Source organism: Misgurnus anguillicaudatus, chromosome 7, assembly GCF_027580225.2.
Source record: "Misgurnus anguillicaudatus chromosome 7, ASM2758022v2, whole genome shotgun sequence".
NCBI lineage: Eukaryota > Metazoa > Chordata > Actinopteri > Cypriniformes > Cobitidae > Misgurnus > Misgurnus anguillicaudatus.
This window is the reverse complement of record NC_073343.2, coordinates 39,389,771-39,509,989: the sequence shown is the minus strand read 5'-3', so window position 1 is coordinate 39,509,989 and position 120,219 is coordinate 39,389,771. Positions and strand designations below refer to the sequence as shown.

The window sequence follows — 120,219 nt, the reverse complement described above, 5'->3', positions numbered from 1 at the left end:
CTGGAGAGAAGGGATGGTGCCTCATGATATGCGAAATGCTAAGATCATTACACTCTATAAAAACAAGGGTGACCGCAGAGATTGCAATAACTACCGGGGCATCTCACTGTTGAGCGTGGTGGGCAAGGTGTTTGCTAGAGTGATCTTAAAACGACTGCAAGTCCTTGCTGACCGCATCTATCCAGAGTCACAATGCGGATTCAGGGCTAAAAGAGGTACAGTGGACATGATATTCTCTGTGTGTCAGCTTCAAGAAAAATGTAGAGAACAGCGGATGCCACTCCTCATCGCCTTTATTGATCTCACTAAGGCGTTTGACCTAGTGAGCAGGAAGGGTCTGTTCCAGCTGATGCAGAAGATTGGTTGTCCCCCACAGTTGCTCAACATCATAGCTTCTTTTCATGATGACATGAAGGGGATAGTAAGTTGTGATGGCAAACCTTCTAAACCCTTCGACATCAAGAGTGGCGTCAAACAGGGATGTGTCCTTGCCCCAACCTTGTTTGGCATCTTCTTCTCCATGCTGTTAACATTTGCCTTTAGACACTCCACAGAAGGTGTTCATCTACACACCAGGAGTGACGGAAGGTTGTTCAATCTGGCCCGCCTGAAAGCCAAGACTAAAGTCCGCTCAGTACTGATTAGAGAGATGCTGTTTGCAGACGATGCAGCCCTGGTGGCGCACACTGAAGAAGAACTACAGCAGCTGCTCAGTCAATTTTCCCATGCCTGCAAAGAGTTTGGGCTCACGATCAGCATTCAAAAAACCAATGTCATGAGCCAAAACGTCCCTTCACCACCATCAATCAAAATTGACAACAATGTGCTGGAAAACACTGATAAGTTCACGTATTTGGGCTCCACCATCACCAATCACTTGTTGCTTGATAAAGAAATAGACATGCGTATTGCAAAAGCTGCTATAATTTTGTCCAAACTCAGCAAGAAAGTGTGGGACAACAATAACATCTCATTGAATACCAAACTCAAAGTATACCAAGCATGCGTTCTCAACACATTGCTGTATAGCAGCGAAACCTGGACGACATATGCCATACAGGAAAACCGCTTGGAAAGTTTCCATCTCCGCTGCCTGCGACGAATCCTTGGTATAACCTGGGAAGACAAGATCACAAACACATCTGTCCTGGAACAGACAAATTCCCACAGCATGCACACTTTGCTCACTCAACGGCGGCTCCGATGGATAGGTCATGTGCGCCGTATGAAGGATGGCCGTATTCCCAAGGATATACTATATGGTGAACTAGCAACAGGACACCGTCCTGTAGGCCGACCAGCACTGCGTTACAAGGATGTTTTCAAGCGTGATTTGAAAGCCACTGGTATAAACCCTGATACCTGGGAGTCACTTGCAGAAAAACGCAGTGCATGGAAAACCATAGTAAGTGATGGAATCCAAAAGGGGAGAAATGAAGAGACTCCAGCAGTTGAAGGACAAAAGAAGTTGCAGGAAGGAGAGGAAATCAAGCCATGACTCCAACCTGCCATCCAGCTTTGTCTGCCTAAATTGTGGCAGAGACTGCTATGCACGAATAGGACTACTGAGCCACTCCAGATGTTGCCAACAACAAAAATAATTGACTAAAAAAAAAGGCGCAGCCATTGTCTTGCGAGGCAGAAGGGGCCTACAACTACAGTCTGTCCGTTTAAGGGCTTATTGCAGCCATAAACCCCTACATTTATCTTCAAATGGTGTCTTCGACGACAGTATTCTATAAAAATTAAGGCCATCTTTTTTTGGCATTCCTATTCAGACACTCAACAGCACAACAAGACATTTTCTAGTGAGTTATCTTACCCGTTTTACTCATGACATGACGTCTACTCGCAAAAGGTCTATTAGGATTCAGACAAATTTCAAATAGCTCCAAAGGTAAAGTCACTTGCTGACTAGAAGGTGCATGCTGGGACATGATGCCGTATGAACACGTATAAAACCTAGTTTCTTACCATTTGGAGGATAAACCACATGAAACTGCTCTGAGCCAGACTTGCCTAAAAAGAAAATTTATATAGACTATAAAAAGGCCAACGAAGATATTTTTGCATAGCAAGAAAGATAAACATGCAAAATCATTACTTTGGATGGAAGATGTAGGTGGTGTAGCGCTGTTATAGTTAAAGTGCTCCAGAACTGCAGTGTCTCGAGAGAAACAGAGTAAAACCTGTAGTGAGAAACAATGCACAAATAAGTGCCAAAACATTTCACATACATTTCTATCACACAGCATGTTAATTGCCAAATACAATCCTTGCAACACATTGTACCATTGTATTGAATAGCATTTCAGTTAAACAACATTAATATCTGTGAAATCCAGGTACCACCCTAGATTTTTTTCCTAACAGTGTAATAGCACAGTGTAAGAACACATTGGCAACCATCCTTATATTACAGCAGCCTTTATCACTTATATCAGTGGTTCTCAAACTTTTTTGTACCCTTTGTGTACAGTGCATTCCTTCGCGGCCCCTCCAAAAAACATTTATGACAAAAAACAGTTCTAAAACTTCACATTTTAATTAAACAAAACATTAAATTATACAAAGTAGTGCTGCCTTATTTTTTTTAGGTTTAATTTCACAGAATACATGATAAATTAATGTATTTTATAAGATGTCATAAAACTGGGGCCCCCCTGGCACCATTTCACGGCCCCTTGGGGGCCCCGGACCCCAGTTTGAGAACCACTGACTTATATTACCAAAGTCACAATAGTGTGTAAGTGTAACTTCTGTATAATAGGGGGAAAAATCAACAGAGAATCATTTTTCAACAAACCACATAGTTTTTGAAATTGCTAAACTGCTCAAAGAGTCCACACTAAACCAATATTGACAAGCAACCTGGCTTCTTTTATCACCTCACACCTGCAACCCACATAACATTTCAAAAATGACAACATACTGTTCTCCCGTGAAACCCAAACCACTTGGCTTTTTGTTTATATTTCAGCCAAATTCAGGGAAACTAATGCTTGTGTCCAGGAGAACAAGCCAAAATGCCTACAACACCAATTTAAAAAATCTGAGTGTTGTGTATAATCCTTCTCAAATTGCTAACTTTTAAGACTAACAGATGTTGTTTGCAGCCATTAATACTATTAGGAGAAAAAATATGTTACATAACAGCCAAATGTTGTTATTTCAATCTCAGCATGTATTAACAGTTTTAATTTGTTAGATTTTTGCAGTGAAAAACTAAAAGTGAATATAAACCGCTGGAAAAGCTCCAATATTAAAGGTGCAGTGTGTAGATTTTAGCAGCATCTAGTGGTGAGATGGAGTATTGCATCACCCCTCCATTTTAAAACGCATAGAACAGATGCCACAGGACAAACATGTCATCGTCTGAGACAACAGTGCCGAAACACGCTCTGTAGAGCAGTTTGAAAATATATTTATGCATATTATATTGCATTTCTGTCAATAGATCCTCCTGAAATGTACACACTGCACCTTTAAGGAAACACTCATGAATTCCTTGTAAATCGAGTCTTTTTTAAAGAAGCTATCTGTGAGACTATACAAGCCAGCCGTATCTATCCATCCATCCAGTTCTAGGAACATGAATCCAAAGAACGTGGATTTGCATTCTCACGATAGCCTACAGCGATATGTATACACAGGACTATATCGAAGTCATTTAAAAAATATTTTGGGAATGTGTTGTCCCCTCTTGGATTAACAGAGCTTTGTTTATGGGTCAGTAAGAAAAATTCCTAAAAGGAATAGGTTTTAGACTCGAGAGACTGCGGTATGCATTCACTCACCTGATATAAATAGTCCTCGAACACGAAGTAATAATCATCATTACATGCCTTGAGCTTCACGTCCTGTGAGCCAAAACAATAAGTTATTTTAATCAAAGACATGTGCGCTTGACATTCTGCACTAGCTATACAGAAGACTTTGATCTTTCATTTAATCTGTCCATCGGCTAAATGTATACAGAACACTTATAACTCATTTGGTTTATACCTATAAAAAGGCCTGATTGCTTTTATAAACAGTTACTGTATAAGACAAATATTAAGGACACAAATGTTATATGTCATGTCATCTTTCTGTTAAAAGTTAGTCCTTGAGACGTGAACATTAACATAACAACTATTAGTTACTGGTAGTGTACAGTGACACTAATAGTAGCTCAGTCACTAAATCATGAATAAACCATGGCTATAGACCAATCAGCATTCAGGACTGAAACTATTCCTTGTTGAATGATGTGTACCTTATAAATGAGTTTGTCCACCAGCAGGTCATGGTGTAACAGCTTTCAGCTGTTCATAATGTGTAATGTCCTGTTTAATAAAAAACATTTACATAATTGTTCCTCCTATAGCATTTAAAACTTCTGCCATGCTATCGTGTCCCACATCAGTTCGAGGAGTCAAGAATCACTGTGCTTGTATAAAATGTGTCGCCCCACACAGGTGTTTGCCTTCTTGTTAACAGATAGCGAGGGTACAAATTCAGATGTGTATATTACTGTTATATTAGAGGGTCCAGACATCCTGGCAGATATTGTTTTAGGTATGAAAACGCAGTGGGTGAAGAATCACAGTGAGTGCCTACTCTGTCATATCTGAGACATCTGATATTATCTGATATTAAATAGGGCTGCTCGATTATGGCAAAAATCATAATCCCGATTGTTTTGATTATAATTGAAATCACGATTACTTCACACGATTACTCACTGACTGAAGATGTTGCATTTATTTAACAAAACAGTGAATTCTCCTTAAAATAAATAACATTTTCAAATGTATAAATAGCATACATTAGAATAAAATGAAACACAAATAAGATCAACAATGTAGTGCACTTCCACAATTTCTGAAAAACAAGTAATAAATAAAATATAAGTAACAGATAAAAAATAAATTAGATCAAAATAAGTTTCCTCACTTATGTGCCAATGCCAACAAACTGAAAAGTCCTAAACATTTTTTACATAATCAACAATCAAATTCCAGTCATTAAAAAAATAATTTTAAAGGCCGACCAACCAACATGGCCTAGAACTAACAGAAAATAGGTTAAACTTAAACTTCAGATAAAATAAAGATGATTCAGGCCAACCTGGCAAAACGCTGGTAGGGCTATATAAACCCTTAAAGGTTTTTTGCCAGAAACACCAGCCTGTCTACATGATCTGGTTTCAGAGATGAACGCAAGCAGGAGACAATATTTCCACCAGTGCTAAATACTCTCTCTGAAGAAGAGCTTGTGGCTGGAATGCACAGATATTTCCTCGCCAGATTGGAAAGCCGTGGGTAGACCCTGTGATTTTCCCTCCATCACTTCAGTGGGTCTTCCTCAGCATCTAGTGTCTCTGTCTGCAGGTACGACTGTAGCTCAAGAGCTATGGCCTGGTCCTGTTGCAGAGGAGGAGGTCCTGCAGCTGTGGTGACCTTAAAGAAGCTACCCAGGCACTTCTTCTTCTTTGGAGCAGCAGCATCCTCTGTAACATCAGCAGGCATTGCTGTCTCAAGAGGGGTGTTCTCCTTGGAGGGAACATATTATAAGGACAATAAGCATTATATAATTAAAAGTTCTAATTCTTTTGTAACACATTAATTCAATTAACCTTTAATTATTATTATTATTATTATTACCTCAGAGTCAGCAGTCATTAGACTTTTCATCTCTGCTGTCAGTCTGTCTTGAATAGAATCTTGGTTGTCTTCACTGACATATTTAAACTTAAATCTTGGATCCAGGGCAGAGGTCATGTCGAGTAGCTCTTGTATTGCTGGGTTGCTGTATTTCTCATTGAGATAGTCTACTATCTTCTGTTTGATGCTTTTGGCAAGGCCTGTGTCATCCTCCTGCACTGCTAGTATAGAACTGTTAAAGAGGTGGAGGGTTGGCTTCAGAAAAGACACACTTATGTATTTCTCTCCAGAAAGTGCATCAGTGAATTCAACCAGAGGGCTAAGACACTTATTGATGGCTTCTAGTACATCAATGTCCTGCCAAGAGAGGGTGAGATGTCGAAGTTTTCGGTCACTAGAAAGAACTTGGGTGATGGCCTTATGCTGCTCAAGGACTCTGCTGATCATTTCCTGCCTAGATCCCCATCTGGTTGGACATTCTGTTTTTAATGAGTGTTCAGGCAGATTCAGCTGCTTCTGTGCCTCTGCAAGATCCCTCTTTTTTTTCCAACTATAGGAAAAACTGCTAACAAGCTTTTTGCAGACCCCCATTGCACGGTCGATCCTGGAATCCTTCATTGCATTTTCTAAGATTACAATAAATACTATTTAGTATCATCAATAAGATCGTCACAACAGTCATCAATGCATTATTTGCTGAGTGAGAAAGCATCATAGTAATGATAATGATGATAATAATAAAAAGAATAACAATAATAACTGGAATATTTGCATAGGCATTCCTAGTATTGTTCTTGCTGTTGTTTAAATCAGTGGTTCTTAACGTTATTCCTCGAGGTCCACTGCCCTGCACATTTTGTATGTCTCCCTTATTTAATACACCTGATACAAATCATCAGCTCATTAGAAGAGATCTCAATGAACTGAACTGAGTCTGTCAGATAAAAGAGACATACAAAATGTGCAGGGCAGTGGATCTCGAGGAATAACGTTAAGAACCACTGGTTTAAACCACTTAATTATATAAAATTACATCACCACCTTAAATTTAATCATAAGAGAAGTAATTATTTTTTACTCACCTATGGCCAAGTGAAGTCTGTGCCCGAAACACTGAAGCCTCATCCATCCATTCACATCAGCTGCCAGCTTTATGTTTGAGGCATTGTCCGTAGTGATGCAGACGAGCTTTTCCTCGTTTAAACCCCATGCAGCCACAGCTTCCCTCAGTGCATGTGCTATGTTTTGCCCAGTATGGTCTTCGGGAATAAACGCCGTTTGGAGACATTTCGTATTCAAATTAAAATTGGCGTCGATGTAGTGTATTGTTAAGCTAATGTATGGCTCCATTTTGCGGCTAGACCACAGGTCTGTTGTAGCGGCAATGTACTCTGCTTTTAACACTTCATTAGCCACTTCTGCACGGCATTTCTCATATAAAGCAGGCAGAGCAACTCTCGTGAAGTAGTGTCGAGATGGCAAAGCATAACGCTTGTGCAAAGTATTAATCAGTTTCTTGAACCCTTCATCTTCGACCGTGCTAATGGGACACATGTCTTTGGCTAAAAAGTATGAAACAGCATCGGTGATTTTTTTATGTCGTTCCGAACTTTTTGGATAAGGAGTTGCACTGAACAGCGTGTCTTTAATGGAAGACTGCGTTGCAGAGGTCGTGGGGGTTGATCTTTGTTCTTTCTGTTTCTTTATTAGTTGGTCATAGGTCGGTCTGTGTTTAAATTTAAGATGATTGAAAAGATTTGTGGTGTTTCCCTGCAGTGCAGACACCACCGCGTAGCAAATCTTGCACTTAATTTGATTTTGATCCACGTCCGCCTCGTTGAATCCAAACTGTTCCCAAACAACGGAATGGCTTTTACCTCTTTTGTTTACCAATTGCTTCTGTGGTTCTTTTTCCGCCATCACTCCCGCAGATTTTTAAATGGCACCACTAAGTTACCTGATAACACACACGTTCGCTGACGAGTTGAGGCTTCGGGAGGGACGAAAGTGCGCATGCGCGTCATTCAGAACAAAGACCAACGTAACGGGCAAAACGTAATTACCAAATAATCGTTTTTTCTCGATTACATAGTTTTTGTGATCGTTGGGAGCCGAAATCGAGATTGAAATCGAAATTCGATTAATTGCACAGCCCTAATATTAAATATATTAAAAAATTATGTAATATTGCAGTGTTTATTATAAACAATTTATCTGTTTAAAGTGTCATGAAACACTAACCAACCACTAACCAGTTAGTTGGGTTGCACATCATAAAAGACAACGTTAGCATCTGTTAAAGCAACACTATGTAGTTTTTTTACCTTTAAATAATGTCTCTTAAATTATTTCAGTGATAGAACAACTCTTAACTGGACAAATTGTACTGTTGCTGCAACCTGAGCAACCTCCTAGCTGCTACAAGCACACTCTGAAAGCACACAGCCCCACCCCTCCCCCTGCCTGCAGAAGAGTGTCTGATACCAGGCACTGTTGCGCTTTTCAACCACATGGGGGAGCTGTAAGTAATTTTTACATGGAAACTACATAGTGTTGCTTTAATTTTAACATTTGAGTAAACTAGTTAAAAACTAGCTTTTTTGTGATGTCTTCCAGGTTTAAACTCCATATCGTGTCAACGTCACAGGCTGTGACGTGGCAAAGTACTATAGTACATCACAGCGCATCGGTGTCTCATTATTATTTATGACCTAGTGTGTTCTTAACCAATGCGAAGACGTTTTACTTTTGTGTGTGTGTGTGCGCGTGCATGTGCTCCATGCAGCCAGGTCAGCCAGGGGTGGGGGTCGGGTGGATTGTGCTACGCTATGCTAAAAGTGGTAGCGCCAGACCCGGGTGGCTAAATGGATTCCAAAACGGTAAAACTCAAATGTTTAACTCTAGGGGAGCTGGAAAATCAACATATTTTCAAAAAAGTTGAGTGTCCCATTAAGAGAATATGGACAATAGACCATGCGCCGGTCGCGCCATCCATTTTTCTTTTCGATAAATTAGCAAAATTTGATTCGGACACCTTTAGTGTACTTGCGCGGTGGGCTTTAGACCATGTGCTTGGATCGGAAAAATAGGAGCCAAATCCTGAGCACTATTTCACATCAGCCTGAATTACCATCATTCTCAATGCAAAGCATCACATAATCTTTGCAAGTCAATTCAGGTGCAATTCCTGATTTTGGAAAACCAAACAAATTCTGGCATTCAAACAAATAATATCAGCTAAGCCTTTTCTGCAATCTTGTCTTTCTTGCGTGGTACCCTCACAATCACCTTTCCTACATGTAAAGCATGTGGAACATTTTGCAATTAATGCGTCTGATAAGTACAAATAAATATCATAAAATGTCGGTTCTGGTTCATGTACACAACAATTGCCATAAATATCAAATACAATATACAAATACTTTCAATTGTTTAAACATGCACAAATATTTATGACAAGTTTACGTATTTCTGAGGGTCAGTCTGTACGCAAGGCAGAAAAGGACTGTATGTTACCTCAGGATCGTTGGTAGAGTTCACAATGAGAGTCCATAACTGAGCCCTTAAACCTGTAGGGCAGCCTTGTCTGCTGTATTGCTGGGCAGCAGCACTGTCCTGCTCACTCACCACTACAAATACACATTATAGCCTACATATTATTATCACATTTCACTTTACACTCCTGACAGGCTCTCAAAAGCCAATTCATATAGCTTGATTTTATCACATTTCACTATATACTCCTGACAGGCTCTCACAAAAATAAACATTTTTGTGGTGCTTTTCAGCCAAAGAGCAACTATATCAAGCATTGTAATTTATCCTACAGCGCAGTTTTATTTCATCCTAGTTGGTGTAGAAAAACTCATTCATCATATGTAGCCTCTTTTTCTGACAAAAAATGTTTTGGATAACCGATAGAAGGCTTCATTGTTTGAGGTGAAATAGCAGACCAAACAAGGAAACTAAACAAGCATATGTGTCATGATAACAAGATCAAATTACCCAGAAGTGTTTATTCTCACCTTTCTTTCCAATGTGAATGTGCTCACTCTCAAACAAATCTGTGTTGAAACAGCAGAGAAGACAAAGAGTAAGCAAAAGATTAAAATGTGAGGGCAAATCCATCACGTATAGTTGAGCCTTTTTTTAGCATGACTCCCACTAAATTGGTCTCTACAGCAACTTCAGAATTTAGGGAGTGGGTACATGATCATTTCATGGAGACCATCAAGGTCACTGAACAGTATAAAATCTCTTATAAGTCCATAACATACGCTGTTACCCTACAGATAAAGGGTTGAATAAATGGAGTGAATGAATACATGGAGACACGTGTGTGATCATCTATACCAAGCTGTCCATAAGAAAAGCCTAGTTCTGGATAGGGATGCAGCGATCAGTGATTTTTTGGGTACGGTTATAGTCTGAGAAATAATAACGGTTACACGGTTTTCACGGTTATTTTGCATTTATTAATCTCACAACACTAAAATGCATAAAATCACAAAAACACACTTTGGAATTTAAACTGATATTTTTTGCTGCCTTTTGAACAAGAAATAACACAGCAACCAAAACAAAATAGTAATAATGACTCACAAAATAAAAAATATCTTGTTGGTTTTTGACTTAAATAATAAAATAAATAATAATAAAATTATAAATAAAAAAATCACCATAAAAATAAAATTAAATAAAGTCTTTCTTCTCTTTGGAGTTTAATACAAGCTACACATTAAGCTATATTTTCCTTTAGAAAACAAATAAAGGCTGCTCTACCTTTGTCTGAAGGTCTTTTTTGTAAAAATGTTTTACACAGTGTGTTTTTTCTTTTGTACCTGAGTAAAGAACTTAGAAACATGGTAAAACAAGTAATAAAATAATACAGAACAATGGAAATGAATAAAAGAAACAGGATCCACATCTCTGGAATAAACAATGAGGTAGCTATGCATTTCATTTTGGAACAAAACAAGGAGTCAGTAGCTGCAGCCAGGACCACCTACATCACAGCCTTTTTGTAAATTGAACATATTTCATTTCTTTCAGTTCATATTAAAGTGCAGAAATGTAAGCATGTTAACATTCTCAGTGCTTAGTCTTGACCTCTGAGGAGACAGGATATGGCCACTTGCACTGAATACCCTTTCGGAGGGCACACTTGTAGCAGGGATACAGAGATATTTTCTGGCCACTTTTGAAAGCATCGGCATTTGTTCCACATGTGCTTTCCACCAAGCAAATGGATCTGCATCAGCACTAATAGAAGGAAGTGACAAGTACAGTTTCACCTCTGAGTCAAGTTTTTCTTGGACTGGCATTGCATGTCCTGAAGCTAGTGACTTATTCTTCTTTGCACTGGTTATTTGCTGTAATAACCCAGACAGGCTCTTCTCTTTTCTTTTGGTGGTGGTGGAGAAGGTGCTTGATGTGGTTGCTGCTGTAGGATTTTCTGTGTCTGGAATCTCTGGATGTGATGCAACAAGTGCCATTGCTTCGTCACTGCATGCCTTGACTGTGTCATCCAGATTCTCAGTAAAGTTTCCCTTGAACCTGGGATCCACAAAACTGGATATGTTCATAACATTCTTCATTTCCTCTGTATATCTTGCCTGCATTAACAGGTCTTCTCTTATTACACGTTTCATTTGTTTAGTGAGACTGCAGTCTTCCTCTTGATCTTGAAGTATCTCACTGTTAATGTGCTCCAAGACTGGCATCAGGGAGGAAAGTGTGACTTGTTTCTCTGATGCCAGGACATCAGTAAAATCATGGAGAGGACAAAGTAGCTGGCTTACTTTCTCCAGGACAGTGATGTCATTGTCTTTAGGCATAAGATGCCAGGTGTTTCTATCTCCTGCTAGCACCCCACAGATGGCTTGCTGCTGTTCCAAGAACCTGGAAATCATTTCAAATGTGGAGCCCCATCTGGTGGCCACATCATTTATCAGTGAATGTTCAGGGATGTTCAGTTCTGCCTGCTTTTTTTGAAACTCACGTTTCCGTTTCCAGCTTCGAGAAAACCCTTGGACCAAATGTCGGCATGCTCTGATAGCAGATTCTACCCTTGGTATCTTAAGGACTTTGGAAATGGCCAAATTTAAATTATGACCAAAACAAGGAAACCAAACACAGGAAAATAATTCAAAGGCTTTCCTCATATTACTGGCACTGTCTGTTGTAATTCCAGAAAGACTCTCTTTCTTTATCTCCCAGTCCAGGAGCATGCTTTCCATCATTTCTGCGATATGCTCTCCCGTGTGGTCTTCTGGAAAATAAAGAGTCTCTAGACAGTGAGATTTAAGCTTCCAATCAGCAGAAATGTAGTGGACTGTAAAGCTCATAAAGGGTTCTCCTCCACCACCAGTGCTGGTCCACAAATCTGTTGTTGCACCAAACCACACACCCTCTGCCAGCTGGTCCTCCACACTTGCTCTTACCTCCTTGTACATGGCTGGGATTTGGTTTGTGGCGAAGTAGGTTCTTGTTGGAACTTTGTATTGTGGCACTGCCTTTTTCATCAGTTGAAGAAATCCAGGTTTTTCCACAATCTGAAATGGCAGCATATCCTTGGCGATGAAATAGGCCACTGCTTTATTCAAATCCTGGGCTGGTTTTGAAGTGGGAGCATAGGTCACACACTTTGCAAAGGATTCTGCAACAGTTGGTTGCTGAACTGCTGCTGCAGCACTGCCAGTCTTAATCTAAAAGTAAATATAAAATTTAAAAAAGAAATATAAATAATCCAACAAGTAAAACGTTGACTGGAATTACCTCACTTAAGATGATTTTCTATATTTAATTACAAATGCACTGAGAAAAAAATGTTTTCTAAAAAGTTTTATTAAAATGAAATTAGCATGAATTAAAATTACTTTCATTTTAAGAACTTCATTCAATCATGTTGAACTGGTGTAGCCTATAATATAATTATGTAGATACAACCACTTCACTTTAAAAATCACTTTAAGAAAACTTAATTCAATGTGCAAAGATTTTTTACAGTGTGTATTTCTATCATATAATAATTATTGTAAGACTATTGTCAAAATCTAATATAAAGCCCTTTTAATAACATATATGACATTATAGTTACTATTAAACCAAACTGCATGCTCGTCTGAAGGTCTTAAGTGACACATTTATATGTAATTCCTATCCTCATTGTTTCATTTAGTAAACAGCCATGTAACAACATGTAATTTAACTCAATTATTAAGTATTATTACCTTTACTTGAGCATGCAATGCTGGGTGGTGATCCCGCAAGTGCTGCATTAGATTTGACGTATTTGCACCTTTAGCAGAAACTTTTTTGCGGCATGTTTTGCAAATCGGTGATCCGTCGTTTTCAATCGTCATTTTTCGTGTAGCCAAAATGCTCCCACACTGCCGATTTCAGGCGTTTCTTTGGAGGAAATAAAGTTTCGTTGTTTGGTCCATCTGCCATGTTTATGCTCTTCTGTGCTCTGTATTCTCCGCGTCTCCGATAAGCACAGCAGTTTAAGCTGCAGCAGCATCACTGGTGCAACTTTGTTTTGGGTTCATGCAGTACAACTTGCAAAAGTTCCGTTCCGGCCCCGGCAACAAAGACGCACGGTGTAACGGAGCCTTTACGATTACTTAACCGTGACGTTTTAAACCGCGGTTAATAGTAAAACCGGTTAATCGCTGCATCACTAGTTCTGGATACATCTCCCTCTGCAACACAGACGGTTTACAGGTTATAATTATTAAAATGTTTTATCCTTACCCCTATTCAATGTTTAAAAAAGATTAGAGGAAAACGTTTGGCCTAAATCATTCAAATAATTTTCAACAAGCATGTGAACTTCTGCAGTACTACAAAAAAATTTGTGGTATTATTGTTTTGATGTCTCATTTCATCACCGCATCTCTTAATTAGTTAAATTTGTATACGAAATGGTTTCTTCAGTAGTTACAATAGTTGCAAATTGTTTGCTTAGATCCAGTGGCGGCTCGTGACTGCTCATCAGAGGGGCGCAAATTCAAAATAAGTGTTCGGAGTGTCATGTGTGTTGCACGTGTTTTCAAAATATGTGTTTGTTGCGTCATGTGAATCTTGTGCATCACGTGTTTTGTCAAAAAAGTGCCTGCTGCACACACGTTAAACCATTTATGATAAAAGAGACGCTCACATTCACAAAATACATGCTCCCTTAACAAAGACACTCCCTTAACAGTAAACTCTGATTACGCATGAGATTATGCGAGTATTTGGCAAACGAGAGCATCTCTTTTATCATAAACCCTTTAGACGCGTCTGCAGCAGGCACTTATTTTGACAAGACACGTGATGCACACAGGATCTCTTAAAACGCAGAACACATATTTTGAAATGACGAACCACACACATGACGGGCTACATACATGTTGTGACAAACTTTCCATAGTGCGCCCTCGAAAAAAGAAGTCACCGGCCACCACTGCTTAGATCAGTGGTTCAAAAACTGCATTTAATAAAATATATTCAGTGTAATTAAACCTACATTGTATTATTAATATGTTTTGTTTAATTCATATTTTAAATTTTATGAGGGGAGGGTGAAGGGATGCACCCTACACAAGGGGGGTTGCATGCCAAAAAAATTTAAGAACCGCTGCTTAAGATTAAATAAAAACAGAAGAAAAAAAAACAGTGGGAAACCCAGATTAGCTCACCATTTGAGGAATGTCACGGACATTGAGGGAAACCTGGATTAATCCCCAGTGGCTTCTGACTGAGAGTTCTTCACTGCAATCATTATTAGGGTTTCTTAAAGCAATCAATACCTAGAAGAAAACAAGTGTCTTACATAACAAAACAAATCAAATAGCAAAAGCATGTTTGCTTAAGGAGTGTTTGTTTAAGGAGTGTTTGTTAAAGGGACATTCAACTTTTGTTGAAAATATGCTCATTTTCCAGCTCTCCTAGAGCAGTGGTTCTCAAACTTGGGTCCGGGGCCCCCAGGGGGGCCGCGAGATGGTGCCAGGGGGGCCCCACTTTTATGGCATCTTTTAAAATACATTCATTTATCATGAATTCTGTGTACTAATTAAACCTAATAAAAATAAGGCTACTTACCAACAGCACTACTTTGTATAACTTAAAATGTTTTGTTTTTGTCATAAATTTTCTTTGGGGGGGTCACAAAGGAATGCACCGTACACAAGGGGGGGCTCATTCGGAAAAAGTTTGAGAACCACTGTCCTAGAGTTAAACATTTGATTTTTACAGTTTTGGAATTTGCTGATGTAACATGGGGGCAGCAGGAGTGATATTACACAGTGCCCGAAAATAGTCCCCTGCTTTTGAAAGTAACCAAGGGGACTATTTTTGGGCACTGCGTAATATCACTACGCCTGCTGCAGCCATGTTACAGCAGCAAAGTCCTTGATTATTACGCCAGTTTGAGAATATAGTTCCTAGCCATATCTGCCTAGAAAATCGCAACTTTTAATTTTCCATCGGTCTTACTACACGATGTAACTACAGAAGAGTCAAGTTTTGAACAGGAAAAATATAGAAACTCTTCGGTTATTTTTTTGCGCGATGCTAATGGTCTAATCAGATTAATGGATTGTGCTAAGCTATGCTAAAAGTGCTAGCGCCAGACCCGGTGATCAGCTGAATAGATTCCAAAACGGTAAGAATCAAATGTTTAACTCTAGGGGAGCTGGAAAAATGTGCATATTTAAAAGAAAAAGTGGAATGTCCCTTTAAAGCTAGTTAAAATTTATTTCGTAATTAAACTGAGGCCTACTCACTCCTGGCTTAAACGAATCCCTGTCCGAGACCCACCCAAAAAATCAAGATCAGCTCGTGCAAATCACTTTTACAATGTTTCAGTCAATTTTCACTCAAAAGTCATTTAGCTGAACATTTCCCGAGAAAATCAAATCAGCTGCTTCATATCCGGCCCCTATCTTTCTCATTTGCACCGGATGTTTTCATTAAACTCATTAAGCAAGCGAGACTTAACCCACCTCAAGGAAGTCTTCAGGTGCATAAACAGGTCTGAATTTGCTTAGGTCTGCAATATAAAACAGAGATCAGGGTACATCCAAACGTGTACTGCAATATATTTTCAATTACTGTAATTGAAAAGCAGTAAGGATGACAACTTGGATAAAACAGAACATACGTAACGTAGCAGAATGCTAAACAAAGTCATGTGTTTGCAAATCCAAAGCAACTTTAAGGTATACATTTTGTTATCTGTATATGTTTACCCTGATATAGAAGGTATTCAAATAGAAGATAATTTAATCATGACGACCGTATGCTCTCAACCTTGTGTGGGTGAGGTGCTGTCATGTTTTATATCGATCATACAGTGGACATTCCAGATCAACAAGCAATGGCACGTTTCACCTTGTGATTTTAGTAACTGCCTAACCGCCCACGGTTTCTGAGTGTGCTACACTGATTCATTTTGATAACCAGCAGTTACAAAATATTGACAATCACCACACTGTAAAAAATGGAGCATGAGATTAAAACAACTTGTTTTGTCAACTAATCCCAAGTCAAAACTTAAAATAGTAGGTTGAATTGACTTAAAAAAACAAAGTTGAAATTGTTTAACTTAATTTGTTTAGTAAAAGTAACATAAATATATATGCCGGTATGAGTGTTGATTTGACATATTTTTCTACAGTGCGGGTTTCAAAAATATGAAATAAGTTTAAAGGAAATACAAAGTTCATAACACTCACAACGTCTAATTGCCGCAATGCAGTATCTCTACACTAGTGTCAGATATTCACATATAATGTATGACTTATATAGAATTATATAAAATCTATCTATCTGTCTATCTATCTATCCTCTCTCCTTCGCTCCTCTCCTTATGAGATATATCATATGTATCATCGTTGGTAACGATGTTTTACAGTTATTCAGTCTTTTGATTTCTTTCCAGAAAACAGTAGGACTATTATATTGCAACTTCCTTGCCAGGGAGTCCGACCTCATTGTATTTTCCTTTCTCTTAATATAACGCAATGCGTATTTAAACTTTGCATTCGCCTGTTTCTTGTATTCGAATAAGGGACCCTGTTTATGTCTGCCTGACTCATCCCATGCTTTAAATGCCCTTCTTGCCTCAGCATGCATCTCTTCCACATGGCCATTCCAACCAGGCTTGACTTTATACAATCTATGTGTCTTATACAGGGGCCTGCTCGAAACAAGGAGGGACTTCACAATATCCTCATACATGGTGCACAGCTCAATACCATGTTTGAGGGTTCTTACAATTAATATCATAACATACCATAGAATCTCTAGGTACTTCGATATTATTCAAAAGGATATCAGACTGGATATAATATTCTTTAAGGTCCTCCTCATTTATATTAGACCATTCTATTTTCCCCACACACACGTTATCTACAGACACAAAAGCAGGTATATTGCCTAGGCTTACAGATAAAGAAAAAGGCACATGATCAGTAGTGGCAAATTCATAATTAATTTTCATGGCTTCTATAGAATCATGTGCATCAGCGGTGTAAATGCAATGATCTAGCCATGAAGTTGTGTGCCATGCCTCACTGATGTAGGTGTAACTACTATCAGGCAAGAGCACTTTGCTAGAAAGAATTAAACCATTATCTGAACAAAACTGCATTAAATGTTTGGAAAAATAAAGCACTGCCATCAGACACATCCGCATTCATGTCGCCCACAATAAAGAAGCATGTGGAAGCATTATCTTGAATAAAAGACATAACACAACTCAACCTATTAAGATATTCCTCTTCATTTTGAGAACATTCATAGGGTGTGTAGATATTTAAGATAATGAAGTTTTTATCACCACAATTAAACTGAATTCCTATGGCCCAATCAACCTCCAATCTAACCACCTTAACCAAATGATCATATTTTTTATGCCATAATAAGGCAACACCACCAGGTATTCTACCATGAACAAGCCTGGTACTCAGGTCAGTGGTAGATTCACCCACCCCATAGAAGTCTTTATGCAGGGAATTTAAACCCTCTAAATCCTGCTTTGGTAAAAAAGTTTCTTGAACACATAGTACATCACAAGTCTCCAAAAGTTTATCCACTACTAGACGACGGGATTTGTCTGCTTCACTATGTCCAACGCGCAGACCTCGTACGTTATATGACACGATATTGATATTCATCTATCATGTGTATTAATGCCGGGCCGCAGCCTAACTACTGCTCCCCTGTGAAGCTACAGGTATCAGAAGAGACACAGAGCGCTTGTGCTGTGGGCCAGCCTCACCTCCTGGTCTATGAGCCGCACTGTCACTGTTAGCTTTTGATTTGCGAGCCTCAAAGTAGCGACGTACATAGATCCCCGCCGGCCAAAGTTGTGGCTCGTACATTTCATCAACTTTGTTACATTCAGCAGTAACATGAAACGAACTGAATCTGTTGCGGGTAGAATCAATCTTCCGACACGTCACAGAATTGCCCAGTTTTTCAGTCAAATAATCACGCAAAGTGACCGCATCAAGATCTGGGGAAAATCTAGTTGCAAAGACACTCACCAACTTGGTTTTAATTACTGAAATGTTACTCACTGTGCCGGTACCGACTATTCCCATTTTGCGCTCTCGATTTAGACGAGTGTGCATGCCGCCAGGTTTCGATTGCGTTTGCGTGGCCACTTTTAGGGGCTTCTGAGGCTTACGCCGCCCTTCCTTCACGACAGTATTCCATGCCGGGGACAAAGGTTGGGTACTCGTTGCCTCTCCCAGTGAATTGCGGACAGGACCCGCCGACCCCTGCGTTTCTCTCTCCGGAGATCCTGACGCAACACCAGCCCGGCCATAGGATCCGCAAATTTCCTCAATGTCCGTAATCCGGCGATCTAGAGCCGCAGTAGCCGCACCAAGATTTTCATTCACGCTTGCCTGCGTTTCCAGAACTCTCCTTAACGTAGAGACTTCCCGACTCAATAGTTCCATCCTGCTGAGTAATGCCGATGCATCCATGTTGCCAAACCCAACAGGTGGAAGTTCATCCAGGAAGTGTGATACAAACCTGGGAATGTCTTCGCCGCGCTCATTAAGCAATTTCAAGCAGTCCTTGATGTTATTAACGTCTTTCTGAGCGCCTTTGTGCTTAATATTACATTGCGTTGTTGGGCACAGTTCAAACAAAAGCCTCTTGGAATGCTCAATCCAATCAGAGGAGAAATTGTTTGAGGCTAACAAAACAATTTCATCCTGTGATAGTGTCTTGATTTTGATAGAGATAAAGTTTAAGAACTCATCTTCCACAATCACTTTCCCATTAGAGGTTTCATAGACTTCTGGTTTTGTACGAGAACATACAGCTCCAGCAGCACCTCCGCAGCCGCCATTTATTCCAGTTTATTCAAAAATGGTTTATTCCAGTGTCCGCAGTAATGTTATCATGCACACTGCAAACTGATAGCATTGTTATGGGGCTGTTCAGGGCTTCTGTGTACAAGCCAAACGACTGTGTGTAAACATTTTGCAATGCATGAACAAACACCCACTGAGATGTGACCTCTAATACGTGACAGGGTGTAAAATCTGACAACAGACTGCGAGTGGCTCCATCACCTGGTTCTTCAGTTCCCAAATCGTTCCATTTATTTGTGAGCTCTTTCTGCATTGAAACCGAGCTCTATGAAACAAGAAAAAAAATCAAAATACTGTGCTTTTCAACCGCATACGCAAAACACTGATTTACACATCTACCTCTCGTGCCAGTGGGATTCCTAATTCAGTACACATACTGTTTAAACTTTTTGTGATCCTCTTTTCCCAGGCGGCCTACAAAATACACAAACAATCAGATATTTATATAGACTCTTTAAAATGAAGGGGCTAAACAATGCAGTAAAATAACCATATTTGGCTGTATTAAGAGCCTTTAACATCTGCAGGTTTATTGTAGTGGAAAAAGGTTCTTAAACTATAAAAAGAAAAAAAACTACATGGGACTTTTAAGTAACTTTAACTGGATGGTGATTCTTTTATGGCATCACTGTGAATGAGCACCTGTATTTTTAAAAGTGTATGGTATGTGAGAAAACTCTACAGAGAAAAAGGTGCAAAGACAAAGAAAACAAACAGAGATACAGAATAATAAAGAAATTTTACCTGGGCTTTGCGCATATATGCCAAGGGCTCTTTGGTGTGTTCGGGAGGTGCTCTCGGATGCCCAGGAGGAGGAAGTCTACACTGTTGGAGAAAATGTATTTCTTATGACATTTTTGAATATATTATGTTACCATTTATGAATGTATAATCCTTTGCTTAGAATCATATTTACTAGCTTCTCAGAAAAACTGCCAAGGTGAAATAGTGGGTAGAATGTTCCCTTGTTATCATACGACCTTTGATTACTGCATATTCAAGCTACATCATCAAGTTACTATCTCTGTTTTTGGTAGAATGTAGACAATCCTATTCTTCTAGACTTTGAAAAATGTGTGATGTTGTTACCATTGTGAAGGTCTGTGAGGTTCAACCTTCGGAATTAACCGATAACCAGTGATTAAAACCTTTTAAAAAAAAAAGTGATTTATTAAAAATAAATACAGTCCGCAGAGAGGCTCAGATCGAGAGTCAGTTGAGTGTTTCCTGATGAGACATCTCAATCTGGGTTCTCCCTTCAGAGAATTATACTACCCCATTCGTGGTCTGAGTGTGTCTTATTTTTGTTAAGGTTCATAAGTATTTTAAACCTGACATTTTGGTCCTTCGAGCCGGATTCCAACACATCCAGTGATCAACAGTGGAGGAGACATGCCGAAGCCCGTCGAGGGCCCAGTTCTAGGAATTCGAAGAAAGTCCTGGGTGGTGAAAATTCCTCGCCAGGCCGGCATTTAAGTCTCCTCAGCTGGTGATCTCGGGATTGACGGAATTTGAAGCTAAGAAGACAACTCAGATGGAGTGAATCGGGTGAGTTTCTAATTGGTAATTTAAATTGATATTTACCATAAGAAAAGGGGACAGCTGAATTGGTTTGAGTCCAATATGGGTAACTAAGACCCTACAGTGTCGCCCAAGAACAGAATTGTGGGTTCGAGTCCCCAATATCTGTTGGACAGTTGAATTGAGTGGGTTCGAGTCCCTCAGTAACTGTCGGTCAGCCGAATGGAGGGTTCGAGTCCCCCAGTAGCTGAATAGGGGATCCTGAAAGATTGCCCTAAAAAGTTTACTATATTTGAGTATAAACCAAAAATGTATTCGCTGTATGCTTTGTATATTATACGGGTTTTGTGTTTGATGTGCTGAAGCAATTGTATTATATTGTATTATATTTGTGTATATATATATATATATACTGTAAATTTACCCAGTGTACTGAAACAGCGACAGGGAGAGAAACCCTGAAGGTTCAAAACAAGCAATAAGTTAAACGCTGAAGTAAGCACACTGTGTAAACAAACAGAATGTGGTGTTTAGAATTCCCCGGGGAAAGAATAGTTGAAGAAATAGAAAAAAAAGGGAAGAAATTGTTGAATTTTTGTTGTTAAATTTTTGTTTTTAAAGATGAGAAATTGTAGTAGTGCTTGTGCTAAGGAGGATTTAGAAGGAGAAATAATGGCTATAATGAAACTACTCTAGGATCAAGGCCAACCCCTCCCTTACCTGCACCCTCCCTTACTTCCCCTGCCACAAATCTTAGCCCAGAATTAGTTTCCCGTAGTTCCCATAGCAGCCTCTAATGTCCCTGTATAGCCCCTGATACCACTGCCCAAACCGGTCCTCCTCCATATCATGGTCTATAGGACCCTGCCAGAGAAGCACTTAATGCAGCGATTTTGAGCCATTGACTTTGTCATGTCTCAACAGCGGGGATGGTTATGGTTAAGTTAATAGAAGAGCATTTCATTGCCTATGGATTCTATATTTACTTAAAAAATGTTTGTAGGGCATGTACCATTTGCATAAAACATATCCAGCTGCATTACTTGGTTTGTCTGATGCAATTCCAAACAGCCATGACTGTGACTGTGTAGATATTATACAAACATTAAGTGTTGATGAATACTTAGACAATCTGCCATTTAAAAATTCCAATTTGATTGTTACAATGATGTTTATCTTTTGTGGACAAAACGGGAAATGAAAGGCAAAAATCACAAAAAACATGTGAATTGGCTACTAACAGAAAACCTAACATTTATATTTATTTTTTGTTATGCCTGGGGAGCTGTGCATAACTCTGGAGCAGGTTGGCAGCAGAGAGGTTTCCCGAGATGTCCCAGGAACAGGTTGCGGTAAAAGCCCACCTGAAGGGAGATTCTAGTGAGATCAAAGGGAATACCCTTGCTGACCAAAGAAAAGCTTTGCTTCCTTTATGGCTAATATGACAACATAACATTGTGCCGGGGCAAATGGTTTTAATATAAAAGTTATTATTATAACACTATTATATACAACATTTTATTTTTTAATTAACATTCATTCATTAATTATACTCCCAAAGTAAGACAGGCGATCTGGGATTAGAGTCATGAGTAGATCTTTGTCTTTTAGTGATGAGGGGGCCACCTCATGATGAAGATATGGGGTGGGGGGCAAATGCTTAACTTTTGATGTTTTGGTCGCCTAATGGTTTCTATAGGAGTCAAAACTAGTTATTTTCTAGGAATAGTCAAAACAAGATACTTCCTAACAAATCTGTTTAAACAAAGTTGTTTTTTGGCCATGGAGCTCTTTTGTTTTCTTTTCTTTTCTTTTGTTTTTATGTTTTCGCAGAAATACATGACGACGGCCTTCAAGAAATTTGCTAAAAAATTCAGGCCAATGGTCATTCTCATTTATTACACTGAAGGGAAGCAGCTGTGAAACCAGGTGATTACGTTTTCATCAAAGTCATCAAACGAAAAACCTGGTCCAGCCCGAAGTGGGACGGTCCCTTTCAGGTCCTCATTACCACACCTACAGCAGTGAAGATTGCAGAAAGACCTTTGTGGATACATCTCAGCCACATCAAGAGACTAAAAGCTCTGGAAAGCTCACCCCTGGATGCGGACTAGTGGGGAAGACTAGGCTACAAAGGGGGGCAGCCTTTTTAGTAGGCTGTGTATCGTTTAGAGATACTCAGATTAGCTGGCCATCTCAAACCTAGTGAAGAAACCAACTGATCCCTTTTCCGCCGTTTTAGGAGCCTACAGAGCAGAAGAAAAATGGCTGACAGTTTGAAGATGCTGATGGTAATCCTGGCAATCGTGCTGGTGCGTGAGGTAGACCTTGGTGGGACGAAGAGAAACAACGAAAGAATGAGGAGAAACGGAGAGGAATGGAGTAGTCAAGATAGAGGAATGGATCAACAGAATGGAAACTACCAGAACACCTACGAGATCAACATGTGGTATCGTTATGAGAAGTACGTTGCACGGAGTGGAAACCACACAAACTGCTACGTTTGTTCAAAGATGCCCAAGTCAGGAACGAATCCGCATGTGGAACCAGAACCGATATTGAATACCAACGATTTGTTTCCTGAGTGTTTGACATCTGCATATACACCAGTACTTCTGAATGCCACTTTAAAGTATCGCCTGCCACTTCCAGTGGATTTAAACACACTGACTTTTAAGAACCTGCCAGAAGATGTAAGTGTTAGAATGTATGGTCCTATTCATGTTTCACCAAGAACAAAGTTCATCTGTTTTGAAAATAATCTAACATTGGGTGTTGTCAATGGCTACCTTGGAAGAGTTCCGGAGCAGAACTGTCACATCATGCACACCCCTTGTACAACGAACCACAAAGGAGATTTCAACGAGTCTGAGGCTAGAAAAGGAAGCACATGTACTGAATATTTCACTGCACCCGACGCCATGGGGACTAATCCCCAAACCAACTTCGTCTGGCTATGTGGACTGACCATATACCATTATCTATCGGTCGGGTGGACAGGAAGATGTGCCCTGGTACGGCCTACAGACCATACTGCTACAGAGGTACATCGTGGTAAGAGAGACATTTTCACAAAACATGATTCCATATGGGGAACGGATGTCCCCAATGACCACAAGCTATGGACCAACGGACAGAAAGTGAGCCTCGCCTTGTTCCCTTGGCTGGGGACTGGAAAGCTCATGCTAAGGATGGAGACTTTTGATTACAGGTTTGAACAGTTTGTTAATTCTACTCAAGCTGCATTGAAAGGCATTCGTGAGGAACTGACAGCCCTACGTATGATGGAACTTCAAGACCGTATTGTCAGGCTCAAAAACAGAAGAGATCCCAATGCAGTAAACAGAAAATGTTTTATTTAAACAATAATGACAGCAAACAGACAATGGCACGTCTGGGCATAAAGCCACACCAGGGCAGACGGCTGAGACGGGGAACACACACAAACACCGGAGAGGGAAACCACACACGTTCGGGCTCCGGCCAGACAGCGAACGGTGGGAGAGAATTTAGGAACCCCGATACGGGACAGGATGCGTAGACCGCTCCCGTGAGCGCCGCGTCACGAGAGCCAAAGGGACAAGGGAAAATCCTGCGGCGGTCAGAGGGAGAGAGAGAGCGTTAGTGATGCTGACGAGAGAGGCTGGACAACTCCAGTGATTAAGGACCTCTCCAGTGGACAGCGACAATGCCGCGATGAGTCTCCGCCGTAAAGTGATAGACCAGTCTATAAATCCAACAGAGGTTGAAGACAGTCCGTAACAGGCAGCAGAGAAACAGTCCAGAGAGCCGTCGAGTAATCAGAGTCCACAGGAAAACTCTCGGGTAGCAGTGAGCTCAGACTGGGGTAGGAAAATTAAATCCACAAACTAGAATCAGACACAAAACACGACTAGAAACTAGCGTAGCTAGAAATGGCGAGAACATACGCCGTGACAGACGAGTATATAGACAAACTTTGACAAACGAACTTGCCAAGACACACAGAGATTAAATACACAGACCAGACGAGAGGATAACAAGCAACAGGTGAGGAAGACGAGAGGAGGTAATCACACTGAACAGGAACACCTGTGAGAGAAGCACACGTGAACCTGAAAAACACATACAAAAGACAACCACAGTACCAACAAGACAAAACCATAAATATATTTATATATATATATATATATATATATAAATATATATTAAGTTAAGTTGACAAAATGTTTTTTAAGTGTTACCAATTGAAGTAATTTGTTTCTGCTGATCCAACTTTTACGTTTTACAGTGTAATGTTCCGACTACAGTAAATTCCTTCATTCCTGCATTTGGCTATTTTAAATAGAAGTTGATTTAAAGATTTATTAGGGGCTAAAAGTTCAGAACAGGTTGTCTATGCTTGTTTGAATACCACACTGCAGTGTTTTATTTTGTTTTATGCCCCACATTCACAGTAACATGGACAATTTATATCCATGTTAATACAAACTAAGCCCTATTATATTGTTTATGTTTAGAATAATTGGTAAAAAGTTTGACGGATAAAATGGTTCTTACCATTCTCTATATAAGCCCCTCTGTCTGTTAACTTTTGTTCAAGCCTGTCTAGATCTTTTCTCAGTCTAGAAAGATGTTGGAGAAAAGACACCATCCTCTTCAATACTCTCCATCTGTAATTGGGCTAACAACTGGACCAGTGAAGGCAGGTGACTCCAAGATTTGTCTCGTCTACAGCTGCAATATCAAAAAATAAATGAATTGAGGCTTTTTATATGCATTTAGTATTTTTTATTAAAATTCATATTGAGCATATGTGTACATTGATTTAAAACCGTACTCAAGACTGTAGATTTACTGTGAGGTTTTCAATGTTGGACGGACCATCAGACCTGCATCTGCCTCGGACATGTTGATGTTTAGCTAATGACAATTTTAAATACATTTATTTATTGTTTTTTTTTAGGTAACTTACTCTCCATTCGACCTTGCAGGTCACACCATGGTCTCAAGAGTAAAAATGAGTGCTCTATGAATTGAACAGAAAAGGTAGTATTACACAGTGTTATGTTGTATTTAAATGCCATGAACAATGCGTTTATGTTTTCTTCCTAATTATGTCAACAAATGCTCTTTTACCTTGAATATTAGGTGGATCCACGCTTTAACCATCTGTATGATGATCTGCACCCACTGGAGCTGTAAATGGTTGAGCAGGTAAGTTTCACAAGTAAACAAACTCAAATCCTATTCAGACCATTCATGATTCCAGCAATAATCAAGTTTTCTCGTCACAATAAGACTGCATTTTAAAAATAAGTCTTTTAAAAGAAGCTCCAGATTCTATTGGGGTAGGGGCGTGTTTGTTTAGGTGATTTCAAATATCAACATTGGCTTTCAAACATTGTGCACTCCGCCTTTAAGCCAGGGTCACTGCCAATTTAGGCATGTTTTAATTATGACACTTAAACAATTGGATATGTACTTCCATAAAAGTTTTTGCAATCATGGAAACATAAGTGAATCGCAGACAGCATTCTTCTTTTACGAATGTAAAATGACTGAAGTAGTGATGTCACTAGCTAGATTAATTTTCATTTGACCTCCCCCACAGAAAGACACAGCACATCATTATATTGTTGGCTCCGCCCACTGGTGTTTAGTCTAAAGTAGTAGTTGTTGACAATCATAAAGTTGTAATAAATCAAAATGTTTGTGTTTAACACTGATTTATGTTGTTTTTCTGTTTAATATTAGTGTGTCCTGGTAAACGTGTTCTCGGAAACATGCAGATTACAGTATCTACAGAGCCGACCTTGAGGCTATTTTTTGCATGACATCCACTGATGGATCTGTTTACCTAAAAACAGGTAATGTATAAACATTGCAAATATAATGAATTCACAAGTATATAATTTCACAAATATTAAATATTATTTACAATTATTATTAATGTTGTACATGTTAAATTACATATAATTGATCTACCATGCATATCCTTCAATACAAAATGTATAATATTATCTTTCTCACTATATATAAGCAGCATGCTATATAAATGTTCCACTTAAAGGTGTAGCGGAGGATTTTCTCGAATTTTAGAAATGAAACTTCAATTCAGTTAAATTCAATTTTATTTATATAGCGCTTTTCACAAGTGTTAATTGTTGCAAAGCAGCTTTACATGAGTAGATGTAAAGGAGAACACAGAAAATCAATAGATAATATATGAAGTAGAGATAGCGGCTAAGGTTAAACCGTACAAGCAAGCGTATTAATAATGTTACATATACAGTAAAGTGCTAAGTTAAGCCAAAGTTGGCTGACTCTCCCTGGGCCAAAAAACCCGGTGGGAAAAACTCCTAGAAGGACAAAAACCCTTTGGAGAAATTAATATATGTATATATATATGTATATATGTATATATATATATATATATATATAGATATATAGATATATAGATATATATATAGATATATAGATAGATATATAGATATATAGATATATAGATATATATATATATATATATATATAGATATATATAGATATATATAGATAGATAGATAGATAGATAGATAGATAGATAGATACGGTAGGGATAGGAAGCGGGTAAGCGGATTAAACTGGTTCAGCCGGTGGTCGTTGGTCGCGCATCGGCTAGGCATCACGTTGAAGGACAGCCAGTAGATTAGTGGTGCGATGACCTTCACAGCAACAGGAACTGGGTCTGTTTGTCTCATTGTCCTCGGGGTCGAGGACGAGACAGGGAGACAAAAACAGAGTTCTATTAGCGTAGGGGCCATTCGCATGTATAATGTGTCAAACATTATAGTTGTTTAAGGCAGCTCGGTTCCAGACAGGCTAACTATTGCGGCAATAGTGTATTACCAATATGAGGTATGTGAGTGCTTTGTTTTAGACAAAATAACTACTGCGGGAAAAGTACATTTACTTGACATATTTTATGTGAATGCTTTGTTAAAGAAGATTGTCTTAAGTTTAGATTTAATTTGATCGACTGTGTCTGATACTCGAACATTATTTGGTAAATCATTCCAGAGCTTAGGGGCCAAGTAGGAAAAGGATCTACCACCTTTAGACACTTTTGATATTCTAGGGATAATTAAGTGACCCGAATTTTGTGAGCGCAGTTTACGTGGTGGATTGTATTCTGATAGTAGTTCTTTAATAGCCATTTAAGGCTTTGTAGGTGGTTAGTAATATTTTAAATTGTATGCGATATTTAACTGATAGCCAATGTAAAGATGCCAGAATTGGACTAATGTGGTCATACTTTTTAGATCAAGTAAGCACTCTTGCGGCGGCATTTTGAACCAGCTGTAGCTTGTTTACCTGATTTGAATGGCATCCCCCGAGTAACGAGTTACAAAAGTCTATTCTAGAGGTCATAAAAGCATGGATAAGCTTTTTTGCATCTGAAAAAAAATGCAATTGCGCAACACTCCAGATTGACAACTAGGAGGACCAATATTCTTGATGATCCATCCGGAAAAAGAAAATTCTCTGCAATATTAATGTTTAATGTTTAATGTTTGGGTGGTGTTCATACAAAGCAACTTATTGCTCATCTGCTTGAGAGAAAGTTACTGCCGGGATTCTCCTGCTAAGGTTGTCTAAAGGTTGTCTTAATTCTAAAAAGAAATTAAGTCATTTATCTGAATATGAAAGGCTTAAGTCATAGCAAGTTTTGAATGAATGACTTCACAATCTGTTTTAATAATGTTTATTTACAATGTATTTTATTCCACTTACCTGAATCGTGCAGAATTCTGGCTTGATGTTTAGTCCACCGGTTGTCTTCTCCAACCTCTGGGTGAAGCCACCACGAGTGGTCGTGTTAACCAATTTTTTATCTTAGTGCACAGTGAGTGTGTCTACATAGTCTAAACGCTTAATAAACTGATAACGTGTAAGGTCATTTAAATGCGTAAAACGGTTTTCTTTTATAGAGTAAAGCCCATAAATGGCAAAAACTGATTGGCACAGGTAGTTTTTTGCTCTTAACCCAGATTTTAACATGGCATGTAAGCGTCTTTTTTGCCGTTTCGTATGTGCGCATGTCTTGTGATAGATAAACTTTACAAATGAAAGTAAATTAAAACGCTTGAAACATGTTAATGTAATAAGCGGATGTTTATAATATCATAATAAGATAATTGTCCTCTTATTATGTGCATGTAAACATACTCAATGTCTTTGTTTATCCTTTGTCTCAAGTCACACTGAGTGTGAGAAGTCATTTGTCCAGTGCTATCATGAAATCTAATGATAACTGCAACTCCTTCAGTCTAACATGATGGTTGAATTACACACAGATAAACACCCACTTTATAGACCACAAGATTTGACTTCAGGCAGATTAAGATACTTTATTGAGTTTAGTTGTAATTGTTTGGCTGTTGGCTCATATTATAATTGATTTTGACAATTTTCTTATAGCCCTAGTTTAATGCAACCTCTGGTTGTAAAGCCAATTTTAAACTGATCTTCTTCATTCAGTCACTAGCCCACCACAATCCATGTTTACCATCTGTGAAAGTGCAGGCCAAAAATCTTCCTTCACCTGTGGGCCTCTTCCCACATGTAGATAAGGTAATGAATTATTTGGTCACTGTCACTGGTGCAAAATAACTGCCCTAGAGAACATGAAGAATAGCCAAAACTGTGGTATTGGGCTAGCACTAAACAATTTGAGAGTCTTGATGTTTCATGACACATGGTACAACCGCGTAGTAGGCATGGGCCGGTATAAGATTCTGGCGGTATGATTACCTTTAGCAAAAATACCACGGTTTCACAGTGTTGCGGTATTGCCATTGCTACACTAAATTTTTTTATTTTTAAATGCCAAGTAAAAATAAAGCCTTTACATTATATTATATATAATATTTTCATAATGTATATTACATGTAAACATAAAATCAATCACATGACGTAATGATTTAATGAATTTTGTATAAATACAGTTCATACCTTGGAGACGGTATCACAGACCATTTTAGTGGTTTTGTAACCTTGACTGTTTAAAACCTCGGTATACCTTAAAACCGGTAACCAGCCCATGCCTACCGCGTAGTATCTATTATTTAGGTGGTTGGCAGGTCTGTTTGCATGTTATGGCATTGGTAATAATTTATTGTTTATAGTCCGATATTGATTGTGAGAATTATTTCAATTTCCTTAAAAATGTTCTAACATCTTTTTCCTTTCTTTACTTAATACAGCACTTCAGGAGAAACCTGCCTGTGATCTGCTAAGATGCACAGATTCAACTCTGGCCCATTGTCATCCCAACACCTTATCTGCCATCAGTTTCGTTTAGTGTCGGTCTATTGCAAAAGTTCTTATAAACTTTAAATGAGACTTTGTGTTAAGCAGGGGTTTCCAAACTTTTCATTCCACAACATATTAAGCCCAGGATACACAGCAGAATTTTTGCAATCCAATAAGACCTTATCACACTGTGTGACAAGGATTGTTTAAACTTCAGCAGTAGACTGTCGATGAATGCGCTAGTGGACATCCGTCATCATCAGCATGCGCTAGTGGTAAACAAATACAGGTACGCAGGTCATAGAAGCAAACACGTTGTTGATGTGCATTGATCATGCTGAACTTCTTACACTGTCATAAAACTATCGTAGGTGTCTTTGGTCCCAGGACTGGGAAAACAGACGTCTTTAAACCTCTCACACTGTATGAGATAGGACCACCAATTAAGAGCCACGATCACAGAAATCTCCACGATTGTTTCAGGAATGGTAATCTTTCATCTGGGACGGCCAAAAATCGTGCCGTGTATTACAGGCTTTTGACAGGTGTAATCTTATAGTATATCAAAACCATTGCTAATAATTAATTGGACAAAGCATCACTACAATGCAACACTCACTATCTTACTGTCTTCACCCACAGTTTAAAATCCCTGAGTATGAGTAAGAGTATGTTGTATTGTAATTAAAGTCACATCTAAGTGTTATGGAGCAGTTTGTCGTCATATTCACAGTATTACATGGTTCTTTCAGCAGTTACTACGTTACAGTGCTCTTAAAGTGTCCTGGTCAGCTTTGGGTCTTGTGAAGTAATGTAATGAGACGCATAGGTTAAACATTTTATTCAAGTTTGGTAAACAAGCTAGTCAATATAATTCATGCTGTGATGCTGGATTAAACCTGGTCAAATGAATGTGTATTGTGTTTTCACTTTTTTTATGAGGTTTCTTCATCTATATAAACATTCTCAATATCACCTTTGGTTTGCTCAGAGTTTGTTCAGATGGTTTTTAAAACTAAATGTTGTGAAAATGCAAGATGTGTTAGACAATTTCAATGAATGGCGTGGGGTCAAAAACTATCAAAAGTTTCAACCTTAGATACTGTGATATAGGCCAAACTGATGACAAACACACTTAATGTGAGTCACACCCAGTAATTATAATAAACAGAAGCAGTGGGCAGAGCGGACTTTTAACCGCATTTTGGATAACAACTTGGAAATGAGCCGCAATATGGATAACATCAAAGAGATGCTCACAGATTTGAAAAAAGCTGATGGACCCCAAGACCAATAATTCCAATCTTATCTGCTTTCGGACCCCCTTATCCAGCACTGGCCTCGGCCAAGGCCGCTGCTGGAAGAACTCCCTCGGAAGAGCACTGCAGCGAGACGCTCTTGCATTCCTTACCCCTCTCCCACAGACACCTGATGATTGTTGACTCTGTTTGGACCTAATCAAGGTTTTCTTCAACCCCCCCCCTAAAATTCTGCCCAGCCCCCCTAAAAAATTATTTGATTCATTAATTTGTGATCGCTTCAGTCCCCTATAAAAACTCTTTAGAAAAGGCAGCATGCTGCATCAAGTTTCGGCTCCTCTCCTGATCTGAGTCAGCATGGATTTAGCGCGTTTTTCAATCCGCAGGGGGGGCCGAGCAGAGCGAACATCAGTAGTACAAGGTGTGTGCAGGGCAGAGTGACCATCTTGGCCTGGCGGCTGTTCTGACCCGCCGTGCAGTCAGCGCAGGTTGACATGTGAAATAATATGAATGACGTACTTTTTAAAATCTATGAGTCAGTCAATCGCGGTGCGAAAATGCCACCACATGACCTAACGGCGGCAACCCACTGGATTTTTGGTTTTATCTAACAAATATGCAGCGCAGAGGAGAAGCAGAAATAACAGACGCAGCGAGATGCTGCAAAATCACAGAAATATTCACGAAGAAGGGAGCAGGTCAGTCAAGTTAAAAGCACATTAACGTTAAATGTTTTAAAGTCAGGTGCTGGCGTGATGCATTGCTTTATGTACAGTTCTTGTTCTGAACGCATCAGGCAGATATTTTCATTAGGGCTGGGCCGATACCACTTTTTCATGTCTGATACCGATCTCGATACCACAACTTTGAGTATCTGTCGATACCGATCCAAAACCATCTCTATCGTCATTTTAATCAATTAAGCTGCAAATAACACATTTGTTAGCCGTATACAAAAAGCAAATTCAAGACTCAATGAAACATTGTGCAATACTGCTGCTTCATTTTTATTTAAATGTTTCAAACAGACTAGAGGCAACATTTTTAGTTAGTCAGCAAGACAATTCAAAATGTTAAGGTGTAACTTTGGACCATTTAAAGTGCAACTTTGTGCAAATTCATGTTGCCCAGCAAGTCGCGCTTTACCCCAAGTTGCTATGACAAGGTTTGTGTTGGTATTGGATCGGATTGTACTCCCCGGCCTCTTCGATATTCGATCCAGCCATTTTCGCAAATATCGGACTAATATTCATACCAAATATCGTATCGGCCCACCCCTAATTTTCATGCAGTGAAACACAGGGTGATTGTAAAGTTTATCCTTTTATAAAACTTGTTTTTTGTGGAAAAACTGGATCAAAAGTGCAAATCAAGCTTTTTATGGCCATTTCACCTTATATGTGCAATTCTTTAAAATAACCTTTTTAAAAATCTAATAATATAAGTAAAGAATATATTATTAAATATGTTTGTTTCATTTAAAATATTAATATTTCAACATTTGAACTCCTTCCTTTTAAAAAGTGTAAGGCACATGTGTATTTGTCTGCAGGGGCGCTGCTAAGGATTTTGGGCCCCATGAAAAGAATCTTGACAGGGCCCCCAACACAGCTGAGACTTTTTTTGTATTAATTTACATAAAATCATGCGCTTTTATGGTATTTTGACTACCAATGGGGTGAGAAATTTTTATTTGAATTAAGTGTTTACCCCATTGACAGATCATTTTGCTTGTTTTAAGGACAATTTCACTTTGTAAATTGTATATTAATTGGTCTTAAAACTAGACTTATTTACTTAGGTCATTTTGCTCATCAAGAAAAAGCACCTTAATTTAAGATTTTTTTTATATTTCTACTGAAAACAAGACAAAAATACTAAGTAAGAAAGTTATTTTTTGCAGTGTTGAACGTTTAACTAAAACTGTGTATTGTTATTTTTTCCAGCGTTTTCTTGACCTAACATGGGGAGAAAGTTGAGTTCCCTTATCATGGGCACCAGCAGTCATATTAACAGCAACATTTAAACTTACGCATTGCAAAAAATGATTTTCAAGAAAAAAAAATTTAGTATTTTTTTCTTGTTTTCAGTAAAAATATCTAAAAATTTTAAATTAAGAATTAAATATTACATTTAAGTGATTTTGTGCATAAAACAAGCAAAAAAATCTGCCAATGGGGTAAGCAAATTTTTCTTGAATTTTTCTTGAATTTAGTGTTTAAGTTTTTTTGCTTACCCTATTGGCAGATTTTTTTTGCTTGTTTTATGCACAAAATCAATTAAATTTGATATTTTTGGTCTAAAAACTAGACTTTTTTTCTTGGGTCATTTTGCTCATCAAGAAAAAGCATCTTTATTTAAGAAATGTTTGATATTTTTACTGAAAACAAGACAAAAATACTAAGAATTTTTTTCTTGAAAATCATTTTTTGCAGTGTGGTAATTATCTTTAACACTAGAACGAACAAGGCGTTGTTTTGAAATTTGCACAGACAACACCTTTGCCTAAATAAATCATAAAGCCTTGCTGCTCCCTGACTTTTTCTAAAACTACACAAATTTTCATTAAAACTAGTTTAAATATATATTGTGTGAATAAAAATAGAAATATAATAATTTCTATCTATAACGTCCACAGGCAGTCATTTTGAGCTGTTTAAATTGAGTTTCGCCGATTCGGTCTGAATCAGATAATGTGAAAGTATTACAACTCCATATCATCTTCAAGAGATGAACTGAAACCTCACAAACAGCTGATAGTAGTTTGTACAGTAGCTGGCAGAGGATTTTTATGAAGTTAGACTGCTTGCAAGACAGGTGCAACAGCGTGGACCGCAGCACGGTGCTGAAAGTGGGCGGACCGGCGGAGCCTCGTACAAAGATGCCGACAACGGCTGCCTGTGAGGCAAAGCCGTGCACCAGCTGCACCCTGCTCGAAACATGCTTACTTGTCGAAAAATGCTACCGTGGAGACTTGGGGCCTCATGTACAAAGGTGCCTGGATTATACAATTTTGGAGGACCAAACCATTTTATGATAATTGAGAGGGGGGAAAGGGGCCCACAGAGGTTTGTGTTTCCTAAACAAATACAAATTTTTGATACCAGGAAACAGCAAATAGAATAATTTAAAGTTAATAATTTGTACTATTAAATATATTTTTAGCACCACAATTTTGGGGGCTTCTCTGGGCCCCCTCTTACTCGTGGGCCCCGAGAATCGTCATTGTTCACCCCCCTCCCCCTTTACAGCACCCCTGTTTGTCTGTGGTATGGTACATTGTGTATTCCTAGTAAGTTTTTGAGGGTTCACCTACAGTATAGACATAGGGGCTGTTTCCCAGACATGGCTTAAGTCTAGTTCAAGACTAAAATGCCTGTTTGAGTTTTAGTTCTTAACTAAACGTAGCTTGCACTAACATATCTTAAAATACATCAGTCACATTGTTTTGTCTCAAGATGCACACCTGTAATATTTTTGTAAGCTATGCTTGTAAAACTACATAAACATCCTAATATAACTAAGGCCTAGTCCTGGCTTAATCTAAACCCTGTCCTGAAAACCACATCATACTGCATCTTGACAACTCAGTATTAAGGTAGATCACTTGTTGGTCAGTCCCCTTTTCTATATTTTAGATCTGTATAAATTTGTTCCCAGATTAACACAGTGGCTATATCAACTAATAATATTAACCTATAGGATAAAATGACAATAAAACAGTAAAAACAGTAAAATGATGTGTTTGTACTGGAAAGGTGTGTCATTTGCACATTGAATAATGAATCAGGAAGTCTTCATTGTAAAAAAAATCTCCATTCAACTGAAAATTTTAGTCCCATTTATGAAACACAGGGAATACAATGGAATAGTTGATTACAATAAGGTTAGTAGGATACAACCCATACCCTAATAGTCAAATAATATTTTTTTAATCATACCCTTACTGGGGGCTGAGCCCCCCTAAAATGAAAATCCTAGAATCACCCCTGGTTGTCTCCATGGCAATTTGCCGTGTTAACGCTTTAACATCCTGCCAAAATATATTTAAAATATTTGTTAAATACAAGTAAATTTTATAAAGTATATTTTTTAATTTGATCTTTAAATTTATAAATTAAATATATAAAACCTAAAATTAAAAAAAAATGTTTGTTACATAAACAATATAAATATATATATATATATACATATATATTATGTCTCATTATTGATTATGCACTTATTGTTTCCACAAATATATTATGTCGCACAAAAGCACTGCAGGTAGGCCAAGGCCAATTGAAGTAACAAACCGAGTTCGTCATTTTAGATTTGAGAAAGAATCCAGCTGCACTTTGCTACACCGAACAATAAGTTATTTGTTGCAGGCCGAGACCAATAAGAAGAGTGTACGTCATCTCAGATAAGAAGAGTTTAATCTTACTGCATAAAAATGTCAGATGTTGGGACGGCAGATAATATTTGGGGTGTTGTATTGGCTCGAGCAAATAAAGTATTTTTTGTTTGGCACCTGCTTTGGTTCTGAGTTTTTATTATGGAGATTCAAGACTTTTTGCCACTACACTATCAAGTAAACTACAAAATAATGGATACATTTTAGCACTACACTATCTAGGCTACTTAACAGAAATAACTGCAACATTAAAAAAAATTACCGCAAAGCGCGCATGCGTCAACATCCAGGAGGGACTCGGATGATCGCAGCAGTAGTCACCATTTCCGTTTGGCGCTGTGGCAGAACCGCGATCTGTAAGGTAAGCTTTTTATTTACTTGTTGATATCATCATTAATGAAAAAGTTAAGTTGTTTAACGGTAAAATCTACCAGAAGATTAGTCATTTGCACGCTTCTCTGTCTCTGTGACGGATTGACAGTTTAAATTGGTTGTCAAGTTAGCATTAAAAAGCAAAATATATTGTCCAGTTCTTGCACCTGCGAATACGAGTAAAAATCTATATTTATGTTTGAAATATATTCCATTATTATTATTATTTACATGCAGCGTTGTGGACTTGAAGCTCGGTCTCGCGACCGTATTTTAATGGGCTCGGACTTGTCATGGGCTCAGGTGCATTTTGACTCAGTCTTGACTCGTACATATTTGGAGTCTGACTTGACCCCGAGTCTTTCGAGTCCTATTAAACAAAGTTAATATGCGTTTTATGATTTGCCGCGTAGGTGTGTTTGACTTCTCACACCGCTGTGCAGACCTGTAGTCGTTTAACGTCACAGTACCACGAGAGCGGTTTGAGAACAGACAGCTTCGTATCTTCTCAAGTCACTCTCGCGGTGCTGTGATGTCATACACTGGCCGGTCTGCGCATCGCTGCTTGAAGTCAAACAAACATCTGGACAAAAAACTGCTCAAGAAATGTTAATACAAACCACCGTTAAAACGACGAGTTAACCTAAACATCAACCGCTGTGTGTGTTTTTATTTTAAAGCACTTGTTAATTTTCTTTCTTGAGTGTTTTATTGAGTTTAAAGAGAGTCTTCTCTGTGTATTTTAGTGTTGATGGTGAGAGTTGCGATGGATGCGATGTGCTGTAAATCAGTAGGAACTGATCTGTCCATGCTGGATATTGATGATTTCAACACAGAAATCTCTCAGCTGAAGAAAAAGGTGGCGTTACTGGAGACAAAACTGAGGTCAAGAGGAGATAAAGGACTGAATAGAGAGGTTTGTACAGCTTAAACATCCTTTACCTGTTTGACAACATCATAATCTTACTGTCTGTGTGTGTTGTGTTGTGAATCTTCCACACAGGACTCCGAGCTCAGTCTCACTTTACTCGGTTATACGGAGTCAAAGCCCACAGACGCTCAGGACACTACAGTGTGTGACAGTAATCAGAGCTCACAGGATGATCAAACCTCCACAGAGTCTCTGGATTCTGTCTGTAATGCTGGAGAACAGCAGCAGATCCTGCAGACAACACTGAAGATGTGTTCAGTCAAACTCATCGACTGCAGGAATCTCATGATGAAGATGAGAAGAGAAACCACTGATGAGGAACATCACACTGAGGAAGATGAAGACAGTCATGATGATGAGGATTTTATTCCTTCAGGTTTGTCTCATACTCAGTCAACACTGATGTAGTTTCAGATTTGCTCTGTCATACATTCTCAAATATTTTATGTGGAGCATCTAACATGCTTCTTGGATTAAGACTATTTGATTGTACCCACGTAAGTTTTCGTTCATGAAAATCCGTGTGTATCTAGAAACACTCATTGCAAAAAGTCATGGAATTCGTGTCGATTCGGCAATATTCCTTATTCCTGAGAATGAGAGCTTTCATTTGATATAAGACTTGCCCATGTTTGTCATATTTGAAAAATATGAAATATGTGAATATTAAATCATATAAAAAATTATGGGGGGGTGATAGTTTAAATTAAGTGTAAATAACTTTCTTACAGTAAAAGATATCTCAAAGTGATGCATATCTGCAGAAAGTAGAGACTCTAAGCTTTCAAACAGTATCTCATATGTGTTACGGGGGTCCATGACAGACCATTAAAGATTAAAAGAATATTTTATATTGAGTCAAAATACAAAATTTTGTACCCGGGACAGGGTCCTCAGGGTTTAACAACAAAACACAATATATATTATATTAAATATATACTATGCATATTTGAGGACATTTTACGTAATTGATTAGTTTATATTTTTCTTAAGTGGGATTTGGATGTTAAAAGCACTGCATAATAAACTTAGCCTAACTAAACTAAAACATAAGAGGTGATGTATAGCTGTAGCCTACATAAATGATTCTTGCTTTAATATTGCGAGTTCCTCTTCAGCCATTTCATGCGGTTCTGTTTTTAATAGTTCATTGTTCAGAGTTCATATTGATGATCTTAGGCTATAAATGATCTTTACATGTCACTGTTCTCTGTGCTTGTGTGTTCCCTCACACGCATCCTCCATCAAAAAGTGTGACGGGCTAAAATAATGTCGTGGATTTTTTCAGGAGAATCAGAGACGGTTGAGATGCAAAATTCTCTTCAAAGTATTTTATTAAAGAATTGTGTCAGACAGCTTGAAACACAATACTGGTCATAGGGTGTACACCTGGTAAAATGATAATGACAATGACCCCGTTCTGAGTTTTTCAGTATATTATATAGTGGTCCAATAGTCCTGCCTTTCTTTCACTCTGTACTGTCCCAATGCCCAGCACTCAAAACCTTCAGGCCCCTTAGCTCCTTCTCATAACTCATGACAACTTGGTGATGCTGTGGCTTTATCTCTATAACATTCCAAACTGGTACATAAATCCTTCCATGGGTGGTAAAACTCAGTGTCTTTGTTCTCTAACACATCATACTATTTGCTATCCTTACCATGGACGCCCTTATCTCCTCCAGCCCCAGCTGTGGACCTACACATTCATGTTCAAGCAACAGAGAGACAACTTTATTCATGTAGACATTAAAAACATACCATATAAAACATTTATACTAATCTGTAAGACAAAAACACTCAAAATTTCTCTACCATAGTAGTCTATTAAAAAAATTATATGACATTGATTATTAAAAGCCATAAGCACACCGCAATCAAATGTGCTGTTTCATTTGCTCTGAATGCGCGTGTAAAATTTATTTCAGGGCAATGCAAGGCTGGTTTTTGAAAAGTAAGTGAGACTCACTGCATGTTTCGGCGTGGAGTATTTGTTACGCATCAATGAGATGTACGGTGAAGCTTTTAAAGTTCTCATTAATTTATATTCACAAAACCTATCAACAAAACATCGATTATAAATAAGAAACAAATTATATGAAAAAAATTTTTTTAAAGCAGCAAACAAAACTTTTTTTCCTGTGATCACATACTCGCCTTCCCACCACAGCAGCTAACACGTGCGGCTGCATGCAAGTTATGAAGGTGTTATCTTAGCGAACTAGAGCTGTTGTACTTCATCGCAGTTTACATTGGGCGTCTTTGTCATCATTTATTAATTTGAAATTCTCCCACACTCCACTCCGTTTTGACCCTGTTTGGTTTCTTTTTTGCCGCCTCAAGTTTGTGTAGGGAATCTCGTTACCGGCGTTGTTCAATTAGCCGACAATTAATTTAATTTAATCAAGTAAATTCTTGTCGACAATTAACCGATATTCGATTAACCGATTTTAGTTTTGCTTAAAACTACTGCAAACTAAACTATATATAAACTATATATTATATATAAAACTATATATATAAAATCATGAACCATTCTCTTCTCATGATTAATTCCTTTCATGGCTTGGAGTATAATCATTGGTGGATGCCAATTCACACCCTAGATTCCAAGCAGAGTTCCCTAGCAACCATTATGTCTTGGTGTCAGAACATTCTAGAGCAAGAGGTTTCAAACTTAAACTGGCTTGTGGCCATTTCTTATATGGACATCTTGTCGGAGGACACGAAACGTTTATATTAGAGTCTTGTCTCTGTGTATTTTAGTGTTGATGATGAGAGATGAGATGGATGCGATGTGCTGTAAATCAGTAGGAACTGATCTATCCATGCTGGATATTGATGATTTCATCACAGAAATCTCTCAGCTGAAGAAAAAGGTGGCGTTACTGGAGACAAAGCTGAGATTAAGAGGAGATGAAGGACTGAATAGAGAGGTTTGTACAGCTTAAACATCCTTTACCTGTTTGACAACATCAAATCATTTAAATCTTACTGTCTGTGTGTGTTGTGAGGATGTGGATGTGGTTTGTTGTGAATCTTCCACACAGGACTCCGAGCTCAGTCTCACTTCACTCGGTTATGTGGAGTCTAAGCCCACAGACGCTCAGGACACTACAGTGTGTGACAGTAATCAGAGCTCACAGGATGATCAAACCTCCCCAGAGTCTCTGGATTCTGTCTGTAATGCTGGAGAACAGCAGCAGATCCTGCAGACCACACTGAAGATGTGTTCAGTCAAACTCATCGACTGCAGGAATCTCATGATGAAGATGAGAAGAGAAACTACAGAGGAGGAACATCACACTGAGGAAGATGAAGACAGTCATGATGATGAGGATTTTATTCCTTCAGGTTTGTCTCATACTCAGTCAACACTGATGTAGTTTCAGATTTGCTCTGTCATAGCTTCTCAAATAATGTATGTGAGATATCTTCTGGTCTTTCAACAACTACTGATACTGATAACACGGTACACCGCTTATCCGGATAGTTCAAATCATCGGGTGCCGGTTGCACCAGCTGGATGTAAAAAGTTGGACTTAAGCGCTACATCAGGTTTTGCTATGTGCTAATTCTAATTTGGAATACATGATCTATACACAGGGTCCCCGCGGGTCCTTAAAAAGTCTTAAAACGTCTTAAATCTGGAATTTCCACTAAGAAGGTCTTAAATTTCATGTCAGACTCATCATCCAGTGTTTCCCATACATTGTTATATTTCATACTAGGGATGCCACAATTCTCAATACATTATTGAAACGTTCGGTTCGACCCCCACGGTGCAATACGCGCATGTGAATTGCGGTTTTTCGGTTTGTCCATCCAAATCTATCAGTTTTATATTCCCTGCACTTTTGTTAATGTCTGCGTCCACATGATCTCCGCGCTTATAAACGCCACAGCGAGTTGATATCCAGTCACTGTGCGCTACCTGCGTTGACTCTGCTTGAACTCTGCTTGCAATGCTGGTGTCAGATTTCATTCGCGTGTGCACACACACAACAGAAATACGTTGTAAATATATGTAAATATATGGTGATATTGTCAGAAGCGTTTAGCTATAGACCCTTTGCAAACACGTGACCTAGACCACGTGACGACGCCATGCTGGACGGCAAAATCACTGACGCACTAGGTTGATTAGTAATAGACGAGCGGGATTTTTGATTAGTTTTAAACAGTTTAAATATATATTTCACTAAAATACATGGCTTCTTATATTAAGGAAGTTGCTGTGCCGTTATCGGTCGAGGTAGGGCATTTGGTAGGTCCTCACAAAAAGCGCTATTTAGAGAAGTTAGAGATAGCGGGACTGGATACCGACCCTTACCTTCTTCCTCCTTCAATTTTCACGGACCTCATTAAACGCCGAGTCTGCCCGACTTCAGCCCGCATGATTTGTACCACTATGTGGTAAACGGGATATCCCCACACACTGGTGCTGATCTTAAGGCTGTTAAAAGTCTGCAGAGCTGCCAACTTCTGAGTTCAGCTTGGAGTGAGATTTTTTTTGGGGGGTGGCTGACCGCGGGTTTGTGGTAATAATTTTTTATATAAGTCCTAACCATTTGCCAATTGATAATAGTGTGAATTTTAGCTATTTCTGTGTTAAATATTTGGGAAAGACTGCGTTAAAATGGTTCACAATACAAATCGAATCATATTTTAGAAATTAAATTGAAATAAAAGCTTTTACTGAATTTAAATGCCTGGGATTAGAGTCTTTACTATTATTTTATACACTTCTATTATGCTTTCCTTCTGATAAAAGTGCCAAAAAAGTTCAGTTAAAATCTAATGAATAGGCTACTGGTCTCTGTAAAATGTATAACTGCAGATGACAGCAGCTTTGATTCAGTTTATCCACTGAGAAAGAGAAGCGTAAAGTGGTGATTTGTGATTGGTGATAGAGGGACTGTCACAATCAAATAAACCAAATGAGTAGTTTAATATTAAACTAAAGCAACAGATAATGTGTATGTCAAGACCATATAATTATATTTCGTATATATTATTGTTTATAGATGTCAAATATCAATTGACTTTTTTCTCTTTTATTAAAACCTGTCACTGCAAACATCACGCAGGCTTGTACTGCTTGCAAACATGCACACGCGAGTGATGGTTGATTAAAATTGCTGTTTTCTGAGGGTATCTGCGTGCGTGGAATCCGGGCAGGTCTCTGCTTTTCATCCAGACCTTGACGCTTTGTGTGTTCGACTGGTGCGGAGCTGACTGATCGGCGTATGACATCAGAGTAACGCGAGAGCAAAGGTAAAGGTGGACCCTTTTGTAACATTTCGACTTGCTCTCGCGGTACTCTGATGTCCTCGCTGCCGAACTTCCTGCGCAGCGCCACATAAAGTGAAATGTTCTTTGACTCTTTGCAGCAAAGCACCAGCAACGTGAGAAGGTGGCACGCAAAAGACAGTGAAGGTACCCTAAAATATAAAAGTGTCAGTACTGCGAGCACTGGTTTAGCTACTTACATCGTGAAAATGGATGTGTGGCGTGAGAATGGGGTCAATTGCGTGGGTCTCACGGTGAATGCGAAAGAGTTGGCAGCTATGAAATTTATGGTGTCACTGCAGCATTAAACAATAACATTCATGTAAAAATAATGTTTTTATGCCACTTTTCTGTAATGGTAGGTGCATCATAGCAACACGAAATAACCATTTAATGACCCTAACGAACACAAACACGTACTTGTTCGGCTTGCCGTCCGTCTACAACATAACACTTCCGCCGTCCATCATGGCGTCCATAATTCGCGCGAGTAGAGCGTGACGTCACGTGCAAGGGGTCTATAAATCGGGATTTAAGCAGTAAGTAACGTGGTTGGATTAAACACGAGGGTCGTGTTATTGGGTCGTGTTTAGTCACTATTTTTTAGTCAGTAACCCTATTTATATACACAGGCTCTCAAGTCTCACGCATTGACCGTGAGACACACGCATTTCAGTCAGTTCACACGCCACACCTTGTATTTCTCACGCTGAGAAGTAAGAAATAAATTGTCCTGCTATATTCAATAAATGGACGAGGCACATGGCAGTTCTGTTGAGTTCAGCTGCTTCCTTCGAGTTTTTTAAGTGTGCTATCAACTTTACGCAGCGCCACAAAATCAGGGTACCGCGAGAAATCTTGCGAAGGAGGCTGATTTCAAATCGCTCTCGCACTTGTCGTTTTTTTTGCAGCGCCTAATGAAGTCGTTCACACAATGCATTCTACCAGGCAATCAAAAATAAATGAGAAGTTGTTTCTGGTGATGTTATCCCGCTGCTAGCAAGTTCATTACTAACATGGATTTAACGGAGTGGAAGTTGGATGAGCAAGATCCGATGAATGCTGTAGATATAACCCATTTTTTAAGCATTTTGATTTTACGATTCCTGGACGAAATCATTGCCTTTGATCAAAGACAATGAAAGCTAATATTGGGGAATAAAGCCAAATTCGTGCTAAATTATTATTGATTCAGTCAAAAACTCCAACAGCTTTGCAACCAGAAGCTTTAGTTACCTGAAATTAAGAAAAGTACTAGAGGCTTCCTGAAATATATAAAATGTAATAGAGATGCATTTCATTATTATTGCCCTTTCATAAGTAAATGTTCTGCAATACTGTATGTGTACAGTAAGCTCAAGTTAAAAGAGTACAATTCCATAATCCACTTAAAGTGATCTATTTTCATGTACTAATGTTGTACTTAATATAGCCTACATTTTTTTGTTCTTTAGTACATTAATATGAAATATGCTAAAATGTAATTTAAAAATGTATTTAGGTAACACTTGAAATAAATTTGAACCCATCTTTGTATGAAAGATGAGTACACGTTAACTTCAAGTGGTATACAACTTTGTAATACGAGATATGTTAAAGGTGACATAGAATGATTGAACGGGGTATTTATCCTTGTTCTGTGATGTGACGTAGACAAAAATGTTTTTGTTTGGGTCTGTAATGCCTTCCTAAAAACCTCTCTCAAATAGCTCTATTAGGGTGGGAAATTTAAACAAGTGATTTTGCACCTATTTGGCTCCCCCTACTGGCTTAACTTGTAATCTCATTACTGATTGGCTGACTTTGCTGCCACTCTAAAAATGTAGCCAATTATTTTAAAGTGAAGGGGCAGGGAGATGCCTGTGATGTCATAAGCATCAGTTTTTCAGATTGGGCTGTTTTCTGGCTGACATTTCTAAAAGAGGAATTTCTATGAGACTGAGATGTTTAGCATGTTTAGCACTTTTTGTATGTTTGTGAATGTGGGTAGACTACCATTATTCAACAAAGACAAGGTAAAAATGGTTTTTCATTCTCTGTCCCCTAACTGCATTTCAGTTCATATTAATGTAATCTCAAAATAACACTGATAATGACACTTAGATGTTTTTAAGATTATCTTAAGTACTAAAGTAGAAACTTTGTATTATGTACAAAACTATTTTGTGAAAATAGGGCACTTTAAAGGGATAGTTCAACCAAAAATAACAATACTGTCATAATTTTCTCACTCTCACCTTTTTACAAACCTGTATACATTTTATTGTTCTAAAAAACACAAAGGAAGATATTTTGAGCAATGTTTGTAATCAAACCTTTAATGAGCCCCATTCACTTCCATAGTAGGATAAAGTATAATATGAAATTCAATGGGGCCCATTAAACAGTTAGCAAAAACTTGAGAATTGGGTGGGGCCGAGGGGTCACTGTTGCAAATACCCGTCTCCTGACATCTCACTCCAAACTTTTGGTAAAACTTGAGAGCCCTGATATACATGTCCGACAACAAAACAGATAATATGTAAAAATATAATTAAGTTGTGTTAAAATACAATAAAACTCAATTAACCTACTTAAGTCTGAGTCATTGTGATTAATGTTAATCAAACAACCCAAGACAAAGAGAAAATCCCTTCTGTAGCTCTAAAAAATAATCATATTTAATTTATACAAAGACTTTACCTAATGTGCAACTTTGTTCTTTTTTATAAATGTTTGTAATTTCTTAATTTGTTACTTAATTTTTCCCACCCCTTTTTTGCTGATCTGAAAAATGATCAGATCTGTGCCTCAAAAACCGTAATGTGATCTGAACCATGAGTTTTGTGATCCGTCACACCCCTATTTTGTAATGTTCTGGGCAGTCCTCCATGTCTTTTTCAAAGAGGGGCCAGAATTTAGAAATTAACTGAAGTACCTTAAAGGCAGATTTTTACATACAGTCAACCATGTCAGAATTGTTAGGTGAATTAGCACTTAGTATAAAAGTTGTTGTTTCCCTGTGATGTGTCTTGAGTGTGGCTCAGGCGAGCTGTGTCGTGCTATGCTTCAACACACAATTCTGTGTCGTGTCGCGCTGAACATTTTCCTGTTTTTATGATAAAGTCTTGCATTTTTATTTTAGAGGACTTAAAAAGGTCTTTAAAGTCATTAAATTTGCTGTTAAAAAATGTGCAGATACCCGGATACACTTTTATAGCCTACATTTTTTGTTCAAGTTTCTGTTTTGATTTATTTTAGATTTTTTTAAGTCACTGTATTGACGCAATATTGACAACCTCATAAGTGCTTTTGAAAAAACAAGGAAGCGTCTTGACTCGTGTTTAACACATGTTTGTGAACGGAACTTTGTCATTAATAAACAAATGAATATAAAACTGAGTAAATAAAAATGATGTTATATTTTTGACAGCAGATGCAGGCCGCAGAAGGGGGAGGGAGGGAAGCAAATGGTCTACGGCAGTGGTTCTCAAACTTTTTCAGCGTGCTGCCCCCTTTGTGTACGGTGCATTCCTTCGCGGCCCCCCCAAAGAAAATTTATGACAAAAAAAACTTTCTAAAATTTCACATTTTAATTAAACAAAACATTAAATTATACAAAGTAGTGCTACCTTATTTTTTTTAGGTTTCATTTCACAGAATTCATGATAAATTAATGTATTTTATAAAATGTCATAAAACTGGGGCCCCCCTGGCACCATCTCGCGGCCCCCCTGGGGACCCCGGACCCCAGTTTGAGAACCGCTGGTCTACGGGCCATGAGTTTGAGACCACTGTCCTAACGACACAAGGGTGGTCTTTTTTCACTTGTGGCTTGGAGTATGTCAATTAATGGATGCCATTTCACTCCCTAGCAACCAATAAGAATATCCAAGCAATCATTTAGCAAGCCCTATATCTCTTCATCAGAACATTGTAGAAACATGGGGCTGGGCTCTTTTGACTTGTTAACACTATTGTAACATTTGTAACATTAACTGAGTTTTGCTACTGCAAGCACCACTCACATTTTCTTCATTGTTCTAGTGTTGTGGCAAAAAGTCTTAGCTTGAATCTTCATAAGAAAAAATACTCAGGAGACAAAGGTTCCAGGTGCCAAACAAAAATTACTTTATTCGCTCGAGCCAACAAAGTGAGACAATCAATACCCCTCATAGAGGCGCTAAAAGATCATCCGCCCTCCCAACATCTGACTCCATTTTTATACAGTAAGATCAAACACTTCTTATCTAAGATGACGTACAGTCCTCTCATTGGTCTCGGTCTACCACAATTAATTTTATTTGTTTTGATGCAGCAGAAGTGCAGCTGCATCCTGCCTCATATCTAAAATGATATATTCTGTTTATTGGTTTTCATGGCCTTGGCCTAGCTTGCACAGATACCTTATTGTTAATGTGGCGAAGTACAGCTGGACGAATTCTCTAATCTAAAATGACGTACTCATGTTTATCAGTTGTTTCGACCTTGCTTCTCAAGATAATCGTGGCGAGAACAATCAGGGTATAGTCGCAGGATCGCACCTGGACTCTTTTAATTAGGAAACGAAAGTTAACTGAGAAAACGAAAGTTTAACTGGGTGTCTTATAGCCTTGTGTAGAAACAACAGGCCTTAGGCCTAATATAATATTAAAACAGCATATGATCAGTAATTTACCCAACAAAAACTACTATACTAGTTGTCCCATGTGCTCCTCGAGAAGGGAGGGAGAGGTTCCACTGAACAAGAACACAGCTTTTTTGCTGATAACTTTTGTATTCTTTTGTCTGAAACCATGAGGCTTTCCTACATTCTTTAAACTCCTCATCCAAACTATATAACTGTAACTATACTACAGCTATATTTGTTCTTGTGTTTCTTTCAGATGAGAATAGTGATTCATGTTGTGATGAAGAAACGCCCTCAACATCAAAAGAGCGACTGGCGGCACAAACTCTTTCCTGCACCAGATCTAAAATTAGCTGTACTACCTTACAAGCCAAGAAACTTCATTTAGAAGAGCACAGAGAAAAGAAGAAGAAGAAAACGTTTCACTGTAAGCAGTGTGGGAAGGTTTGTGTCTCTTATTCTAGTCTGAATGTTCACATGAGGACACACAGTGGTGAAAAACCTTACTACTGCACTGAATGTGGAAATGACTTCCGCACCAAAGAAGCTCTTAATGTTCATCAGAGAATTCACACTGGAGAAAAACCTCATCGCTGTAGTGTTTGTGGGAAGAGTTTCAGTCAACATGGTAATTTAGTGAGACACCAGAGAACTCATACAGGTAAAAAACCTCATCGCTGTAGTGTTTGTGGGAAGAGTTTGAGTCGACGTGATCATTTAGTGACACACCAGAGAACTCAAACAGGTGAAAAACCTCATTGCTGTAGTGTTTGTGGGAAGAGTTTCAGTCGACGTGATCTTTTAGTGAAACACCAGAGAACTCATACAGGTGAAAAACCTTACTACTGCACTGAATGTGGAAATGACTTCCGCACCAAACAAGATCTTAAAGTTCATCAGAGAATTCACACTGGAGAGAAACCATACGAGTGTCCTCACTGTGAGAAGAGATTCAGACAGAAATCTTATCTAAAGACGCACATCCTTTTACACACCAATGAGAAACCGTATCAGTGCAGTCAATGTGGAAAAACCTTTAGAGATTCAAGGTCATTAAAATTACACCAGATTATTCACTCTGAAGAGAAACTTCATCAATGTTCACAATGTGATAAACGTTTTGGTTGTAGATCTTATCTGAAAATTCATGAGAGAGTTCACACTGGAGTAAAACCTTATTACTGTAGTGTTTGTGGGAAGAATTTCAGTCGACGTGATCATTTAGGGAGACACCAGAGAACTCATACAGGTGAAAAACTCTCAGTGTGAGAAGACTTTTGCTCAACCATATTCCTTAAATATCCATCAGAGAGTTCACACTGGAGAGAAATCTTAGCACTGTTCTGTTCTGTCTGTCATGTTTTGTAGTCTGTAGTTCTTTTATTCATTGGTTTGTGTTAATTGTAGCCCTATGTGTATCTTGTCATCCTCTCAGTATATATAGCCCAGTTTCTCAGTTGTCTTTTGTAATATATATCAGTGGTTCTTAACGTTAATCCTAAAGGCCCACTGCTCTGCACATTTTGTATGTCTCCATTATTTAACACAACTGATTCAAATCAGCAGCTCATTAGAAGAGATCTCCATGAACTGAACTGAGTCTGTCAGATAAAAGAGACATACAAAATGTGCAGAGCAGTGGGCCTCCAGGAACGGAGTTGAGAAACACTGATATATATTAAAGGGCACCAATTATCCGATTCACGATTTTACATTTCCTTTGGTGTGTAAGTGTGTGTTGTACATTTGAACAATATGCAAAAGGTACAAACCCCACAGTGAACAATGACCCGAGTTTTCGTCCCTCGAACATAACTCTCTTTTTTTTGGACAACAACAAACACACGGATTGTAGGCAACAGTTTACTATGTGCTATATGCTAATGATAAGTAGATTTTGTAGAGAGTAAAGCCTAATAAAATATATTTTTGGATTTCACAAAATATTTAGTTTAAACCTTCATATATCAACAGGCAAGCAAATACATTTCTAATTTTACAACTAATATGGCAATAAATGTATTCTTGTCCAAAATATATTTTAAATATTTGTTAAATACAAGTTAATTTTATATGGTATATTTTTTAATTTGAACATATATTTAATTTATACTCTTTCAAATCTGCTATTTTTAAAAGTTTTGTAACATAAACAAAGTTTTTTTTCCAATGCGATGTGAAACTTTTTTCTAAATATATTTTAGATACTTTAAAAAAAAAAAAATATATATATATATATATATATATATATATATATATATATATATATATATATATATATATATATATATTTTTTTTTTAAATATACTACAAAATAAACAAAAAAAAACTGCCCCCAAAAACATATATATAAAACATATATAGACCTTTTGCGTGTTTGCAAACAGAGATGACTTTTTTGTGGGCGGAGCCCAACTGGTGGCAGAACATGAATGCTTCTCAATAGAGGTGTGAATTGTTTTAGCATTAAACTGTGATTTATATGGATCCGGTGTTCTGTAGAAGTCTGTTTCCCCTATATTTCTCTTAAGTATAATGTTTCTTATAACGTTTTCACCAAGTTACGTTTATTTTTTAAATAAATTAAAAGTTTAAATGGCTTGGCTACTAATTGTGTGCATGTATGTAATGTATATTATGTATTGTTCTTTATTGGTTAATCAATTATTTTTACAGTATGAATCGCTGAAGTACTTATAAGAGCAATACTATCATGTATTCTGTATAATATAATTTATTAAATATTTCATCATTTCCTGTTTTCAATTTCTTCCTTACATTTTTAGCCTACGTGTTTGATCTAAAACTATGATGTTTACATACAAATTAATTTGTATAGGCCTGTTTATATATTATTAACACTTTACATCGTGTGTGTGTGTGTGTGTGTGTTATGTTTATATATTTATTAGTTAACATCATAATTTAGAACAAACAGGAAGAAGAAATAGGCTAAGATATAAGGTAAAAAGTAATAAAAAACGAAAAAAAAACCCCGAAAACTTTAATAAATGGTAATATTATTGATATTATGAACTAATTAAAATCTTTAATCTTTCTAAATAAATTATAAACGTAACGTGATGAAAACGCTGTAAGAAACCCATAGAGGGATCAGACTTCAAAAGAACACCGGATATGTTCTCTAATTATTTTCTATTCAAAGTATTAAAAGATTTCAAGATGATTTCATCACTCCAGTCTGTCCGGTTGAGGGCTTTTATTGCAACCATAAACACCTACGTTTATCTTCAAATGGTGTCTTCAACGACGGTGTACTATAAAAATGAAGGTCATCTATTTTGGCATTCCTATTCTGATACTCAACAGCACAACAAAACATTTTCTAGTGAGATATATTGTTCGTTTCACTCGCGTCTCATTCACTTCCACTGTTTCTGCCACCACATGCGCGCGTGACGTAACTGTGACGTCGACTCGCAAAAGGTCTATATATTCTGTCTCATTATTGATTATGCAATTATTGTTTCCACAAATATATTATGTCTCACAAGGCCAATTGAAGTAACAAACAGAGTTCGTCATTTTAGATTTGAGAAAGAGTCCAGCTGCACTTTGCTACACCGAACAATAAGTTATTTGTTGCAGCCCAAGACCAATAAGAGTGTACGTCATCTCAGATAAGAAGAGTTTACTGCATAAAAATGTCCGATGTTGGGAGGGCAGATGATATTTGAGCACCTCTTTACTTTATTGGTTTGAGCAAATAAAGTATTTTTGTTTGGCACCTGAATCCTTTGCTTCTGAGTTTTATTATAAAGATTCAAGACTTTTTGCCACTACACTATCAAGTAAAATACAAAATAATGGGTACATTTAGCACTACACTATCTACTTAAAGAGTAACTAAACCCTAAACCAACTTTTTTTAGTTAATGATCTGTAAAAATGATGCTTTATTAGTGCTGTTCATTGATTTTAAGTTTTTTGACACTTGGATATAAAGTGTTTCAATACTGCAATATATGGTGTAAAAACGTCTGAGTGCTGCCCTCTTCAGGTTGAACGGTGGCTACTGCAGTTGAATTTTCCTATTGGATATTGGGTCCAAAAAATGACTAGTGACGTAGGCAGGTTCAAGCTCACCACGCCCTTGTTACGATCTCACCACACACTTGGTACGAGCTTAGTTCGTCCCCTCTATCTCCGTTGGGATCTGCCCACTTTTCTTTTTCACTTTTTCAAATATTGCCAGTGGGTGGAGTCAGGCTCTGACCAGGGGTTTAGTTACGCTTTAACAGAAATAACTGCAACACTAAAAAAATTAACCGCAAAGTGCGCATGCGTCAACAGAGGGTCACTCGGATGATCGCAGCAGTCACCATTTCTTGGCGCTGTGGCAGAACCGCGATCTGTTAGGTAAGTTTTTTTATTAACTTGTTGATATCATCATGAATGAAAAAGTTAAGTTGTTTAACGGTAAAATCTACCAGAAGATTAGTCATTTGCACGCTTCTCTGTCTCTGTGACGGATTGACAGTTTAAATTGGTTGTCAAGTTAGGATTAAAAAGCAAAATATATTGTCCAGTCCTTGCACCTGCGAATACGAGTAAAAATCTATATTTATGTTTGAAATATATTAACTTCCATTATTATTATTATTTACATGCAGCGTTGTGGACTTGAAGCTCGGTCTCGAGACTGTATTTTAATGGGCTCGGACTTGTCATGGGCTCGGGTGCATTTTGACTACTCGTACTCGTACATATTTGGAATCTGACTTGACCCCGAGTCTTTTCGAGTCCTATTAAACAAAGTAAATATGCGTTGTCATGATCAAATATTGGCACCGTTCTATTGATAACCCACGAGACACTTCATAATGATTTGCCGCGTATGTGTGTTTGACTTCTCACACCGCTGTACAGACCTGTAGTCGTATAACGTCACAGTACCACGAGAGCGGTTTGAGAACAGACAGCTTCGTATCTTCTCAAGTCACTCTCGCGGTACTGTGATGTCATACACTGGCCGGTCTGCGCATCGCTGCTTGAAGTCAAACAAACATCTGGACAAAAAACTGCTCAAGAAACGTTAATACAAACCACCGTTAAAACCAACGACGAGTTAACCTAAACATCAACCGCTGTGTGTGTTTTTATTTTAAAGCACTTGTTGATTTTCTTTCTTGAGTGTTGTATTGAGTTTAAAGAGAGTCTTCTCTGTGTATTTTAGTGTTGATGGTGAGAGTTGAGATGGATGCGATGTGCTGTAAATCAGTAGGAACTGATCTGTCCATGCTGGATATTGATGATTTCAACACAGAAATCTCTCAGCTGAAGAAAAAGGTGGCGTTACTGGAGACAAAACTGAGGTCAAGAGGAGATAAAGGACTGAATAGAGAGGTTTGTACAGCTTAAACATCCTTTACCTGTTTGACAACATCATAATTTTACTGTCTGTGTGTGTTGTGTTGTCAATCTTCCACACAGGACTCCGAGCTCAGTCTCACTTCACTCGGTTATGTGGAGTCAAAGCCCACAGACGCTCAGGACACTACAGTGTGTGACAGTAATCAGAGCTTACAGGATGATCAAACCTCCACAGAGTCTCTGGATTCTGTCTGTAATGCTGGAGAACAGCAGCAGATCCTGCAGACCACACTGAAGATGTGTTCAGTCAAACTCATCGACTGCAGGAATCTCATGATGAAGATGAGAAGAGAAACCACTGATGAGGAACATCACACTGAGGAAGATGAAGACAGTCATGATGATGAGGATTTTATTCCTTCAGGTTTGTCTCATACTCAGTCAACACTGATATAGTTCAGATTTGCTCTGTCATACATTCTCAAATAATTTATGTGGAGCATCTAACATTGCTTCTTGGATTAAGACAATTTGATTGTACCCACGTAAGTTTTCGTTCATGAAAATCCGTGTGTATCTAGAAACACTCATTGCAAAAAGTCATAGAATTCATGTTGATTCGGCAATCTTTTTTCGTATACAGCGTCAACTTATTTTACGTAGAGCGTAATAAACTGATTTGAGGATGTATCTTTGCCAAACTTATGCGTATTGACACGACACTTGGTACTACTTATGATGGCAGTCAGGAACTGAGGCTGCATGCACAGTTTCAACATAGTGGCACCTAGTGGTAGTGCTTATAAATTTGACAGCGATTGACGTTTTTCATTGGAGTTGAGTCCTGAATTGTTGCGTTCAACAATAGCAACCATGCCAGGTTTTGCCTTATGCTTAGTCCAGCGCTGCAAAATACCGCTTAAAAACCATCACAAATATATCAGCATTTTTCCTGTTGACTCAAAACTTTTTTCCATATATGAATAGCTTCTGTACTACGTAACTATGATGAAACTTCAAAACTTCGATTGGAAATCGCCAAAAATGGCAAAAAATAAAACGTTTTTTTATGTGTTTGTTTTTAGAAATTTATGTTTGTCATGCTATCACAGTCATGACCTGAGGTTACAGGCACGTTTCATCCATGTTTCATTAAAGCGCCACCGTTGACAGCTACTAATGATCGTATATGCTTCTCTTCTGTCACGCACTCCAGTCAGAAACTATGAAAAGACACACGACGGCGCTTCATGACAAATTCGTTGGCACATCTTGTTCATTATATGACAATATCTGAGCTTCGCAATATTTCCTGCCACATTGCTCCATTAAGCAATACAATAGATTGTTTTAAAAGACTTCTTATTTGTCCGGATCCCCCACCTCACGTGGTATAAAAAACAACAAAACACAATATATATTATATTAAATATATACTATTTATATTTTTCTTAAGTGGGATTCGGATGTGAAAGGCGCTGCATAATAAACTTAGCCTAACTAAACTAAACCATAAGAGGTGATGTATAGCTTTAGCCTACATAAATGCTTCTTGCTTTAATGTTGCGAGTTCCTCTTCAGCCATTTCATGCGGTTCTGTTTTTAATACTTCATTGTTCAGAGTTCATATTGATGATCTTAGGCTATAGATGATCTTTTCAAAAAGCCATAAGCACACTTCAATCAAATGTGCTCTTTCATTTGCTCTGAATGCGCGTGTAAAATTTATTTCTGGGCAATGCAAGGCTGGTTTTTGAAAAGTAAGTGAGACTCACTGCATGTTTCGGCGTGGAGTATTTGTTACGCATCAATGAGATGCACGGTGAAGCTTTTAAAGTTCTTATATTCACAAAACCTATCAACAAAACATCGATTATAATTAAGAAACAAATTATATGAAACAGATTTTTTTTAAAGCAGCAAACAAAACTTTTTTTTCCTGTGATCACATACTCGTCTTCCCACCACAGCAGCTAACACGTACGGCTGCATGCAGGTTATGAAGGTGGTATCTTAGCAAACTAGAGCTGTTGTACTTCATCGTAGTTTACATTGGGCGTCTTTGTCATCATTTATTAATTTGAAATGCTCCCACACTCCACTCCCTTTTGACCCTGTTTGGTTTCTTTTTTGCTGCCTCAAGTTTGTGTAGGGAATCTCTCCACCGGCGTTGTTCAATTACCCGACAATTAATTTAATTTAATCGAGTAAATTCTTGTCGACAATTAACAGATAATCGATTAACCGATTTTAGTTTTGCTTAAAACTACTGCAAACTAAACTATATATAAACTATATATTATATATAAAACTATATATATAAAATCATGAGCCATTCTCTTTTCATGATTAATTCCTTTCATGGCTTGGAGTATAATCATTGGTGGATGCCAATTCACACCCTAGATTCCAAGCAGAGTTCCCTAGCAACCATTATGTCTTGGTGTCAGAACATTCTAGAGCAAGAGGTCTCAAACTTAAACTGGCTTGTGGCCATTTCTGATATGGACATCTTGTCGGAGGACACGAAACGTTTACATTAGAGTCTTGTCTCTGTGTATTTTAGTGTTGATGATGAGAGATGAGATGGATGAGATGTTCTGTAAATCAGTAGGAACTGATCTGTCCATGCTGGATATTGATGATTTCATCACAGAAATCTCTCAGCTGAAGAAAAAGGTGGCGTTACTGGAGACAAAGCTGAGGTTAAGAGGAGATAAAGGACTGAATAGAGAGGTTGGAACATCTTAAACATCCTTTACCTGTTTGACAACATCAAATCATTTAAATCTTACTGTCTGTGTGTGTTGTGTTGTGAGGATGTGGATGTGGTTTGTTGTGAATCTTCCACACAGGACTCCGAGCTCAGTCTGACTTTACTCGGTTATGTGGAGTCAAAGCCCACAGACGCTCAGGACACTACAGTGTGTGACAGTAATCAGAGCTCACAGGATGATCAAACCTCCTCAGAGTCTCTGGATTCTGTCTGTAATGCTGGAGAACAGCAGCAGATCCTGCAGACCACACTGAAGATGTGTTCAGTCAAACTCATCGACTGCAGGAATCTCATGATGAAGATGAGAAGAGAAACTACAGAGGAGGAACAACACACTGATGAAGATGAAGACAGTCATGATGATGAGGATTTTATTCCTTCAGGTTTGTCTCATACTCAGTCAACACTGATGTAGTTTCAGATTTGCTCTGTCATACATTCTCAAATAATTTATGTGGAGCATCTAACATTGCTTCTTGGATTAAGACAATTTGATTGTACCCACGTAAGTTTTCGTTCATGAAAATCCGTGTGTATCTAGAAACACTCATTGCAAAAAGTCATGGAATTCGTGTCGATTCGGCAATATTCCTTATTCCTGAGAATGAGAGCTTTCATTTGATATAAGACTTGCCCATGTTTGTCATATTTGAAAAATATGAAATATGTGAATATTAAATCATATAAAAAATTATGGGGGGGTGATAGTTTAAATTAAGTGTAAATAACTTTCTTACAGTAAAAGATATCTCAAAGTGATGCATATCTGCAGAAAGTAGAGACTCTAAGCTTTCAAACAGTATCTCATATGTGTTACTGGGGTCCATGACAGACCATTAAAGATTAAAAGAATATTTTATATTGAGTCAAAATACGAAATTTTGTACCCGGGACAGGGTCCTCAGGGTTTAAGAGGTTAAAAGACTGTTCTTATTTGCGCGGATCCCCCACCTCATGTGGTGTAAAAAACAACAAAACACAATATATATTATATTAAATATATACTATGCATATTTGAGGACATTTTACGTAATTTATTAGTTTATATTTTTCTTAAGTGGGATTTGGATGTTAAAAGCACTGCATAATAAACTTAGCCTAACTAAACTAAAACATAAGAGGTGATGTATAGCTGTAGCCTACATAAATGATTCTTGCTTTAATATTGCGAGTTCCTCTTCAGCCATTTCATGCGGTTCTGTTTTTAATAGTTCATTGTTCAGAGTTCATATTGATGATCTTAGGCTATAAATGATCTTTACCTGTCACTGTTCTCTGTGCTTGTGTGTTCCCTCACACGCATCCTCCGTCAAAAAGTGTGACGGGCTAAAGTAGTCTATTAAAAAAATTATATGACATTGATTATTAAAAGCCATAAGCACACCGCAATCAAATGTGCTGTTTCATTTGCTCTGAATGCGCGTGTAAAATTTATTTCAGGGCAATGCAAGGCTGGTTTTTGAAAAGTAAGTGAGACTCACTGCATGTTTCGGCGTGGAGTATTTGTTACGCATCAATGAGATGTACGGTGAAGCTTTTAAAGTTCTCATTAATTTATATTCACAAAACCTATCAACAAAACATCGATTATAAATAAGAAACAAATTATATGAAAAAATTTTTTTTAAAGCAGCAAACAAAACTTTTTTTCCTGTGATCACATACTCGCCTTCCCACCACAGCAGCTAGCACGTACGGCTGCATGCAGGTTATGAAGGTGTTATCTTAGCGAACTAGAGCTGTTGTACTTCATCGTAGTTTACATTGGGCGTCTTTGTCATCATTAATTAATTTGAAATTCTCCCACACTCCGTTTTGACCCTGTTTGGTTTCTTTTTTGCCGCCTCAAATTTGTGTAGGGAATCTCGCTACCGGCGTTGTTTAATTACCCGACAATTAATTTAATTTAATTGAGTAAATTCTTGTCGACAATTAACCGATATTCGATTAACCGATTTTAGTTTTGCTTAAAACTACTGCAAACTAAACTATATATAAACTATATATTATATATAAAACTATATATATAAAATCATGAGCCATTCTCTTCTCATGATTAATTCCTTTTATGGCTTCGAGTATAATCATTGGTGGATGCCAATTCACACCCTAGATTCCAAGCAGAGTTCCCTAGCAACCATTATGTCTTGGTGTCAGAACATTCTAGAGCAAGAGGTCTCAAACTTAAACTGGCTTGTGGCCATTTCTGATATGGACATCTTGTCGGAGGGCACGAAACGTTTACATTAGAGTCTTGTCTCTGTATATTTTAGTGTTGATGATGAGAGATGAGATGGATGAGATGTTCTGTAAATCAGTAGGAACTGATCTGTCCATGCTGGATATTGATGATTTCATCACAGAAATCTCTCAGCTGAAGAAAAAGGTGGCATTACTGGAGACAAAGCTGAGGTTAAGAAGAGATACAGGACTGAATAGAGAGGTTGGAACATCTTAAACATCCTTTACCTGTTTGACAACATCAAATCATTTCAATCTTACTGTCTGTGTGTGTTGTGTTGTAAGGATGTGGTTTGTTGTAAATCTTCCACACAGGACTCCGAGCTCAGTCTCACTTCACTCGGTTATGTGGAGTCTAAGCCCACAGACGCTCAGGACACTACAGTGTGTGACAGTAATCAGAGCTCACAGGATGATCAAACCTCCACAGAGTCTCTGGATTCTGTCTGTAATGCTGGAGAACAGCAGCAGATCCTGCAGACCACACTGAAGATGTGTTCAGTCAAACTCATCGACTGCAGGAATCTCATGATGAAGATGAGAAGAGAAACTACAGAGGAGGAACAACACACTGATGAAGATGAAGACAGTCATGATGATGAGGATTTTATTCCTTCAGGTTTGTCTCATACTCAGTCAACACTGATGTAGTTTCAGATTTGCTCTGTCATAGCTTCTCAAATAATGTATGTGAGATATCTTCTGGTCTTTCAACAACTACTGATACTGATAACACGGTACACCGCTTATCCGGATAGTTCAAATCATCGGGTGCCGGTTGCACCAGCTGGATGTAAAAAGTTGGACTTAAGCGCTACATCAGGTTTTGCTATGTGCTAATTCTAATTTGGAATACATGATCTATACACAGGGTCCCCGCGGGTCCTTAAAAAGTCTTAAAACGTCTTAAATCTGGAATTTCCACTAAGAAGGTCTTAAATTTCATGTCAGACTCATCATCCAGTGTTTCCCATACATTGTTATATTTCATACTAGGGATGCCACAATTCTCAATACATTATTGAAACGTTCGGTTCGACCCCCACGGTGCAATACGCGCATGTGAATTGCGGTTTTTCGGTTTGTCCATCCAAATCTATCAGTTTTATATTCCCTGCACTTTTGTTAATGTCTGCGTCCACATGATCTCCGCGCTTATAAACGCCACAGCGAGTTGATATCCAGTCACTGTGCGCTACCTGCGTTGACTCTGCTTGAACTCTGCTTGCAATGCTGGTGTCAGATTTCATTCGCGTGTGCACACACACAACAGAAATACGTTGTAAATATATGTAAATATATGGTGATATTGTCAGAAGCGTTTAGCTATAGACCCTTTGCAAACACGTGACCTAGACCACGGGACGACGCCATGCTGGACGGCAAAATCACTGACGCACTAGGTTGATTAGTAATAGACGAGCGGGATTTTTGATTAGTTTTAAACAGTTTAAATATATATTACACTAAAATACATGGCTTCTTATATTAAGGAAGTTGTTGTGCCGTTATCGGTCGAGGTAGGGCATTTGGTAGGTCCTCACAAAAAGCGCTATTTAGAGAAGTTAGAGATAGCGGGACTGGATACCGACCCTTACCTTCTTCCTCCTTCAATTTTCACGGACCTCATTAAACGCCGAGTCTGCCCGACTTCAGCCCGCATGATTTGTACCACTATGTGGTAAACGGGATATCCCCACACACTGGTGCTGATCTTAAGGCTGTTAAAAGTCTGCAGAGCTGCCAACTTCTGAGTTCAGCTTGGAGTGAGATTTTTTTTGGGGGGTGGCTGACCGCGGGTTTGTGGTAATAATTTTTTATATAAGTCCTAACCATTTGCCAATTGATAATAGTGTGAATTTTAGCTATTTCTGTGTTAAATATTTGGGAAAGACTGCGTTAAAATGGTTCACAATACAAATCGAATCATATTTTAGAAATTAAATTGAAATAAAAGCTTTTACTGAGTTTAAATGCCTGGGATTAGAGTCTTTACTATTATTTTATACACTTCTATTATGCTTTCCTTCTGATAAAAGTGCCAAAAAAGTTCAGTTAAAATCTAATGAATAGGCTACTGGTCTCTGTAAAATGTATAACTGCAGATGACAGCAGCTTTGATTCAGTTTATCCACTGAGAAAGAGAAGCTTGATGATTTGTGATTGGTGATAGAGGGACTGTCACAATCAAATAAACCAAATGAGTAGTTTAATATTAAACTAAAGCAACAGATAATGTGTATGTCAAGACCATATAATTATATTTCGTATATATTATTGTTTATAGATGTCAAATATCAATTGACTTTTTTCTCTTTTATTAAAACCTGTCACTGCAAACATCACGCAGGCTTGTACTGCTTGCAAACATGCACACGCGAGTGATGGTTGATTAAAATTGCTGTTTTCTGAGGGTATCTGCGTGCGTGGAATCCGGGCAGGTCTCTGCTTTTCATCCAGACCTTGACGCTTTGTGTGTTCGACTGGTGCGGAGCTGACTGATCGGCGTATGACATCAGAGTAACGCGAGAGCAAAGGTAAAGGCGGACCCTTTTGTAACATTTCGACTTGCTCTCGCGGTACTCTGATGTCCTCGCTGCCGAACTTCCTGCGCAGCGCCACATAAAGTGAAATGTTCTTTGACTCTTTGCAGCAAAGCACCAGCAACGTGAGAAGGTGGCACGCAAAAGACAGTGAAGGTACCCTAAAATATAAAAGTGTCAGTACTGCGAGCACTGGTTTAGCTACTTACATCGTGAAAATGGATGTGTGGCGTGAGAATGGGGTCAATTGCGTGGGTCTCACGGTGAATGCGAAAGAGTTGGCAGCTATGAAATTTATGGTGTCACTGCAGCATTAAACAATAACATTCATGTAAAAATAATGTATTTATGCCACTTTTCTGTAATGGTAGGTGCATCATAGCAACACGAAATAACCATTTAATGACCCTAACGAACACAAACACGTACTTGTTCGGCTTGCCGTCCGTCTACAACATAACACTTCCGCCGTCCATCATGGCGTCCATAATTCGCGCGAGTAGAGCGTGACGTCACGTGCAAGGGGTCTATAAATCGGGATTTAAGCAGTAAGTAACGTGGTTGGATTAAACACGAGGGTGGTGTTATTGGGTCGTGTTTAGTCACTATTTTTTAGTCAGTAACCCTATTTATATACACAGGCTCTCAAGTCTCACGCATTGACCGTGAGACACACGCGTTTCAGTCAGTTCACACGCCACACCTTGTATTTCTCACGCTGAGAAGTAAGAAATAAATTGTCCTGCTATATTCAATAAATGGACGAGGCGCATGGCAGTTCTGTCGAGTTCAGCTGCTTCCTTCGAGTTTTTTAAGTGTGTTTTCAACTTTACGCAGCGCCACAAAACCGACACGCAGATGACATCAGGGTACCGCGAGAAATCTTGCGAAGGAGGCTGATTTCAAATCGCTCTCGCACTTGTCGTTTTTTTTGCAGCGCCTAATGAAGTCGTTCACACAATGCATTCTACCAGGCAATCAAAAATAAATGAGAAGTTGTTTCTGGTGATGTTATCCCGCTGCAAGCAAGTTCATTACTAACATGGATTTAACGGAGTGGAAGTTGGATGAGCAAGATCCGATAAATGCTGTAGATATAACCCATTTTTTAAGCATTTTACGATTCCTGGATGAAATCATTGCATTTGATCAAAGACAATGAAAGCTAATATTGGGGAATAAAGCCAAATTCGTGCTAAATTATTATTGATTCAGTCAAAAACTCCAACAGCTTTGCAACCAGAAGCTTTAGTTACCTGAAATTAAGAAAAGTACTAGAGGCTTCCTGAAATATATAAAATGTAATAGAGATGCATTTCATTATTATTGCCCTTTCATAAGTAAATGTTCTGCAATACTGTATGTGTACAGTAAGCTCAAGTTAAAAGAGTACAATTCCATAATCCACTTAAAGTGATCTATTTTCATGTACTAATGTTGTACTTAATATAGCCTACATTTTTTTGTTCTTTAGTACATTAATATGAAATATGCTAAAATGTAATTTAAAAATGTATTTAGGTAACACTTGAAATAAATTTGAACCCATCTTTGTATGAAAGATGAGTACACGTTAACTTCAAGTGGTATACAATTTTGTAATACGAGATATGTTAAAGGTGACATAGAATGATTGAACGGGGTATTTATCCTTGTTCTGTGATGTGACGTAGACAAAAATGTTTTTGTTTGGGTCTGTAATGCCTTCCTAAAAACCTCTCTCAAATAGCTCTATTAGGGTGGGAAATTTAAACAAGTGATTTTGCACCTATTTGGCTCCCCCTACTGGCTTAACTTGTAATCTCATTACTGATTGGCTGACTTTGCTGCCACTCTAAAAATGTAGCCAATTATTTTAAAGTGAAGGGGCAGGGAGATGCCTGTGATGTCATAAGCATCAGTTTTTCAGATTGGGCTGTTTTCTGGCTGACATTTCTAAAAGAGGAATTTCTATGAGACTGAGATGTTTAGCATGTTTAGCACTTTTTGTATGTTTGTGAATGTGGGTAGACTACCATTATTCAACAAAGACAAGGTAAAAATGGTTTTTCATTCTCTGTCCCCTAACTGCATTTCAGTTCATATTAATGTAATCTCAAAATAACACTGATAATGACACTTAGATGTTTTTAAGATTATCTTAAGTACTAAAGTAGAAACTTTGTATTATGTACAAAACTATTTTGTGAAAATAGGGCACTTTAAAGGGATAGTTCAACCAAAAATAACAATACTGTCATAATTTTCTCACTCTCACCTTTTTACAAACCTGTATACATTTTATTGTTCTAAAAAACACAAAGGAAGATATTTTGAGGAATGTTTGTAATCAAACCTTTAATGAGCCCCATTCACTTCCATAGTAGGATAAAGTATAATATGAAATTCAATGGGGCCCATTAAACAGTTAGCAAAAACTTGAGAATTGGGTGGGGCCGAGGGGTCACTGTTGCAAATACCCGTCTCCTGACATCTCACTCCAAACTTTTGGTAAAACTTGAGAGCCCTGATATACATGTCTGACAACAAAACAGATAATATGTAAAAATATAATTAAGTTGTGTTAAAATACAATAAAACTCAATTAACCTACTTAAGTCTGAGTCATTAATGTTAATCAAACAACCCAAGACAAAGAGAAAATCCCTTCTGTAGCTCTAAAAAATAATCATATTTAATTTATACAAAGACTTTACCTAATGTGCAACTTTGTTCTTTTTTATAAATGTTTGTAATTTCTTAATTTGTTACTTAATTTTTCCCACCCCTTTTTTGCTGATCTGAAAAATGATCAGATCTGTGCCTCAAAAACCATAATGTGATCTGAACCATGAGTTTTGTGATCCGTCACACCCCTAATTTGTAATGTTCTGGGCTGTTCTTTCTCCATGTCTTTTTCAAAATGCTAAGAGGGGCCAGAATTTAGAAATTAACTGAAGTACCTTAAAGGCAGATTTTTACATACACAGTAAGCCATGTCAGAATTGTTAGGCGAATTAGCGCTTAGTATAAAAGTTGTTGTTTCCCTGTGATGTGTCTTGAGTGTGGCTCAGGCGAGCTGTGCCGTGCTATGCTTCAACACACAATTCTGTGTCGTGTCGCGCTGAACATTTTCCTGTTTTTATGATAAAGTCTTACATTTTTATTTTAGAGGACTTAAAAAGGTCTTTAAAGTCATTAAATTTGCTGTTAAAAAATTTGCAGATACCCTGATACACTTTTATAGCCTACATTTTTTGTTCAAGTTTCTGTTTTGATTTATTTTAGATTTTTTTAAGTCACTGTATTGACGCAATATTGACAACCTCATAAGTGCTTTTGAAAAAACAAGGAAGCGTCTTGACTCGTGTTTAACACATGTTTGTGAACGGAACTTTGTCATTAATAAACAAATGAATATAAAACTGAGTAAATAAAAATGATGTTATATTTTTGACAGCAGATGCAGGCCGCAGAAGGGGGAGGGAGGGAAGCAAATGGTCTACGGGCCATGAGTTTGAGACCACTGTCCTAACGACACAAGGGTGGTCTTTTTTCACTTGTGGCTTGCAGAATATCAATGAATGGATGCCATTTCACTCTCTAGTAACCAATGAGAATATCCAAGCAATCATTTAGCAAGCCCTATATCTCTTCATCAGAACATTGTAGAAACATGGGGCTGGGCTCTTTTGACTTGTTAACACTATTGTAACATTTGTAACATTAACTGAGTTTTGCTACTGCAAGCACCACTCACATTTTCTTCATTGTTCTAGTTGTCCATGTGCTCCTCGAGAAGGGAGGGAGAGGTTCCACTGAACAAGAACACAGCTTTTTTGCTGATAACTTTTGTATTCTTTTGTCTGAAACCATGAGGCTTTCCTACATTCTTTAAACTCCTCATCCAAACTATATTTCCTTTTTGCCCTTGTTTGGCTTGACCCTGGTATTGATGCTTACAGCTATATTTGTTCTTGTGTTTCTTTCAGATGAGAATAGTGATTCAAGTTGTGATGATGAAACGCCCTCAACATCAAAAGAGCGACTGGCGGCACAAACTCTTTCCTGCACCAGATCTAAAATTAGCTGTACTACCTTACAAGCAAAGAAACTTCATTCAGAAGAGCACAGAGAGAAAAAGAAGAAGAAGAAAACGTTTCACTGTAAGCAGTGTGGGAAGGGTTGTGTCTCTTATTCTAGTCTGAATGTTCACATGAGGACACACAGAGGTGAAAAACCTTACTACTGCACTGAATGTGGAAATGACTTCCGCACCAAACAAGCTCTTAATGTTCATCAGAGAATTCACACTGGAAAAAAACCTCATCGCTGTAGTGTTTGTGGGAAGAGTTTCAGTCAACATGGTAATTTAGTGAGACACCAGAGAACTCATACAGGTGAAAAACCTCATCGCTGTAGTGTTTGTGGGAAGAGTTTCAGTCGACGTGATCTTTTAGTGAAACACCAGAGAACTCATACAGGTGAAAAACCGTACTACTGCACTGAATGTGGAAATGACTTCCGCACCAAACAAGATCTTAAAGTTCATCAGAGAATTCACACTGGAGAGAAACCATACGAGTGTCCTCACTGTGAGAAGAGATTCAGACAGAAATCTTATCTAAAGACGCACATCCTTTTACACACCAATGAGAAACCATATCAGTGCAGTCAATGTGGAAAAACCTTTAGAGATTCAAGGTCATTAAAATTACACCAGATTATTCACTCTGAAGAGAAACTTCATCAATGTTCACAATGTGATAAACGTTTTGGTTGTAGATCTTATCTGAAAATTCATGAGAGAGTTCACAATGGAGTAAAACCTCATTACTGTAGTGTTTGTGGGAAGAATTTCAGTCAACGTGATCATTTAGGGAGACACCAGAGAACTCATACAGGTGAAAAACCTCATCGCTGTAGTGTTTGTGGGAAGAGTTTCAGTCAACATGGTACTTTAGTGAGACACCAGAGAACTCATACTGGAGAAAAACCTCATCACTGTAGTGTTTGTGGGAATAGTTTCAGTCAACGTCATCATTTAGTGTCACACCAGAGAACTCATACAGGTGAAAAACTCTCAGTGTGAGAAGACTTTTGCTCAACCAGATTCCTTAAATATCCATCAGAGAGTTCACACTGGAGAGAAATCTTAGCACTGTTCTGTTCTGTCTGTCATGTTTTGTAGTCTGTAGTTCTTTTATTCATTGGTTTGTGTTAATTGTAGCCCTATGTGTATCTTGTCATCCTCTCACTATATATAGCCCAGTTTCTCAGTTGTCTTTTGTAATATATATTAAAGGGCACCAATTATCCGATTCACGATTTTACATTTCCTTTGGTGTGTAAGTGTGTGTTGTACATTTGAACAATATGCAAAAGGTACAAACCCCACAGTAAACAATGACCCGAGTTTTCGTCCCTCGAACATAACTCTCTTTTTTTTGGACAACAACAAACACACGGATTGTAGGCAACAGTTTACTATGTGCTATATGCTAATGATAAGTAGATTTTGTAGAAAGTAAAGCCTAATAAAATATATTTTTGGATTTCACAAAATATTTAGTTTAAACCTTCATATATCAACAGGCAAGCAAATACATTTCTAATTTTACAACTAATATGGCAATAAATGTATTCTTGTCCAAAATATATTTTAAATATTTGTTAAATACAAGTTAATTTTATATGGTATATTTTTTAATTTGAACATATATTTAATTTATACTCTTTCAAATCTGCTATTTTTAAAAGTTTTGTAACATAAACAAAGTTTTTTTTCCAATGCGATGTGAAACTTTTTTCTAAATATATTTTAGATGCTTTAAAAAAAAAAAAATATATATATATATATATATAATATATATATATATATATATATATATATATATATATATATATATATATATATTTTAAATATACTACAAAATAAACAAAAAAACCTGCCCCCAAAAACATATATATAAAACATATATAGACCTTTTGCGTGTTTGCAAACAGAGATTACTTTTTTGTGGGCGGAGCCCAACTGGTGGCAGAACATGAATGCTTCTCAATAGAGGTGTGAATCGTTTTAGCATTAAACTGTGATTTATATGGATCCGGTGTTCTGTAGAAGTCTGTTTCCCCTATATTTCTCTTAAGTATAATGTTTCTTATAACGTTTTCACCAAGTTACGTTTATTTTTTAAATAAATTAAAAGTTTAAATGGCTTGGCTACTAATTGTGTGCATGTATGTAATGTATATGTATTGTTCTTTATTGGTTAATCAATTATTTTTACAGTATGAATCGCTGAAGTACTTATAAGAGCAATACTATCATGTATTCTGTATAATATAATTTATTAAATATTTCATCATTTCCTGTTTTCAATTTCTTCCTTACATTTTTAGCCTACGTGTATGATCTAAAACTATTATGTTTACATACAAATTAATTTGTATAGGCCTGTTTATATATTATTAACACTTTACATCGTGTGTGTGTGTGTGTGTGTGTGTGTGTGTGTGTGTGTGTGTGTGTGTGTGTGTGTGTGTGTGTGTGTGTGTGCTATGTTTATATATTTATTAGTTAACATCATAATTTAGAACAAACAGGAAGAAGAAATAGGCTAAGATATAAGGTAAAAAGTAATAAAAAACGAAAAAAAAAACCCCCGAAAACTTTAATAAATGGTAATATTATTGATATTATGAACTAATTAAAATCTTTAATCTTTCTAAATAAATTATAAACGTAACGTGATGAAAACGCTGTAAGAAACCCATAGAGGGATCAGACTTCAAAAGAACACCGGATATGTTCTCTAATTATTTTCTATTCAAAGTATTAAAAGATTTCCAGATGATTTCATCACTCCAGTCTGTCCGGTTGAGGGCTTTTATTGCAACCATAAACACCTACGTTTATCTTCAAATGGTGTCTTCGACGACGGTGTACTATAAAAATGAAGGTCATCTATTTTGGCATTCCTATTCTGATACTCAACAGCACAACAAAACATTTTCTAGTGAGATATATTGTTCGTTTCACTCGCGTCTCATTCACTTCCACTGTTTCTGCCACCACATGCGCGCGTGACGTAACTGTGACGTCGACTCGCAAAAGGTCTATATATTCTGTCTCATTGATTATGCAATTATTGTTTCCACAAATATATTATGTCTCACAAGGCCAATTGAAGTAACAAACAGAGTTCGTCATTTTAGATTTGAGAAAGAGTCCAGCTGCACTTTGCTACACCGAACAATAAGTTATTTGTTGCAGCCCAAGACCAATAAGAAGAGTGTATGTCATCTCAGATAAGAAGAGTTTAATCTTACTGCATAAAAATGTCCGATGTTGGGAGGGCAGATGATATTTGAGCACCTCTTTGAGGGGTGTTTGTCTCACTTTATTGGTTTGAGCAAATAAAGTATTTTTGTTTGGCACCTGAATCCTTTGCTTCTGAGTTTTATTATGAAGATTCAAGACTTTTTGCCACTACACTATCAAGTAAAATACAAAATAATGGGTACATTTTAGCACTACACTATCTACTTAACAGAAATAACTGCAACACTAAAAAAATTAACCGCAAAGTGCGCATGCGTCAACAGAGGGTCACTCGGATGATCGCAGCAGTCACCATTTCTTGGCGCTGTGGCAGAACCGCGATCTGTTAGGTAAGTTTTTTTATTAACTTGTTGATATCATCATGAATGAAAAAGTTAAGTTGTTTAACGGTAAAATCTACCAGAAGATTAGTCATTTGCACGCTTCTCTGTCTCTGTGACGGATTGACAGTTTAAATTGGTTGTCAAGTTAGGATTAAAAAGCAAAATATATTGTCCAGTTCTTGCACCTGCGAATACGAGTAAAAATCTATATTTATGTTTGAAATATATTAACTTCCATTATTATTATTATTTACATGCAGCGTTGTGGACTTGAAGCTCGGTCTCGAGACTGTATTTTAATGGGCTCGGACTTGTCATGGGCTCGGGTGCATTTTGACTACTCGTACTCGTACATATTTGGAATCTGACTTGACCCCGAGTCTTTTCGAGTCCTATTAAACAAAGTAAATATGCGTTATCATGATCAAATATTGGCACCGTTCTATTGATAACCCACGAGACACTTCATAATGATTTGCCGCGTATGTGTGTTTGACTTCTCACACCGCTGTGCAGACCTGTAGTCGTATAACGTCACAGTACCACGAGAGCGGTTTGAGAACAGACAGCTTCGTATCTTCTCAAGTCACTCTCGCGGTACTGTGATGTCATACAATGGCCGGTCTGCGCATCGCTGCTTGAAGTCAAACAAACATCTGGACAAAAAACTGCTCAAGAAATGTGAATACAAACCACCGTTAAAACCAACGACGAGTTAACCTAAACATCAACCGCTGTGTGTGTTTTTATTTTAAAGCACTTGTTGATTTTCTTTCTTGAGTGTTGTATTGAGTTTAAAGAGAGTCTTCTCTGTGTATTTTAGTGTTGATGGTGAGAGTTGAGATGGATGAGATGTTCTGTAAATCAGTAGGAACTGATCTGTCCATGCTGGATATTGATGATTTCATCACAGAAATCTCTCAGCTGAAGAAAAAGGTGGCGTTACTGGAGACAAAGCTGAGGTTAAGAGGAGATGAAGGACTGAATAGAGAGGTTTGTACAGCTTAAACATCCTTTACCTGTTTGACAACATCAAATAATTTAAAATCTTACTGTTTGTGTTGTGTTTTGTTGTGAGGATGTGGATGTGGTTTGTTGTGAATCTTCCACACAGGACTCCGAGCTCAGTCTGACTTTACTCGGTTATGTGGAGTCAAAGCCCACAGACGCTCAGGACACTACAGTGTGTGACAGTAATCAGAGCTTACAGGATGATCAAACCTCCACAGAGTCTCTGGATTCTGTCTGTAATGCTGGAGAACAGCAGCAGATCCTGCAGACAACACTGAAGATTTGTTCAGTCAAACTCATCGACTGCAGGAATCTCATGATGAAGATGAGAAGAGAAACTACAGATGAGGAACATCACACAGATGAAGATGAAGACAGTCATGATGATGAGGATTTTATTCCTTCAGGTTTGTCTCATACTCAGTCAACACTGATATAGTTCAGATTTGCTCTGTCATACATTCTCAAATAATTTATATGGAGCATCTAACATTGCTTCTTGGATTAAGACTATTTGATTGTACCCACGTAAGTTTTCGTTCATGAAAATCCGTGTGTATCTAGAAACACTCATTGCAAAAAGTAATGGAATTCGTGTCGATTCGGCAATCTTTTTTCGTATACAGCGTCAACTTATTTTAGGTAGAGCCTAAAAAACTGATTTGAGGATGTATCTTTGCCAAACTTATGCGTATTGACACGACACTTGGTACTACTTATGATGGCAGTCAGGAACTGAGGCTGCATGCACAGTTTCAACATAGTGGCACCTAGTGGTAGTGCTTATAAATTTGACAGCGATTGACGTTTTTCATTGGAGTTGAGTCCTGAATTGTTGCGTTCAACAATAGCAACCATGCCAGGTGTCGCCGTATGCTTAGTCCAGCGCTGCAAAATACCGCTTAAAAACCATCACAAATATTTCAGCATTTTTCCTGTTGACTCAAAACTTTTTTCCATATATGAATAGCTTCTGTACTACGTAACTATGATGAAACTTCAAAACTTCCATTGGAAATCGCCAAAAATGGCAAAAAATAAAAATGTTTTTTATGTGTGTGTTTTTAGAAATTTATGTTTGTCATGCTAAAACAGTCATGACCTGAGGTTACAGGCACGTTTCATCCATGTTTCATTAAAGCGCCACCGTTGACAGCTACCAATGATCGTATGTGCTTCTCTTCTGTCACGCGCTCCAGTCAGAAACCATGAACAGACACACGACGGCGCTTCATGACAAATTCGTCGGCACATCTTGTTCATTATATGGCAATATCTGAGCTTCGCAATATCTCCTGCCACATTGTTCCGTTAAGCAATACAATAGATTGTTTTATTTGCGCGGATCCCCCACCTCACGTGGTATAAAAAACATCAAAACACAATATATATTATATTAAATATATACTATTTATATTTTTCTTAAGTGGGATTCGGATGTGAAAGGCTCTGCATAATAAACTTAGCCTAACTAAACTAAACCATAAGAGGTGCTGTATAGCTTTAGCCTACATAAATGATTCTTGCTTTAATGTTGCGAGTTCCTCTTCAGCCATTTCATGCGGTTCTGTTTTTAATACTTCATTGTTCAGAGTTCATATTGATGATCTTAGGCTATAGATGATCTTTCAGGGGTGCAAACTTGTCACCTTTCGGCGAAATTCGCCGTTTTTGATCCAAAATAGGTCATTCTTGTGATTCGTCTAGATCCGATGAGTTTTTGAAAATGAGGGGTGAGGGGGGTCTGCGACATGGTAGCAGTAAATGAAATTATGAAAATCATGTCCAGCTATTGTGGTAACGATGTCAAATTACTAGCCAGTTTGGCGGGTTATGCTTTACAATTTATAGCCACCTCATTTGCTGCCGAAGTTTAAGCAGTCTGCAGATTGAGTGCACACACTTAACTAAGGTTACGCGCCCACGTCACGTTGCTGTGCGCGTGGTCATAAAGCTTAACATTTGTTCACGCACCGCAGTTAGTTAAGTGATTTTAAGCCGTTGACAACAGTGTTTATGCGCTATATACCTGTTTCTTTTTAAGAGGAGCGTGCAAGCCGTGTATCCGCTTCTCATTAAGCTCGTGAGTATTTTGCCATTGTATTAAATGCATACACGCGTCAGACCTGCCAACCTGTACAAATTGTGCGTAGCAGTACTCATTTTGACCTCAAAGTATGATTTGTCACTCTAAACTACGCAAAAACCTGGTGACGCCCTTTGCCGCGCGAAGTACTCAAAAGAAGCGACAGAAAAAAGAAAAATATGTTCAATCATAGCACTGGGCTCATCCACCACATAGAAAGTGGGGATGACTGACAAGTCGCATGGCCAATCAGTAACAAGAGTCTGCTATCGATGGAATCACAAAATCCAGCGTGATCTCCTTCCTCCACCCAGTTTCTGACCATCTTTTTCAACGGAGAGTCAAGACGTCTGACCCGCTAAGGTAAACTGGTCAGGGTGGATGTGCAAATAATGAAATAGTGCATTAGCTTAATCCCATGAAGTCGATGGTCGCGCGGGCTCCGTTTCATAACGCGCACTTGACCGCAAGATGCGCTAACATTACTTCTGATTTGTAAATGGGCATCATTTATAATTGAGCGCTTGCGAAAAAGTACAATGATTTTTACCATTGGGCAGATCATCCAGTTTTAGTCAAATAAAAACGGAAAGTTCACTCTCAGTGAGGGGAATTCACCTGACATCCGAGTGAAGCGGATTAAATGCGTTCTGAAATAACACGCTCTTGATAATTGTCAATAAAATAAAACATCATATACAAACCACATCAAATAAAGTTTTATAAATGGAGAATGTCTCGAGCGCCCACGTGATAGGTGCCTATGCTGTACTGTACTGTAAACAAAGCTACAATAAATTAAAGACAGACATACAGTTAACAGCACTACTGTCACAGTTATGGTTGAATTTAAAGAATGTTAACTCTAAAATACTGTCTTAAAGGGATAGTTAACTTAAAACACGTAATTCAGTCATAGTTTACATAACAGAACAGACTATCCAAAAATTTGAGTTTCTTTATTGTGTGATACACAAGTTATTTTAAAGTGTTGATAACCACAGTGTCTGGTCCCACTCCATTGTATTTTTTTGCTGGTCAGGGAAAAACAAAAAAAAATTCTCAAATGTGTGTTCACATTAGTAAATGCATTATAAACAAAAAAATGAACATTATATTGTATATAAGCATTCATTAATTCTTGTTTATGTAATTACAGTAATTGATGTTGCATTAACTATGCTAACAGGTTCAAATTTGATTTAAATAAAAATGCTAAAATCATTATATATATATATATATGAGCGCTTGTGTCTTTGTCACCTTTTTCACCCCTGATGTGCTGTTTCATTTGCTCTGAATGCGCGTGTAAAATTTATTTCTGGGCAATGCAAGGCTGGTTTTTGAAAAGTAAGTGAGACTCACTGCATTTTTCGGTGTGGAGTATTTGTTACGCATCAATGAGATGCACGGTGAAGCTTTTAAAGTTCTTATTATTCACGAAACCTATCAACAAAACATTGATTATAATTAAGAAACAAATTATATGAAACAGATTTTTTTTAAAGCAGCAAACAAAACTTTTTTCCTGTGATCACATACTCGCCTTCCCACCACAGAAGCTAACACGTACGGCTGCATGCAAGTTATGAAGGTGGTATCTTAGCGAACTAGAGCTGTTGTACTTCATCGTAGTTTACATTGGGCGTCTTTGTCATCATTTATTAATTTGAAATGCTCCCACACTCCACTCCGTTTTTTACCCTGTTTGGTTTCTTTTTTGCCGCCTCAAGTTTGTGTAGCGAATCTCGCCACTGGCGTTGTTCAATTACCCGACAATTAATTTAATCGAGTAAATTCTTGTCGACAATTAACCGATATTCGATTAACCGCCTTTAGTTTTGCTTAAAACTACTGCAAACTAAACTATATATAAACTATATATTATATATAAAACTATGTATATAAAATCATGAGCCATTCTCTTTGCATGATTAATTCCTTTCATGGCTTGAAGAATAATCATTGGTGGATGCGAATTCACACCCTAGATTCCAAGCAGAGTTCCCTAGCAACCATTATGTCTGGTGTCAGAACATTCTAGAGCAAGAGGTCTCAAACTTAAACTGGCTTGTGGCCATTTCTGATATGGACATCTTGTCGGAGGGCACGAAACGTTTACATTAGAGTCTTGTCTCTGTGTATTTTAGTGTTGATGATGAGAGATGAGATGGATGCGATGTGCTGTAAATCAGTAGGAACTGATCTGTCCATGCTGGATATTGATGATTTCATCACAGAAATAAAGGATAAAGGACTGAATAGAGAGGTTGGAACATCTTAAACATCCTTTACCTGTTTGACAACATCAAATCATTTAAAATCTTACTGTCTGTGTGTGTTGTGTTGTGAGGATGTGGATGTGGTTTGTTGTGAATCTTCCACACAGGACTCCGAGCTCAGTCTCACTTTACTCGGTTATACGGAGTCAAAGCCCACAGAAACTCAGGACACTACAGTGTGTGACAGTAATCGGGGCTTAGAGGATGATTCTGTGTGTAATGCTGGAGAACAGCAGCAGATCCTGCAGACCACACTGAAGATGTGTTCAGTCAAACTCATCGACTGCAGGAATCTCATGATGAAGATGAGAAGAGAAACTACAGAGGAGGAACAACACACTGATGAAGATGAAGACAGTCATGATGATGAGGATTTTATTCCTTCAGGTTTGTCTCATACTCAGTCAACACTGATGTAGTATTAGATTTGCTCTGTCATAGCTCTCAAATAATTTATGTGTGATATCTTCTGGTCTTTTAACAACTACTGATACTGCATCAGAACATCGTAGAGAAATGGGGCTGGGCTCTTTTGACTCATTAACACTGTTGTAACATTTGTAACATTAACTGAGTTTTGCTACTGCAAGCACCACTCACATTTTCTTCATTGTTCTAGTTGTCCATGTGCTCCTCGAGAAGGGAGGGAGAGATTTCAGTAAACGAGAACACAGCTTTTTTGCTGATAACTTTTGTATTCTTTCCTCTGAAATCACATTTTCCTACATTCTTCAAACTGCTCATCCAAACTTTATTTCCTTTTGGCCCTTGTTTGGCTTGACCCTGGTATTGATGCTTGCAGCTATATTTAGGGCCCGAGCACCATGGGTGCAAAGCCTTATTGTTTTTGCTCAGTTTCCTCTTCTTCTTCTCCAAAATGAATTGCATTTTTGAGTGCATAAACATACTTGAAAACTCATGAAGCTTTGCACACACATCAGAAGTGACGAAAATGTACATGTGGTATAGGCGTTAGAAGTGGGCGTGTAGAAATGACTCGATAGCGCCACCTGCAAAATTTCAAAAGAACAATCCTCCAGATACGAAAAACGTACAGATACGAAATTTGGTAAAATCATCTATCACCCCAAGACCTACAAAAAAGTCCCTTGGAACCAAGCTATAAACCCCGGAGGAAGTCAGCCATTTTTAATTTTCGCTGTGATTTCTGTGCAAATTTTGCCATTTCTAGGTTTCGTACTTTAATGAACTCCTCCTAGATATTTAATCAGATCTTAACCACTTAACTACAATCATAGCACCGCCAAGAGGCAGCAAGAAATGCCATGTTTTACCCTGTGGTTTACTGCTGATAGAGATTTATTCAGATCGTCATCATATTTGGTCAGACTGATCTTAAGCCCTCTGCGATGATAAATTGGCAAAAAAAATGGCAAAGTTCTTGACTTTTCATTAAGGGGCGTGTCCATGGTGGCATGACAACAATATGGTGAAATGAATCACATTTTTGAGGGCCTAAACATGCTCGAAAAGTCATGCAACTTTGCACATGTGACAAATATGTCCTCCACAGGAAGTCAGGCATTTTGAATTTTCTCTGTCATTTTGGTGCAAATTTTGCCATTTCCAGGCATTATACTTTAACAAACTCCTCCTACAGATTTCATTAGATCAAATAAATCGTTATGACCATATTTGGTTGGTGTCATCTAATGTCTTTGCGATGCTAAATTGCGGAGATTGACTTTTTGTTGAAGGGTGTGTCCGTGGTGGCCTGCAAAATTTCGGCTTTTCGCCATAAAACAGGGTGTTGTTCCAACTCAGGCTTAAATGTCCAACCTGACCCACTCTTAACACGTTAGATATAAGGATCTTGGCCTGAACACAATAAAATGGCAATTTTCAGTAAAAGTTATAGCGCCTATATGCGTGCGAGGGCCCTACCATCGCTGCTTGCCGCTTTAATTATTCTTGTGTTTCTTTTTAGATGAGAATAGTGATTCAAGTTGTGATGAAGAAACGCCCTCAACATCAAAAGAGCGACTTGCAGCACAAACTCTTTCCTGCACCAGATCTAAAATCAGCTGTACTTCCTTACAAGCAAAGAAACTTTATTCAGAAGAGCACAGAGAGAAGAAGAAGAAGAGGAAGTTTCACTGTAAGCGATGTGGGAAGGTTTGTGTCTCTTCTTCTAGTCTGAATGTTCACATGAGGACACACAGTGGTGAAAAACCTTACTACTGCACTGAATGTGGAAATGACTTCAGCGCCAAAGAAGCTCTTAATGTTCATCAGAGAATTCACACTGGAGAAAAACCTCATCGCTGTAGTGTTTGTGGGAAGAGTTTCAGTCAACATGGTAATTTAGTGAGACACCAGAGAACTCATACAGGTAAAAAACCTCATCGCTGTAGTGTTTGTGGGAAGAGATTGAGTCGACGTGATCATTTAGTGACACACCAGAGAACTCATACAGGTGAAAAACCTCATTGCTGTAGTGTTTGTGGGAAGAGTTTCAGTCGACGTGATCTTTTAGTGAAACACCAGAGAACTCATACAGGTGAAAAACCTTACTACTGCACTGAATGTGGAAATGACTTTCGCACCAAACCAGCTCTTAAAGTTCATCAGAGAATTCACACTGGAGAGAAACCATACGAGTGTCCTCACTGTGAGAAGAGATTCAGCCGGACACATATTTTGAAGGGACATGTGTTTATACATACCAATGAGAAACCGTATCAGTGCAGTCAATGTGGAAAAACCTTTAGGCAATTAAGTACACTAAAATTACACCAGATTATTCACTCTGAAGAGAAAATTCATCAATGTTCACAATGTGATAAATGTTTTGGTTGTAGATCTTATCTGAAAATTCATGAGAGAGTTCACAATGGAGTAAAACCTCATTACTGTAGTGTTTGTGGGAAGAATTTCAGTCGACGTGATCATTTAGGGAGACACCAGAGAACTCATACAGGTGAAAAACCTCATCGCTGTAGTGTTTGTGGGAAGAGTTTCAGTCAACATGGTACTTTAGTGAGACACCAGAGAACTCATACTGGAGAAAAACCTCATCGCTGTAGTGTTTGTGGGAATAGTTTCAGTCAACGTCATCATTTAGTGTCACACCAGAGAACTCATACAGGTGGAAAACTCTCAGTGTGAGAAGACTTTTGTTCAACCAGAAATATCCATCAGAGAGTTCACACTGGAGAGAAATCTTAGCACTGTTCTGTTCTGTCTGTCATGTTTTGTAGTCTGTAGTTCTTTTGTTCATTGGTTTGTGTGTAAATTGTAGCCCTATGTGTATATTGTCATCTTGTTTTCTTCTCAGTATATATAGCCAAGTGTCTCAGTTGTCTTTGTTGTAAAATATATTAAAGGGAACTAATTATCAGATTCACGATTTTACATTTCCTTTGGTGTGTCAGTGTGTGTTAGTACATTTGAACAATATTTAAAAGGTACAAATCCCAAAGTAAACAATGAGTTTTCGTCTCCAACGGAAATCTATTTTCTTGGACTACAACAAACACACGGATTGTAGGCAACAGTTTACTTTCTGTGCCTGTTGACGTGGACACGACCGCCATTATTATAATCTCCCGCTTCAGTCTTCATGTTGTAAGGGGAACAAATATGACCCCATCCATCCGTTTGGCCCAATGGCGGAATCCAAACGCTGGCGAAGAGTTATAGCGCGTTCGGTCTTTTCCGGCGCTTATAAAGACAAATTAACGTTACGCAACTTTTCACCTGACTCCAAAGATATAAAATGTATTGTAATATGAATCAAATTGATATAAATATAGAATTTGGATAAACATTTGATCATTCTATTTACTCATGTTAACATTGAACTCATTCATTTCGATTACCAATATCATATCAGCCCACATCGGCCGTTGTGCGGGTTCTGAAACATAATACTCAACCACACCAGAGGTCCTGACTTATATAGCCCTCGAATAATCATTACAATTACCCTCAACTTAGTTAGGGTTAAATAATTAGTCTATCCGTGTAACCAGAGGAAATGGTTGAAGCAACTGCCCCATGCTGGCGTGCCCTTAATTATCATTAGAAAATATTATGCAACCCAGCCAACTATATCCAACTTAATACAGAACTCAAAACTATAATTGTAGTAGAGATACTGATCAGAGGTCCTGACTTATCATCTGATAGCCCACATATAGTAAAGTAATGGCTGAACCTCTTAGTTCATCGATATAGACAATTAGCATGAATTTACACCCCGGTTATAGATTTATGGTGACAAAGGATAATACTTATTGTAACTTAAAAGAGTCAATGATACAGAGCAAATTAGAATGAATGCAAATGTAACAATTTATTAACCAGGTAGGTAGCACATAATTCAGAAGCCAATTTACATTCCAATTCAAATACGAAACAAACGAAAAACCATTGCATACCTGGTAAGGAAATGAAGATCTGGTTACAGATTCCTCAAAATAAAATAAAAGAAACATGATGCTATATCAAGGATACAGCATCATGGGGGTACATTTCTAGATATCGAAAGTCCCGTCTAAATCTTCTACACATCTCCTTAAATAACCAGAGAACAAAGCATATAGGAATTTGGTACTGATTGGTTGTTGTAAAACTAAGGGCTGTCCTTAATTTGTATACAGTGGGCGATTGGCTTATGCTTAGAATGGGAGTGGTCTATCAACATTGAATGAATTTTCACATATACTTTAACATTGAATTCTGTTGTTATATGATTGAGACCATTGTAACCACTTGCAATGAGACATTTCAATAGAAAAGAGATACTCTTGATTGTCAAACATCACATCTCCATACAAATGGTAGATGAGAGAATAAGAATACAAATGTATGACACCCTAAAGGTGTGTCTTGAAACCCAAATGTGTCGGAAATCCACTGTGAATCGTAGAGAGTTGCCTTCCTGGGCACTCACTTTGCCCCCATGCAGTGTCCTTTTTGGGGGGTGCTATATTTATTCAGGAAATTATCTTACAATGTTTCCATATTTAAAGAATTTACGACCGACTAAACCATGATTCCAATACGAGTTTTGTGCAGTGGAGAGTAGCGCTTGATGTTTGTCGTTTCTACGATCACAAATACAGACATGGTTTTAATGTTTTAGTATCCTTGCCTTACCGATCTGTTACGTTCTGCTCAAGCCACGCTGGCCAAGTTGATCGATCATCTTGTTCATCTGCTTTTCTGGATCAGATTCAGCTTGTACTGATATGGTAGTAAAGTCGATATTAACTTCTGTTAGTATTGCATTAGGAGATAATCTTTCAAAACATGGTAAGGAGTGTCACATTTCTGGATGACATCAGAGGTATTCAGGCCAATCACAATGTACAGATTAGCTGGCTAATCAGAAGCACAGTGCCTTTTTAGATTGGTGAGCTTTGTAAAAGAATCAGAGCGTTTGAAGAAGACAGGGAAATCTGGAGCAATAAAAATGTACGGTATGTGGAAAATAATGTGTTTTTTAACCCTAAACCAAGTGAACAAATTGATTTATACTAAATACACAAAATAACACAGAGAGGGTTGGGGAGATAAAAATGACTTTAGGTGAATTGTGAGTACAATAAAAACATGTTAATGTTGAGCGTGTTGTAATTTATGAAGACTGAAGACGATGTTATTTTCTTATAACTGAACTTAATGCTCAAGAACATACACTTTTAAAAATGTCTGTAGAAATTACAGCTGTTTGCCGGTAACTTACTATTAATGTAAATTTATGTTATTTACTGGCAGTGTTGGGGGTAACGAGTTACAAAGTAACGGATTACAGTAACTACATTACTTTTTTGGGTAACGAAGTAAAGTAACGCATTACACTAATAATATTGGTAACTACACTACTTTACTAGACTATAGGAACGCGCTTTCCTGCGTTACCCAAGCAGTGTTTGCCTGGGTTTAAAGTTCTGTCTATTTAAGTGGTGCGTGCATGCGTGTCCCTGTACGTGTGCCGTTGCCATAGAGATTGATTTGACGGAGGGTTTCAGCCACTGGGGCGATATTCACATTACTTTCAGCGTATTGCTCAAAGGACAAAAATATTCGTGTGAAATGCACACTATGCCCACACGACAAGTGTCTTTCAACTGCTGACAACGCGATGAGCAACCTGTCTGAGCATTTGTAAGCCCAGCATGGCAATACAACACTTGTGGCGAAAGATCCTGCTTAACTTACCGGTCAGGGATCGAGAGGTCCGAACCCGAAGACGGAATTAGGTAATGAACCTCAATCGAGTTAGAGCATAATTCTTTTAAAGAAATTATTTGAACGTAACCCGAACAGCAATGTCGCGTGCGCTCAATTTATAGAAAAAAGCCAGGAGTCAGGACCGCTGTTTTCTTCATAATCTTACTTCCAAATCGAATCCTATAAACTTTTCGGTGTTTGATGTATCGCTGTTACCGCCCTGCCAGACTGTCTTAAATAGAGAAATAAGTTAATTCCTTGATTTGCGTTGTTGATTCATTTATAAATAATTCCCCCAAGGGTTTAGTTTATGCGCAAAAAGCATTAAAATGAATAGAATGTGATGATTACGTCTTTCTTTGGTGAAAAAATAATAAAATAAATAAGCCTATATGAAATGTGTTTCCCTTAAATAATTAGCAAATTAACAAAACGAATTCGAAAGTAGCCTATAGCCTATATGAGTTTATTTTTTGTGTGACGTGCTCCCAAACCGATGCAGCACAAAACACTTTTTACCTATTTAAAAAAGCACAATGTTTTGTTATTATTGCGAGTGTAACTTTACATAAATAAATTTACACATTACAGTTTTGAATGTTGTTTTACTTTTATTTGTATGACCATAATTTAAGGTAATTTAAGGTAATGCAAAATGCAAGCTCCTCACGCGTTTGCCATCCCAGCTAACAGAAAAAAGTTCTAAGAACGTTCCCTGAAAGTTCTTTACGTTCCCAAAAACGTTCTGCCAACGTTAAAAGTGTCCAGTTTTCTTGACGTTCTAAGAACGTTTTTGTGTTGTCTCAACGTTAGAGGAATGTTACATTTTACCATTTTTAAACGTTATGACAATGTCATGTTTTAATGTTCACACAATGTTTAAAACAACAACTGTTTATTATATTGACTTGTTTAATTGTTATGTAAATGATAGAGAAACATTGCATTTTATTATATTTATTTTTTATATTTATATTTATATTATTTTATTATATTTATTATATATATTTATATTTATATTTATATATATATATTTATTATATATATATTATATATTTATTATATATTATATATCTATTATATATAAGTTTAGATGTTGATGTTTTGTTTCATTTTAAGTCACCATTATTGTGATTAGTGTTCGTTTTAGTTGGGCTCTTGAGCCTTGTCTTTTGCTTGCTAGTTTTTTCCCTGGTTGTGTTAACTTTTTGTTAATACACCACATTTGTTATGAACATGTTAAGTTAGTAGTGTAATTCTGTGGTGTGGTGGTTGGTACATAAAGGAAAAAAATCATCCCTAATTAATTAAAGTTTATTTTCTGTCAATAATGTAAATGAGATCCAGCACTTTCACAGCAGTTTGTCATTAAGGAGTTTAAGAAACTTTGGACAAAAAATATCTGCTTAATAATTGGGACGCACAAACATCAAGAATCAGACTATGAATCTCAACCATGGTGACAATTAAAATTGGAAAAAAAATCATTATTTATCCATGCTGCGGTGCATGCTGGGAGTCCTGAATGAGATTTGTAATTTGTTGATACCCAGCGTGCATTGCAGCATGAAGTTTTTCGTTTGGTTGTCGCCGTGGTTGGGATTCGTGGTCTGGTTCTTGGTGTTTGTGCATCCCAATTGTGCAGCAGATGTTTTTTGTCCAAAGTTTCTAAAACTCCTTAATGACAAACTGCTGTGAAAGAGCTGGATCTCATTTGCATTTTTGACAGAATATAAAGTTTTGATTAGTAAATTGATTAGGGATGATTTTTTACCATTATGTACCAACCACCACACCACAGAATTACACTACTAACTTAACATGTTCATAACAAATGTGGTGTATTAACAAAAAGTTAATACAACCAGAACAAATGTGGTGTATTAACAAAAAGTTAATACAACCAGGGAAAAAACTAGCAAGCAAAAGACAAGGCTCAAGAGCCCAACTAAAACGACACTAATCACAATAATGGTGACTTAAAATGAAACAAAACATCAACATCTGAACTTATGTATAGTGGATATATAATATATAGTTAATATATAATATATAATAAATATAATAAAATAATATAAATATGGGAAGTGAATATAGTGAAATGCAATGTTTCTCTATCATTTGCATGGCGATGTATATAGTCGGTGTAATGGACAGTTGTTGTTTTAAACATTGTGTAAAAATAAAAACATGACATTGTCATAACGTTTAAAAATGGTAAAATGTAACATTCCTCTAATGTTGAGACAACACAAAAACGTTATTAGAACGTCAAGAAAACTGGACACTTTTAACGTTGGCAGAACGTTTTTGGGAACGTAAAGAACTTTCAGGGAACGTTCTTAGAACTTTTTTCTGTTAGCTGGGATCACCCGCGTGGGTTTACACAGGGCAGCGTGAAAGAGACATTAAACTTTAAACATTTAACATTCTACTTGAGTTTTTTTGGACATCCCTTTGGAATCACTGCAATCATATCATCAATTTATAAGGTAATAATAAATATAAGCGCAGCGCTTATGAGTGTTCAAACACTGCTGACCGCTCAGCTGTCAATCAGCCGACCCTCACAAAGTTTCACATTAAATGATAATATATTTGAACAAGCATGGTCCTGTGCTTATTTCTGTCAATGTTCTGCATTAAGATCTTTAAAGGTTTCTACTTACATCACGATTTGCGGTGCGGCCGGTCGCAGTCTTTATGTAAAACGGGTATGAAATAAATTGATGCTGATGTCGGATAACGGGTCAACTGTTATTTTAATCGCGCGGATGCGGGTTATCACACAGGACTGTGCATGACTCGTAGAAGGCAACTGGCAGGCCAACATGAAAATTATAAAATAGCCTACATGTTTATAGTCGGTATGAAACCACCCTGGGCGCTAAACTTGCGGTGTTAAAGGGACAGTTCACCCATAAATAAAAAATTCTGTCATCATTAACTCTCCCTCATTTTGTTACAAACCTGTATAAATGTCTTTGTTCTGGTGAACATGAATGAAAATATTTTGAGGAATGTTTGTAACCAAACCAAGCATGAGCCCCATTCACTTCTATAGTAGGAAAAAATAATACTATGGAAGTAAATGGGGCTCATGAATGGTTTGGTTACAAACATTCCTCAAAATATTTTCATTCATGTTCACCAGAACAAAGACATTTATACAGGTTTGTAACAACATGAGAGTTACAAACCTGATTTTCAAATAAATTATACAGAATTTTAATTTTTTGGGCGAACTATAAATCCGATGGGGTCAAAAATTAGGGTGCACCTAACTTTTGTGCTGGTGCACCTAAGAAAAAATGTTAGGCGCACCAGTGCAAGCAGTGCAAAAAGTTAGTCTAGAGCCCTGGCCGGTCATTTAAAGTAGTCACTCATCATCAGCCGACCCCGCCTAAACATGTCCATGTATCTATGTGGTAAATTAAGAAAAAGGAAAAAAAAGGAAAGTAAAGTAATAAGTAGTGAAGTTACTTTTCAAATGCAGTAACTAGTAAAGTAATCTCATTACAATTTTAAGAAGTAACTAGTAACTAATTACATTTTTTGAGTAACTACCCCAACACTGTTTACTGGCAACAGTTTGTTAAATGAACATTAAATATTAAAAGATAACAAGTTGTTATCTTTACAGAATAAAACTAAAATCACAGCCTCATGCAAAGCATTCAGGGAACCAAAAATGGAAGGAAAAAAAACAGAAAAAGGTTTATGAGGTTTATTTCTGATTCATTTAATTTAAGCCCATTCAACTTGCTATTTTTAAAAGTTTTGTAACATAAACATTAAGTTTTTCTGAATATATTTCCTTAGTTTGAGTTAGTTTTTTTTACAAAAATGTTGTCCTTGGGTCAACACCCACTTGGGAAAATCAAGTCGAGCTTCTGATGACGATGGCACATTCTGCCTTCAATTTAAATGTTCCAAAACTTAAAGAAACAGTATGTAAGAAATGTATATCAATGAATCATAAAATGGCCCTGATATGTCACTAGACATTAAAAAATCATTTTCATTTCAAATACTTACATCACTGACAACAGTGGTCTGGCCAGGATATTGTCATTTAAAAAGTGGAGTTGCAGCCCTCAACTGATGTTTATGTTGTCATTTTGTGTATTTGCCACCAGTTGTGTGATTGCAGTAACAGTTTTAGCCACAATCCAACATACTGTTCCTTTAAAATTATTACCCCAGTATGATGCTTCACATAAAAATATAGTCCATTGTAAAGTGTTAAACTGGTAAAGGATCCTACCTTAGATCCTCACGTGCAGAATGTTTTTATTATTGTGTTTTTTATCTTTAATCATTTATTTACATAATCATCATAATCATTAGTTATTATCCATTTAATTATTTTATTTGATTATTCAATATTATTTCATCATTACAAATTTTATTATTATCATTTTTTATTATTATACATTATTGTTTATTAGTTCATTTATTCATTATTATATTTCTATATTTTATTATTCATTAATTGATTGTATTTTTATATTATATATTCTTATTAATGATTTCATGGTGGTTCGGTCTCACATTTGTGGAGTTTCATAGAGCTGTTTTGTCTGTGTGTAAACAAAGATAGATAAAGAGAATGTTTATGGAAGCCCAAGGTCTAAAGGATGTTACACCTAAGCAATTTGGATATAACAGTGCATGCTGAATTCCTGGGGTAGACAAGGTTTGAACATTGAGGCATATGCAACTGAAATACTGTCCATCAATAAAACTCTGTTCTATTTTATCATCTAAACCTACGTCTCACGCCTCTGTTTATGCTCTCCTCTAGCAACGATTGATCAACCTTTTAACTGACAGATGCCTGTTAAACAAGTAAACTTATATTTTCTGACGTGATCTGACGTCCGGGGGTGGATCGTTTTTTATTTGTCTGTGGTGTGGAGACCTGATCCAACAGTTTTGGCGTCACGGGCAGGATAGAATAACATTTTTGTTGTCTCTATCCGAACGAGGAGTCGGGATTTTCTCTCGCACATCCAGATGGAAATGTTTCCAGATCACTGGCTTCTGACTCCAAGCCGCGAGTGAAGATGGGGGGGTTAACCTCGGCTGGTCCGGTGTCCTCTCTCCTGACTCATCCACTTAAGCAAAAGCAAAAGTGAGTGTGTTCTGTTCTGACATTTTGGAAAATTCAGTACGTACTGTGTTGGTAGCTTGTCTACTGGTCAGATTATATTACTTTGATAATGGAGTAGTCAGTTAATAGCTAAAAATCAATCAAGCTAGATGAAATAATTAAAAAGCTAAAACAACAGCTGAAAGAGCACTTTAAGATCAAACGAGCAGAAAAAGAAAAATTCAGTTGCTAAATATAACATCAAATACGTTGGCCGGTCGTTAGGTTCCCAAGACAAATGTAAAGACATATTGAAGACGTATCTAAAGAGTTAAAAAAAACATGTGCAAAATTCAAAGAATGAAAACCCGAGAATCGAAGCGTATCCCTTGGATTTTTGTCACTTTGTCTAAATGTAGAAATTGAAAAGTGACAATGCAAAATCAAGACAAACATAACAGAGATAAAGAAGTTATGGAGGGAATGCTGAAGGGGTTATAAGATAGATAGTCAAAAGTTAAAAGCTCAGTTTGAAAATAAACTAAAATCTAAACTGGCTTATGTTTAAGTTACAACTCTTTGTTGATCAAAAGCAAATTACGTCGGTTTTATCAGATTTTATATGCATGCGACACTGGTAGTGACATCGATACAACCAAATTCAGACTTTGACACAGACAATGATGTTTGTAAAAGGGTAAATCATGTCCTTCGTGAGTTCAGATGAGTATTTTGGTTTTGCTACTTCTATGCTGTGCTCAGCAATGAAGATCTGCCTTTGAAAATGCCAGTTAGTATACCATGATATGATATATGCCGTTTAATTGTACAATGTTTGAGGAAGTCGCTTTTCGAAATTTGCCATGTATAAATATAACAGTTAAGGAACAGGATTATAATTTTGTGATTGAATTCTTCTAAATTCCAAATTATTGTTAAGATTACAGCTGCTATCAACTGTCTGATAAAAGGGACTATTTCATTAAGCCCCACAAGAGCATATACAACCCCAGAACATTTTTCTAAAACTTTGATGGGTAAAATAAAGTGTTTAACTCTCATTCTGTTAACTAAATAAAATATGCTCAGTGAATTTATGTTCAGATACGAATGGTGTGTGTGAGAGACAGTGTGCTGTTTAGTTGAGGGCTCAAAGTAAGTGTATGAAGGTCAGAGTAAGTGAAGTAAGTTTATGATGGTCAAAGGAAGTAGGGAATGTCATATCCAAGATCAGTTTTAACTGTTTGGAAGCTCTGAAAGAGATTTATTTTTCTTTATTGGTCAGAGATGAGTTCAGCATAGTTTCAGTCAATCTGTCATGAGCAGACAGAAAAAGTTTGAAAAAGTTCTTGGTGAAACTTTAAGCAGTGAACGTTTAACTGACGATAGAGCTAAAAGAGATGTTTGGATAAACCTTTAAGTTTGGTTTGATGTAGGAAGGTACAACAGTAAGTAGTTTGGAATGAAATTGCAAGTTGTAAATGAAGGATAAATGAAAGGGTTGAAAATCACTGAAGGTTTGTGTGAGCGAAGGAGGGGGTTTGTGAGGTGCTGTATCTGTTCTTCCAGCAATTGCTGTAACAAAAACAAAACATTGATAAGCTTTTCTCTTTTCTCTTTAAAGCTTTGAGAGAGAGAGTGCTTATGTGTCGGCCTATTCTATATGTTAGGGTCCATATTTTAAATACATATTTTATTTTCTCATTGACAAGAAGCTGAGATAACAATCTTTCCATTTGATTTTCTTACAGAAGTTTCATCAGAAACAAAACTATTCATGTTACAGGAGAAAGTTTGACTTTTCTCAGAGAAACTCGGTGTTATGGCCTAGGTAGCAGCTTTGCTGTGCGGTACGCAGCTGTGAATTCTGTGTGCGTCATGATGTTGGTTGGCCTATCGAGATAACTTGTGTTTTATTTTGATGTTTCTCTGTGTTTAAGTATAATTTAAGCGTTTAATCACCTGTCGAGATTAAGGGAAATGAGACGTGTGAGTGAGTGTCATTTATGTTGCTTAACCCTTTTCCAACAAGCATATTTTAAACAGGGCTTCGTAACATAAATGGGGACTCATCCATGATGTTGAGATCGTCCTCTCATTTTTCAGTTTGTCCCACATGTAGTCACTGTTGCAATTTAGTAGGTGATATTATTCAGATGTTTGGGTTTGGATGTGTTGATCAATTTGAATTCAGATGAATTTCAAAGTTGAAATGTAACATGGCAGTTATGGATCATGAAACTCACAGTTGATTATAGAGTAGCTAAGCAAACCAATACATTGATAAGATAAGACATCTTGTGTCTGACTCATCAACAATTTTCAGCTTGATTAAACGGGAACACAAATGGTTCACAGTGTTTGATATGACTAATGGATTTTGGTCTGTACCAATTGTAAAAGAAATTCTATCAATATTTGATTATTTGCAATTAAGGTCAACCTATACCAGCAGTCTTTGCAAAAGACATTTAAGACTTCAAAGACATTTGAAAGATTTTGATTTAACATCAGTCATCATTCAATATATTGATGATATTTTGATTTGTTCAGAAGACAAAACTGAACATGAGAGTGACATCAGGCTGTTTGATTTCTTGTACAATAAAGATCACAGAACAAAACCTAAAAAGCAGGGAAGACAAATAACACCTAGTCGCTGTGAGGCAATAAAAAAACATCTATTAACAACTATTAAAGAGCTGAGGTCTTTTCTGGGTTTATGTAATTACAGTTGTAATTAGATTGAAGGGTATGCAGAAAAATCACAACCCTTAAACAATTTATTAAAAGGTCATCCAAAGGCCCAAGACTCAGTTAACTAGACTCCTAAAATAGCTTTTGAGGGATTGAAAGAAGCCTTATGCGAAGCTCCTGCACCTGGCATGATTGATAACAGAAAGTCCTTTACATTGCATGTTAACGAACAAAAGGGTTATATATTTTATCTGTGTTAATACAACAATAACAAAATAATACAACTATCGATTTGCTCTAAATGTAAAATTGAAGGGAATTCTTTCTGATATTGAAGGAAACGGGGTAAACATTACAAACTAGAAATGCGTTTCCAGTTTTCCAGATGTGACAAAGCTCTTCTTGACAAATGAAACACTAGTTGCCCTAATGGTACACACTTTGTTTGTGGTAACAAAGCTTATCCATGACTTCCTAAGGGCTGAAAGGTAACCTGTTATTTGTACCTTTATCAGCGATGTGTGAGTAGTGTCAGAGGATTATGTGAAACAACACTTAATCATGAGACAGACTAATCGTTCAATCTCTGATACTGAGAAATGTTTAGGAAGATTTATTCCATTCTGAGAAGTAACTGATTTACAAAACAAAGTACAAGCATTAAATGAAGCATTTGAAGCTACAGCGAATGCCACTCTCATTTCTATTAAATGCAATTAGAAAAGTGTTTTTGCAAAATCAAATGTCGCTTGACATGCTGTTGGCTTCTCAGGGGAGCACATGTAATTGTAATTGCGACCGAATGTTATGTTGCCTATACATTCCGGAAGATTCTGGGAAAGTGGTTGATAATCTGGGTAAAGTTTTGCACAAACGAATAGCTAAGCTAAATAAAAACCATGGTCTTTTCTCATCTGACTGGTTTACATCAATATTAGAACCACTTTGGAATCATTTAAAAACCACCTTTGGTAGTCGCAATTTCAAAAGTTTTTGTCATCTTGCTCTTGTACATAAGAGTCATAAGAGTGTGGATTTGTCTTATATTAGACACTTAACTGTGACAGGCTCATCAAGGCCATTATCCAGTACAAGACACACTCCCTCAACTGACGCTGGTATGCGGAATGACGGAAATGACCTGTTCTTTTAAGAATGTGTAGAAAGGAAAAGTAAGGACTGGCCATCCAAGCTTTTGTGTTTTGACAAAGATTATGAAAGTTTGCTTGCAATAATCATTTAATTTTGTCATATATGATTAAGAGGGGGGTGTGAAGGATCCTACCTTAAATCCTCATGTGCAGAATGTTTTTATTATTGTGTTTTTTTTAGTTTATTCCTAATCATTTATTTACATAATCATTTTATAATCATTAGTTATTATCCATTTAATTATTTTATTTGATTATTCAATATTATGTTATCATCATCAATTTTATTATTATCATTTTTGTTATTACATTATATATTTCTATATTTTATTATATCATTCATTAATTCATTCATTGTATTTCTATATTTTATATGTCTCTTGGTGGTTCAGTTTCACATTTGGGAAGTTTCATAGAGCTGTTCTGTCTGTGTACAGAGATAGGTAAAGAGAATGTTTATGGAAGCCCAAGGTCTAAGGGATGTTGCAGCTGAGCAATTGTAATATAACAGTGGATGCTGTATTTCCTGGGTAGACGAGGTTTGAACATTGAGACATAAGCAACTGAAACTAACTGTCCATCAATAAAACTCTGTTCTATTTTTATCATCTAAACCTTCATCTCACGACTCTGTTTATGCTCTTCTCTAGCAACGAATGATCAGCCTTATATCTAAAAAATACTTTAACAAAGTAAACTTATTTTCTGACGTGATCTGGTATCCGGGGCTGGATCAATTTTTATTTGTCTGTGGTGTGGAGACCTGATCTAACAACCTGGTCAAATGAATGTGTATTGTGTTTTCACTTTTTTATGAGGTTTCTTCATCTATATAAATATTCTCAATATCACCTTTGGTTTGCTCAGAGTTTGTTCAGATGATTTTTAAAACTAAATGTTGTGAAAATGCAAGGTGTGTTAGACAATTTCAATGGATGGCGTGGGGTCAAAAACTGTCAAAAGTTTCAACCTTAGATACTGTGATATAGGCCTAACTGATGACAAACACACTTAATGTGAGTAACACCCAGTAATTATAATAAACAGGAATTGCAGTAAGCATTAAAGCAGGGTTACCTTAAGATATTTGGCACCTTAAGCTTGTTGGCAATTGTTTTATTTATTTAAATGTATAACTTTTTTCATTTCAGACTGATACAACGGTCAGTGGCTGTTGGCAATGATGTTCCTGTGTGTTTTGTATTTGTTAATATTTTGTAGTCAGAAAGAGTATGAGATCACCTTTTCTTGTGCACGGTGCTTTATCTAAGTGCCTTTTTTAAAGTTTTGGACTAAATGCAAAATGTCTTTATTGCTTTTTTATTATACGTGATATGGGCTTTTATTAATTATATTTAATTATATTTTTGCTTCAAAATTAATGCCAACCCTTAAAAACTTGTTGACTATATTTTTAAAGCAATTAAACAAGACATTTATTTAGAAAATGAAATGAGTTGGAGGTCTTTGTTGATTCGTCTGTTGTTGTTGTGTTTGATCGGATTCCAGAACGGAGATGCATTGCAGGCAGGATTTAGAATTTTTTAAGATCTTAAATACGTCTTGTAGAGATATGTAAGACATCTTATTCAAAGACGATCTACAGCATATGTAAAGATCTTTACAAGACGTATCTGAGACGTACGTGTGCTATCTGGGGTCGTGTGTCAGGCGGCTCTTTCCGTGGAGGACATTGAAGATGTCTATCTATTCGGAACCATGACAACATGGGGTTTGCTGACTGGATTAGGCTTTGCCCTGGTTTATAGAGAAATTAAGAAGTCGGTGACAGCTGCCAAAAGCCCAAAAAAGCTGCCCGGGATGATTGAAGCAGTGGGCAGAGCGGTCAGCACTCAGGCTGGGACTTTTAACCGCATTTTGGATAACAACTTGGAAATGAGCCGCAATATGGATAACATCAAAGAGATGCTCACGGATATGAAAAAAGTTGATGGACCCCAAGACCAAATAATTAAATCTTATCTGCTTTCGGACCCCCTTATCCAGCACTGGCCTCGGCCAAGGCCGCTGCTGGAACAACTCCCTCGGAAGAGCACTGCAGCGAGCAGCGAGATGCTGATTGTTTACTCTGTTTGAACCTAATCAAGGTTGTCTCCATGGCAATTTGCTGTGTTAACGCTTTAACATCCTGCCAAAATATATTTAAAATATTTGTTAAATACAAGTTAATTTTATAAAGTATATTTTTGAATTTTAACATATTAATTTATAAATATATATTTTTTTGTTACATAAAGAATTGATTATGCACTTATTGTTTCCACAAATATATGATGTCTCACAAAAGCACTGCAGGTAGGCCAAGGCCAATTGAAGTAACAAACAGAGTTCGTCATTTTAGATTTGAGAAAGAGTCCAGCTGCACTTTGCTACACCGAACAATAAGTTATTTGTTGCAGGCCGAGACCAATAAGAAGAGTGTACGTCATCTCAGATAAGAAGAGTTTATTCTAACTGTATAAAAATGTCAGATGTTGTGACGGCAGATGATATTTGGGGTGTTGTTCGTCTCACTTTATTGGCTCGAGCAAATAAAGTATTTTTTGTTTGGCACCTGCTTTGATTCTAAATTTTTATTATGAAGATTCAAGACTTTTGCCACTACACTATCAAGTAAACTACAAAATAATGGGTACATTTTAGCACTACACTATCTACTTTACAGAAATAACTGCAACATTAAAAAAATTACCGCAAAGTGCGCATGCGTCAACATCCAGGAGGGACTCGGATGATCGCAGCAGTCACCATTTCCATTTGGCGCTGTGGCAGAACCGCGATCTGTAAGGTAAGTTTTTTATTAACTTGTTGATATCATCATGAATGAAAAAGTTAAGTTGTTTAACGGTAAAATCTACCAGAAGATTAGTCATTTGCACGCTTCGCTGTCTCTGTGACGGATTGACAGTTTAAATTGGTTGTCAAGTTAGGATTAAAAAGCAAAATATATTGTCCAGTTCTTGCACCTGCGAATACGAGTAAAAATCTATATTTATGTTTGAAATATATTAACTTCCATTATTATTATTATTTACATGCAGCGTTGTGGACTTGAAGCTCGGTCTCGAGACTGTATTTTAATGGGCTCGGACTTGTCATGGGCTCGGGTGCATTTTGACTACTCGTACTCGTACATATTTGGAATCTGACTTGACCCCGAGTCTTTTCGAGTCCTATTAAACAAAGTAAATATGCGTTGTCATGATCAAATATTGGCACCGTTTTATTGATAACCCACGAGACACTTCATAATGATTTGCCGCGTATGTGTGTTTGACTTCTCACACCGCTGTACAGACCTGTAGTCGTTTAACGTCACAGTACCACGAGAGCGGTTTGAGAACAGACAGCTTCGTATCTTCTCAAGTCACTCTCGCGGTACTGTGATGTCATACAATGGCCGGTCTGCGCATCGCTGCTTGAAGTCAAACAAACATCTGGACATAAAACTGTGCTCAAGAAATGTGAATACAAACCACCGTTAAAACCAACGACGAGTTAACCTAAACATCAACCGCTGTGTGTGTTTTTATTTTAAAGCACTTGTTGATTTTCTTTCTTAAGTGTTGTATTGAGTTTAAAGAGAGTCTTCTCTGTGTATTTTAGTGTTGATGGTGAGAGTTGAGATGGATGCGATGTGCTGTAAATCAGTAGGAACTGATCTGTCCATGCTGGATATTGATGATTTCATCACAGAAATCTCTCAGCTGAAGAAAAAGGTGGCGTTACTGGAGACAAAGCTGAGGTCAAGAGGAGATAAAGGACTGAATAGAGAGGTTTGTACAGCTTAAACATCCTTTACCTGTTTGACAACATCAAATAATTTAAAATCTTACTGTCTGTGTGTGTTGTGTTGTGAGGATGTGGATGTGGTTAGTTGTGAATCTTCCACACAGGACTCCGAGCTCAGTCTCACTTCACTCGGTTATGTGGAGTCAAAGCCCACAGACACTCAGGACACTACAGTGTGTGACAGTAATCAGAGTTTACAGGATGATCAAACCTCCACAGAGTCTCTGGATTCTGTCTGTAACGCTGGAGAACAGCAGCAGATCCTGCAGACAACACTGAAGATGTGTTCAGTCAAACTCATCGACTGCAGGAATCTCATGATGAAGATGAGAAGAGAAACCACTGATGAGGAACATCACACAGATGAAGATGAAGACAGTCATGATGATGAGGATTTTATTCCTTCAGGTTTGTCTCATACTCAGTCAACACTGATATAGTTCAGATTTGCTCTGTCATACATTCTCAAATAATTTATATGGAGCATCTAACATTGCTTCTTGGATTAAGACTAGGGATGCACCGAATATTCGGCCACCGAAAATTTTCGGCCGAAAATGGCCCAAAAGTGGAAAGACTTTTATCACCGAAAAAACACGGCCGAAATAATGTGATGACGCAAACAGAAACCGCGACCTGCACGTGCTTGTCTGAAGTAACATATCTGCGGTGTGGACTAGATTTCTCTCAAACCCGCGTCCACCGAATTTCTGACCAGGACCTCCGCAACCTGTGAGTTCCACTCCCGCCCACGACCGTAATGTTTGTGTCCAAACCCGCAGATTTTCTCTGGCATTTGTGTACTGTTTTCACAAGCTCCGACTAAACATTCGTTCAGATTAACATCCAGAATAACAGACATTTAACATGATTGCTTTAAAATTAGGGATGTGCACGAATGGTCAAATATTCGATCAGCAATAATAATTAGAATGGGGAAAAAAATGATATTCAAATGTTTTTAATCCGCCACCGCAGCATTACGGCTACTGCTCATTTAATCCTTTTTCACTTCACCTGTACGGTCTTTTACAGACTTTATTATAAAATAGACATGAAAATTAATATGTTTGTATTTCTGATTGTTTTGGTAATTCAGATTGCAGACTCATTTAAGTGTTTAGAGATTTAATGCCGGGTGTTAGACGTGCTTCTCCGCCGCTGCATCAGCGTGCATCATGAGAGATTTTTTAGCTTCCTTATATAGCCTAGTTTATTTTGTTGCAAAAAAAAAAGACACGACGAGACACACATGGAAAGCGAAACGGAGAACATTTATTTTATCTGTGGATATGGTTATAACGAACCCGATAACTGCAAATGCCGTAACAGCAAACAATAGCTCTGTTTTGTGAAGTGTTGTTAAATTAAGCTCGTAACTTTGCACCCTCAGCAATAATGTATCAAGCCAGCTTGCGTTATTTGTAACATAATATTAAATTCAGATATATTTGTTAGATCCGTTTGTTGTTCTTACTGGATAACAACAGAGCAGAGTTTTTTCTGCAGCTGGCATTAATGAGAAAAACGGGTTTCGCCGGAGAAGGTAGGCTAAATATGATTTTCTTTCTAAACAAAAACATGTCAGACTAAATAAAGAAGATATTCATATTTGACTGAGCCTTCGATCCATTCGGGGTTTTAACGTGCATTAAAATGCCATCATTTTTTTATCAGCATTTTGTAACATTAACGTTAAAACAAAACCACAACTAGCACATCTCAGTTCTTAAATGTATACTGCATGGCAAACAAGCAGCACCAAAGGATTAATTAAACAAACAGTTTAACTTTTAACAACCTGATGTGTCACTAGTAGCCTACTTACCAGTTTTTCCAGATGTGAGGCAGATAGCCTATATAACAGAAGTTGGGTTTGTTTATGCCACATGCTGTTTAGCTTAATTTTCTTCTCAAATTGTGTGTGTTGACTCCATTTCTATTACACACAATAATACCATAAGTGAAATGGTAGTACTAATAATTGGCATAATTTATTTCGGTGTTTCGGCTTTCGGTTTTCGGCCTTGGTTTCCTCGTTTTCGGTTACGGCCAAGAATTTTCATTTCGGTGCATCCCTAATTAAGACTATTTGATTGTACCCACGTAAGTTTTCGTTCATGAAAATCCGTGTGTATCTAGAAACACTCATTGCAAAAAGTCATGGAATTCGTGTCGATTCGGCAATCTTTTTTCGTATACAGCGTCAAATTATTTTAGGTAGAGCCTAAAAAACTGATTTGAGGATGTATCTTTGCCAAACTTATGCGTATTGACACGACACTTGGTACTACTTATGATGGCAGTCAGGAACTGAGGCTGCATGCACAGTTTCAACATAGTGGCACCTAGTGGTACTGCTTATAAATTTGGCAGCGATTGATGTTTTTCATTGGAGTTGAGACCTGAATTGTTGCGTTCAACGATACCAAACATGCCAGGTTTCGCCGTATGCTTAGTCCAGCGCTGCAAAATACCGCTTAAAAACCATCACAAATGTATCAGCATTTTTCCTGTTGACTCAACTTTTTTCCATATATGTATAGCTTCTGTACTACGTAACTATGATGAAACTTCAAAACTTCCATTGGAAATCGCCAAAAATGGCAAAAAATAAAAATGTTTTTTATGTGTGTGTTTTTAGAAATTTATGTTTGTCATGCTAAAACAGTCATGAACTGAGGTTACAGGCACGTTTCATCCATGTTTTATTAAAGCGCCACCGGTGACAGCTACCAATGATCGTATGTGCTTCTCTTCTGTCACGAGTTGCAGTCAGAAACCATGAACAGACACACGACGGCGCTTCATGACAAATTCGTCGGCACATCTTGTTCATTATATGGCAATATCTGAGCTTCGCAATATCTCCTGCCACATTGTTCCGTTAAGCAATACAATAGATTGTTTTAAAAGACTGTTCTTATTTGCGCGGATCCCCCACCTCACGTGGTATAAAAAACAACAAAACACAATATATATTATATTAAATATATACTATTTATATTTTTCTTAAGTGGGATTCGGATGTGAAAGGCGCTGCATAATAAACTTAGCCTAACTAAACTAAACCATAAGAGGTGCTGTATAGCTTTAGCCTACATAAATGCTTCTTGCTTTAATGTTGCGAGTTCCTCTTCAGCCATTTCATGCGGTTCTGTTTTTAATACTTCATTGTTCAGAGTTCATATTGATGATCTTAGGCTATAGATAGTCTCAGCCTCAGACGTCACGCCCACAAACTGTTAGCTGAACGTCTGATGTTTCTCGTACACTTTTCTGGAAACCCTGTGAGAATGTTAAAGTCGTCTTTGATTGGTTGGAAAAAAACGGATTTCCAGGAGACGCGAGTGTCGCGATTAGTTTCGGTCCTTGGAAAACAAAGCTCTGACGTTCCATTGAGGAAGAGAATAAGTCGTGTTCACGTGGATAATAATGAGCAGTTATCATGATCAGCTAAACATTGGATTCTCAAAAATATGCAAAGTTCGCAGCATAGACTCTCTAAAAGACGTCCAAGAGTTTTCTTTAAGGCAGTTAGTGGAGTTTAAAAGTTTGGTTCTCCTGAATTGCTTGTATGTGTTAAAAATTGGAGAGATACGCTTCAAACAGACGTTTAACAGGATCGTCTCATTGGTGTGGCTGTTGATGAAGTGCTCAACGTTGTTCTATGGTGAGTAATGTTGTTTATTTAGATACTATTTGGTTGCGGCTGGTTATTTCAATAACTGACTTGTTGCCAGCTGGCTCGTTATTGTGGGGAGTCCGAAACGTGACGCTAGATGAAACAAACTGTGATTGGTTGTTTGACATGTCGGTCAAACAGCTCGTGGGCGGGCTTTGTCCAGAAAAAGCAGCGAAAAACACCAGACCTTCAGTATTGAAGGTCTGGCTACGCGAGACTAGGCTATAGATGATTTTCAAAAAGCCATAAGCACACTTCAATCAAATGTGCTGTTTCATTTGCTCTGAATGCGCGTGTAAAATTTATTTCTGGGCAATGCAAGGCTGGTTTTTGAAAAGTAAGTGAGACTCACTGCATTTTTCGGCATGGAGTATTTGTTACGCATCAATGAGATGCACGGTGAAGCTTTTAAAGTTCTTATTATTCACGAAACCTATCAACAAAACATCGATTATAATTAAGAAACAAATTATATGAAACAGATTTTTTTTAAAGCAGCAAACAAAACTTTTTTTCCTTTGATCACATACTCGCCTTCCCACCACAGCAGCTAGCACGTACGGCTGCATGCAAGTTATGAAGGTGGTATCTTAGCGAACTAGAGCTGTTGTACTTCATCGTAGTTTACATTGGGCGTCTTTGTCATCATTTATTAATTTGAAATGCTCCCACACTCCACTCCGTTTTTTACCCTGTTTGGTTTCTTTTTTGCCGCCTCAAGTTTGTGTAGGGAATCTCGCCACTGGCGTTGTTCAATTACCCGACAATTAATTTAATCGAGTAAATTCTTGTCGACAATTAACCGATATTCGATTAACCGATTTTAGTTTTGCTTAAAACTACTGCAAACTAAATTATATATAAACTATATATTATATATAAAACTATGTATATAAAATCATGAGCCATTCTCTTTGCATGATTAATTCCTTTCATGGCTTGGAGTATAATCATTGGTGGATGCGAATTCACACCCTAGATTCCAAGCAGAGTTCCCTAGCAACCATTATGTCTGGTGTCAGAACATTCTAGAGCAAGAGGTCTCAAACTTAAACTGGCTTGTGGCCATTTCGGATATGGACATCTTGTCGGAGGGCACGAAACGTTTACATTAGAGTCTTGTCTCTGTGTATTTTAGTGTTGATGATGAGAGATGACATGGATGCGATGTGCTGTAAATCAGTAGGAACTGATCTGTCCATGCTGGATATTGATGATTTCATCACAGAAATAAAGGACAAAGGACTGAATAGAGAGGTTGGAACATCTTAAACATCCTTTACCTGTTTGACAACATCAAATCATTTAAAATCTTACTGTTTGTGTGTGTTGTGTTGTGAGGATGTGGATGTGGTTTGTTGTAAATCTTCCACACAGGACTCCGAGCTCAGTCTCACTTTACTCGGTTATACGGAGTCAAAGCCCACAGACGCTCAGGACACTACAGTGTGTGACAGTAATGAGGGATTACAGGATGATCAAACCTCCACAGAGTCTCTGGATTCTGTCTGTAACGCTGGAGAACAGCAGCAGATCCTGCAGACCACACTGAAGATGTGTTCAGTCAAACTCATCGACTGCAGGAATCTCATGATGAAGATGAGAAGAGAAACCACTGATGAGGAACATCAAACTGATGAAGATGAAGACAGTCATGATGATGAGGATTTTATTCCTTCAGGTTTGTCTCATACTCAGTCAACACTGATGTAGTATTAGATTTGCTCTGTCATAGCTCTCAAATAATTTATGTGTGATATCTTCTGGTCTTTTAACAACTACTGATACTGCATCAGAACATCGTAGAGAAATGGGGCTGGGCTCTTTTGACTCATTAACACTGTTGTAACATTTGTAACATTAACTGAGTTTTGCTACTGCAAGCACCACTCACATTTTCTTCATTGTTCTAGTTGTCCATGTGCTCCTCGAGAAGGGAGGGAGAGATTTCACTGAACAAGAACACAGCTTTTTTGCTGATAACTTTTGTATTCTTTCCTCTGAAATCACATTTTCCTACATTCTTCAAACTGCTCATCCAAACTTTATTTCCTTTTGGCCCTTGTTTGGCTTGACCCTGGTATTGATGCTTGCAGCTATATTTAGGGCCCGAGCACCATGGGTGCAAAGCCTTATTGTTTTTGCTCAGTTTCCTCTTCTTCTTCTTCTCCAAAATGAATTGCATTTTTGAGTGCATAAACATACTTGAAAACTCATGAAGCTTTGCACACACATCAGAAGTGACGAAAATGTACATGTGGTATAGGCGTTAGAAGTGGGCGTGTAGAAATGACTCGATAGCGCCACCTGCAAAATTTCAAAAGAACAATCCTCCAGATACGAAAAACGTACAGATACGAAATTTGGTAAAATCATCTATCACCCCAAGACCTACAAAAAAGTCCCTTGGAACCAAGCTATAAACCCCGGAGGAAGTCAACCATTTTTAATTTTCGCTGTGATTTCTGTGCAAATTTTGCCATTTCTAGGTTTCGTACTTTAATGAACTCCTCCTAGAGATTTAATCAGATCTTAACCACTTAACTACAATCATAGCACCGCCAAGAGGCAGCAAGAAATGCCATGTTTTACCCTGTGGTTTACTGCTGATAGAGATTTATTCAGATCGTCATCATATTTGGTCAGACTGATCTTAAGCCCTCTGCGATGATAAATTGGCAAAAAAAATGGCAAAGTTCTTGACTTTTCATTAAGGGGCGTGTCCATGGTGGCATGACAACAATATGGTGAAATGAATCACATTTTTGAGGGCCTTAACATGCTCGAAAAGTCATGCAACTTTGCACATGTGACAAATATGTCCTCCACAGGAAGTCAGGCATTTTGAATTTTCTCTGTAATTTTGGTGCAAATTTTGCCATTTCCAGGCATTATACTTTAACAAACTCCTCCTACAGATTTCATTAGATCAAATAAATCGTTATGACCATATTTGGTTGGTATCATCTAATGTCTTTGCGATGCTAAATTGCGGAGATTGACTTTTTGTTGAAGGGTGTGTCCGTGGTGGCCTGCAAAATTTCGGCTTTTCGCCATAAAACAGGGTGTTGTTCCAACTCAGGCTTAAATGTCCAACCTGACCCACTCTTAACACGTTAGATATAAGGATCTTGGCCTGAACACAATAAAATGGCAATTTTCAGTAAAAGTTATAGCGCCTATATGCGTGCGAGGGCCCTACCATCGCTGCTTGCCGCTTTAATTATTCTTGTGTTTCTTTTTAGATGAGAATAGTGATTCAAGTTGTGATGAAGAAACGGCCTCAACATCAAAAGAGCGACTTGCAGCACAAACTCTTTCCTGCACCAGATCTAAAATCAGCTGTACTTCCTTACAAGCAAAGAAACTTTATTCAGAAGAGCACAGAGAGAAGAAGAAGAAGAGGAAGTTTCACTGTAAGCGATGTGGGAAGGTTTGTGTCTCTTCTTCTAGTCTGAATGTTCACATGAGGACACACAGTGGTGAAAAACCTTACTACTGCACTGAATGTGGAAATGACTTCCGCACCAAAGAAGCTCTTAATGTTCATCAGAGAATTCACACTGGAGAAAAACCTCATCGCTGTAGTGTTTGTGGGAAGAGTTTCAGTCAACATGGTAATTTAGTGAGACACCAGAGAACTCATACAGGTAAAAAACCTCATCGCTGTAGTGTTTGTGGGAAGAGATTGAGTCGACGTGATCATTTAGTGACACACCAGAGAACTCATACAGGTGAAAAACCTCATTGCTGTAGTGTTTGTGGGAAGAGTTTCAGTCGACGTGATCTTTTAGTGAAACACCAGAGAACTCATACAGGTGAAAAACCTTACTACTGCACTGAATGTGGAAATGACTTTCGCACCAAACCAGCTCTTAAAGTTCATCAGAGAATTCACACTGGAGAGAAACCATACGAGTGTCCTCACTGTGAGAAGAGATTCAGCCGGACACATATTTTGAAGGGACATGTGTTTATACATACCAATGAGAAACCGTATCAGTGCAGTCAATGTGGAAAAACCTTTAGGCAATTAAGTACACTAAAATTACACCAGATTATTCACTCTGAAGAGAAAATTCATCAATGTTCACAATGTGATAAATGTTTTGGTTGTAGATCTTATCTGAAAATTCATGAGAGAGTTCACAATGGAGTAAAACCTCATTACTGTAGTATTTGTGGGAAGAATTTCAGTCGACGTGATCATTTAGGGAGACACCAGAGAACTCATACAGGTGAAAAACCTCATCGCTGTAGTGTTTGTGGGAAGAGTTTCAGTCAACATGGTACTTTAGTGAGACACCAGAGAACTCATACTGGAGAAAAATCTTAGCACTGTTCTGTTCTGTCTGTCATGTTTTGTCGTCTGTAGTTTTTTTGTTCATTGGTTTGTGTGTTACTTGTAGCCCTATGTGTATCTTGTCATCCTCTCAGTATATATAGCGCAGTGTCTCAGTTGTCTTTGTTGTAATATACATTAAATGGCACCAATTATCCGATTCACGATTTAACATTTCCTTTGGTGTTTTTGGGCTCTATCTTACACCCGGCGCAATGCGCGACGCAAGTGTCTTTTGCTAGTTTCCACCCTGCGCAATTATAATTTTCACGTTAAGTGCCACACTGTTTAAGTAGCAAATGCATTTGCGCCCCCTTTTGCGCCCATGGGCGTTCTGGTTTGAAACTGAGGTGTGTTCAGGCGCATTGTTGAGATTTAAGTCAGAATTCCGAGATAAAAGTCAGAATTCTGAGAATAAATATTTTTTCACCAGTGGCCCTAATCCTCTTTCGTAGACAAGAAATGTATTCTTGGTCAAAATATATTTTAAATACATGCTTTATTTTATAAAGTTTATTTTTGAAGTTGAACATATATTTCATTTATACCATTTCAAACCTGCCATTTTTAAAAGTTTTGTAACATAAACATAAAGTTTTTCTTCCAATGCCACGTGATTTCCTAAATATATATTTTAGATGCTTTAAAATATATTTATTTTTTTAAATATATTTTAAAATAAACAAAAAACTGCCCCAAAAAATATATTGGTGAAAAATATATTTTGTAAACATATTCCAATATTTTTTTAATATTTCAAAATATATGCTATATTTTCATTTCCCTCTGATTTTATGGTTCAGTTATGTTTAGGGTTAGGGTCTGGGTTTTATTTACAAAAATGTTTTCCTTGGGTTAACACAATGTTGCCCTGAGGACATCAACCACTTGGCAAAATCAGGTCGAGCTGACGATGATGGCACATTAGGCCTTCAATTTATATGATATGAGGCTTCACATAAAAATATGTAAAGTTTTAAACAAGTTAAAATCACAGTCAAGTTATGATTACCAAAGTTGTCACCAGTTTAGGAGGGGAGGCAAATGATGTTGTTCAGGATTGTTCACCCTTAGTGTCTTGTAAACATCACACACACGACACCTCTCACAGTGCACAAATACTTAAGGAAGAAGGGAATCAATTCCAGCAATGAATCACTCTTTTGATTCAGATGCTTTAGGAACTGAGAGTTGACTCTTGTAAGCCTGTAAGGTATGGACATGACATGGCTATTATTGAATGCATTCATTTAATTAACAACCCCAAAAGAGTCATAAAGGCTAGAAGTGGCCATTTTGATTCTGTTGATTGATTTGTTCAATGATTTATTCAGTGTTTGTTTATTGGGCTATACCAGTAGATGGTGACCAGTTAGTGTGTTATGAGTGAGTCTTTGAATCAGGTTCATATAAAACAACTCATTTGACAACAAGCATGATTTGAAATATAAAGTGTGCTTACAGATTCGTTTTCCCTTTCGTTGGGCACTTGACCCCTTTTCTTGTTTTTATTACAGCCAAAGATGCTGAAAACACAAATAACTCATTTGTAATGCACATGTACTTTTATTTTATTTTTTAATGCATGCATAGCTTCCTTGAGCTCGGTCGGATGCAACAATGAGCCGGTTCTGACCTGTAAGTGAAGCAAATTAAAGAAAACTTTATTAAGACTTTAAATGATAAAACAACAGTAACCGCAATTCTTTCAGTAGGCCGATTTTATGTTTTACAGTCCATAACTATACACTGTAAGAAAAAAACGGTTCCTTTCCTGACACTGGGGTGGTGCCCTCAAAGGTTTTTTTTGTACCTTTATGGGTAAATATTATACGCTAATGTGTACCTTAAGGGCCAATTTTGTACCGGTTCAGTGTAAGGGGTACAAAACAGTTAACTGTACCATTAAAAGTTTCACAATAGATCCTTAAGGCACAGTAATGTACCCATAAAGGTACAACATTATATTATGTTTAGTATACTTGCCAAGGTACAAAACAGAAAGAAAAGGTACAGTTTTGTGACAGTGAATACATGATAAAAATGACAATACAGCAACATACTTGGAACTACAGGACACTACTTGTACTGATAACCACCATATTACTGTAATATTGGTGGCAGAATAAAAGGCAACCTGTTGATAGACCCTCATCAAAGTTGTCTGTACTTATAAAAAAAACTACAGACACTGCATAAAGAAGGAACATCATTGGTGTAACACACATAGAAATGATGCAAAAAGCAACATAAAATATAACATTAAACATAACACTGTTTAATGACAACTAAACCTATCAATTTCAATAAAATGATCAATTGTTTTTAACCATGCAGACACTGCAAGAATGCCAGATTATTGGTTTTCATAGTAATTTTAAAATTTACAAGTTAAACAAAAGACAAAGGAATTATTCAATGGTACCTATTTGCAGATCATTGTTTTACAAATGGTTAATGGGTCAGTAGTCTGGATTATTTCAGCAATCTTGTCAGCATACTCATTGCATTTCGTTTTGAGTAAGGGTACTTTGTTACAGGCATCACGTAAAACATCCTTAATTTCACCCTAAGGAAAATGATAAAGAAAAATAATATCAATATTTATATTACACACACACACACACACACAAGTGCTGGGCAACGATGACACACACACACACACACACACACAAGTGCTGGGCAACGATGACACACACACACACAAGTGCTGGGCAACGATGACACACACACACACTAGTGCTGGGCAACGATGACACACACACACAAGTGCTGGGCAACGATGACACACACACACACACTAGTGCTGGGCAACGATGACACACACACACACACACTAGTGCTGGGCAACGATGACACACACACACACACACACTAGTGCTGGGCAACGATGACACACACACACACTAGTGCTGGGCAACGATGACACACACACACACTAGTGCTGGGCAACGATGACACACACACACACACTAGTGCTGGGCAACGATGACACACACACACACTAGTGCTGGGCAACGATGACACACACACACACACTAGTGCTGGGCAACGATGACACACACACACACACTAGTGCTGGGCAACGATGACACACACACACACACTAGTGCTGGGCAACGATGACACACACACACTAGTGCTGGGCAACGATGACACACACACACACACACACACACACTAGTGCTGGGCAACGATGACACACACACACACACACTAGTGCTGGGCAACGATGACACACACACACACACACTAGTGCTGGGCAACGATGACACACACACACACTAGTGCTGGGCAACGATGACACACTCACACACACTAGTGCTGGGCAACGATGACACACACACACACTAGTAATGGGCAACGATGACACACACACACACTAGTGCTGGGCAACGATGACACACACACACACTAGTGCTGGGCAACAATGACACACACACACACACTAGTGCTGGGCAACGATGACACACGCACACTAGTGCTGGGCAACGATTAATCGCGATATATGTGTGTGTGTGTGTGTGTGTGTGTGTGTGTGTGTGTGCGTGCGTGTGTGTCTGTGGCACATACCTGCTTCATGTGTTTCGAGATCTTTTTTATCACCAATTCCAAAACTTTCTTACACGGGGTGGTACAAATTCCAAATCCAACCTGAGATACAAATATGCACAAATAAGGATAAAGAAAAAGCAGAACATCATATATGATTGCGCTTAAAAATTTAAGCAGGCAAAAGACTTACTTTGAGTTTGTTCCTACTGTCAAGTTGATCTGATCCACTGCCGTTGTCTTGCAGGTCATCCTAATATTTCATGGTTGTGCAGAAAGGAAAATATTTTTTTAAACATACTTTTTCCATTCTGACTATAGCAATATGGGTTACAGTAACTTATTTTAAATTGCTTTACTTATTTTGATGAGTTAATGTTAAAACATATGTAATCAATCATGACTTTTACGCTGATCTTTTCAGTAACATAAATCAATACATTATTTCAACTTATTTTTCTACAGTTGTTGCTAATATTTATTTATGGTAAAAAGAAGCTTACAGATTTCTCCTGAATTTGGCACACAGTGGAGTCTGCAAAGGCTGTTTTAAGGGAAAAGAAATTGTTATATACTGATTCCAGATCATATTCAAAAACATTTGATAAACACTTTGCAAACAGATGAGAAGATAAATAAAATCCGAAGAAAAAGTAGCACATTTTTTTCATCACATCAGTGTTTTTTTACCTAAGTGCACGATGAGGGTGAGAAGAAAGATGTGACGGAGCATCTCGGATGATGAATTGTAAACTGAAGAAGAAGAATCTTTCACAGTCTGTACCTCTGTGTGTTTTTTTGGACCTCTTCTTATAGAGCTTAGTATGAACCACAATGAATATTTCTTTCCAACCACAAACCACGGACAACTTCAACTCAGTGAGAAGTTGCTATAAATTATGCAATGTAAAGTTAACATAAATTTATTTTTATAATTTATTGCAACTTCTCACTATTCAAGAAAGTTGAAATAAATTGTAAATTTAGGTTGGTTGAAATTGCACTTTATTGAAGTCCAACAAGATATTTTTTACAGTGCATGACAAGGGATGATAGTGACTCCTGACAGTGCTGCTTTCAAAACTTCTGTCTGCCCACATTTTGTCTTGAGATCTTTGTCTTAAGTAATATTTGATCCTATTCATCAGCACCAAAGTTAGTGCATTTGTGAGAAGCAAATATGCTCTTTAACATATAAAACAAAGTTTTTTATAGAGTAAATTTACATTTATGCTAAACTGTACAGTAAATTCAAGGATGCATGACTCTCAGTACAGAAAAGCACAACTCAATATTTAAAAATATTGTATATATATATATATAATGTTAATCTGATAATTTTGTGGAAATATTTGTGGCAATAATTTGCAATATTAATTGTTTATTAAAGGGACACTCCACTTTTTTTGAAAATATGCTCATTTTTTAGCTCCCCTAGAGTTAAACATTTGATTTTTACCGTTTTGGAATCCATTCAGCTGATCTGCAAGTCTGGCGCTAGCACTTTTAGCATAGCTTAGCATAATTCATTGAATCTGATTAGACCATTAGCATCGCGCTAAAGTGACCAAAGAGTTTCAATATTTTTCCAATTTAAAACTTGACTCTTCTGTAGTGACACCACATACTAGACCGATGGAAAATTAGTCCCCTTAGCAGGCAAAAATAGTCCCCTTAGTACTTTTCAATAGCAGGGGACTATTTTCGGGCACTACGTAATATCACTACGCCTGCTGCAGCCATGTTACACCAGTCCTTGAATATAACGCCAGAATGAAAGTATAGTTCCTAGCCATATCTGCCTACAAAAACGCAACTTTTAATTTTCTGTCAGTCTTAGTAGACGATCTAACTACAGAAGAGTCAAGTTTTAAATAGTAAAAATGTCGAAACTTTTTGACTATTTGTAGGCGCAAGGCTAATGGTGAATGGTGAATTATGCTAAGCTAGCGCCAGACCGGGAGATCAGCTGAATGGATTCCAAAACGGTAAAATCAAATGTTTAACACTAGGGGAGCTGGAAAATAAACATATTTTCAAAAAATGTGGAGTGTCTCTTTAAGTGTGCACACATAGTATACATACAAGTAAAATAGCTGTAACTAAAATATTTGAACTGAAACAAATTCACTTCTTTAATGTCCTTAAATATAAAGTCTTTTATAAATCCCCATTGTCTTGTTATGTCTTTCAGAGTGACCTGTAATATAGTAAATCATAATTGTTGTAAAATGATATAGATATGTACCATAAAATGACTTATTTAAATTTAGTTGAACTGATGGCAAGTTTCTAACGAGCTTCTTACACAATAAGTTTGGCATGACTTGTTAACTGTTTGTTGATCAATGTGGTGGTATAGGTATTACTCAAACAGGTGTAGAGATCACTTACATAATCACACTATCACTCGCTGAAGAAATAGTTTGCATGTGGCAATGTTGACTTAACTGAGTCTATCTCCATCCACACGCATTTTACCGTTAGATAATCTGCATCTTTTCAAGGTTCATCCAAAAATTATACTTTTTTTTGTACAGCTACCTCTTGACTTGTTCAGGTTGTACATGTAATGAGACATTACTTGGTTTTAGAAATGAAATGTGAGTTGTGTGGCTTTTCCCCACTTACTGCGCGTGTGGTCACTGTATCTGAGGCGGATACATGATGAAATGGTTTTCAGTGAGGACAAATTCTTGGATTTATTTGGAGAAACTATACCCACGGTTTTACAGATAAGGTTTAGGGCTAGTCCTATGTTTGAGCTTTCTTAACTACAAATAACTTGCACTGACAGATCTTAAAATATATAATAATATCTTTGTCTCACACCATATCGTTTTTTCCCGATATGTTTAAACATCTTAATTTAACTAAGGCCTAGTCCTGGATTTAGCTAATCCTTGTCAGTGAAAGCAGGTCAAAGTTTGTATCTATGATTTTTAGGTGTACACGAGAACGTGCAAACGTATGCAATGGACCGTTCACATGACATTAACTGTTTCTAAAAGCAACACAAGATCACCAAACTTTATACTCATGTATGCTTTTTGAACAACTCTGCATCTAATTTGTTTAAAAAAACATGTTTTTTTCTGAAATATATGACTTACGTTAGTCATTGTTACTATTGATTATTATTACGTTAATAATAAGTCAATAAAATTTTGGCAGTATGACAGATGATAATATTTAATGGTTTAAATACCAATGCAAAGTCTCCGTTAAAGTTTTTAAAGCATTGTTTTTTCATAGTTAACTAAGTGCAAATTTCAAAATTGTCACGTTGTTGATGTTGTTTTTTCCTTATATGCATGTACAAAAATGTATTTAACTAAGTTTGGGCCCAGATAGCATAGGTACATCTATAAGATATCTGCTAAAGATCTGGAAAACGTCTGATAAAGAGCTGTTTAACACAATTTCTAAACAGACGTCTTCAGTATGTCTATATGACAACTTTTAGGAAACGTCTCAGAGATGTATTGCAGATGAACAAACATCAACATAATACATCTTGCAGATGTAACTGCAGGCATCAAATAGACGTCTCTGAGATGTACGGGTGCTATCAGTGGGAGGAGCATGGTCATGTAATCCAACCAATCAACACGAAGAGCCCTCTATAGCCGTCCCTCACCTCCGTCCCGTGACGTTTTTTTCAGCATGCTTTCTCCACCCTATCGCCTCACTCTCCGCTAGTACATCTATCCCAGTTAAAGGCGGGGGGTACTCTGGGTTCATCTTAATAATCCGAGCTCTGACCCCTCCCCCTGGACAGGACGTCAAATATGTTTATATCTCTTTAACCTATTGATTACATGTTAATGCAAACTCTTTAAATAATCTCTGAAGAGGCATCCCTTCTCCATTTGTTGGATGTTATTGCTTCTGGTTTGTGCATTTGTACAAATACATTTTTGATAAACACATTAAATTTATGGGTAATAAATACATTCTCTGAAAATTCATATTTTAAGTTTTGACTGCAAATATCCCATCCATAACGCAGGATTTGCTCAAATAGTTTGTTTCATTAGCACATGTTAATGCTGTGGTAACGTGGGGTATCATCTGTTGCATACAGAGATCAGCAATATTAACCTATGCCTATGTCCCACCCCTCCTCAATTTGCTCTTTTCCTTATGGGGATAATATTTAAATTGATTATTAAACTTTTGAGTAAATGTCATACCACTTTATTCCAATAGAGGGCTGTCTCTGACAGTTTTTCAGCTTTGAAGGACCTTCTATGATTTCGATCGTAGAAAGCAAACCATTGGCTCTTATGGTCAGATTAAGCTTGAGTTTATTAAACTGTTGGTTTGATGATGCATGCAGGAATTTGTAACTATCTAATGTAATGCATGTGTGTGTGTGTGTGTGTGTGTGTGTGTGTGTGTGTGTGTGTGTGTGTGTGTGTGTGTGTGTGTGTGTGTGTGTGTGTGTGCCTGGTAATTATCACGTTGTGGGGACCAATTGTCCCCATAAAGATAGGAATACCAGTGTTTTTGTGACCTTGTGGGGACATTTTGATGTCCCCATGAGGAAACAAGCCTATAAATCAAACAGAATGATGTTTCTTGAAAATGTGAAGTAGCAGAAGTTTTCTGTGATGGTTGGGGTTAGGGAATGGGGTAGGTAAGGGGAATAGAATATACAGTTTGTACGGTATAAAATGCATTACGTCTATGGAATGTCCCCATAAAACATGGAAACCAGAATGTGTGTGTGTGTGTGTGTGTGTGTGTGTGTGTGTGTGTGTGTGTGTGTGTGTGTGTGTGTGTGTGTGTGTGTGTGTGTGTGTGTGTGTGTGTGTGTGTATCCTACATATGAAGAGGTCGGTAGGCTTTGTAAGATGTACCCATGAGGTGTAAGAGGTACCTAAAATTTTCCAAGGTGGCAGGCTCATTTTACTCAGGCATCCAATTTGTCTCTCAGTAGCATCAAAGAGCTATTAGGCCAAGCCCCACTATTGGGCACACTGACAACCCAAACCCAAACAGTTATATCAGAGATACTTTAATTAGGGAGATATTCACCTTCGGTATTCAACCATTGGAAAAACTGAAACGGTCAACCTTCCCCTTAAGGGGCTTTGGTTATATCTTCAGATATGAATGTTACAGAGACATGGGGAATGGTTATATAATTCATAAAGCCTTTAAAGGATCATCACTGGCAGCTGCAAGGCCACTCCCTAGCAACCAAAGAAAGTACACTAGCAACCGTTTACCAAGACTTATATCTCTGCATCAGAACATTGAGACATATATTAACATATGTAGTATATAAACATGCGGCCAACTCACCCTTGTTCTTCTACAGTTCTTAGCATCCCTCCACCACCCCGTCTCCTTACACTTACTTGATTACTTCCTAACCTGAATACAGGGGGGGGTGTTCTGGGTTCGGGACTAATACAGACCCCTGAGCCCTCTCTTTGTGGGGGAGTGCTCCGGGCTCGAGGCAAATACTGAGCTCAGGGCCCTCTCCTTGGACAGCACCTCAAATACGCATATTATTAATTTTATCTAACTTATTTGTAAGTGTGAACTCTTGAATCATTGGTGGATGCCAATTCACTCTGTAGCAACCAAACAAAGTACCCTAGCAACCGTTTACCTTTAGTTATATCTTTGCATCTGAACATTGTAGGGACAGAGGGGTTGGCTTGTTTCACTCGTGGCTTAGAGTATAATCATTGGTTGATGCCCAATCACTCAATAGCAACCAAACAGGAAACCCTAGCAACTGTTTAGTAACACCTATAGTATATTTATGTGTCAGAACATCTTCGAGACACAGGAGTGGGCTCTTTTGACTCATGTTAGCATTTTTAAAAAAAATTTTGTCCCGAGTTTTGCAACAGCAAGCACCACTCACATTTTCTTCGAATTAAATCTAGGACAAGATTGAAGTGATTAGCAAAAAGCAATATGACCCAACTTCCAAAGATGCAATCAATTCTCAATGGACAAATTCAAATGCTAAATAATTTTTTAATCCAGCTTTGGGTCAAAAAGAGACGAGCCCAGCAGCTGGCTTGAAATTAACCCAATTTTTTTTAAATATTTGACCCAACAAGGGGTACATACCTGTACATTACAATCCAGCGGCTGAGCTCATCCCTTTTTGACCCAACGCTGGGTTGAAAATAACTCAGCAATTTTTTATAGTGTACCTTTTATTCATTTCAGAAGCTGTTTCACTCGGGTATACATCACGAGGCATGGAGAAAATTACATAATCGTTTCTGTTTCATTGTGACTTTAAAGCAGAAAAGTTGCCGTTTTAAATTTTTTATGTTTCATACATTCAGAGGGTGGGGCCCACTTTGAGACAATGATATTAACCACAGGTGAGTGAAATTTCAACTGTAACCAATGGACAGAGACAATTTTGTCTCTTTATAAAATAAGAAGGTGGGCAGCATCTTTTTATTTTTCTCAATCAAGTGTTTTAGAAAGACAGAATATCTGAGAATAAGTATAAAGAGTTTGACTTAGCTTGCATATGGTATCAACCAACTAGTAAGCGCTTTCAACAAAAAACCACCACCACAACATAGAAGGCACAGCAACATGTAAAGCAGGAAAGAAGATCTCGGTTACAGTCGCTCACTGGACAATTTTGCTTTACGCTTCATGTAAGAAAATAATATATTGCCTTTAGTTATGTTTGATCTATACAATTATAACTTGTGTTTACAGTCTCGTGGCCTTAAATTGCGCTTGCTCGCTTAGTCTACGAGTCCGTAGGGTGTCCCATCTGTCATTTTTACGCTTTGAAGTGTGCTCATCAGCGTCCCCTTTGCCCCCTTGATGCGGTCTCCGGCGAAGGCCCTGTCCCAAATGGCACACTCCGGACTTGTGGTCCTCCTCGGCATCATAGATTGCAGACGTTAGAGAACCTTGATGCGAGTCCACGTGGGTGCACCGGAGTCGTATTATGGGACAGACTCGAGTGTCACGCCGGAAATAGGAAGAAAAGTTGCCCGTTAGTGTGAACTCCTCCTTTCCGTCGTCAGATTGGTCTGATTGCTCTTTCGCAAGGACTTCTGGGTTGGTAAAGTGCGCAAAGCCTGCTGCAATGCGGGCTTCGCCAGAGACGGCATCAAGGGGGCAAAGGGGGTGGTAATGAGCACACTTTAAAGCGTAAAAATGTCAGATGGGACACCCTACGGACTCGTAGACTAAGCAAACACGCGTAATTTAAGACCACGAGACCGAAAGTCCATTTGCCCCTCCATTATGTGTAGCACACTTCTTGTGGACTTGCAGTCTCATGGCCTTAAATTGCGCTTGCTCGCTTAGTCTACGAGTCCATAGGGTGTCCCATCCGTCATTTTTTATGCTTTGAAGTGTGCTCATCAGTGCCCCCTTCGCACACTTTACCAACCCAGAGGTCCTTGCGATAGAGCAATCAGACGACAGACACACTTCTCTTCCTGTCCGGCGTAACGCTCGAGTCTGTCCAAAAATACGACTCCGGTGCACCCACGTGGACTCGCATCAAGGGTCCCTAAAGTCTGCACTCTATGATGTCATCAAAGTGTGGACTCCAAGGAGGACCACAAGTCCAGAGTGTGCCATTTGGGACAGGGCATGTGGTCCTTTGCCAAATGGCGCATTTCATGTGGACTTCTGGTCTTGTGGCCTTAAATTGTGCGTGCTCGCTTAGTCTACGAGTCCGTAGGGTGTCCCATCTGTCATTTTTACACTCCGAAGTGTGCTCATCAGTGCCCCCTCTGCACCCTTGATACGGTCTTCATCAAAGCCCGCTTTGCAGCAGGCTTCGCACACTTTACCAACACAGAAGACCTTGCGAAAGACAATCAAACCAATCAGACGACGGAAGGGAGGAGTTCACACTGACGGGCAACTTCTCTACCTACCCGGCATGACGCTTGAGTCTGTCCCAAAATACGACTCCGGTGCACCCACGTGGACTCGCATCAAGGGTCCTTAAGGTTTGCACTACATGATGTCATTAAAGTGTGGACTCTGAGGAGCACCACAAGTCCGAAGTGTGCCTTTTGGGACAGAGCCATTGTTGTTTGTTTGACTTTGGCCATGCTGTTCCCGGTCTCGTCTCCTGACTCCGCCCCCGTGTTAATCACCTTATTATTGTTCATGACTGTTCCCCTCTTAATTTGCTCCCTTATTTAATGCCCTTGTGGTTGCTGTCCTTTGTTGGTTGTATATTTGAAGTAAATGTCAAGCCTTTTTGTAGCTAAGTCAAATATTGACTTAAAGTTTAATGTCAAGTGTATTGTTAGTCTAGTCTGTTTTGTGTATTGTTTGCAAAGTTCTTGTTGTCTGCCCCCTCATGGGTTTTTGTTTAATAAAAGTGTTTTTGGGTTCATCTGTTGTCTGCGCCTGGGTTCTGTCAAACCAATTCCTGACATTTCTAATAAAGAGACTGAGAATGAGATCATAAGAAATGTTGAATAAATGAGCCTTCCATTGATGTATGGTTTGTTAGGATATAAGAATATTTGTCCAGGATGCAACTATTTGAAAATCTGGAATCTGAGGGCACAGAAAATGGCCTTTAAAATTGTCCAAATGAACAATAAATACATTCTTGATATATTTACGGTAGGAAATTTACAAAATATCTTTATGGAACATGATCTTTATTTAATATCCAAATGATAATTTTTGGCATAAAAGTAAAATCTATCATTTTGACCCATACAATGTATTGTTGGCTATTGCTAGAAATATACGTGTGCATATGGTCTAGGGTCACATATATGTTTGCCAAATGTATGTATTACTCCTACAACAATTTTTTTTTTTTACAAAATATTGCTCATAATTCCCCAGCAGTGTTTTTTTAAGCACCTTGTATCTGTGGTTTGTGGTTGGAAAGAAATACTCATTGTGGTTCATACAAAGCCCTATAAGAAGGGGTCCACAGACTTCTTGGGAACGCAGGGGTGCAGACTGTGAACGATTCTTCTTCATTCAGGTCACATTTCATCAGTCGAGATGCTCCGTAACATCTTTCTCGTCACCTTGATCGTGTACTCCGGTAAAATAACCACATATCTTACTTTCAGTTGTCAAAGTGTATGAAGAATTAATTGTTATTAACTTGTATTCATTCCTTTGGACAGTCAGTGCAGTTCACTTGAAGATTTATGAAGTGGACTCTAATGAAGATCTCCATCAGGAGGAACCTGTAAGCTTTTCCTGGTCATACATTGTCTAATAAATTAAAACATAATGTTTCAATGCTGCAATGCTGTCTCTTTCAAGACGATCTCCATTATTCAATTCAAGATTCTTATTCTTATATATATATTTGATGTGTTTGTCAGGCTGAAGGACTAACAACAACACAACAGGTGTTTGGTGCTTGTACTGCATGCAAATGGGTGATGGATAAGATCAAAAAAACGATTTCCAAAAACTCAACACCTGTAAGTGTCATGATGTTTTCCATCACAAAATTAAGTGATGCATATTTGCATGTATACTTATAAAAATTTTTATTATAATTTTTCTAAGGACCAAATTAAAGGCAAGCTGTATGGCTACTGTGAAAAAACAGGCTTTTTGAAAAAGACCTGCAACTTTTTCATTAATGAGTATTTGAACACTTTGATCGAGGAGTTCAGCACCAATGACGGTCCAAAGGCAATCTGCACCAAATTTCGCGCCTGCAAGTGAGTTTCATTATAACACATTTACAATTGTGATATTTGTAAAAAGTAATAAAGTTGAACTTTTTGTCTGGTAATGCAGATTTGAAATGAGGAGAGTCTTAATAACTGCGTTTTTTTATGTGTGTGTCACAGGTCAAAACAATCCATTATGGAGTTCATTCAAGCATACAATCAAGAATTTGACAATCTGTGAATGATGTAACTAAAAGCGTTATAAGCATTACAATGCAAGCAATATATGTATACATACATGCCTAAATAAAATATATACATTAAGCAAACAACCATCTGCTTGTTTTCGTCATTATCCAAGTGTTTTTTTCTAAATGGGCAAGGAAAGATTTTTATATAAGGTACATTTCATACATAAAGGTTAGAAAAAAGTGCTTTACATATAAGAAAACAAAGGTACATACAAAGGAATGAATCACAATAAAAACAAATTTGAATTTAAAAATGTGTTTAACACGAGTCACAACTATGAGTGGCATTATACTGTAGGCTAATGTTGACTCACCTTGGTTAAAGTTAACCCATAACTGACTTGATCCTAAAAATATGAGTAGTCTTTTAGGTTTATATTCAATAACCATGTCTACAATGAATTTAGGTCCTAGGCCACTGATTGGTTTATAAACATGTAATAAAACTTTAAAATCTACTGGAAGCCATGTGTAATGATCTGATGAGGACTGGAGTGATTTGTTGTGATGTTTGCTTTCTTCTGTATGGGGTCTTATAAAAATTAGCTGTTTGTTCTGTTGGGTGTTGCATTTTAAAATTGTATGGGAAGATTTGAGAAAATGGTGAATTGTTTCCAAAATTGTGTCTGAGCAATCAAGAAAAACAAACTTTTAAATACTGCTGCAACCTGAATGGATGTTCACAACTGTGTTATGGGCGGGGCCATGCTATGCAGTAGCTTCATCGAGCAACAATTTAGCCCCACCCAAATAATCATAAACACAGAAATGTGGAAAAACTGTTTAATGGTGTACCTTCACAATTCAGTACTACATTCAGTCTTTTTCAGCAATAAATTAATAATGTTTTTATGTGAATTTACTTCACAAAAAGTTTAAGTTTCAACAATGATCATTTTATTTCTCTTCAATATATAAGAGGAGGCCATATATACATTCTTAGAATGAATGTGTTAAAAACAACGCATTAGTGTTGATTCTGCTTTATGCGTTGTCCCAGAATCCACCCATATCCACACATTTTGTGTTATTTTTAACACAACTTGTGTTATATATTAGCACAAAATCAACACAAAATGATACATAATGTGTTAAAAGCTTAACGCACAAAGATGTGTACAAAATTAACACATCCTTTCTAAAAGGGTAATAAAGATTTGGATTATATGTGTACATTCTCCATACACTCATCAACATCATCAGTTATTGCCTTAAAAAGGAGTTGATCTATCAGCGTGGCCGCCATCTTGGATGGGTCCCCACTGCGCCCCCCTGCATTTATTTCTACTGAGGAAGGTGTATCCCCAACTACAATAATCATAACTCCCCGAATTTTTACTGGATTTTCACACGCAAGTAAAGTTAGGTTGACATAATATTATAAATGTTACAATAACCAAAATTATAGTTCAATCTTACTTGTAAAAAGTAATCCCATCTGATCTGGTATCAATCTTGCGCCAGTTATTGCAACCGTAAGATGCACAAAATACGGGCATAGTTACCAATATGGCGGCGACGCTGGATTACGTTCCATTACGTATCATGAAGCGTCTACGTATATATAAATGTCTATGGCCCTGTCCTAAAAGGCACACTCTGGATTTGTGGACTTCCTCAGAGTCCACACTTTGATGACATAATGTAGTGCAGACCTTAGGGACCCTTGACCCAAGTCCACGAGGGCGCACCGGAGTCATATTTTGGGACAGCGTCACACCGAAAATAGGAAGAGAAGTTGCCCATCAGTGTGAAGTCCTCCCTTTCGTCGTATGATTGCTCTTTCGCAAGAAATTCTGTGCGTGAAGCCTGCTGCAGTGCCAGCTTTGCCAAAGACTGAATCAAGGGTGCAAAGGAGGCGCTGATGAGCACACTTCGGAGCGTAAAAATTACAGATGGGACACCCTACGGACTTGTGGACTAAGCGAGCACGCGACTGAAAGTCCACATGAAGTGCGCCATTTGGGACAGTGCCTAAGCCGGGTGTGCCTCATACATCTTGAAAAGTGAAGCCGCTGGCTCTTTGATCGCCCCCTGGTGGCTGGCTACAGTACAAGTCATAAACCCCCCCCCCTCCATGCAAACGAACGGGACTCGGCTCCAAATAAAAAAAATGTATACTTCCAATAAAATTGTAATATGGTTTTGGTCCTTTAAGGTAGTTGTTATCACGCTGATATATGTTCAATTGTTAATTTTTGTGATAAGTTAGTAATTTGATGCTGGGCGTGTCGTTATGATTGTCTTGGTTGAATTGGGTGCGTGAGCATTTGGGCAGAAGTTTGAAACCACGGCTCTGCCTCTGGCTCCGCGGACGATTCCTTCTGCGCATGCCTTGGCTCCAAACTGACGTTTTTACGTAACATGGCAGCGCACATAGTCATACATTTCATAGATATACTGTATACACTAGATGTCGCCTTGGGGTTCTAAGCATGCGTCAAGACCGTTGCAATTTTGGAACAGGGGTCTTGTCATAGGAAGTAGCTAGTTAATGCTACTATCTCCGTACTTCAAATTCATGGATGATGCCGGACTTTATGCTGTGAAGGATGTTCGGCCTACTAGCACTATGCATTATATTTAGGATGTGGCGTCCATCTTTTTTACAGTCTATATGGTCTACGCCCTGAAGACCTTGATTAGCTGCTTCAGCTGTGTTTGATTGGGGTTGGAGCTAGGAGCAGGGTTGGAGACCCCTCCCTTAAGTAGTGTTTACCATTATTTTGTTCACAGAAACAGAACTTATGACTCATCTGCGTACAAGTGTGAAGAAATTGAGCTCATTACTAGCAATAACTTTACAAAGGTATTGTTTATATGATAAAGGAACACATATCTGACCTATAGCCAAAGCCCAGGCCCTACACTTCTGAACAATGGTAACCTCAAAACTAAGAAATAGCTAACTTTTTTAAACCTCCAACATAAATGAATGTTTAACACTGTTGAGTCTTTCTCATAAAATATATATATATTTTTTTAAAATGCTCTCGTAATGCAGGCTCATCCAGAGCATGCTGGGAACTGTAAATCCTTCTCAACCAATCGTGTTGATTTAACGTTAAAGGTGCAGTGTGTAATTTTTAGAAAGGATCTCTTGAAAGAAATGCTAAATAATACATAAAACTATATTATCAGGGGTGTATAAAGACCTTTTATAATGAATAGTTATGTTTTTATAACCTTAGAATGAGACGTTTTTATCTACATACACCGAGGGTCCCCTTACATGGAGGTCGCCATTTTGTGCAACCATGTTTTTACAGAAGCCCTTAATGGACAAACGTTTGTACTAAGTTGTCTCCGACGATGACATGTTTGTCCTGTGGTGGCTATCGTAGCTTCTTTATGCATTTTAAAATCGAGGGTTGGGCAGTGGGGTGAGCCGTTGGTTGCAATTCTCAACTTCACCACTAGATGCCGCTAAACTTTACACACTGCACCTTTAAACTAAGGTAACTAAGCTTAACTAGCCGATTGAATGCTATAAACCTCATCACAATACGTTTGGAGGGCAGTCTTAGCATAGGTTATAGAGTCAAACTTGTTATCTGAGAGTTCGAATCTGTGGCTGAGCAAGGCACCCTGATTGCTCCCCAGGCGTTGAAGGGATACTTGCTGCGGGTGTGTGTGTGTTCACGACTTGCATTGCGTGTGTTCATTACTCACTGAGGTGGGTTAAATGCAGAGGTCACATTTTGAGTATGCGTTGCATACTTGCCAAGCATTTATAAGAAAAAAATTACTACGAACTCTGAGTAAAAGAAACATGTGGACTGCAGAATAGATGCTGAAGATCTTAAGATAAACTGCGATTAGCCACACAAACCATTTCCTCCATCTTCAAGACTTTCTCACAGTAAGTGACAGTAAATTTATCTGATAACATTCCAAACATAAATGATACTAAATTGCATTAAAACTAATTCAATGGCTCGTAATCATTCTGTAGCACCATATAGCACTTAAAGTAGTTCACATGGCCTATATGAGTAAGTGAACTCATTTAGTGATATATAGCACCATTTATTTTTAGAGTGTAGTTGATCACCGCATTGTTTAAAAACTGTCCTTGAGTCAGTCCACCCTATTAGGCCATGCAGTCACATTTCCAATAATGCTTTCCCCTACAAACCCACAGTGAGAAAAGATGACAATAGTGTTGTTAAGAAACCAGGTGTCAGTTCATGAGAAATGAGGAGGACAGCTGACATATGACAATACAGTTGAACAGAGAAAGTTAAGTGTTACAAAGGTTGTGCAGAAGCGATGGGAAGTTGACGTTGGTTATTTGTCAAACATTGTCGGGTTGTGTGGTTGAGGTGTTACTGTATATCAGCATTTCTGATCATGGGGTCTATGACACACCTATGAAGAATACCATTGGGTTTGCAGAACATAAACCGATGTTAACATACTCATTAAGTTCAGAAAACCCTTAATGATGATAATACATTACAAGGGTTTTCTTAAATTAATATCTCTCTCAATAAGTTAAATCCTGTTGGTGGAGCATTGCATAAACAGCCTAAAAGGTCATGGGTTCGAACCCCAGGGAACGCACATACTGATAAAAATGTACTATGCACTGTAAATCGCATTGGATTAAAGCTTTTCCCAAAATGCATACAAAACACTGTTACACTTTTATCCTGAAAATTAGTTTAAGTCCCAAATCAAGTGACCAAGCCTCATCATTTGGAGCTATCTTTGCTATAAAAAATGATGGATTATTTTCGAGTCAGCCATTGGATCAAAAGGGATGAAACTGTCTCTGTTGGGATAAATTAACCTGGAAAATGTTTATATTTGCAAATGCATTAAAATAACCTAGCATAAGTTAAATTACAACCCAACAGGTAGGGTTATTTAAAATTAAATAATCCAGCAGTTTTTAGTGCCCAAAAATGCTCATTGAAGTTCAGATTTGGCCATTGTGGAGACTCATTGTTATCGACTTGACTTTGTGCTCAGTCATTAGAAACAGGCCGTATGGTAATTGTATGGTTAAGCATGAAATGTTATCTTCTCTATGTATCAGATGATAGAGAGGTATAACAAACTGAAGCTCTTCTGTGGTCTTAATAAGACTATATGTCTGTGGTTTATGGTTAAAGTGCTAAAAAGAGCTCTTTCAAAAACCAAAAACCAACCAAGTTTCATCTGACTCATCGTCTAGACTTGCATGGGTTTGCCAAACATGATGCTTCGAAATATTGTTATAATGTTTATATAATCCTTTTTAAATAAAGTTTGGGCAGATTTAGATTCAGCAGCTCAGATTCCAGCACATGGGTTTAAAGGACAAGTTCGGTATTTTACACTTAAAGCCCTGTTTTCAGATTGTTTATGATGAAATAGAACGGTTTTGACTGAAATTTGGACATATGATGCTGGCCCAGAATTTTCGGGTGTTTGTTCCATCACCTCCCACCTCTACAATGAGTGTATATGTGCACTGGAACAATCCTTCCTAAAATGCATTAAACTTTCGTTTACAAAGACGTGAAACTCACCGAGTGGTCAGGGGTGTTCACTGATATGCTCACACAAAAATCCGCTGCAAAAGATGCTTTCCAACTGACTCCGCCCACTGGCAAAATTTGAAAAATGCAAGAAAAGTGGGCAGATCCCAGCGGAGATAGAGGGGACGAACTAAGCTCATACTAAGTGTGTGGTGATATAGTAACAAGGGCGTGGTGAGCTTGAACCTGCTTACGTCACAAGTCATTTTTTGGACCCAACATCCAATAGGAAAATTCAACTGCAGTAGCAACCGTTCAACCTGAAGAGGGCAGCACTCAGACGTTTTTACACCACATATTGTAGCATTGAAACACTTTATATCCAAATGTCAAAAAAGTTACTCAAATCAATGAATGGCACTAATAAAGCTTCATCCTTACAGATCATTAACAAAAAAAGTTGGTTAAGGGTTTAGTTACTCTTTAAGGTAAAAGCTTAACCCTCCTAACCCAGTATGTGAAGATTAATAGAATACACATCAGGCCCACCCATGGCCGTAGCCAGGGTTTGAAAATTACAGAGGTCCAGCCAGGGTGGGGTTAACAAATGCTATCCCAGGTGAAAAAAGTACACATAAATAAAATACACTTTTTAAGTACACTTAGTAAATGTACTATTTTCGTGCACTCGTATTGTGGCTTATATATCACATTTGTTTTTGGTACTTTTTAAAAATAAGTTAAGAACATCTAAGTGTTATTCATTTATTTCAATAAAAATCTAGTTGGTACTGATATTCTTACTTTTTCAGGTAAACTGAAGTACTGCTCAAGTAGAACTTTACTTTTAATAAGTATATTTGTAGCATAACTTTACATAACTTACAAATGTACTTGCTAGCATTTAAGTGGTTTAAGTACGTTGAAGCATACTTTATTTTTACCTGGGATCTAAAATATCCTGTTTGGGTACACACTCTGTTTTGGGGGATGGACTGGGATTGCTGGATTATTTATTACTTTTTCATGAAACAATGTTTATTTTTTTAATCATTTTAATAAGCAATATTATATAACAAAAATGTTACAAGATTTTAAACAAGAACTTGTTTAGTGCTCGTATTGTTTTCAGCATGACCTTGTTAAAGGTTAGCTTCTAAATTAAATGAAATAACAGAATTCTTAATTTTAATGTTTTGTTGAGATTAGCTTGACCGTTTTACGCTACGTGTTTTAACATATTCGACATATTTTATTTAAACCCAATTCTTCTACATCTTTGTACCAGAGTTATTTTATGTTTTTCGATAGTGTTGTTGATACTCTTACAGACACAATTAAGATGATTTCTGCTTTTATCTTCCCGAATTTAGTATCAGCAATAACCTGCTCGCGCTGAATGATGCGTCTTATTTGATAACGTTCAGTTTCCATGTTGCCAGATATTAGTACGAAAAACAAGCAAAAATAATTGGCCTTAAAAAACAAAGTTCGTCCAAACCTTGTATTTCAGAAAAAAATCAAAGAAATCGCTAATACTAACCTACATATAACAAGCACTTTATAGATAATGTCAAAGTGTCACGTTAATTGCTAAAACACTACGTCTAAAGAGGATTTTTAACAATGGGATCTGGCAACACTGCAAATTCTGTACCCGCGCCAGCGCAGCTTAAGCCAGTCTTCGTCATTTTACATTAAACTATACAGTAAAGTGTCCAAACTTAATTAT

The 120,219-nt window shown here is 37.7% G+C and overlaps 5 protein-coding genes across 11 annotated transcripts; 4 read left to right on the top strand and 1 right to left on the bottom strand.

Moving 5' to 3' along the window:
- Positions 1–5,615: 5,615 nt before the first annotated feature.
- On the bottom strand, positions 5,616–8,676 carry LOC129439318 (E3 SUMO-protein ligase ZBED1). The gene is made up of 2 exons (XM_055197968.2): positions 6,731–8,676; positions 5,616–6,274 (listed from the first exon to the last, which is right to left on the bottom strand). The coding sequence occupies exons 1-2, from the start codon at positions 7,566–7,568 to the stop codon at positions 5,616–5,618; spliced, it is 1,497 nt and encodes a 498-aa protein (XP_055053943.2). The 5' UTR covers positions 7,569–8,676.
- An 11,532-nt stretch (positions 8,677–20,208) lies between these two features.
- On the top strand, positions 20,209–30,796 carry LOC129417256 (uncharacterized). Of its 7 annotated transcripts, none has more exons than XM_073869965.1 (7): positions 20,209–24,577; positions 25,140–25,232; positions 25,494–25,576; positions 25,679–25,744; positions 26,285–26,397; positions 29,048–29,140; positions 29,773–30,796. In XM_073869965.1, exon 1 carries the CDS (start codon positions 22,813–22,815, stop codon positions 23,908–23,910), a length of 1,098 nt encoding a protein of 365 aa, XP_073726066.1. In that variant the 5' UTR covers positions 20,209–22,812; the 3' UTR covers positions 23,911–24,577; positions 25,140–25,232; positions 25,494–25,576; positions 25,679–25,744; positions 26,285–26,397; positions 29,048–29,140; positions 29,773–30,796. The 7 variants fall into 7 exon arrangements, with proteins under 7 accessions (XP_073726066.1, XP_073726067.1, XP_073726069.1 ...); XM_073869966.1 differs by having other exon boundaries at positions 25,140–25,236; XM_073869968.1 differs by having other exon boundaries at positions 20,209–25,232; positions 29,773–30,110; positions 30,193–30,527.
- Positions 30,797–35,297: 4,501 nt separating this feature from the next.
- LOC129417782 (uncharacterized) lies at positions 35,298–75,984 on the top strand. The gene is made up of 21 exons (XM_073869182.1): positions 35,298–35,837; positions 36,595–36,764; positions 36,852–37,155; positions 39,546–39,715; positions 39,794–40,133; positions 46,937–47,341; positions 47,510–47,945; positions 50,978–51,060; positions 51,878–52,047; positions 52,135–52,438; positions 54,581–54,750; positions 54,834–55,173; positions 57,064–57,233; positions 57,347–57,650; positions 63,546–64,641; positions 67,145–67,227; positions 68,045–68,214; positions 68,300–68,639; positions 72,469–72,587; positions 72,672–72,987; positions 74,549–75,984. The coding sequence occupies exons 2-21, from the start codon at positions 36,600–36,602 to the stop codon at positions 75,727–75,729; spliced, it is 6,666 nt and encodes a 2,221-aa protein (XP_073725283.1). The 5' UTR covers positions 35,298–35,837; positions 36,595–36,599; the 3' UTR covers positions 75,730–75,984.
- A 14,337-nt stretch (positions 75,985–90,321) lies between these two features.
- LOC141365404 (uncharacterized) lies at positions 90,322–99,744 on the top strand. The gene is made up of 6 exons (XM_073869962.1): positions 90,322–90,553; positions 91,372–91,541; positions 91,626–91,965; positions 96,381–96,499; positions 96,584–96,923; positions 98,488–99,744. Exons 2-6 carry the CDS (start codon positions 91,377–91,379, stop codon positions 99,576–99,578), a joined length of 2,055 nt encoding a protein of 684 aa, XP_073726063.1. The 5' UTR covers positions 90,322–90,553; positions 91,372–91,376; the 3' UTR covers positions 99,579–99,744.
- A 12,293-nt stretch (positions 99,745–112,037) lies between these two features.
- On the top strand, positions 112,038–113,106 carry LOC141365203 (prosaposin-like). Its single transcript, XM_073869161.1, has 5 exons — positions 112,038–112,179; positions 112,265–112,329; positions 112,469–112,570; positions 112,659–112,816; positions 112,949–113,106. Exons 1-5 carry the CDS (start codon positions 112,137–112,139, stop codon positions 113,007–113,009), a joined length of 429 nt encoding a protein of 142 aa, XP_073725262.1. The 5' UTR covers positions 112,038–112,136; the 3' UTR covers positions 113,010–113,106.
- The last annotated feature ends 7,113 nt before the right edge of the window (positions 113,107–120,219 follow it).

Coding starts and splice junctions, on each gene's coding strand:
- LOC129439318 (XM_055197968.2), bottom strand. CDS start 7,568: ATGGCGGAAAAAGAACCACAGAAGCAATTGGTAAACAAAAGAGGTAAA. Junction 6,275..6,730: donor CAGACTTCACTTGGCCATAG/GTGAGTAAAAAA, acceptor TTGTAATCTTAG/AAAATGCAATGAAGGATTCC.
- LOC129417256 (XM_073869965.1), top strand. CDS start 22,813: ATGGCTGACAGTTTGAAGATGCTGATGGTAATCCTGGCAATCGTGCTG.
- LOC129417782 (XM_073869182.1), top strand. CDS start 36,600: ATGGTGAGAGTTGCGATGGATGCGATGTGCTGTAAATCAGTAGGAACT. Junction 51,061..51,877: donor GCAGAACCGCGATCTGTTAG/GTAAGTTTTTTT, acceptor TGTGTATTTTAG/TGTTGATGGTGAGAGTTGAG. Junction 52,439..54,580: donor TGAGGATTTTATTCCTTCAG/GTTTGTCTCATA, acceptor TGTGTATTTTAG/TGTTGATGATGAGAGATGAG.
- LOC141365404 (XM_073869962.1), top strand. CDS start 91,377: ATGGTGAGAGTTGAGATGGATGCGATGTGCTGTAAATCAGTAGGAACT. Junction 91,542..91,625: donor ATAAAGGACTGAATAGAGAG/GTTTGTACAGCT, acceptor TTGTGTTGTGAG/GATGTGGATGTGGTTAGTTG. Junction 96,500..96,583: donor ACAAAGGACTGAATAGAGAG/GTTGGAACATCT, acceptor TTGTGTTGTGAG/GATGTGGATGTGGTTTGTTG.
- LOC141365203 (XM_073869161.1), top strand. CDS start 112,137: ATGCTCCGTAACATCTTTCTCGTCACCTTGATCGTGTACTCCG. Junction 112,571..112,658: donor TTTCCAAAAACTCAACACCT/GTAAGTGTCATG, acceptor AATTTTTCTAAG/GACCAAATTAAAGGCAAGCT. Junction 112,817..112,948: donor ACCAAATTTCGCGCCTGCAA/GTGAGTTTCATT, acceptor TGTGTGTCACAG/GTCAAAACAATCCATTATGG.